The 144179-nt window shown below is 36.6% G+C and overlaps 1 protein-coding gene across 1 annotated transcript; it reads right to left on the bottom strand.

The window, feature by feature from the left end:
- Positions 1 to 39569: 39569 nt before the first annotated feature.
- LOC131049220 (uncharacterized) lies at positions 39570 to 119204 on the bottom strand. Its single transcript, XM_057983263.2, has 5 exons — positions 118981 to 119204; positions 100468 to 100785; positions 74967 to 75168; positions 40436 to 40670; positions 39570 to 40345 (listed from the first exon to the last, which is right to left on the bottom strand). The coding sequence occupies exons 1-5, from the start codon at positions 119050 to 119052 to the stop codon at positions 40051 to 40053; spliced, it is 1122 nt and encodes a 373-aa protein (XP_057839246.1). The 5' UTR covers positions 119053 to 119204; the 3' UTR covers positions 39570 to 40050.
- Between the last annotated feature and the right edge of the window lie 24975 nt (positions 119205 to 144179).

Raw genomic sequence — 144179 nt, 5'->3', positions numbered from 1 at the left:
TTGACTATGTTGGGTCAGATATAACTAAAAATGGCCACCTGAACTCCTTGAAAATGCTCCAAACTGTCATATTCATGAAGAACAAACTCTTTCTTTGATTGGTCTATCAATTAGGCTTTAATTTTTGGTCCCTAGATGCTTGTAAGTGGTTGGAAATGATCTTCAATTGCTTCTATGTCTACTCAACTACTTGAAAAAATCACTAATCACCTCCTAGATACACTCCTTATGATGTAATAACTCTCCTTCTTGCCTTCAACCTCTTGGGTGTCAGATGCAACTATTTTTGGGTCATTAAGACACCCCCAAACCACTTGAAACTGAGAGTTTATGGCTTCAAATAACCTATTGAATGCTAATATATCCATTGGGTATCTTTTAAACATGTCAAAATGCACCTAGAAGCCCCCAAAATTGCTCCTTTCTAAGTTTTAGCCTTGATTACTTCCAATCTTATGTACAAATCGACCTTTTGACACTGATTTTGCATTCCCTCCATATTACTGTATATTGATGTAACCTCTATGAAATCTTTTCCATATACTAATATCCTTTTGATAGTCTTCTTTTCTATCATGTTTCATGCCTATAGCTTATAAGGGTTTGACAAGGCTCTTGGGTTACTTGAAGCTTTGTTATTTCACTGCCACCATAGATCATTGACTTACATGACTATCATACACTCACAACCTCGTAGCAGTCTTTTACATGAACTGGGTATGCATATGAACATGTCATCTTTTCACTGTTATCACAAAAGCCTTTCACAATTTGTAATAGACCCTTTAGTGTTTTCGAACACTACCTTTATCTCCATTTTCTCATCACTCTTGTTCTTTGAAGATTGTGATTAAATGTCTTTATGTAATCATCATATCATGAGCTTGTAACTGTTACTCCTTGCTATTACAAAATGAAAGGAATGGAATGCCTTTAATAAGACCATTCTATGATGAATTGCAACTACTAGCTTACCTATGTCATGTCATTGCCTTTCATTGATGTAGCTTGATTATTGTTATTTGGTTTTAGATCATCAGGTACATCATAGTCTTAGTGCATTGTCTAAGTGCTCACTGTATATCCATGGTCATTACATGTTCACTTGCACATGGATGAGAATAATGTGAATATACTACTGCTCGTGTCCTTATATCTGTCACGAGAATATGCTATTCTAACAATCCCTTGAATTGATCATGCTCACCGTCACTATTTTCTTTGATGGATTGTTTGAAGTGTAGTATATGATTGTCATAATTCTCTTTGACATGTTGTACTAATTCTTTCTATAATAACTGCAGTCTCTAAGTTGTGGATATACTCTTATGGATAGGATATGTACTTTTGACATGTTTCTATTATCTTCTTATATCATCATTGAACTTATTATATGGTCATCTTTCATTTTTTTAATCTTGTGACTGTCATCACTATGCTCTGTTTTGATCATTCTCAATGTATGTTATGAGAGATATCTAGTATCAATATTATTGATACTTCTCTTTGTGTTGATCTATAACTACTCTTCATTAAGTTGTTGATGCCTTGTATGAGCCCTTTTGTTGACTATGGATGAATGCTTTATCATTTTTTATGCCCACTATTTTTAAAGATTTCATTAACTCTCTGCTCATTCGGATTGCATACTATCCCATTACACATGGATTGTGGTCTCAACATTTGGGACTTCTCTCAAGACTCCTTGGAAAATGATTCAATCATCTCATATTCACATGGCTTCATGAAACTTTCAGAGGTTTTCAACTTTTATTCTATCCCTTTGTCAAACCAAATATGAAACCTAACTCTTTGTCACTATCCTTTCTTCTGTGAGGCTTTTTCTTACATCATGGACTATCATTTTTACTAAGATTTGGTCATTGCATCTTCTTTTCTACAAAAGATCTTCTGATGTTTTTCTTAATCCGTGACTTTTTCTATTTGTTGTTGTCTTTATAGGGTAGTTAGACTTGTTTGTTGTACCAATATAATTGCCATCATTTCTTCTCATGATATAGTGACTCCTATCATTGGCCAAATTCTATCAAGACTTGTTTCCACACCTGCATGCTATCTTTTTTTACAATGAATGCTATCATTCTCTTTCCTCATCTTTGTTGCCTTTCTTTTTCTTTTCAAATTTTAGAGGCCTTTGTAACATGTATATGCCTTTTGCCACTTTTCCATTATCTTCTGTTATTGTAACCAAATGATACTTACCGTTGCTATAATCTTTTTGAAAATTTACATTTTCAACAAACATGGATGACTTAAAAACCTTTATCAATCTCATATTAGAATGCAACAATGTGCATAAAGGGAAACATTATTAACCAATCATCACAGTAATAAAATTTAGTATATTTGCTCATCTTTGAACAAAAATTAAGCTTCAAGGACTATTATATGTATACAAACTCCTAAATAAGATTTTGAAGCTTTATCTAATAAGCTCTTGACCTCATCTTCAACACTCAAAAATTTAATGCACTTCCATGTGTACATTAGCTAACTAGGGCAAGAGTTCATTTCATTCATGCATAATTATTAATAACACTTTGTGACATGAAGAGTTTTAGAAAAAGCTAAGAAAACTATGGACCTTGCATTTGATTGATCCCAAGTGCTTGATGATGGGATAGACTATACAAATTATTGCTTGAAAATATCCTTGCATGAATTTTTAAATTACTCAACAATTTCTCCTTAGTTGCAACCACCATTCGTTCCTTCTCTCAGTTCTATTCTTCCACGTGTATGAGGGCAGTAGTTGTGACAATTTGTCTGAAACTTCTTCATCACTTCTCTAGGATGTTGTAACTACTCCTTATCGTTCTCCTTGTCCCGGGTTGCCATGCAAACTTTTGACAAGCGTAATTAGAGTTTTCTACAATCAAAACTACTCCCCACAAACCTTGGCCTCTATGAATGATTTCTCTTCCAGCTGTAAAATAAACCCTAGGAAAACGTAGTTTTTCCTCTTTGCGTGAAGACTCTAACTTGGTATGCGATTTTAACTCATGGTGATTATTGTTAAATACTAAAAACAATATACATTTTTCTTAGTGAAAGAAAAAAAAAATCAAAATAAATTTTCCTCCAAAATAGATGTGACAATGTATTCATTTTGACCTTTGATCACCATAATAGAAAACACAAGATAAGCTTCTTTTAAAGACCTTTTGACAAAGTTAAGATATTTGAAAGTCAATGAAAGCTAAATTAAAAATGTGGCTTAGTCCTTGGGTATGAATCAATCCTACTATATTCCCTTATTTTGAAAACATTTTACCTTTTGTGTGACTATTTTGGACTAAATGCAAAAATAGTTAACAATGCCCATATTCTCTTCAATAGTTTTTCACCTACAAGTTTCACTATCTAATAGAAACTAGGTTTGCATTCATAAACTTAAAATTCAATCATTTACAAAAAAAATCAGAATTCTCATGCATTAAAATTAATAAGAAATAAATCTAAAATTCTCCAAAAAAAACCATCAGTTTTCTAGGTTTCCCAACCTCTCTTTTGTTGGAAGTTGTCATTCACATCAAAGGTGGAAAGATTAGTTGTTTTTGATGTCAAAAGAAAGAGTATTATCTATTCAATAATGTTGTCATTAATAGAGAGTATATCGAAGATGTTATTAGGGCAAGAAGAAGTTTCTATGTGAGGAGGAAGTCAAGAAGGGTGTAGTTGGCATAAAATGCCTATTGTTATGTTTGATAATATTTGTTATATGCCAATGTATTAATTATTTGTGTTAAGTAGGTTGTCACTCTCGAGTAGTTAGTGTGTTGGTTGGTTGGCGGTTGTGTTCCTATTGGCAACCATTGGGTCCTTTAAATATGTTGTGTACCACCAAGGAAGGTAGTATGGAATAGTCGGGTCAATTGTACTCCTTGACCAACCATCTCTGGTCTTCTTCTCCATAATAATTACATGTGCGAATAAATATATTTTTTACAGACATGTCTGGTATGTATCATTTTTATTATTATTTATTGCACTTAATGTAATATCAAAAATCTCACCCTATGCAAACTCAATGCAACAAATGGCACCTTCCTCCATGCTATCCAAGGTAGGGTGTCACCACCTTTGTCCTTTTGTCCACCTGGGATCACCTCATCATCTCCAAACTAGTCTCTACCAACTCCGCCAACCTGTCACCTTCGAGGACTAGGACAAGACGCTGAGACATCTGCGCAATGCGCTATCATCCCACGAATCTGGCAGTCTATAGGTGGTCATTTGAGCGTTACGCTATGCCCAGAAGGAATCGTAACACTCCTGCATACGCCCACCGATGTCGGATTGCCTTCCAGGGCTTATATCTCTCCCGTTTGAAATTTGTTTTGGGATCTTTTGCCATTTTGAGTATACTTGTTCTAGGTTGGAGCTCTTGGCGATACCTCTTTGGACAACATTCACATTTCCTATCATGAAGACCACTATTGTTGCAAATTTTTGAATAGTTCACAACATTATTGTCATAGCATCTTTAAACTGAGAGTTTATTTTTTCTCTTTTCCATTTATCTTACGCTTTATCGTTCTTTTATCTTTCATTGTCATTCAATTATCTTTATCATTTATTTTCCTCGTGGCTTTTATCTGGGTTTTCTGTGGAGGTGGAAACACCAAAACGGGGGTCTAACATAAGCAAACTACAAAACACAACCCCCAACATTTTCCTTCTTACGTGTGTATAGGTACTGTAGTCACATAAATCTGTCCACTTAATTAAATGAATATTTAATATTTATTTGATTATTTAACCATCAATTAATAATTAATTAAATTAATATATTTAATTAATTCATCTTAACCCTCTTCTCCTATTAATTAAATAAATTATTCAATTTATTTGATTTAATTCACTTACCAAATTCAAACCATTAATTAAATAAATAAATCATATTTATTTAATTAAATATTCTCTCACATTTAAATAAATTAATATTTATTTAAATCCCCCAAAATCCCACCTCTCACATTTAAATAAATTAACATTTATTTAATTCACCTTTATCCTTCACCCACTTGTATTTTCCTACAAATGCAAGTTGCACAACTATTTTAAATAAATCATTTATTTAAATCACCTTTATCCTCCACCCACTTTCATTTTCCTACAAATGCAAGTTGCACAACTATTTTAAATAAATTATTTATTTAAAATCCTATTTATCCTCACCCACTTGAAACCTTTAATGGTTTCCCTTAAAGTCTTCAAACTTAATGGCTTCCTTCTAGAATCTTCTCAAACCTTTAATGGTTTCCCTTAAAGTCTTCAAAACTTAATGGCTTTAAAGTCTTCAAACTTGATGGCTTCCTTCTATAGTCTTCTTAAGACTTTAATTGCTTCCCTTAGAGTCTTCAAGCCTTTAATGGTTTCCCTCAAAGTCTTCAAGCATTTTAATGCTTTATCTTCCTTTTTCTCATTTAAATAAATTAATATTTATTTGAATATTTATCCAAATGCAAATTACACCATTTAACTGAAATAAATGATTTTATTTTAATTGAAAATACCAAAATTCCTCCCACTTGCATTTTCCTACAAAATCCACTTGCATGCCTAAAAGCCCTTCTAGATTCTTCTAAACCTTTCCTAATTAACCTAATCCATCCCCTAAATATTGTCACATTCCTAAGCAAATTGAAGTCACTTCTCAAAGACTCCAAAGTCTTTGAAAATCAATTAATGCTTTGTGTGTTCAACAAATTAACCTCTAAAGTCTTCCAAACCACTTATGGCTTTTACATGACCATTAATTGTTAATTCCATTTGCACCCATGGTTAAGGACTTTGACCCCTAACTTAACCCTCATGTAATGCATGTGTCTCTTCAAAGCATTTATTTCTTTGACTAGGGTAACCATCATGTCCCCTCAAGCATTTAATGCTCCTTATCTCTCCTCTCAAGCCTCCTCATGGTGACACTTGTCAACATGGGATTGGGTTGAAAGTCTCACATGGATTGAATATCTTTCAATCCTAACCCTTGTTAAGATTACTCAATCTTAACCCTTCATTTCCCCATTTCTTCTATAAATAGACCCCTTCTCCTCAAGAAAAAAAAGAAGAAGCATTAGAGTATTGTTGTTATACTGGTATTAGCATAGAGCTTTTTCATAGCATCACTATCTACACTTGCATAGCATTTGCTTATCATATTCAACCATCTTGAATCTCCATATGGCATCCATGGGACTTGGAGAGGGGAGAAACAAGGGAGAAGCATCGAAAGGCATCATGGAAGCATCTTAGGGAGGCTCTTCTCCTTTCTTTTATTTTGTTAAACTTCTTTCATGCTTTTTGAAATCTCTTTTGATATGTTTGGAATGGTTTTTAGTTCTTTGTTTTGTTTTTATGGTTGAAACTAACTTATTAACATTGAACTTTGTTGTTGCCTTGTCCCCATTTCCATGACATCATTTGGTGAACCCGACGTGAATCAAAGAGCAATCATTTTGAAGACTACTAACTTTTGAATGTTTTAATTGACACACAGATCATTCTCTTGCATTTTTTTGTTCTCAATTTAGCACCTTCGCAAATTGATACTTTAGCGCTATTGTCTATATTGTTGCTCTTTCATGTTAAATAGCACTTCTATTTTCACATAGAGTAGAGCTATTGTAACAGAGAGTTGTAAGAAAATTCCTTGTAACTGAAAACCAAAAATTTTAGGCTTGTCGAAGCCCACCAAAACATGCGGATTTTTCTAACTAATTATCTTTTGTGCAGGTTTTAACTAACCCCTACAATAGGATTTTTTAGCAATTTTAGCTTAGGAAATAAATTTGTTCATATTTCTAACTTCATCTTTCAAGTTAGGATAAAATAAATTCATTTTCCTTTTGGGTTAAAATCAACTACACATTCATTTGGAGTTTTAAAAAGAACCACATCTTTCATTTAGAGCTCTAAGAAGAATCACACTTGTTCAAAGTTAAAAAGAATCACAAAAACAAACATGCAAATTTATTTTTTTTGCAAAGTTAGGAACAAATTCTTTTGGTGCTTAAAATCAACAAGGCAAATTTTATTTCTTGCATCAAGATAAAACTCACAATCCACACTTCCATTTTTGGTGCAAATAAAATTCACAATCAACTTGTCTCATTTTTAAAGCAATTTTACTTCATGCAAACGTGTTTTTCATTAAGTTGACCAGTATTTTCAAATTCTAGTTTACTCAAACAATTGCCTTTGAAAATTAAAAAGAACACCATGATTGTTGGAGCAACATCTCCAAATAGATAGAAAATCATTGCGATAACAAGTTAAAAGGAACAAGTGAATTTTGTGTTTGGCACACTTGTGCAAAAGAGTTGGTTGAGTGGTCCTACTTCTAACACACACTATCCTCTCCTTTGGCTCTCATGGTCCTAGTTGCAAGAGAAAAGTGTTAGTAACACTCAAAAATTTTATCTTTTTAAGAGAGGCCTGCCAAGAGACACATCACTCTTGGGAACGACCTCGCGCGGTAAATCCTTCGAGCCACTATAGAAATCGAGTGAGAGCGAAAGTTGTAGCCTTGGGTATAGTTGTTCCTACTGTGTAACTAGTCGAAAGGACAAATGGGCCCCACCACTAGTTACAAGGCTGTTAAGTGAGTCATTGCAGAATGAACTTATGTCCAAAAACATCAAACATGACTAAACACCTTTAAGTAGTAGCCCACCCGTTCTATTGATTGAGGATATTTGCGATATAATTTAGTGCAAGAGCATAGATGGTTTTGCTCCCAAGATACTCACCATACATATTTCCTTGAGTAGAAACATAGCTTTTTGAAAAGTCACTTGTGGCTTGATAAAAGTGGTGACTCCCCCATCATAGGGATCATCTATTTGTTATGCTTGTGCAAGACTTAGTATATCACATCCTTACCTGCCAAGGCGGGATTCATAAGGTATGTAGTACCAAAGTCGAAGAAATATCAAGATGTGGGCTAAATTTATCACAACTGGGCATTTGACCTTAGGGATAAAAAGTGTTTGAAGTGTGTTCGTTTTAAAGACCAAGTGCAAATTGAGCCAACTTCAGGCTTTGGAAATACACCTTACAATATATCTAAAGGAAGGGTCATATACAAGTCCAAGGATTGGGTTGATCTAGACCCATACTCATTTGTGCCTTTGAGGCTACATTCTTGTGTTTGTGTGCTTGCTTTGTTTTCTTGTCAAAGAAACATCAAAAGAAGATCACTTCCAAAAACAAAGTATTCATCCAACCAAACATTTCTCAAAACAACCAAACACATCAAAAACAAAGTGCAAACAACAAAAGTATCAAAAGTTTATGACCATTCTTCACATCTTGCGAAAGAAGAAGCGTCATCAGAATATCAACTTGAAAAGAAGACCATTAAGCTCAAAGGCTTTGATCAAAAGGAGGAAATTCTTCTATATAAATAGACAAATCTTTGTCTCACATAGAATTTTTCTGCGTCACATGCGTCTCTACCTTCAAGGCAAAACAAATGAATTTGATTCAGAGACATTGAACCGCAGAGCTTTTATGCAATATAGAGCTCTGAGTTATCACAAAAAACCAAGGAGGTAAGATTAATCCCAACTTTTTCCCAAACGTCTGTATCACATACAACGTAGCTCGAGAAATACCACCAACACCCAAAAGGGAAGAGGTAGAGTTTGTCCCATTTGTGACACAAAGCTTTTATTAAAGTTAAAAACATTTTCATCCATTGTCTTACTCATACATCATCACTTCATCATCAATCTGTTCCAACTCTCAAAACATTAAGAGGTTCTTGCTCCAAGTTCTCTTTTTAGATATTGCTTGAATCAAATGCATCACATCACTTTTTAGATTGTTTCTATATCTAGGATAAGCTCATCCTAAGAGACACATCTACGGAGGTTAAAACTAGTTCATGAGTGAATCCTCTCATTACTAGGTAGTTAAATCTATAACACATCTCAGATTTCTCTACACCTTATCACATCCAACCTTATCAAAACAAACAAGCAATTCAAAGAAGGAATTTTAGTTACATCTACCTTAAAAGTGCTAGAGATCCACATGCAACACAATTCACCAACCATCAATCTCTCATTTCATCAAAAACTCATCATCATTTTCACACAACTTCAACAAAAGCTTGTAAACAAAATGGCCCAAACCTGATCACAGTCAAGGCAACGAGAAATAGAAATGGAAGAAGAAGAAGAAGAGGAAAATCTCAATGAATTTCAAGAAGCACTTGGAGGAAATGCAAATGATGAAAACCCAAGTACTCCCACTCCTGCAACAATAGAAAGGGCCCAGCATAACCCTCTCTTTAACAGACTTTTTGACGAAATACTCAGGAGCAATGCGGATGCTCACTTTTTAAAGCTCGCTCAAGAAGGAGCAAAACTCCCCTCTGACTTTGATCTTGCCCAATTAAGACAAGCATCAGAAAGACAAAGTTGTCATGAAGAGGAAAGAGGTAGAGATCCCATCAGATATAACATTCCTCGAGGTAACCCACCACCTCCTCCTCCAACTGAAATGGAGATGTTGCGGCAACAAGTCAAGAATCTCACCCAACAACTTCATAGTGGTGTCAAGACCAACCAATTCTCACTCAATGACATCTGTCCTTATCCTTTTGATCGGAATCTTTATATGCCACCCTTTCCACGAGGATTCGAAACACCCAAATTCAAAAAATATAGAGGAAAGGGAGATCCTCGTGATCATGTCAGAGAATTTCATTCCGCTTGTCTCGAAGTGGCATATGAAGACACATACCTAATGCACCTTTTTCCCCAAAGCTTGGGAGGAACAACCACATCATGGTTTTCCCGACTATCAGGTGGCATTAGAACATTTGAGGAACTCATCCAGAAGTTCCTAGCTCATTACTCTCATAACATTGAACGCGACATCACCATGGTCGATCTGTGCAACACCAAACAAAAACCAAGTGAACTATTCTCAGTAAACTTGCAACAATGGCGCCAAATGTCTAGCAGACGTTCTCTTCAGTTACCTGAACGAGAACTAGTGGAAATATTCATTTCCAACTTAAATGAAGAAATGGAATTTCACCTGGATGTCAAAGACACAGACTCTTTTAATGATATGATCACCAAGGGTTTGAAATGTGAAAGGGAACTCATCAAGAAAGGGCTCATCAAAATCTATAATGAACCAAAGGATGGTCCTCGCCCATGCTTCAATAGTGATAAACCAAGCTTCTGGAATAAAAACAAGAATATCGTCAACGATGGGGCTGTGGATGCCCGGACTATCCAAAATGCACAACCTGTGGTTCGATTTGCAGGACAGAATCCTCCACCTCAGAATAACACAAATGTTCCTTCTAATCAAAGTCGCATCACATTTCACGATGAACCAAGACCTCGTCAGCAAAAATAGAAACGCACATACACTCCCTTAGGGGAACCCATTGAAACAGTATTGCGACAACTCATTTCTCAAAATTTGGTCACTCTCCCTAAAACATCAAACTATGAACCTTAGGTCAAACCCACATGGTGGCGAGATACTGAACACTGTGATTTCCACCAAGGGAGAGGACACAAGACAAGTAATTGTCATCGATTGAAAGATCTTATTCAGGATCTTATTGACCGAAGAGAAATTGAAATAGAAGGACATGACCCAAAAACAACAAATAATGATCATCTGATGTTCAAAAATCCACTTCCATCACAAGATCAAAGGGGTCCTTCCACTTCCAGGAGAGGCACTGATACCACTGATTATACACAGGCTGCGTATAATTATACTGTAAATCACTTGTATGATGCCAGTGAACAAGTTGCAACTATAACCTTCAAAAATCCCAACTCAAATTGCAATGTTGTTTCACGTCGTGGCAAGGTCACCATAAAGGCAGCTCCACAAGGCACCACCTCCATCCCAAAGCAGTACAATCTTGTGGAACAATTAGACAAAACACCTGCACTTATATCCATTTTAGAACTATTGCGCCTATCGCCATCCCATAAAACTATCTTGGATCAAGCACTCCAAGAGGTGTCAGTCCCTGCAAATCTGAATACAGACCAATTTCAAGCCATGGTTGGAAGTCTCAAGTCATCACCTTGTCTCACTTTTTCCGAAAGTGACAACTCTTTCTTCCAACAACCTCATAACGCTTCGCTACACATTGAAGGCTTTATTAACCAGCATAGGATCAAGCAAGTCTTGATCGATAATGGAGCAGGCCTGAATATTTGTACACTACAATTGGTCACAGCATTGGGATATGTAGTAGAATCAGTGGATCCTCGTAAGAAGATCACAATTGATGATGCAGAGCGTTCATCCAAAGGAGCTGTGGTACTACCAATCCGAGTGGGCCTCGTGGTAAAGCACATCATCTATCAGGTTCTGGACCTTCCTCTACCATATAATCTATTGTTAGGAAGACCTTGGATACATGCCATGCAAGCCATTCCATCTACCTACCATCAATGTATCAAGTTCCCACATAACGGTGTAGAGATCACAATCCTGGGCGATGCAAATCCCTTTGCGTACTATCATAATATCAGCCATCAACCAGAGATTACTATTCCTAATAATAGAGAAGCCATTTCCTCCACATCATATATAAGTCTCGCCTCTCTTGCCAGTTCAAACACCACTATACCCAAGCAAGAAAAGCTTAAGATGAAGATAGCAGAGTAAGGTCTTGGGGAATACAACTTGAGTCAACTCTTTTGTGTGGGACAAATGCCCACTTCTCCTAGAACACATGGTAAACCACAGCAGTTACTCCAACAACCACTAATCATGCCAGCATGTGCTTTGACACCTTTCATCCCTGGAAAGAGACAAGAAGAAGAAACCCAAGATGAGGACTTAGCAGAATGGATCTATAAAGATCCCATCACCACTGATATACCGAAAGTTAAACTTCCTACAGAGCAGTATGGCAAAGGTCTCCTCATTATGCAAAGAATGGGGTATGATGGTCAGAGTGCTTTGGGATATTGCAAACAAGGACGACATGAACCTCTACTGTCGAAATTCAAGCCCAAAGGTAATACAGGCCTCGGCTTTGAAAAAGAGATCTTTCCTAAACTCAAATTCAAAGGAAAACCCAGCAAACCATTATGTTAGCCTACTGCAAAAAGGACACCTTTCATTATCAAAGCAGCATCAAGCACCATCACAATTGCCCCACCGAAGCTCAAAATCCCAACACCACCGTCTACAATACCAATCATCCCACCAATCAAACCAGTAATCCCATCCGTAGCAGCCATTACATCCATAGTACCATTAGCAGCAACAACTGTATCAAAACCCGCAGCAGCATCTATGGCACCAGCAGTTCCAGCCAAAGCAACTGAGTCAACACTACCGATACTCCCCGTATTGGATTCCTTAATCCCCATCGACCTTCTTGCAGCACCGATCATTTCATCTACAAAGGTACATCAACCAATCACACCTGCAGTATTTAACTCAAAGGACATCCCAGTATGGTATAGTAATCGGATGCTGGAAAGTGACTCAGAGACCGACTCACATGAATGGGAATTTGATTCTGTATAGCTTAACACTTCAGATGAGGAAGACACATCACTACCTCCACAACACAAAGACATCCCTATTTACGGAGAAGCACAGATAAAGACTTCTTGGGTTCCTGAGCTGGAAACATCTTCCACAGACCCTACGTCTCATCCTATGCCTAATTCTGATAGGGAGAGTACCATCAATGACCTTCACCATAATGTCTTAACCCTCACCGATACATCTAGCGCACTTAACCTAATCGATGAAGTAATGCCCATTATCCACCCTGAACTCATCAAATGGAACCAACCTAATCCCCCATGTCCTGACCTCTTCCAAAACGATGAGGCCATCATTGACTTTTTGGAATTAAGGGATAACCTGCCAAGCGGGGATCACAAAGCTGGATTCACCATAGAACTAAATAGCGCAGCATACCTCAGGGCGGATGCCAAACCTTTCAGCTGCAAAAATATAACGATAAAACATGGATCTTACAGTGAAAACCACACTGTGGCACTGTTTGATCCAACAAAAGTAAAAAGAAAGAGCGTATCCAATGGTGAAAACCTCTCTGAGGCACCTGAGGATGAAGGGTTTGACATCCTCCCTGCTAGTACACAATAGGAACGATCAACGATTCTCATCAAGGAAACCAAAGAATACAATGTGGGGACTCTTGAAAATCCTCATCTCATACATCTAGCATCTCTTCTCACTCCAGAGGAACAGCATAAATTTATAGAGTTCTTTCAACAGCGTCAGATCAACTTTGCATGGTCATATGTAGACATGCCTGGGCTTGATCCTGATTTAGTCATGCATCACCTCACCGTAGCAGAACGAGCCAAACCTGTCAAGCAGAAGCTTCGTAAGATGCATCCTCAAATTGCAGTACTAGTCAAAATAGAACTCAAGAAACTCCTAGATGTTGGTTTCATTAGACCAATTGATTATGCAGAATGGATCTCCAATATTGTGCCTGTAGGCAAACCAAAAGGGGGCATCCACATTTGTACTGACTTTAGAGATCTGAATAAGGCCTGTCCTAAGGATGACTTCCCCCTACCAAATATCAACATCATAGTGGATCTGACAGCCGGACATGCCATGCTTTCACTCATGGATGGCTTTTCAGGATACAATCAAATAAAGATCGCACCAGAAGATCAACATAAGACAGCCTTCACCTGTCCATGGGGCACATATTGCTGGAATGTGATGCCTTTCAGTCTCAAGAATGCAGGAGCGACCTATCAAAGAGCAATTACCACCATCTTCCATGACATGATGCATACTATGATGGAAGATTATGTGGATGACTTACTAGCAAAATCACTCACTAGAGAAGGTCATTTGGACATATTAGAGAGAATCTTTGATAGACTGGAACAATATCATGTTCGACTCAACCCAAAGAAATGTGTCTTTGGAGTAACCTCTGGGAAACTTCTAGGATACATTGTCTCAAGCAAAGGCATTGAGGTCGATCCAGCAAAGGTTAAGGCAATCATGGACATGCCACCTCCAAAGAATATCAGTCAACTAAGGACGCTACAAGGATGGCTCCAATCTATCCGCAGATTCATCGCACAACTGGCTGATAAGTGTCACCCATTCACACACCTACTACACAAGAACATCTGCTTTCAGTGGGATGCCCGATGCCAACAAGCATTTCAGATGCTTAAAGACTATCTCATGAATCCACCATTGTTGATGCCACCAGATCCAAGTAGACCATTGTTACTCTATATCTCAGCAACAAGTACAGCATTGGGTGTACTACTAGCACAACATAATGCAGAAGGAAAAGAGTGTGTTGTTTACTACATCTCTCACACACTGGTGGGCTATGAACTCAATTACACGCCTATTGAGCAAGCTTGCCTAGCAGTAATCTTAGCAGCCACTAAACTGAGGCACTATCTGTTAACACACAAAGTACAACTCATTGCAAAGATTGATCCACTCAAGTATTTACTCAGCAAAGCAGCATTGACAGGCCGCTTGGCCAAATGGGTGATGATTCTAAGTGAATTTGACATCGAGTATGTAGACCGTAAAGCTATCAAAGGGCAGGTTATTGCAGATCAGTTGGCCGATGCACCACTCATAGACGAGCATCCTCTCATTTCCAATTTTCCAAATGAAGAGATATGCATGATCACAACAACACAACCATGCACACTATACTTTGATGGTTCATACACTAGGCATGGCTCAGGGGCAGGCATTCTGTTTATCACACCTCAGGGTGATAGCATCCTGAAGTCTTACAGGCTCACATTTCCATGCACCAACAACATAGCAGAGTATGAGGCCTTGATCACAGGACTCAGGCTAGTTGTACAATGGAAATTACAAGAACTACAAGTATATGGCGACTCACAACTGGTCATTCGACAAGCAACTGATGAATATCAGACCAAGGATGATAAACTCATGCCATATAAGCAAATGGTGGACAATCTAAAGTCATCATTTACTACAATTTCTTTTGAGCAGATACCTAGAGATCATAATCAAGCTGCTGACGCTATGGCTACCATCGCATCTCTCCTAGATCTTCCACAGAATTCAACACGCTACGAGTTCTTGGTAGAACAGCTTTGGATCCCCGCTTATGATATCCCAGAATCTGAGATGATATGTCGCCTTGTCGGTTCTAACTCCCCATGGTATGGTGAATTCTACACCTATCTCCGCGGTCACACCCTACCTCCTAACCAATCAAATAACCAACGTAAAACCTTCATTTGCCAAACTGCTCGATATACCATTATTGTTGAAACCCTATACCGATGCAGTCTTGATGGTACTCTCCTTCGATGTCTGGAACAAGGTGAGATAACAAAGGCTTTGGAAGAGGTACATGAAGGAATTTGTGGAACCCATGCAAGTGGTCTGTCACTACCCAAGAAACTCCTACGCAATGGATACTATTGGCCATCTATGGAAAAAGATTCCTACTACTTTGTCAGAAAATGCAAGAAATGTCAAGTTCATGGCGACCTGATACATGCACCAGCACAGGAATTGCAACCAATCACAACACCATGGCCTTTTTGTCAATGGGGCCTTGACCTTGTGGGTAAAATCCATCCATCTTCATCCAATGGCCATAAATTCATTATTACCGCCACCGAATATTTCACAAAGTGGATCGAAGTTGTTCCACTTACCCAAGTCACCGGCAAGCAGATCACCTCATTCATCCTCAACTACATCATTTGCCAGTATGGTGTACCCATGTCCATCATCACAGATAACGGTCTTCCTTTCAAAAATCAGGATGTCTGTGAACTCTGTGAGAAATTTCACATCCAACACCGCTTTTCCACCCCCTATTACCCACAAGGCAATGGTCAGGCCAAAGCATCAAATAAGAACATATTAAGAATCCTCAAGAAGACAGTCAATGATGTCGGTCGTGATTGGCATGTTCAATTGAATCCAGCACTATGGACATATCGAACTAGCATTCGAACCCCTACAGGCGCAACTCCCTACTCATTGGTCTATGGTGTCGAAGCTATCTTACCTATTGAGGTTGAGATACCATCACTACGGGTTTCCTTGCATAATTTGATAGATGATGAAGCATACAGAGTCTCATGCCTCCAGGACTTAGAGCTACTTGATGAGAAACGACAAGCTGCATACAACCACCTCAAAGCCTATCAACAACGCATGAGTAGAAGCTATAATCATCGAGTTAGACCTCATACATTCGAGGTTGGTGATCTTGTTCTCCAAGAAAATCCTCACAACCAACCAAACAGAGAACATCAGGACAAGTTTGAATCAAATTGGCTGGGTCCATATGTTGTCACTGCTGTATTTGGGTCTAGGACATATCAGTTGGCTACTTCAGAAGGAGAACCATTAACAGATCCAATCAACAGCATGCACCTCAAATGGTTTTATACCTAAGCTGTACAGAGCATCAGGCTACCTTGCATACCAGAAAATACCAAAAACATCCAGATAAATGACCTAAAGAAAAAAAAAAAGAAAGAAAAAAAAAATCAAAAAAGTAAAGAAAAATCATGCATCCAAACGGTGAACAACCACTCCGGTGGCACCTTGGGTAAGTGCGATGGTGAAAACCTGGCAAATAGGCGCCACTCATAAAGACAATGGCTCAGTATCTTTCAGGCTCGTTGCGATCACATTCATGCATACACACATCCATCCATCCATCAACCATGGCTTGTTATAAATCTACAAATCCAAGAAAGTACTACATGCATCCTGCATCCCGCTTTTTTATAGTCATGTCTAAACTGGGGGCAATGCCTTTAACCTATTGATGGAAGTGGATTCTACATTGTCTTGTGATTCATTAAAGTTCTTCATTTAAAACTATCTCACCAAATCCAAAACCATTCAAAACAAATTCAAAATCCAAAAACATCCAAAACACTTCCAAAAACCAAAAACATTCAAAACACTTCAAAAACCAAAAAATTCAAAAACAATACAAAATCCAAAAAACAACGGAAAACCATCGAAAATCAAACAAAAACATGGCAATACATTGTACATACTCATCCGCGCAGATACCAAACAAACATTGTGATATACTCCACAAAATGACCACTTATCAATTGACCACACAATCAACATCAACACTCAAAACTGTCTTCAACAAGGATGCATCCTTCCTTACCAAAACAAAGACAAGATGATATTTTCTTTGACAAGAAAATTCTATTTACGCTATCAAATACTTGGTTGATTTATGGTCTAGTAATTTATATCAGGTTCCTACGGCATTGTTTGTGTATCTTCGATGCATTATTCTGATGAAGTTCTGGGGCACCTCAACCATATGAGCATGAACCATTACCAAGGATCCATATTATTTATTCTTTATGTATATATTGTTTGTTTGCAGGTACAATTCTCTTTCTTTGGTTCCTCCTACCTCATCCAAACTGGATAAAGGTTTTATCTCTTATTACAGTATGCACTTGTCTCAGGATATGATCAACCTAAGATCAAGGAGGATGTTCCAAGTCATGCATGAAAGGAGATAATCCTTATCTATTCTGCAAGCAATACTCAGGTCAACTTGATCCATTATATCAAGTTGCTTGTATTAACTTGCTATATCAAAATTCATGTAAGGAATACACAGGTCATCTTGAATCTTTATGTCAAGTTGCTTGTATTTTTTTACAACATTTTAAAGCTCAATGATGAAAATAGAGCACTATGGATCATCATCTCATCTCATATGTATATGTTGTATTTCATTGCATTCCACCCATCCATACATTCATAATAGCTGCATATCATGCATACATAGTCATAATAATGCATACTCTATTTTACTCATCTTCTTCCATAGGACTCAGTCCTAGTCCTCCATATCTTCTATCTAACATCAAATCCCCCCTCACCCTCCCTATCTTGATCATCAACATCATCCTAATCCCTTCATCGCTTCCCATCCTCACTCATCCACAAAATTAAGCCAGTTACTCTATCTACACAGATACATCGACTCCCACACACCTAGACTATCAACAGATACTCTGATCAAGTATCTTCGGGTCTCAACAGGTAATCGATCATGGTAATCCTAGACTACATCAGGCATTTATCATAATGACCTAGTCTCAACGGGGTTGCCATGATTCCCCACAACCATCCATCACACGCACACACTATCAATTGATCAAACAATCAAACACAATCCAACGGACAATTACATCAATTGTCTATGTCTCAACAAGTATTTTGCTTCATATACCTTGACTTCATCGGGCAATTACATCAATTGTCTAAGTCACATCAGGTCACTTTGATTCACTTACTTAGACTTTATCATGTCCAAGCGACCAACTGACATCAACTGTCACGCTTTGACTTGACCGGGGCAATTAAACCGATTGCACCAGATTGTCCAACCAATTTTGATCAATTGTATAGCATCAATCCAAACCCCACACTACATCTGCTATGTATCTCTTGCATGACCTCAGGGTACTCGCTGGCTTGTTGTTTCTCCATATTCACTCTATTTTTCTTCCATTCTTTCACCATTGTTGCTAATTTCTTCTATTCTACCTCCCCTCCACTTTTCATTCTTTTTCGAGAAATTGCTCGATTTTTCAAAAAAAATCGGCCCATCTCTCGAGGGGGCATACCACTCATTAAATTTACATGTATAGAGTTGTAAATTTGATTCTAAGGATGGTAAACATATCAAAACCTGTGACAAAAAATTTGAGTGGAATAGTCGAGACTAGCAGGTGTGGGGAAACCCGATCCTCTGAATATCGAATGTAGAAAAACTAAATATTTTATGGATCAAAATAACGCATAGAATCTCATCAGATATTCTCAAGGTGACCTAGTCCTTCGCTTTTCGCACCTTCAAAAGCTAGATTTGATTCTCATCATATGCTCTTTTGAATTCCTTGCTCGTGGCTATTGAGTCAATTTCCTATACACTAAAAGAACGAAATGTGGTTTGTTGATGGGGGCTTGCCTTAGGTCAAACCCCACTTTAGGAATTAACTTTGAATTGATTGAAATATGAAATAGAAACTTTGAAGTAAATATTGAATGATATGCCTTAGATCTGCAAAGATTGACGTAGGTTGATGATTCAATTCTTTTTACACATGATCACAAGTATAGATGCAATAACATGACAACACATAGAAAACTCAAATACAAACATATCCTTGCATGAAAATTGATGTGATTTTCTACATGATGCTTGAATAATATGATGGGATGAAATGTTGACTTGAATGCTTGATTTTGTTTGATGTGGATGCATGAATGCTATAGTAGATTGTGGATGTCATAATGAATAGGAATAATGATCTTATATAGGTTCCCCAAGGTAATTTACCAATTAGGTCGACCTCCAACATGGTCAAATTGAGGCAAGGGGACCAAAATCCATCAAGGAGGAAAAGTGACTCGATATATTTGAAATGGGGCATGTTTAAGTAGGACCATGGCACCTAGGACACCCTGGTCTACATAGGGGTTCCCTAGGAAACCGGGACAATCGGGAGGGCATATTCCTAGGATGGGGTCCACTCAGCCATGCAGCTAAGTGACATTAGATTTGAGGTAAAAAGGGCCAAAATAGCCCTAGTGGAGAACTAGGATGGAACACACTAAAGTAAGGGCACAAAAATTGGTGTAAATTGTACAAGGTTACAATTTACAATGTCACATTTAGCCCCCACTTTAACAGCAGTATGAACCTATGCAAATACTCATGGTAAAGTAGAAAGATAGATATATGAGCAACTAGGAGCAAGATCACAAAGAGATAAGACATCACTAATTTTTTAGAATCAAGCTCTCAATCTTAGGATCTTAACTTGCACAATCACATGCAAAGGTACACAAAATAAGACAAAGACAAAAAAAACAAACAAAGACCATCAAAGTCAAAAGACATACAACAAAAGGGTTAGTTTAAGAGAGCTCGGAAGTCAAAATGTCTCAGCTTCTAATCTCATTCTCTCAATGATATTTCAAGAACACAAGTGATCACATGGAAAGAGAAATAGCATGCATCGAGTGATAAACCATGATCCAACAACTAGCAGATCTGCGAGCTCATGGGGAAGAGAAAGGAGGGAACATGGACTTGATGGGATAGCAAGATGTGTTATGCTAGGTGATCCACAAAAATATGAATTCTCACGAGATAACAAGTTGTGTTATGTAGTGTGATCCATATAGGAAGGAAAAGTCAAAATAGTTTACCAAGTTGTATTATTATAGTTCCACAATCTTAAATGTGCAACACAATGAGGTTTAAAAGGTCTAGCAAGCTATGGTATGCTTGTCAACCTACCTTAAAGAAGTTGAAAAAGGAAGAGTTGAAAGATCTAGCAAGTTTTGTTTTGATAGTCAACTCATCTTCCTATACATGTTGTTGTCTAGTTTTAGGAGTTAAGCATCTTGTCTAATAATTTGATCTAGTTTCGAGCATGCAATAACCTTTATAAGACATGCAATTGAAAATATCTAGTTTTGGGAATGAAACATCTTGTCTAAGACATGCAATAAGGGAAACCAAATAAAACACGTTGTTCGTAAGGAAATCAACATACTTGAATTGAAAAAGATAACCAACAAAGGAAACATGCAAGGAAATTCGCAACTTAAATTTGGATAGGATAACCAATCAAAGCATCATACATGGAAATCTACAATTTGCATTGAACATATGTTACAAGGAGGTCGTTATGGCCCCTCCTTAAGATATCAACATAGCCCTATGTTGATGTCTTAAGGAAGATAGAAACAAGGATACACACCTTCATCACCAAAGAGATATTCTTTAAGAAACAATGTACATAACTCCAAGCCAAAGAGGCATAGCTCTTACAAGAAAGGGAAAAATAGTTGTAAAAGATATATCTTGCAATAAGTGCAAAGAGATCATTTTGAGGAATGCACAAAGGAATATTTCTTTATCCAATGATATTCACATCCAAAAATAGAGATCTTTGATAAAGATAACATCTTTGGAAGGAGGAGACAGAAAATGCACATCTTCCCCATTGCTTAGGAAAAAGTGGATTCCTAGTGAGAGATTGCACGCATTCACTAAGGAGAGATTGTTCATAAGAAGACGCGCCAATTCAAACAAAGAACAATTCAAACCAAGGGAAATATATGTAATCGCACAGAGGATCACCCTATGTAAGAAAGGACCTCAAGTTATGAAAAATGCAATTCAAAGGAAAAGGCAATCTTTGAAAAAGAGAGAATTAAAATAATATTCTTACCCCCCAATCATGGAGACAAAAAGAATGACTATTAGGTTGCTATCCAAGTATGAATGCAATTAAAGTTGTACCACCACAAATGAAAAATACCCCCCAATAAAGGTAAACTACCAATGTCATAGGGTAAGGAGCAATATAATAAGGGGAATGGAGTGCTAAGGTACTACTTCTTTACCAAGAAAAAGCATAAGATCAATTGTAAGAGTAATGCAAGCTCTATTATATTGGTCTTGAACAAATTCTTTGAAAGCTTTACAATTTACAAGAGAATGACAATAGCTATGATGAAAGAGACAATACACATTACCATCTTTGTTCTTGTGGTAAGAAAATTGATAAGGAGGGTGGAAGAATGTTTGATGGAGAAAGATTCTTGGATGGACAATGTAAACAGTGGAAAAATCAGGGTTAGGGTTAAATTAAGATAATAAAACCACTAAATGACCTAATTCACCATACATTTGGAAGGAGAGGGAATCCAATAGATCTAGTCTCAAAAGATTGAGATTTTGATCAGATTCCACCTCCTTTTGGTAGGGGTGTTCTCATTCCTAGATTGAATTGATTTGATTGTTTGATAATTAGGGCAAAATGAGCGATATTTTACGGAAATAGTAAGTTACAGATGTTGCAAAAAAGCCACTGACCTAGATTTGCAAAAAATAAGTTGTTTGGAATCTATTCATAAAAGTTCGGCCTGATTTTTTGAGACCAAGTAGTATCAATTTGCCATGGTCCTCAGAATTTTCCACTATCAAAAGTTGCACCTATTTGTCTCTGTGAACTTTGTTGATTCTCTCGAGTACAGCTTTGCACCTATTTCCTACACATAGAAAGAAAACTGAAATATGTTGGGAATAGGGATTTTCCATAGGTCAAACCTCGGTTTTGGAATTAACCATGAAATTGAATTGATTAATGTTATGAAAGAATGCAGTATAATAATTTCCTTTTGAGGGAAAGCCTGAAAACGCTTGAATCACTAATGATATACCTTAATGAAGTTTTATTTGACCTTCACAAAGGAATTAAGGTTTCATGTGTTTTTGTCTTCATAAAACATAGACTATGGATGTCATCTTCAATGTCTGAAACTTGCCTTCACTTCTGCTCCAATTCTTAATGAAAGATTGATTGCTCGCTTGCTTGAATTTAGGATCTCAATTGTGCCTTCTTGAATTGATTACGTGATAGATTAGGTTTAAAATGAGAGGAGTAGACCTCCTTTTATACTTTTTTGTTGAAAAAAAGTTGAATTTTTTACATAAGACAACAAAGGATCTAGGTCCATACTAAAATTATGTGACTCTTATGAGGCCCAAAATTGGGCCCTTTTTGAGAGGGCCATGGTGTTGGGCACCATGGTCCATGGTATTGGGCACCATGGTCCTGATTTAGGGCCATGGTGCCCAATGCCATGGTCCTGGAAATCGGGTATCCAGTTTTGGGGAGACACTCTAAAGGTGGTGGAAAAGCATGTTTGATAGGTTAAGTGAGAAAAATCAACACTTTAGTTAGGCCTTGGAAGCTGAAGCGCTTAAGTGAGGTCCAAGTGAGGGCTAAATTGTAGGCGAGTACAATTTAGGATGCTATAGATGATAATTTCTCTTTTTTGCAAAATACTCCTTAAGACTTTGAACCTTAAGAAGGTCATCCATAGATGTTGATAAAATGGGATATCCTAGACCTTTTCTAGTGCATTGTGAGGGAAGATCTCTAGGTAGCTTGATTCCTTGTTCTTTTTCTCCAAGTCTTTGTACTCTATAGCCTTGTTTTGAAATTATATCATAGCTAACCTCATAAGATGTTTTTAATTGTGAAGGAGAAGGACTTTTATTGTGATTTTTTTCAAAATTTGTTGTGTAAGGACAAATTGAAGGACCAAAGGGATGATAAGACAAGGAAGGTGTTGAAATGTGGCGACTGATCAGCAAAGTACTGTACACTCAACATGTATCCTCGGGGGGGTCTGGGGCCGGGCCGGGCCCTGGGCAGGGGTTTGGGGGTGGCAGCCCCCGAGAAAGCGGGGGTTCGGGGGCGGCAGCCCCCGAGAAAGCGGGGGTTCAGGGGCGGCAGCCCCCGAGAAAAAAAAAATTGCCGTTTTTTGTTGATGAAAACCGACATTGTAATAAAACCCTAAAAAGGCCGACTTTGTTTGTTGCCCTAAAAAACGCATGTTATAAGTGGCTGGGATGCTTAAGGCATTGTAAGGTTGATGTACTATTTTTGCTGGATAATAAGAAAGATTGGACGGCTGTGTATGGTGGACGTAACCCATTCTGGGTGAACCACGTTAAATCTCTGTGTTATCTGTGTCCTGTTTTATTTCTTTATCTTTTGTATTTAAATCTGCATATAATTGTTAGTTCATATTTGCTTCGGATCTGCTTGAAACCCTAACAATTGGTATCAGAGCGAGGTTTTCTGTAAATTGGCAGGACTTTCAGATTTGAGTGGGAGCAATGGAGGATTCCAAATTCAAGGTCGAAAAGTTTAACGGCCAGAATTATCAGTTATGGAAAATGCAGATGGAGGATTACCTGTATCAAAAGGATTTGTGGCGGCCATTGGAAGGAAAGGCAAAGAAACCGACCACATTATCAGATGAAGAGTGGGACATTTTAGATAGAAAGGCACTAGGATCCATTCGATTGTGCCTTGCGGCGTTTGTAGCATTCAATATAACAGAAGCAAAAACGACTGTAGATTTGATGGCAACATTGGCTAAGCTGTATGAGAAACCCTCGGCTTTGAATAAGGTATTTCTTATGAAGCGTTTGTTTAATTTGAAAATGAGTGAGGGAGGATCTGTAGCGGAGCACTTAAATGAATTTAATACAATTACCAGTCAATTGTCTTCGGTAAAAATTACCTTTGCAGAAGAGGTTAGGGCTCTCTTGATTTTATGTTCTTTGCCAGAAAGCTGGAATAGCTTGGTTATGGCTATAAGTAACTCTGTCTCTGGTAAAAATACTTTGGTATTTGATGATATTGTTGGTGTTATCCTAAGCGAGGAAATGCGAAGGAAAAGCACAGGTGAGACTCCAACATCATCAGGTAGTGTTTTGAATGTGGAGAACAGAGGAAGATCAAAGGAAAGAGGAAAAGGCCCTAGGAATGAGAAGTCACGAGGGAAGTCAAAGAAAGGACGCTCTCAATCTAGAGGAAAGAAAGATTGCTGGTACTGCGGAAAGCCTGGTCATCTAAAGAAAGACTGTTGGTCTCGGAAAAACAAAGAAGGAGACAAAAATGAAAATGACAGTAAGGAAGCTAATATTGCAAGTAATACTCTACAAGATGCTTTAATATTATGTTTGGATAATGTTAATGATTCCTGGGTAATAGATTCTGGGGCTTCATTTCATGCTACACCCCATAGAAAATATTTTCTAGATTATGTTCAAGGTGATTTTGGACAGGTATATTTGGGTGATGATGAGCCCTGTCAAATTGTTGGAAAAGGAAAGATAAAGATCAAGTTGCAGAATGGTAATGACTGGTTTCTGCAAGAGGTAAGACATGTTCCTAATTTAAGAAGAAATTTAATTTCTGCAGGGCAACTAGGTAGTGAAGGTTGTATAGTTACCTTCTCAGACAGTATGTGGAAGGTCACTAAAGGATCGTTAGTAGTAGCTAAAGGTGCGAAGGTAGGCACATTATATCTGTGTACTGGTAACACTTACTCTACCTTAGCTGCTACAGATAAAGTTACTGCAGGGACAAAAACAATAAATGTTGCAAGAACAGATTCGATAATGTGGCACCATAGGCTTGGGCACATGAGTGAGAAAGGGATGAAAATCCTTCACTCCAAAAATCTATTGCCAGGACTAAAGAATATTGATTTAGAGTTCTGTGAAAACTGTGTTTATGGTAAACAGAAAAGAGTCAGATTTCTCAAGGTTGGGAAAGAGAAGAAGAGTGAGAAGTTAGAGCTTGTACATTCAGATGTATGGGGACTGGCTCAGGTATCATCTCTTGGTGGCTCTTGTTATTATGTTATTTTTATTGATGACTCAACTAGAAAAACATGGGTATATTTCCTAAAACAAAAATCAGATTTTTTTGAAACTTTTAAGAAATGGAAAGCTCTGGTTGAGAATGAGACAGGAAAAAAGTTGAAGTGTCTCAGATCGGATAATGGAGGTGAGTATTGCAGCAAAGCATTTGAAGATTACTGTTCCTTAAATGGGATTCGAAAGCAGAAGACAGTTCCAGGAACTCCACAGGAAAATGGTGTGTCAGAGAGAATGAATAGGACCATCATGGAACGTGCGAGGAGCATGAGATTGCATGCTGGATTGCCCTTACATTTTTGGGCAGATGCTGTACATACTGCTGTCTATTTGATAAATAGAGGACCTTCAACCCCTTTGGATGGTGGTATTCCAGAGGAGGCATGGGCTGGTAAAAAGGTAAATTATTCTTTTCTAAAAACTTTTGGTTGCGAAGCTTTTGTCCATGTTGATAAAGAAAACAGAACCAAGCTTGATGCTAAATCTCAGAAATGTACCTTCATTGGATATGGGATAGATGAATATGGCTATCGGCTATGGGATTTTGAAAATAAGAAAATAATTAGAAGTAGAGATGTTATATTCAATGAGAAGGTTATGTATAAAGAATAGATGCAGGAAAAGAAGCATGAACAGGACAAACAAGAATATGTGGTGTTGGATGAGATTCTTGAAAATGAAATGCCACAGGTACCTGATGCTCAGCAACAACAGATTGTCCCACAAACTCTTGCAAGTGTTAGACGTTCTACGAGGACAAGTAGACCCCCTGAAAGATTTTCTCCTTCTTTGTATTCTATTTTATTAACAGATTCTGGTGAACCAGAAGAATATGAAGAAGCAATGCAGGTGGATGCCAAACAACAGTGGCAACTAGGCATGAAAGAGGAGATGGACTCCTTGATGAAAAATAAGACTTGGGACTTAGTCCCTTTACCTGCAGAAAAAAGAGCCTTGCCTAACAAATGGGTTTATCGGCTGAAGGAGGAGGAAGGAGGTCAGAAAAGATATAAGGCCAGACTTGTGGTAAAAGGTTTTGCACAGAAAAAGGGTATAGATTATGATGAAATATTTTCTCCAGTTGTAAAAATGACTTCAATTAGAACTGTACTTAGTCTTGTGGCTGCAGATGATTTACATCTTGAACAATTAGATGTCAAAACATCTTTTCTCCATGGAGATTTGGAGGAGGAAATTTACATGTTGCAACCACAGGGATATGAGGTCAAAGGTAAGGAGAACTTGGTGTGCAGGTTGAAGAAAAGTCTGTATGGCCTAAAGCAAGCACCCCGACAATGGTATTTAAAATTTGATAGTTTCATGGCTGAACACGGTTATCATAGATGTCATTCTGATCATTGTGTATATTTTAAGAGATTTGATAATGGCAGTTATATTATCCTGTTGCTTTATGTTGATGACATGCTTGTTGTTGGGTCTAACATGCAACATATAAATGATCTTAAACAAAAATTAGCCAGGTCATTTGCTATGAAGGATTTGGGTGCAGCTAAGCAAATTCTCGGTATGAGGATTACACGGGACAGGAAAAATAGAACCTTGAATTTGTCCCAAAGTGAGTATATAAAGAAGGTGTTGAAAAGATTTAACATGCAGGATGCAAAAGCAGTTAGTACACCTTTGGCTAGTCATTTCAAATTGACTAAGGAGATGTGTCCAAAGGCACAGGAAGAGGTTAATAAAATGTCTAACATCCCGTATTCATCAGCTGTTGGCAGTCTGATGTATGCAATGGTATGCACAAGGCCAGATATTGCACATGCAATGGGAGTTGTGAGCAGGTTTATGAGTAATCCGGGTATGGAACATTGGAATGCTGTGAAATGGATTCTTCGGTATTTGAAAGGAACTACTACGAAGGCATTATGTTTCAAAGGATCTAATGCTGCTCTAAGTGGATTTGTTGACTCTGATCTGGCAGGTGATATTGATTCACGGAGGAGTACTACAGGGTATGTTTTTACTATAGGGGGAACTGCAGTCAGTTGGATTTCTAGGCTACAAAAGGTTGTTGCACTTTCAACCACTGAAGCTGAGTATGTTGCTGCTACAGAAGCCAGCAAAGAGATGATTTGGTTGCAATGTTTTCTGAAGGAATTGGGTCAGACACAAGAGGATAGCCCATTGTATACTGATAGCCAGAGTGCCATTCATCTTGCGAAGAACTCTGCTTTTCATTCAAGGACAAAACACATTCAGCTCAGGTACCACTTCATCCGGACTATTTTGGAGGAGGGTCAGTTACGGCTTGAGAAGATTCACACAAGTGAGAATCCTGCCGATATGTTCACAAAGGCAGTTCCACAAGAGAAGCTGATTTCTTCATCAGTTTCTGTTGGTCTTCTTGATTAATAATTGTGGAATTTATACCAGTCAAGTCCTAGTGTTTTATCCAGTGGATGTTGCATGTACAGTGGTGTCGTGTAGTATCAGTCTCCAAGTGGGAGATTGTTTGGTGTGGAGCCTAATCAGTCTCCAAGTGGGAGATTGTTGAAATGTGGCGACTGATCAGCAAAGTACTGTACACTCAGCACGTATCCTCGCCGGGGTCCGGGGCCGGGCCGGGCCCGGGGCAGGGGTTCGGGGGCGGCAGCTCCCGAGAAAAAAAAATTTGCCGTTTTTTGTTGATGAAAACCGACATTGTAATAAAACCCTAAAAAGGTCGACTTTGTTTGTTGCCCTAAAAAACGCATGTTATAAGTGGCTGGGATGCTTAAGGCATTGTAAGGTTGATGTACTATTTTTGCTGGATAATAAGAAAGATTGGACGGCTGTGTATGGTGGACGTAACCCATTCTGGGTGAACCACGTTAAATCTCTGTGTTATCTGTGTCCTATTTTATTTCTTTATCTTTTGTATTTAAATCTGCATATAATTGTTAGTTCATATTTGCTTCGGATCTGCTTGAAACCCTAACAGAAGGAATATCCTTTGTAGGAAGATTCTCATTTTCATGATTATTATTCATATCCACTTTGTTAGGTTGCAAAGGAAAATATTCATCATCTAAGGGTTCACATTTGCTCAATGTTATATTGGGAGATAGGTCATGAATAAAAATGTATACATCATATTACCTTAAAATATGTTGATGATTAAGGTAAGATCTATGAGAATAAGAAGGATCTAGAGAGATCAATGTTCTAAGATTAACATGTTTAACTTACCCCCCTTGCACTAAAGTAACTTTATGAGAAGAAGATGTTATCATGTTTCTCTTTAATGTTGCCTCTCCATTAAAGAGATAACTGATGGGATATTAATTATTTCCACATTAACATAAGGTACTCTAGGAGAAGTACAAGTGTTAGCCCTTTCAATGTCATCTCTAGGATTCTCAAGGGTATTATCTACATATTCCATTAATTTCCTAAAAAATGTGATTATATAACAACATGAAACATGGATAAAATCCTTGACAAATGATTTATAAGTAGGAAGTATTTGTGAAAGTCTTAAAATGCAATATGTGAAAGTGAATTTAAAAATGCAAGTAATGTGAAGTGAAAAAGGCTATTATCCAACACATGCTTTTGGTAAATATAACTAATAATTAATTTTCTTGCATGTGAAATAGCAAGCCAATTAGATTTTTTTACACTTCATTAGGAAAAATTTAGATCCGAAAACACTCAATAATAAATATGCATGCAAATTAGATCTAAAAACAAAAATTAGAAATAAGAGACATGTTAGGTTCACTAAAATATAAGGTGGTGAAAATTAGAACTTCACAAATTAGTTAATAAAGATACTAATTTCATGGAACCATCTTACATTAAGGGAGATTGAATTTGATTGATTCAACCCTAAAAGGACTTAATACATCTTAGACTAATCTTCCTTTGTGCTGAAATTGAAATTGAAATTGAATTAGGTTTGAATTGCAATGCTAGATATGGGATGAACAATGAGAAATTGGCATAAACTAACAATAACAATAAGTTTGAAATGTCGTGCAGAGCTCTAAACTTGAATCCGCGAATGGGAAACAAATCAAAACCTGTCATAAAAAATTCAAGCAAAATTATCAGGACCAGGAGGTGTGGAGCGACCCGGTACTCGGAATATTGGATGCAGACAAACTAAATAATTTCAAGATCAAACTGACAAACAAAATCTTCTATTGGAAGATCATCAAAAATTCCCTAAACTAGGATGTGTGGGATGACCCAATCCTCCCCTTTTCGCACCTTCAAAAGTTGAATTTGATTGTCGTCATATGCTCTATTGAATTCCTTGCTTGTGGCTCTTAAGTCAATTTCCTACACACAAAAAGAAGGAAATATGGTTTGTTGATGGGAGTTTTCCTTAGATCAAACCCTAGTTTAGGAATTAACCTTGAATTCAATTGAAATATGAAATAGAAACTTTGAATTAAATGTTGAATAATATACCTAAGCTATGCAAGGATTGATGTAGGTTGATGATGAAATTCTCTTTAGATGTGATCACAAGTATTGATGCAATAACATGACAACACATAGAAAACTCAAACACAAACATATGCTTGCATGAAAATTGATGTGATTTTCTCCATGATGCTTGAAGAATATGATGGGATGAAATGTGTCCTTGAATGCTTGAGAATGCTTGATGTTGCTTGATGTGGATGCATGAATGCTATAGTAGATATGGATGTCAAAATGAATAGGAATAATTCTCTTGTATAGGTTTCCCAAGGTATTTTACCAATTAGGCCGACCTCCAATGGTCAAATTGAAGCACAGGGACCAAAATTCATCAAGAGGAAAAGTGTCCCAACACATTTGAAATAGAGCTTGTTTAAGGAGGACCATGGCACCCAAGACACCCTAGTCCAGACAAGGGTGCCCCTATCAGAACCCTCCTCTTTCTATACTCTAGTTAGGGCATTTGTTTTAAGTGGTGCACTTATGTGATGAGTATGGAAAACTTATTTTATCATGACATGGGTGCTATGATGGACTATTACAATTTTCTTTGGATATTATGTGTTTACATGGTGATTACTTAGTACTATATTGCTTATTCATGTTGCCCATGCGATGGACTTATATATTACATGCTACTCATATGATGATTATATGATTTTATATTATCATGTGATAGATAGTATTTCTATTGCAATTTATTTCATGTATGTTCCATAGTATTCAATTATTACTTGTAGGACAGTGATATGGAAATAAACTAAGAATGTGATGTAATGCAATTTATTTTTTTGTGCACATGTTTTAGATTTGAGTATGTATATCATGTTGTACAAACATATTCTTTTGAGTAACAGGTAAATGCCAATGGGTGTGCAGGAACAATATATAACCCTTTATAAAGTGGGAAAATGATGCTCTAGGGTTTCCACCCAAGGAATGAAGATCACTAGAGATTTTTTTCACTTAGGAACTTTACATTCAAAAGATGAAGGGGAATTCACTAGATCTAGTCATGAATCAAATCAAGACTAAATGCTAAGTGAATTTGGATTGAAGGGGTTCTCCTCTTTTGTGAGTTGAAGTGTTGAAATTAGGTAAAATGTTGAAAAATGAAGGTAAAAGCATGAAAACGGTGAGCTACAGTCGCGGGATTTTTGCGTGTACCTATAATTAAGCAATGCAAGCCGACTTGGATCTGTTCCTTGAAACTACTCAAAAATTGTTGGGACTGTGGTGCATCACAATGATCCTTCGAACTTTTTGCACACCAAAGGGAGATGATTCATCGCTTTGAATGAAGCCTAATCTGAGGAGTACAGCTTTGTACCTACTTCTTACACACGGAAAGAAAGGGAAATGCATTGGGAATAGGGGCTTTCCTTAGTTCAAACCCCAGTTTTCAAATTAACCATGAAATTGAGATAAATGTAATTGCAATGTCTGAAAAGAAAGGATCTCCTCTTGAGCGAGATGTTAAATTATGACTGAAATTTGAATTATGATACCTCCTTGTGAAGTTTTTCTTGCCTCCACATGGAATTAGGGTTTATGAAGTCTTCAACAAAATAGGATGAATAATTTCTCCTTCAATTCTTGAAACTTGACTTTATTGTTACTCCTAAGCTGAAAGAAGACTGATTTCTGCTTGAATGCTCTTGAATGCTTGATTGCTTGAATGTATGTGTTCTCTTCATAAGTGTATATGTTCAAATGAGAGGGGAAATCCTATTTATATACTTTCCAATCGGTGAAATTGGCTAATTTTCCGACATGAGCCGACACGGAGAGGTAAATCCTGCTCAATTTTAAAATAGGACTAGGGGGTCAAACTGGGCCCAATTTAGGAAGGACCATGGTGTGGCGCTATGGTCCCTATTTTGGGGCAAGCACAAGGTGCTAGATGGGGTCCAATTTGAGTTTAGATGTCATTTGTGATGTGCAAGAGCATAATTGGGTCTTCAATCAAGCCGACGTGCACAAACACCAAGGTGAAGACCCAAATGCGGTCGAAATTGCAAAGAGTGCAATTTTAGGACGCTACACCCTTATTGTGATTGTTCCTGAGAGGCCAATTCTAACCTAAGTGGAAAGGTTAGGACCTATGTATAAAATGTCATAACCATGTCCTATTTTATAAATGTTAGTTTGAGTATGATTATTGTATTGTGTGATTATGTCATAACCTTGTTTTTTTTTAGAACCCTTTTGAGTTCGTGAGGTCTTAAGTGTGGTAGAGTGTGGTAATTGTACTTCTTAGGACTTTATTTGACCCATTAGGCTTTTTAGAAAGAAAAATGAGGCCCTTATGAGTATAGTATATAGGTTGAAGGCTATTTTAAAAGTGATATATTGTAAAAATTATGAGTTTCACCCTTTTTAAAATTGGGTTAAAATTCATGTACGATTTTGGAGAACTGGTTGGAGAGGATAAGATCCTTGTCTCAACCTATTTTCTCCCAAGAGGTGGGAGAGAATTGGTTGTGAGGTGAGGAGGATGAGAGAGAGAAAGTTGATAATTTAGGATGAAGATAAGTGGCACAATTCTAGGGAATGGATGGAGGGAATAAGGAGAGGCCACTTGGTCTCATCTCATGTATCCTTACACTCAAACCCCTTGGTTATAAAAGAAGGTTGGGATGGTGAGGAGAGGAAATTTTCAGCCATTTTTCTTTGGACTTCAAAATTGGGGAATGAGAAAGGAGTAAAGTGAAGAAGGAGAGGAGAAATCTTGAAGAGGAGTGAACACATTTAAATTTGAGGAGTTAACAAGTAGGTAATCTTACCTTTTTGAATTTGGTGTTTCCATTCATATATGCATCATGAGTTTGAGATTTGTATCTTTAATATTATGTGTTGTGTTTGGAAAATTGTTGTTCTTTTGTTTTCTATTATTCTATGTGTTCGTTGTGACTCTTTTGTTATCCATTGTGTGTGTTGAATGTTGTATATTGGGTAATATGGGAGAGGCACTCTGTGTGGTGAAGAGGGTATGAGTACCCCAATATTGTATGGTGTTGGGATATGAGTATCCCATGGTTGTGTTTGATATGGAGCTATGATTGCATGGGAGTTTATGATTCTATGAGAAATATTTTCATACACCATAAGAGGTGCCCCTATTTTTACCAAAATTGTGAGAGTCCATAGGATTCTCACTTGTTATGGGTTGGGAGAATTGTGATAAACCAGTAATGTGAAGTTTTATCAATTTTCTTTACTAAAAGAAGTGTTTGTATGCGTTTAATGTAAGGTTGTGTATATTTGTGGAGCATCCTGGGTTATACCTTGTCCCCCAACTCAGGGGTGGGTTGATTTAAGCCCTATGACTAGGAGGTGAGCTCCCATTGGCAACCATTATTGTTGTTGTTGATATTTTCATGACAAGTTGAAGATTGGCATCCTTTGAAGTTTTATTTTGGAACAATTAACGTGTTTCTAGTCAAAGTTCTAGAAAGGTTGCCACATGTGTCATATTTCAATGAAGTGTCATTTCATTACTATAGTTTTTATTGTAAGGTCTATGTTGATGGCTAACTTTTAATTTGGTGGATTCTAATTATTAAATATGTGTACATAGAAGAAAAGTGCTTTTAGAAAAGTAAATTTACATTAAGTCTTTTCTTATTTAGTAAAAACTGAAAGTGGGCTTGCTTAATCTTCAAATGAATGTTGTAAACATTTGATTTGTCCTTGATAAAATGTTGGAAAGGTGTTTTTTAATTATTTATAAAATTGTATAAAGAAAAGTGATTAGTTTTCTCTTCTTTAAGGATCGGTGTTGTATGTAAGGAAATGGGCATTAGAAAAATTAAAATGGTCATATAGGAAGTTGTTTGCTAATTTAATGTTGAACAACTTTATAATAACTTTATGTTGATGGAAAATTTAATTTGTGCTACATTGTTTAAGTACATTAAATTATCACCCTTATAATGCTTTTAAAGTACTTAATTTACTATCATTAATACGTGTTCAAAATATCAAATAAGTGAGCATTCTAGAACTATCTTTTTGCCTTTTCTAATAAGATTTTCATCTGAATATATATGTTTATATGTATATATAACAATGTATATATGTACATATAAATGCATAGTTCAAGAACTATATTCAATATGCGTTCCTACACACACACACACACATATTCAATATTTGTTAATACATTTATATGTACATATATACAGTGTTATATATACATATAAACATACATGTTCAGATGGAAATCTTATTAGAAAAGGCAGAAAAAACAAACAAACAGTAATCCAAATTAGTAAAAGGCTCCTAAATATGAAGAAAATTGTATATTAACCACAATGAGAAACAAAGAAATAAAAGGGGCAAACCATGTTTAGCTCCAACAAGCAACAAACTCCCCATGTTCTCTTGAAAAATTGCAACAATGGCTTTCACAAGAACTTGGGTGAAAAGATGGCACAATGAGTTCGGAATTGTTCTTCTATATCATCTTCTTTAGACTTTAGGGTTTCTAAAGCACCCTTAAATTCAACGGTTATGATTGATCCCATCCAATGGATGAGATTTCTTGCACAAACCTTTAGGGTTTGGGGTTAGAAGGTTTAATTGTGATTAACTTAGTTAAATCAAAATTAGCACCATGGTGGGGGTGCATGATGCTAGGCACCCATCATTTGGTGATTTTAAAAGAACTTAAAGGGGGCCAAACTTAATATTTTCTCTAAAAGGAATTTAAATGATGTGCAACTCAAATCTAAATTGGATAATAGTGAAGGAGTAAAATGGGTGGATAAATTAAAGATAATGTCTTTGAGGAATATTGAGCAAAGTTATAATATTTATAGTTAAACCTTAATTTGTTAACGAAAGATCAACTCAATTTGGTGTACTATAATAAATTAATAGAGATTAATCTTAAGGGAAATGGGTGAATAAGCTTAGTTGGACTATTATGGGATTTGTTTAATTAAGTTAATAAATATTAATTTGTTTATAGATCGAAAGTATTGAATTAAAATAATATTAATTATGGTATCACAACCTCAATTTGTTGGTTGATAATCATTTTTTTGTTTATTGAGATGATTTGGGGTGTGTTAGTTAAAAAGAAGAAAGAAAAAATTGGTGTGTTAGGTTGTGTCATGTTTCCACCTTATGAATAGTGGGGGCATGACATTAGGTATATTGCCTTCATATAAAGTCCCTCCTCCCAAAACCCTATGGGAACTTGCATGCTAAATGTCTATTGGCTCCACAAACAAAACATGGTTTTCATCCAATTTTTTAGAAATCCAAAGGGTTTTTGTCTTTAGATTTTTTAGAAATCCAAAAAATCTAAAGACAAAAACCCTTTGGATTTCTAAAACATTGGACGAAAATTGGACGTGCATTCATATTGGGGGGTTTAATATCCCAAAAATAAGGGTACAATATATTGCCTATCGAGAAAAATAGGGGGGTTTTTAATTCGAGCTATGAAAAAATATAATATTTCGTGAAAAATAGGGGGGCTTTTAATTTAGATTGTGTATTGGGAGGGGGTGACAAAAAAGGAGTTTAAAGCAATATATTTTTGAAAATAGGGGGATTCTTTAGTATACCATGAAGGCATGTGATATAACTCAGTTTCACTATGTGAAGCCCCCGTGGGAGCAAACAACATGACATTGTCAGAGTAGATTGTGGGTGATGTGGGCAAGTCCCACTGGGTATTTGCAGTGGTTGATAACCACCAAGCTAACCATTAAGGTACCACTAGGTGGCAAGTATAGTTAATGGTGTTTTTGCTAGTATATTATTTGATTCAAGTGCATCTAGTTCTTTTATTTTCATGTCCTTAGAGGAGCATAGCAAGCTGGTGGCATCTAGGCAATGGGATAGGTGGGAGGTAGAGCTAACCTTTGGGGCTAAGTTACCTATAGATATAATGGTTAGAGGATGTTGGTTGTTGGTGGGGCCTATGTCCACTTTAGTGGACCTTCGAGTGACTCCCTTGGGTTCATACAACATTGTGTTGGGAATGGATTGGCTTGATGCACATCAAGCCAAGATAGATTGTCATCGTAAGAATATTGAGTACTTGGATGACTTGGAGTTAGTAGCAGAGATTACAAGAGTATTAAGATCGGTTTAACTATGTATGGTTTTTGCATTGTAGCTTAAGATGTGTATGCAAAAAGAGTGCTAGATATATGTTATGACGATCAGTGATAAGTCAATTGAGTCTTCCAAAGATGCGACAGAGGTTTTCTTGGATGATTACAGTATTCTCTGCGAGTTTATTGATGTGTTTCGTTAAGAGCTATTAGTTTTACCTCCCATGAGGGAGGTTGCTTTCCATATTGACTTGGTACCTAGAGTGCATCTAGTTTTGAGGGAACCTTATAAGATTACTACTCATGAGCTCAGTGAGCTCAAAATTTAGTTGGAGGAACTTCTTGAGAAGGGACGCATTTATCCTAGTGTATCCCCATGGGGTACACCGGTGATTTTTGTTAATAAGAAGGATGGATCCCTTCGCCTTTGCATTGATTATCATCAACTGAATAAGTTAATGATCAAGAATAGTTAGCCACTCCCTAGGATAGATGATTTATTTAATCAGATTATGGGGCCAGAGTATTCTCCAAGATCGACCTTAATTCTAAATACCATTAGTTGAGGATTGTGGAGGATGACATTCATAAGACAACTTTCAAGACACGATATGGTCATTACGAGTTTACAGTGGTACCTTTTGGGCTGACTAATGCTCCTGCGGTGTTCATGAGTCTCATGAATGGGGTATTTCACACATTTTTGGACCTTTTTGTGGTGATATTATTGTATGATGTTTTACTGTACTCGTAGATTGTAGAGGAGCATGAGGAACATTTACAGTGTTTGAGGAGCATGCTCAACAATATCTTCAGCTAGTAGTATGTCTTTGTGGAAGGTGAATGGCACCCAGCAAATAACTCTAAACTCCTCACGAGCACACGAAAAAAAAACCCACGAACTGATACGAGGGTGTCCTCAAATCAAATTGATTTCCAAGAGAACTCAGGTGGGAACTTAGATTTTCATGACCAGGAAACCCAATAAATAATCTTGCACTTGATAGAAGGAGAAACCACGCATAGCCAAGACTCCAATATTAAACTCATGCCAATATATTATGACCTCAATCTATATCATTTGTATTGATCTTTCAAATCATCCTCAAATAAATCATGCCAGCAATATCAAAGTCAACCGAATAATATTTTTATCTTGAACAGCGAAGAGAACTGACTAATAAGCTTTCCATATAAAAACTCATACTACTTTATTGCCAAAATAAAAAAATTATTTTAAAAACTCAACATTAAATCAATTCCTCCGTTAAAATATTGTAATTGCAAGGCATCCAATAAAGTATTTACCAGAAAATATTAAGATGTTAATAAACTTCAAATACTATGTAGATTTGCCTCTAAAAGAGACCACACAAATTGTCAATTTTATTTGTAAAAACCTTTGTCATTTCTAAATGAAACCTCCAAACAAAACTGGGTTTTCATCCAATTTTTTAGAAATCCAAAGGGTTTTTGTCTTCAAACTTTTTGAAATTGAAAGGAAGAAGCTCTTAGAACTCTTGAAAGAAAATAATACATCCAGCATAATCAATATGAGCTTCAAACTGTTTTTTTATAATCCTCTCGAGAAGCTTCTAGAAAACTTTCCAAATTCCCTTCTTAAATTTTAAACTTAGCTAAAGGGAAATAATAAAGTAACCCATCTTTTAATTCTCCCTTGCCACAAAAAGTCAATTTAAAGACCTTATTAAATAATTGAAATAAATCGTCATCAACTTCATTTAGTTTCCAACTTAAATTTTGATTATTTTATTAAATTGTAAGGTCCAAATAAAAGGGACATTACATCTTGACTAGTATGAACAAAATTTTGAAATAAGAGTTGTCAAGACATACCTTCCCACCACCCAATGACTTAGGGTCTAAAAATCACTCTTAATGTAAAGTAATATGAAAAAATGATCTAGAGTATGTCTTCTACACTTCTTCACATGTATGTGTGACCAAAACTACAATAAAGGCACCTTCTACATCCTCCTAAGAGAAATTGTTATAATCATCAATGCCATTCACCTTTTTTCTTTTTTTTCTCCTCCCTATATCTTCTAAAATGGCTTGTCTTTTCACAATTCCAATATGGGGTTTTACCAAGAGACTTAGATTTTCTACAAGATTTAGATATGATTTTATCCTTCTTGTCCTTATTTCCTTTCTCATATGACCATCCACAAACAATCAAATCTTACTTGACAAATTCAAAACCTTTTCACCTCATCTCCTTCGAGAATAAAGCAACTACCAACTCATCAACCACAAGCTTTGAAGAATTTTCTTGATAGCCATCACCGTGTTATCCCGCAAGTTTGGCAAAGATCACAATAAAGTCGTGCATTGTCTTCTTTTATTTACACACCGAATATAACTAGGTTATACGTGTTGAAAACATCATCCTCGCGACCTTTAGTTACATCATTAACTAATGTAATGATACCATAATTTTCAATTTTATCGTTATATTGATTTCCAAGCCCATCTACATTGGCACTTTTCTTGTGAAATCTCTTTACTAGACATAAAAAGCTGTCCTTAGATTGGATATTATAAAATGAATAGAATTTTTATTTCCTTCAGCTATCTGTTGGTAGCTTTCATTCTTTATAATCTGCATTGTTTCAATACAAAAAGATAAATAGCGTTTTACCATAATGGATCACCCACAACTTTTCTACAAAAGAACTTCCATGAAAAGACATTCGCACACACACCTTCAAATTCAATAAAAGAAAGGCCAATTTATGAATGTAGAAATGCAGTTATCTAATTCGAGAATTCCAATGAAAGCACGACCAAAATATACTATTTATAGAATATACTTTATTAATGCACACATGGAGCAATCAAAGCCCAAAATTCCAATATAGCACAATCAAAATATACTATTCCTTAAAATATGATAATTCAAAATGCAGCACTGCGACAATCTATTCCCAAATTTTCAATATAGGATAGTCAAAAGTTACTGTATGTGGGTCATGGTAATAGACATGAAATTTTTACATCTTGAAACATTAATTTACAAATGGTAGATGTAGAGAAAGAAGCATTAACACTTATAGAATATTCTTGCACCTTCAAAAAAAGTCACAGCATGTTATTTGTCTTCATCTCACGCAAACTTGGGTACCACCAGAAGTCACAAAACAATAGATAGGCCTCAAGTACATGTTATTAATTTGTGAAAAATCCCTGACATTAGATTTCACATATATATGGTCCCTAAAGATGTACTTCGATACTGACCTATTATCATAAAAGGGCTACGAAATTAGGGAATTATGACAGGACCAAGAGCCCTTAAAAGCAAGAAAAAATTATGACCTTTATATACCATTACAAAAATGCAAATTGCTTTTAGCGTATGAGAGGCCCAAAAAGAAAGACAATTTTCCCTTTGACATTTGCTTAGTGCATTCCATTATAACAAAGGTCATTTGCATTTAGGATTTTAATAGAAATAAGCATCCGCGTCACTTTATTTTAGAAACTTCATTTATCAGCTTAAGAAGAAACCACACTTATCTGATTAGATAAACTTATAAAATGCTAAGCAACTGAAATGTAAGTTTGTTACAGACCTTACATTATTACATTGTCAATATGGCACAGAATAAGACGAGTTCATGCTAATATTAAGAGTTTTGAGCTACTGCACTAAGTACAATACATTTGACCATGCACGTGTCCTTTCTCTATTTCTATTCATTTCTAGAAAGAGGTCCATAAATCCAGGAGAATTTTAGCTCCTTTGGTATTTGTCGAAAGCATGGTTTCAAATACATTGACCCCTCACAGGTCTAACTCAGCATCCATAATCAACAATGCAGTCTTAAACATTGATCACGTACTGAATAAATTTGGATTAATGAAATTGAAAATGATACAGTTGAAGGAAAGTGTAAACATATCATAATAGTTGCCTTAGTAAATAATCTAACAGATTGCGATGGTATAGATGAAAAGAAATCATTTATCAGATATTTGACCTTGTATAATTCATTTAAAATAAGCTATTGATTAAGAGCTTCGGGTCTTCTTACATGATTACCAATATTTTTTAGTGAATGATTTCTGGCCTGCCTGGAGCTCTGCTCTTGAGTAGAGCTGAAAACAGATCACTTTCTTTCTATTGCAGGTGCTCACCTCAAGCAGAATTGCAAAACAATGAGATGAAAACAAAACAAACTTAATAGAGCAAGCTTATTTTGTTTCCATCATCTCTTCTTCCACATTAGATTTGCCAAATGTGTCATGTGAAACAAAATCTTCAAGGTCAATCTCTTGGTCTTGACTCTCAAGGTCTTTGGTGACTTTCTTTTCTTGAGAAGCATCCGGTTCTCTATTGGTTTCAGATATATTATCATCAGCAACAGTGTCATTTTCCTGCACCGTATTAGTGACAACGGGTGGTTTCTCTTGTGTCTTTTCTGACAAAGCAAGTCTTGGAGACCATTCAAGCACATCATCAATGATATTGGAAACCTGTTTTTGGTACCTGCATATCGAAAAATAAACAGTTATTATTCCAACCATTGAAGTAGTGAGAATACTGTTGTGAGACGTAATTAAGTGGAAAAAAAGCAACCTGGCACGTGCAGCCTCATCAGGTGCATGTCGTATAGAGACCCACAGGATCAGAAATATGATGCAAGCGAAGGCAAGCCTTGCAGTCCATTTTGGTGCTGCCTCCTCATCTTTACTTGGCTGCGGCCAAAATCGGAATAATTCTGAAAATGTTGCTTCCTCAGCAAGAATGTTGGGAAAAAACCAAAATCGTTTTCCTAGAAGAACCCAAAGGATGCCAAAAATGACCCAACGTACTGCACCAAGAAAGTGTGCGGATTAGAAAGATATAAACATAGCATTAAGAAACAAACAAACGGCTTAAAAATTTCATCAAGTTAACTATTCATTGGTGTTTTATCTCAAGCTCTTTAATGATCAGAACTTCCTCTAAGATAACCATATAAATCCCACATAGGACAAAAAACAAAAAGTAGCCCATTTCATATAACGAAAAGGCAATAGAAAAATGTTTTGAGGCTAGCTACAGCTTATACTAGGATTGGAAAACTTAAACAAACCATTAGTTTTCTTCCTACTGCCTTTCAAGTATTATTCCAATTTCTAAAATGCAGCTGCCAGTGTAGTATTTGTAAATCTTTCCACCATACTATTATAAGCTACCATATATTCTTAAATGTTGCCTTAAAGCTGTCTTTCAGAAACCCTCCATATACTGTATCTTAATCTTTAATATTAACATGCCTTCATCTAGTCGGACGGAAGTAAAAGGCTGCTATCAGCAGAATAGCTGATAGCTTTTGGTTTGTATCTTTCAAGACAATTCAAACCATAACAATATGCCAAGTAAAACCTTTCTTCAAACTATAGGGCGAAGCTCAAACTAACCTTAGATCCTAAGCTATAGACAATATTAATATTACTGGCACTATGCATAATTTCTCTTGGGACTTTGCAATAGTGCAACAAATAAAATAAACTTCTACCCTATCTTTTTGTCTAAGGTAGAGCAAAATACCTGAAACAGTTCTTTCTCACAAACAAGATTTTATGGATTTCACGACTTAAATCAAGCAATTGAATCTAACACCACAACAGCTACTTATCAGCTAAAAACAGAAACTAATAAATGGATGCACACAAAGATTTCAAAAAACAACAAACAATTCCAAGGATAAAACCACAAGTTGCAAATAAAGCTGCAACCTAAGATAAATAGTATCAATAGAAAGCTTTATTTTACTAGCTAATTTCAATCTAAACCTTCAAATCTAATGTAGAACTATGTTGCAAAATTTGGTAGGAAACCCCTCTATACCAATATAGGTCCAATTTGGGGTTGGGACTGCTCTAGGTTTGCCCAGAATTTACCTTGGGCACCCCAAGTTCCCTGTGGGTCCTCCCCAACATGCCCAATGCTGTCCCTTGGGTTCCAAATGAACCAAAGCAAACCCACACGCTGCCCATCTAAAAAAAATTTAAAACAAAAAGTTTTTTTTATACTAAAAAAGATCCTAAATACCTAATTTTACCCTAAAGTGAGGGTTCTTAACCTCTTTTGCCTCATTTCATAAACATGATTAAAAGCAAAACAGCATTTTTTCTTGCAAGCTGCCATTATTGTTTTTTGAAGGTTGCTACATTTTTTGAGAATCAAAGGTGGAGGTTATGGGAGAAAAAAACTTACACCACCACAAAAGAAAAAACTACGAACTAAGATCTATTTATCAAAGGTGCATGAATCTTGTAATTTCTTTCAAGTTTTCAAGAATTCAAAAATATTTAATTTTTTTTTTTAAATTTTGGATTTTTTTGAACCTTTTATACATAATATAAGGCTTATGATGTCATTTTTCTTAAGTTGTAGGGTTGTAAATTTACAATATCTTTTTGTTTTGATATGTTCATACAAGTTCTAGTTAAATTGCCCCACATGTAGAAAGCTCATTTAAATTTGATACAGCGTCATATCTTTGTAAACATACAACAATGCTAGAACAACTTCCTAGTAGGGAGGTTATCATTGGCATTGCAGCCACGTGCAGATGAGTATAAAAGCTCACATGGTTGAGTGAAAACTCAAGTGTAAATACTGTCTTGAGAATAAAAATACTGCATGAAAAAAAGATTTCCAAAGCAACAAATAATAGGATACATGAAAGTATAGGAAAATGCCAACATGATAAGTGGTAGATCAAAGGAAAGAGTACATCCTCTTTCCAAGAAATGATCATAGAAACTTTTACTGGCTTAAAACAATTGGCTGGCCCACATCCTTTTATGCCACCATCTTCTAGTGAAGAGAATAACCCCTTTCTCGTGAAAGTTGAGGTTGCAGATGATTGCTCATTGCATTTATGACAACAAGCTTCCTTTCAAGCTTGTTGAATCACCATATTGTCAAAATATGGTGACAACAATTGCCAATGCACTTGTTGATTGCATTTGTCCTAGATATGAAAAAGTGTGCACCACCTTATTGGCCAACAAGAAGGCGATTGCCAATGCACTTATTGAGAGCAATAAAGGATATATTGCCATTTAAATAAGAGCATCCATTCTTGATGGATGGAAAAATTACAAAAATAGACCACTAATCAATGTCATTGCAGTGTCCTCTAAAGGGGCAATGTTTTTTAAGATAGTAAATTGTGAGGAGCAAACTAAGAATGTAACTTTTATTGTAACCATCATATGATCCATTGGGATGGTTGGGCTCCAAAGATGTTGTCCATGTCATAACAAACAATACTAAAAACATTAAGGAAGCTAGTTCAATAGTTGAAGATGCATATGGGTTTAAACACCATGTGTTATCCAAATACTCGACATTGCAAAAGATTGGTACAAAGTTCAAGTGGGTCAAAGAAATCTACATGGAGGTCGAGGAGATTCAAATGTTTGTGACAAATCATCATACATCACAAGCCAACTTCAGGACCATTTCCAACTTGGAGTTGTCGAAGGTATTTTTATGTTTTAGTATATTTTCTATTTTTTTTAATTTTTTATGTCATCTACTTTTTAATATTTTAATTGGTTCATTTTTTTACATCATATTGGGTTATTGAGACTCAATTTGCATCACATAATCATCTTGAGAAAGTTTGTGAAGATGCAAGAGGCATTGAGCACTATGTTCACCAACACTTTTTGGAGTATATGGAGTCAATCAAATACAAAGAGAGTCTAAGAAGTCAAAGCATTGATCCTAGATGATGAGTGATGGTCTCATGTAGAATATATTTAGAGTTTTACTAAGCCCATCATTAGTATGAGTAACTATGTTGATACAAATCACCCATATTTTGGTGAAACTTATGATGGCATGGACTCCATAGCTGACAAAATAAGAACCATAACAGAAGCCAAGGAGCATGACCACATGGAAACACTTTTCAAAAGGGTGCAAAAGATTAACTTTGACTGTTGGAACAAGATGACCACACCCTTGCATCTCCTAGCATTAGCTTTGTCTCTAAAATATTAAAGTTCAATGATACTTTCTCTACCTAGGAGGGTGGCACCATATAGAAATGAAAAGGTTGCTGCTAGGTACAAGACTACACTCAAAATATCCCCAACGTAGATGTATAAAGTGTTCTCTTCAATGAATTTGGCCACTTCACATTTTCAAAGAATCATGATGTTTGTGCACTTCAAGACAAGTACAAGAACGACACTCCTGAATGGTGGAACATGATGGCCAAGGCTTTATTTACTTGTAGCCTCTTGTAATAAAAATTTTGTCAAGTGTGCATCTTTTTTATTTTTTAACTTTCTAAATCACTGTTGCTGCTGGATATTATAATTTATGTTTTGTAATTGTAAATGTTGCATGCAAATTCAGTTCTTAAGCTGAGTGGAATTGAAGTGCATAATCTTTATCCACTCAGTTAAGCACAAACAATTAGGTGCAAAAAGAGCTGAGGATTTGATCTGTGTGCACTTCACTCGTGTATTATATCACATAAGAGATCTAATTACAATTAAGGGGGTGACTAGGAATTGAGATCTAGCTCTTGAGTGTGCTGACCTAAGCGCTACAATTGCATAACTTGTCGAAGTCCCTATAGATGAGGTAACTTCTACATATTATATAGCTATGGGAGTGGCATTGGAGTTGATTATGATTCAAATGAAATTGAACTAAATGTTAACTTTGATGCTCTCAATGAAAAACAATGTGAAAATTATTGAATATTGATTTTAATTTTCATTTTGTATTTACATTTGATAAGTCACTAAATCATCATTTGTAAATTTATGAGTATTTCTTTTTTTGCAAATTATGAGGTATTGAAATAATTCATTTATTGGCTATATATATATATATATATATATATATATATATATATACCCATACCTAAGGGGAAATAAATGATAACAACGTATTTGAACCTGATCCCCATACTAAGTCTAACAAATAATCATAACACATAAATATAAGATTCGTTCACTTGAACAATAATCTCAGCCACATTTGGAAAAATCAGACTCAGCAATAACTCGACATGCCCAAAAATCTGGTAAAAACTCTGGGAAAAGCTTGGTAATAACTCAGCAAACATATCAATAATTTAAAAATACGTAATTTTTTAAAAGATTCTTCAAAAACACACATACATATATTGAATTTGTAGAACATAAATTGATTTCCATCATATATAAATCAAAATTTGAGTTTAATGAAAAGAACACAAAATACTAAGGGGGGGAGGGTGGTGAGTCAGTAGTTTAAATCCTTTTTAAAAACAAGAAACCATATAAAACATGGAGAGAACAACCATCAAGATGCAAACACAGAATTTCACATGGAAAACCCTTTTGGGTAAAAAACCACGACATACAATAGCTTTCATTAACAAAAATTGGGCACCAACCCAGATTACACAAGTGAGCACCAACTCTCCTCAAAGCACACACTACAATGATGGAGCACCTACTCCATCAAAATGAGGCACCAACCTCAAATCTCTGATTTTTTATGTTTCTCTTCTTCAATTCATAGAACTCTCCTCTACAACCTGTCATCAACATCGTGTTTATAATCTTTTTAATCTGCTCCTTTACCTCTCGGTCCTTTTAATGCTATAGGCAATGTATTTTGCACTCCTATGTTATGACTTAGAACCTCCGCACACAATATCCAAGGCATTGTGTTCCTTTTTAAAACAGTAGTCCTAAACACACGACCTGTACATCCAGACTCAAGGCAGCTAATAACATTATCTTATATGCACTATTTTTATCTCCACATGACCCAAATATATTAACCACAATATAAAAAATAATGCTTGAAACTTGAATGTATTTAAAACAGTCGCAGTCGACAGAAAGTTCTTTAAAAACGCTACAGCACAATCCCCTTTTTACTCCTGACATATAATCTATTACCCGCAAAACCTTTTTATATCACCACTATGTTCCACAAAATAGTCAATGTTATATGCTTGTTCTAATCGCGCTATCTCCGACGTAAAAGCTTACCTTTGTTAATTAACATTACAAAATATGCTGCACAGCAATCATTCAATATCCACGCACGCTGCTACTCGCGAAAGGTATTTATGTGTATATGCAGTCGTATTACCGGTTGATTGCTATATTCATTAACTTTTTACCAACATTGCTAAGTAAAAGTTGTAAGTCAGACAAAGGTATTAGTTACCAACTCTGCTCGGAAGCAATAAACAAGGATACCTATTGCATACAGCAATGGCCTAGCATGTCCCCATACTCCATGACTCAACTCAGTCAGTTTCTTATTCAACAAAGAATGCCAAAATAATCATTTCTTTTTCAGGCTCAAAAGGGCTATGCCACTTCAAAAATTGTTACAATACCCTTGCGTGTAGAATTAATTAGCACTTCCCTATTTAAGGGCTAGGCACAACTCAAATATAAGCCATAACGACTCCTATTGATAACCACCGCATGATTGAAATCATCCCAAAATAAAATAAGTGCATTTGATAACCATTAAGCACCACGAACAGAGACCACAGATTTGAAAATTTTATGGATGATGTGTCACATTGAAGTAGACAAGCTGGAAGGTGAAGTGGACAAGCAGCCAGCTCAAGCTGACACCCAAGTAGCAACCAAGCAACCAAGCAATTGATGGAGATCTAATGAATAATCAGCAGCTTGATAAGCATCTCAATACAATTCTTTTCAGAAAGCCAAACATAGTTTGCTATTACTTTGAGTAATCCTCCAAAAATGGACAACCTTAAATTTCATCTTTTGACTTCAACAACAAAATATCCAACATTATGCATGGCATAGACCAAAAAATAAGTTTTGTGCATTGTGACCCATTTACTAGAGCACCTTGACTTATTAATTTTCATTATAAGCGATATTTTCATTGTGTATGGAATTATTTGATGATTTATCAAAATTTTACAGTATATTTTTTTAGTTAGTTTTCATTTAACCATATTTTATAACCAGTTATTTAGAAGGTTCCATTTCTCATGACCATAAATAATCTACTTAATACTCATTACAACGAAATGAAATTCAAATACTATATATATATAATTGAACTCAAAAAAAAAACCATGATAAGATATTAAGAGTATTGTTTGATTTAACACTCACTACATTTAAATGATATTCCAATATTCTTTTAAAATAGAATACAATTCAAATTAAAATAATATTAAACATAGTGTTCCACGGCCGTTGGGGACAGGGAGACGCGGGGACGCGGGGACGGGGAGACGCGGGACGGGGGGACGCGAGATGGGGGGACGCGAGACCTGGGGGGGAAAACACGTTTCCGTGGAACACTGATGATAAGAATATTATTTAATTGAATGCTCACTAGATTTAAAAAATATTCTGGTATTGTTCAAAAATAGAATATATTTCAACTAAATTTTTAAAAAACTATAAAACATGATAGGAATATAATTTAGTTTAAATTCAATACGATATAATAAAAAATAATTCAATTCAAAAAAATATAAACATAACAAGAATATAGTTTGATTTAAATTAATAAAATCAAAAACTCTCATCACAATGCAATTGAAATATATACATTTTCCTTTTGGTGCATTGATTGAATAATCCACATAATTTTGTAGACATAAATTTGTATAGTTGATGAAGGAGTCGTAGGCAATGAGGTGTTTTCACTTGACACAATCCAGATAGCACACCATTGTGCCCTAAGTTGTTGTAGTTCCTCAACTACATCTCGAAGATGCTTGGAATCAATTAAAACTTCTTAATATTTGCCCAAAAAGGGTTTCTATGGATTTCAATGACTTTTAACAGTTTTAATAGGGAAAAATGTGCATTTTTAATGATTGTTAGAGAAAAAATCACTCCAAGTTTTCATCAAACCCAGCAACGAGTTTTTGGGTGAGTTACAGCCAAATCTAGCTCATGAGCACTCAAGTTTTTAAACACTAATCTCAACAATATAAGGAGAGCTTCAACTATCATTGAGAAATATTTGCTCCAAGCATTTATATATAAGGTTATGAAACTGAAGTTTTGGGATATAAGATAATAATAAATTCCTCCCAAAAATCAATTTTTTTAAAGAAATATGCCTAAAGCTTGTTTGCCCTCTCGGGTAAACGGTTAAATGCAGAAAGTAAATGCACAGAACATAATGGAAATATATTAAATAACCAGCCTCTATATTAATTCCACAGTCCATGTACAATAAGTGCTTATAACATTACATCTGACACGACTAACATGATCCTACTTCGAAGAAAAGGTACACAATATATAATACCCGAAGGGGTGCGACACAACCGTCGCGACTCCAACTACCTACCTGTCGGCTAACTAACTGACCGCCGTAACTCATTATTACCGACGACAACATAAACATAATATAACAACATAACATAATGATTATTCCCGGCAACATCATCCCCCCCAAGAAAAGAAGTCGACTCCGACGATTTAATACAAAATAGAGATGAACGGCAGGAACTACTGACGCCAGTCGGGCCCGGATCTTATACACTTGCTGCGTCCTCGCCTGAAAACCCTTTTCTGCTACCATCCGATGCTCAAGTGCGGATTTCACCAATATTGCTTCCTTTGCCATCACAGTCCTCCTGTGCCTAACCCAAACTTGGCTGCAAAACACGTTTTTTCAGTCTCAGCTTCCACCAACTGCTACTCAAATGATACTGTCTCCCTAGCCAATTTGTCCTCGATAGCCACCCGTGCTGCTCTCTCGGCATCCAACTCCTGGGTACGCTAAACTAAGTCTCACGCGACTATTGCCTCCAACCTGGTGGTCAGCTCCTCCCAAGCCCTCTGTGCATCCACCAAGGCAACCTCACGTCCAGCCGAGACATACTCCGAGTTCCTCAAAGCGTACCAGTCATGCCTGGAGGTGGCCACAATCCGCTGGCACAAATGCTAGGAGACACCTCAAATCCTCCATCACACTCCCCAAAGGCTAAAAAATGAACTGAATAACTCCCTGGTGTCATACAACTGCGCGGACCTGCAATGCCTTCCCTCAAACTCTGTTTGTTCCCAACCTCCAAATCCGTCTCCCTCTACGGCTTATGGCTTCCCCGCCAATGCTTAGCTGCAGGCTTCTTTCTCATAGTACGAACAACCACAACACTTCCCATGGTATTCTGTAGCTCAAAAATAAACTGGGGGTCTGGGGGCAACGCCCCCAGCGGGGTCGAGGGGCAGCGCCCCTCACGGGGTCCATGGCGCACAGCATATCAGTGATATTTTAAGATGCCAAAAACCCTTCTTTTCCACTCTGAATTTCCAGTGTCCTGGCTTCAAACTCCAGCAAATCATTTTAAATCTGGTCGTCATCGTTTTTTGTTTTTTTTTTGGCACTGTAATGTCACCGATGGCACCCCGGCCATACAACCTCCCTATACGGTCAACAACACACTGGCACCTCCGATCGTGCGGCCACCTTCCCGTGTCGTCAACACCCCTCCACCGTACGACGGACCACTGACTACAGAGCGACTGCGTGGTTGTGCGTCTTAATCTTTGCGTGTGTTTTTGGCCTTTCCGCACGACGATGGTTACCACCGTCGGTGGTGTCCACCATACGGTGGTCCCACCGTCGATGTTACCACCGCACGGTGGTCACCGTCGGTGTCACCACCGCACGGTGGTCGCCGTCGGTGTCACCACCGCACGGTGGTCACCACCGCCGATGGCCCACCGCACGGTGATCACCGTCGGTGGTCCACCGTACAGTGGTCACCATCGATGTCGCCACCGCCGGTGGTCCCACCGTGGCGCTTTCTTTTCTTTTCTCTCTTTTTTTTTTCTTTATAACTTTTTCAGCCGTACGGATCCATACGGTCATATGGTACTCTCTTTATTTTAATTTTTAATTTTTTTCGATTTCTTAATTTAGTTGTCCAGAGAGTCTTCGGCTCAGGTCCCCTATCTCTGGGATCGCCCTTCATCCTTCTCGGTTTGCCTCGCCCGAGAGTCTCCCGTTTTGGTCCTGTCCCTGGCGAGTCGCCTATCCGGCCTCTCGGGTCCCCTTCCATCCTCTCGGGTCCCCCTTCGGGCTCTCGGGTGTCCATCCGGCCTCTCGGGTCCCCTGCACGCTTCGCGTGGTAGGGTTTCAATTTGGGCCCGTTGGTGGCCAATCTATTTTCAATAGCCATCCGAAGACCTGGAACCACAATTTCTACAGCGACGACAGTCTCCTTCCTGTACATAAGAAGAAGAAGGATAATAAAGATTTTGAAGGCTGCGGCCTTCCACACAGGGTTCCAATCGTTGCCGACAATCTTCGGATTATTTACGTCGCCAGGGTTTGGGGCGTCTCCCTTCCAATATTCTCTATATTCCGGCAGGTACACCTCTGTTGGTTGCTCTGGTTCCTCTACTTCGAGCCTGTAGCTTTGGAACATTTCGTAATCCTCCATTTGCCAGTGGAAGAGCCCGTTAAGTGAGCATACCTCATCTTCAGAACATCCCTCCAATTCGAGCACCCCTTCACTGTTCGGCTCCATCGCGTTCTTGCCCTTGCTTTCATCGGGACCCCCTTCCCCTTTATTAGAGTCCTCTGAGTCCGAGTCGGAAGAGGCGAGCTCTTCGCCGACATCTTGGGTGTGTAGGTCAATGGTATATTTCCGCCCTCCCTTCTCCATGGAAAGTGTATTTTTCTTCCAGTTGTGGTTTACCCTCGCGTTGATCAACCACACTCTCCCCAGGATGGCGTCATAGCCTTTCTTCTTCGAGGGAATAACCACGAAATCTAACAAGAATGGTTGTGTACCAATTGTCACTTGCTGGGCCATCAACAGGCCGAGTGGCTTAATTCCGTGTTGGTCCGCTCCCACCAGGTTGAATGTGGGTGGCCATAGGGTGGGCTTCCCCAACCGCTTCCATGTTTCTTCTGGTAGTACATTCACCCCAGATCCCCCGTCCACAATGGTGTCCTTCAGAATGGTCCCACGGATACCCATTTCTACCACAGTTGGGTGTCTACCACTGCTCAAGGCTAGTAACATCGGGTCAGTCGAAGGGCTGACGGAAACCTCCACCTGTGGTGTACTCTTCGAAGCGGTGGTGGGAACCCCTACCTGTGGTGCACTCGACGATGCGGTGGCGGGAACCCCTACCTGTGGTGCACTCGACGATGCGGTGGCGGGAACTCCTACCTGTGGTGTACTCGATAATGCGGTGCTTTGCACATTGATGAGGATGGCAGTCCTCAATTGTGGCATAGAGTCTAGAAGGTCTTTTACCTTTATCGGCACCTCTATCTGCAAGATTTGCCCAATGATGTTATTTTCCGCTTCCGTACGGGATGATGTACTCGCCACCTCGTTGTCCTGTCATTCGGTCGTCATCTCACGTTCAATATTGGCCTTTGCCTCCCGTAATCTCTCCTCCGTACGGGGGTCGGGATAAGTGGCTTTTTTCGTCTGGGCGTGGGTGATCGCCAGTACTTCTTTCTCACCAGTCTTCTTAGCCCGCTCAATGTTGAGGAGATTAACCCCTGCCTGCGGGCAATTTGCGTCCTCATGGTCGCCTGGCCCACACCAACGACAGAGGTGCTGAGGGGTGGCTTCCTTCGTGCAATCACGGGCCCTACATTGGATAATTGGCCGGCCCTTGGCGTCATACTGGATACGGCTTCCGTTATTGTTATTGTTGCTATTCCTTCCGTCGCCGCGTCTGTTGTCCCGGTATCCTCCAGATGATGCCGTTGTGTTAGTATGTTGGCCGGTACCCGTTGGTGCGGATGTTGTGGCCTGCTCCGTGAACAGCACCTGGTTCATTTGCGTACTTCGGGTTTTCATGTTGTATGGGCACTCCTTGGTGGAGTGTCCCATCACTTGGCAAATCTCGCAGAATGCCTTCTTTTGGCAAGTACCCTTTGTGTGCCCTTCCTCTTTGCACTCAGTGCACCATATGTCCCCTTCGTTCCGACTAGTGCTTCTCATTATTTTGAATTCTTTTCTCATTCGCTCCATGTCTTTCTGGAGCGCTTGCACCCGTTTGCCAGCCTCGTCATCGCTGCTTCTTTCCTGTGAAGAGTCATCATCCTCGGATGAAGATTTATTACTTTTCTTCTTCTTTGATGTTTTGTGTTCGCCTCCAGGTCCATCGCCCTATTATAAGCGTCGTCATATGACGTCAGGGGTACAATTTTCATCTTCCTCCGTAGGGAGGATTTCAACCCTTCAACGAACCATCGTTTCTTCAATCCATCTGCGGGTTGGCTTTCCATTTTACCCAAGAGTTCTTTCAGCCTCCGACTGTATGCCCGTACCGTCTCCCTGGTACCTTGTTTGGTACTGTATATCTCCGTTACAATTTCATTGTCATCACGGAGCAACCGAAACTCCCCCGTGAATTCCTTCTTTAGATTGGCCCACGTGGCCACTTTTTGCTTGTCCACATCGGAGTACCAATCTATAGCAACTCCTCGTAACGTGGCTGGGAACTGCTATACCCAGTCATCCTGGTCTGTTACTCCGTTGGCGGACCAAATGGTTTCACATGTACGGCAGTGCCGTAAGGGGTCTTCCTTGCCCTCCCCTGTGAACTTTGGCAATTTTTGTTTACTAGCCATCCCACCGCTGGGTCTCGCTCCTCTAATTCCTTGTGTGCTTGTACCTGGCGATCCTCCGCCTCCTGCAACTGAACCTCCACTCGTGGGTCCTCCGGAAAAAGTTGCTGACACCGAACCAAACAAATTGCCTCCCGTACAGTACCCTTGTGCTCCCTCGGCACCTTCGATCGTACCGTCACCTTCCGTTGTCTCCCTCCGGTTGTCCTCTGAAATGGACAAATTCTTTAGCAAGTCTCTGGTAGCGTCAATCAGGTTTAGACTTTGCCTTGTTTGTTCCACCAACTCTTTGCGGCTTCTTACCCTACGGTGGTATTCTGGCGAACTGTAGAGTTCTCCTTCGGCACCCTCCGTGACTCCTTCTGGCAGCCCTACAACAGTGTAGACAGTGTAGTTCTCTCCGTCTGTCTTTGCCTCCGCAACCTCCGTGACACCTCCTGGGTTCCCTTCGGGCAACCCCTCAGCTGGTCGTCCCTCGACAAGCTGCCTTAGCCTACGCCTTCGTTCTATCTATTGTCTAAGATTCAACGCAGTTTGTGCCACTTCCCATTCGTCACTCTGTATCTTTTTATTTTTGTCCTTATTTAGTCTATTGGGCATAAGTCACTTCCATACACAACAAACACACGCCATGTACACAAAAAAACTTTATTATTTTTATTTTTATTTTGCCTTTCGGCCACAATTTATATCAGCAGTGTGTCGGGATTATTACAAGGTTCAATTTCCTCCTGGCCTGGCGCCATCTTGTTCTGTTTCCCGTCGGCTGTTCTCTTCGTAGCATTGCAGGATTTGTTGTCGTCGCTCTTCCTGGGCAATCTCCTCCAGGCGGGCCTGTTGTGCCAGCGATGCCCGTGCAAGCAACCGAGGGAGGTGGTTCATCAACCGGTTTACTGCCGGGCTAACCTCCAGCGCTGTCCACACGGCACTTGGTGGGATTTCTGCCTCCGCCGCTTCTCGTCGAACGTATGTCTGAATGGCTACCTGGAGCAAAATTGAAAATTCTCGCGTTGCCGTGTCTTCTCCTGTGTAAATATTTGTCCGCGCGTCGTCGGCCTCCGGGTTTACTTCACCAACGGGTACGCCCATTGTGTCTGTGCGCCATCCGTGTCTTCCGTTCCCGAGTTCATCTAGGCAACGGCGCCAAATGTTTGCCCTCTCGGGTAAACGGTTAAATGCAGAAAGTAAATGCACAGAACATAATGGAAATATATTAAATAACCAGCCTCTATATTAATTCCACAGTCCATGTACAATAAGTGCTTATAACATTACATCTGACACGGCTAACATGATCCTACTTCGAAGAAAAGGTACACAATATATAATACCCGAAGGGGTGCAACACAACCGTCGCGACTCCAACTACCTACCTGTCGGCTAACTAACTGACCACCGTAACTCATTATTACCGACGACAACATAAACATAATATAACAACATAACATAATGATTATTCCCGGCAACAAAGCTATATGGATAAACCAAGAAAGAAATAACTCAAAAGCATAAAACTATTCTAAACAAATTTGAAATAAAAGTGAGCTAAAAATAAGATCTCTAATATCAATGCAAAAATAGACCCCCTACTAAAAGCAACCACCAAAAATAGCAAGCCTAACAAACAGATCTTATTAGTGATGGATTGAAACTCTTTGCTCTAAAATATGTCAAATCATTTTAAGGAACTTGAAACACTAATAATCCATTGATAACCACACCAAGCAATCTTGGTGACTTGAATCTAATGCCTTACTTGAACACTGTTCAAAATTAGCATTCTAAGGCCACTCTTGTGATAATTACAACCATTGCAAAGTAAAAACATATGATTACAGCTCTAAACAAGCTGAAAAAGAACATCAAATTAGGATGTAACTCTGAAAATCCTCAAAAGCCACTAACAATCTACTGCAATACTTGTGAATAAAGGTCTATGCTGAGACCTTCCTACGCAATCTTTGAAAAATCATTACAAACCATGGGAACCACCTATTGAAAATTTGAAATAACTTTGTGAACAAATCTTGCATCTTCAAGACAGTACTACACCCCTGAGCACATAACAACTGAAAATGAGTTTTCAAGATAACAAAACCTTAACTCAAAACTTGATGTAATTGGCAATAAATGGTGCAAATAAAAGCACAAAAAATAGCAATGAATATAGATGCAACCAACTGTTCCTTTTGTAGATGAACTAACCTACCCCTAAGCATTCAAAATTTGAAAAAATGATTCAAAGAAGAGATGAGTCAAGAAATTTTTTAAATCCTACAAGTCCTTGTCCTCATCCTCGCCTTTCCCACCAAGGACATCATCATGAGAGAGATGCCTATGTTAACACATCTCCTCCTAGGGTGGGTTATGTAATAGAAACCACAAAATGAAGACTAATAATTTCCAAGACCGTCCCCCTCAAATTATCATAGTAAGTATTTAAAGAGCACACAAAAAATATTGAGAGGGGGGGTGGGGGGTGAATTAGTATTTTAAACTTTTAAAAACATGAAACCTCATTAAACATAGAGAGAGCAAACATCAAGATGCCAAAACCGGGTTTTGCATGGAAAACCCTTTTGGGTAAAAAACCACTATACACAATCGCTTTCATTAACAAAATGGGCACCAACCCAACATACAAAAGTGAGCACCAACTCACTGAGAGCACCTACTCCCCTTGAAGAACCAACTTCAATTAGCTGAAGCATTTACTCCAGTCCTTTTTATACTCAAAAATTACTAAAACTTTTAAAAGATCTTCACAAAAACTCTATCATATCCACGAATGCAGCTCCATTAAGTATTTCTCATACATAGAATCCACACCCTCCTTATTTTCACCACTTCACTAGCTCAGATGTCTTTCACAGAGCACATACATCAGCAGTCTTTCACAGAGCACATACATCTGCACCGGATTGAAGAAGCTTTCAACATCAAACCAACTTCTTAATCGATGCAGCAGCCATTAAACAAAATCATCAAAATACAATCAGCTCACAGAAATTCTAAACAGCTTGCATCCACAATAAGGGTAAAGAATGATCAAGCATAGTTAATGATGGTCTGCAAGGCAAAGTCTCCCGTAGTGATATTTCCGGTAGTGATATTTCCAGACACCTGCTTCAAGATATATTTTGCTTCAGCGTTAGGAGTTGCTTCAACAAAACAACTCGGCATCAATCTTCTTTCAACTTCAAGCTTCTCACACAGAGCAACACCATTCCATGAATTGTAGAGCATCAACTAATATTTGCAGCAACCAAAAAAAGTAAATCGGCCCTTTTATTAACATTTGCGATATTTTTCAAAGCCACAACTCAACAACGTTAAGATGCACCAAATATAGAGAAATCTCCGCTCAGAAAGAATCACGACTCCTTTTTGAAAAACAACCCACAATCTCCACTATGTTCGCATTCTACTACTTTCAACATACTCGATCTGCTATACACAACCTGCCTATATGTTCTGCACCTTGTCTATAAATAGCATTGTTCTTACGTTATTAACTCATATGGTGTTAAATACTACGCACACCGTTCTCAACTCCACTCAACCATAGGTAGCACGATGTTTTTATTTAAAAATTGAAAACCGCATCCTTTTAGAAAAAGCTTGGTAGTCGACATAATGTTCAATTCCCATAATGATATCGTATTCATTATCACGCAACTTTAGTTTTCAACGTTTTCTGACTACAACAGATTAGATTCCAAAAATAACATTTATATAACACCCTTATACACAATAATAGAGTCAACTCTTCCACTATCGCAATTGAAAATTCCACATATGACGTGTGACAAGGACAAGCAGCCAACTCAAACTAACAACCAAATAGCTCAACCAGACAACCAAATAGCTCAACCAGACAGCCAAGTAGCTCAACAAGACAACCAAATAGCTCAAGCACACAACCAAGTAACTCAACCAAGTAACCAAGCAGCTCAAGCACACAACCAAGTAGCCAAGTAGCTCAAACAAGTAATTACTAGACAACCTTGCTCATCATCCTTTGACATCAATGACAAAATATCCAGCAGTATCAATATGTGCTTGTTCAACCATAGGTCCAACTAGATCGTCAACTATTGATGGACCCTAGATATAATTTGAATGTCACATATGTTGGTGCTCTAGGCTAACTTCTTGCAGTTCTACAAACTCATTCGAAGAAATTCTAAAGGACACATCAAGCACACATCAATCAAAGGTTTATCAACACATTACAAGTGGATTTAGGCCAATAAACAACAATGAATACAATCCTTTTTCATTTTAGGCTCTATAAACCTAGAAGGGCGTTCCTTTAAGGTCCTATAGCACGATTAAAGAAAATATTTTTAAAATGATCCAGACAAAGACTAAACTCATTTAACATAGAAATACCCCAAAATTTGTCATTGATTATGTTATACACTACAGTTTTTGTAACTCATTAACATTAAAAGTTGCTCCTTACAATGCAACACAAAATTGAATAGATGTGTAGTAACACTACTCTTCGAATTAGAAGGGGAAACTCCCTATAAAAAAATTAACCAGCTATAAAAAATATATACTTGCAATTTACAATCTTTATGATGGTTTTATGGGGATTTCATTTTAATGAATAAATAAACTTTAAATGTGTATTTGTTTAAAAGGTTGAGACAATCATTCAACAAGCAAAGGATTTTATCTGAAAATAAATCCTAAGATAGGACACTTATGCTATACAACTAGAAATAAAGACTAAACAATGCAGGTATAGCATAAGGACTAAATAGGCTAAAACACACACAAAATATGTTATAAGTTAAACATGACAATTGCATTCAAAACTACAACTATCAACCTAACATCTACTACAAAGTTTTGATTTATAAAAACACAATAACACAAGGCGAAAAGCACTTCAAAAGCAATTTAGAAGTGAAATAGGCATACAAAATTCTATTGAATGATGAATTCTAGATTTAGCAACAACACTGAATACTCAATATACAGCAACTTAAACATCATGTAGGAGTGAGATTATCATTAGGAATTAAGGAAAAATTTGCACTTATTTACAAATGAATGAAAACAAATGAAGGAGAAGGAAAGTATCTACTACTTCTACCCTAAATAACTTGATTGCATGAATGCAAGCTTTATTACAAATTAATCCTATCCACTAATTCTAATTCTAAGACATGTTGTCAATTCAACTGACAATTGGAATTATTACAATTTATCCTTTAGAAGTCACATCTCTAGCATGGCAAGAGATCTAAAAAAAGGTGACTCCTGAAAAAGGCTCCTCATACTGAAAATAGAGACAATTAAAAATATCTTGGGTTATAAATAGCTCTGGCTAAAAATAACAAAACCCAAAATATGTTCCTTTATTTGAAAAAAGTGAATGCTAAAAATAGCACGAATTAAAATCGACTTATGAATAGAATGCTTACGATGATTTTGATGAATCTTTTCCCCTATTTTGATCATGGTCAATATTTTAATACAAACTAAAACTTTTGATCAACCAAACACTCAAAGTTGAGTATTCTGCCATACCAACTTCATACTTGAAAGACGACATATTTACTATTTTGGAGGATCTTTTTACCAAGATCATCACCAAAAAGTGTGCCTCAATATCAACACTTCTTATTTTATTTTTTTATATCACTACAATTGTTGCCAAAAAGTGTGCCTCAATATCGAAACTTTTTTTCGAGAAACCTTTACCATGGCCACCACCAAAAAGTGCATCTCAATATGAACATTTTCTTTTCTTTTCTAAGAAGATCTTTTTGCTACAGTTAACACCAAAAATGTGCTATATAAAAATTTAACTCAAGTGCACTTTTTGAAAGATGGCAAACACTTACAAAAAGTACATTTCATAATTTTTAAATGCCTTGTGCTAAACCACCAATGTTAGAAAGGTGCACCTTTTTCTTTGCTTACTATATCGTCCAGAATGTATATTATTCTCCATCGTGATTCCCTTTGTGCTGATTGGTATCAGTTTTCTTTTAGATGATTTCCTTGTGAAGTGTCAATCTTCAAATGCTGATTTGTATTATTCATTTTACTATTTTCCTAATTTGTCTTGATGCTGGTGTCAAACTTTCAAAACCATTTGTTTTTCTTTTTGGATGTTGATGTCAACCTTAAAGCTAGCCACTAATCTAGAATTAGGATAAAGATTTTCCAAAAGTGGTGATTGATTTCTTATTTTTCCTTTCTTTTCTAACTATTCCATTCCCTTCCAATATATTTGTCCCACATCCTAGTCACCATTTGTCAAGACTATACCACCACGGACAATCTGTAATCATTTGTTAATTCGAAAATTGGACTTTGAGATGACAACATGCAATCCGACCAAAAATGACTATTTCTAACCTTGACTTTGTAATGTCCCCTTCTAGGATTACCCTAGATTTTGCCCTAGAATCACCAATTAAGTAAATAAGGGATTTAGTATATTTAATGAATGCAAAATTACCAACTTTGAATCTTGATTTGGATACTGCAACCAAGTTAGTTATCATTTCTAATATAATTGATGATGATTGTCTAATATTCATGAAAGATAGCTAAACATATAATCAATAATATTATGAGGAGAATCCTAATCCTTACTTCACCATTACAAATTACATGATGTGCATGTGGGATTCAATCAAAGACTTTCCCTAACAGCCAATCCACACTATGGAATACCTTAGGAAATCATGGAATGAACACCCAATCATTCAGCCTCTTGTCCGCACCTAGGGGTTGGCATACTTGATGGGGGACTCAATTGTGCTGCCTCCTTATCATGTATTTCATCCTTCATACATAATGGGAAGGTTGATTTCTACAATAATCAACCATCGTAGAGATTGGAGAGGAAATCACCAAAGGGTGCCCAGAAATCTTCCTATCTAAGCCCAAGAGCGGACACTCACCCTCTTGGCCCTAAGTGGTAGGCACATTGGAGATCCATCATGGGGTGGTCTACTTAGATGGTGATCTCGTATCTTCTCCCCTTCCTTGCATTTCCTTTTCTTCTCTCCATGATTGCTTGCTGGTTATAATATATAAATATTTTAGGATATGTATTTCACATTATTATCTATGCCTATCACATAATAAATTACATGCTAGATGATATGTTCATAATGCATACACTAAGCATAAATCCCATGCACACCACAAAGGTGAATAATAGTGCTATTATCTGCTCTATATAGTCAGCCTTGATTTGATCGATATACGCCTGATTGATGTTTGTATTTATTGCTTGATATGTTTTTCTGATCTGGTTAGGTGAATGCAGGTTGCAAATTACAACGATGCCTATCCTTGATCGATGTCTTTCTTTGACTGCTTGGTTGATCCTTTATACCCCCCCATCGGTGGTGGAGGGTCATGATCTTCCCCACTGTCACAACTGCTCCTTGGAAGAGGTGTCTTTCTTGCTGACCAATGCCTTAAATCTGTATTTAGCCTTTAATGATGCCTCTTAACCAGTCCCTTTTTGGGAGGTTCGTTTATTTATTCCAATGACCCGACTTCTCCTTAATTAATCAGTTGTCTATTAGGTGAGACCATTTCTATTGAATGATATACTAAAATGTCTCATCAATGATTATATTCTTACAAGCATCTCACTGATTGCTAGATACAATCGGCGTGCAACAATTTGACTTGCTGAAGATAGATGGCTGATGTAATGTAACCATGTTGGAGAATTTGTGAAGTCTTATATATGACAATTTCTTGCCTAAGGTTTAAGACTTTATTCGGTGTTTGGTCTAATGTCATGGCAGGGGCATGACAGACTTGACACAAATGATTGAATTTTGACAATGAATGAGTCTCACATAACACAATCATAGAGTTTCAGATTGGGTACAACAAAGCTTTGCAACCTCAGATACAGGGCAGCAAAAAGCAAACAGGAACCAACAGTGGCCTAACTATAAAATATTTTCGATTTTCTTCAGGACTCCCCATGACAAATCTGCAAGCTGGTAAGGATTAACTTTATGGTTAAAGCTACGGACAAGTTAGAGAATTTGTTTTGATCAGTTCCATCCAAGGATTGATGCCTTGATACAATTGGCAACACAGTCAAATCTCAAAGAAAATGCTAACAAAAAGAGAAATACATTACCCAATTTAGTTAGATGAAAAGCTATTTAATGATGAACTAGAATGAATTTAGAAATCCCAGTAGTGTAGCTGCATTGTCATTCAAGAATAAAATTAAATAATATAGACATTTATATAGTAAAGAAGTTCTTAATTATTCACACGTTATCCAAAAGTATCCTGTATATTATATATGAAAAGATATTGCATCCACCTGTAATCAGTTTGAAGACTTTCAAACACAATAACAAACCAACAATTGTAGCCTCAGACAATAATTAACTCCTAAGATATTATCTTATTCAGAGAAATCCTTACTGATGAGAGGTCTCACTATTGGCACACTTCACAGGATTTCTCACTCTATTCACATTTAAATTTTAGAATAAGAAATACAACTTTGACTCCAAAAAACAACCTAGACAAAAAAATACTTGAGACAAAAATGAGAAAAAGATCATTAACCCAAGAAAATGACCTTAATTTATAGCAAGAAGGCAAAACTCACCTGTTTGGATGATTAACACTTGTCCCTTTTGCATTACATCACAGGTGTGATGATTATTCTCCTGTTACATTATTTACCTCCAAAAATACTACAACCAACAATAAGAGACTTATCTTTCCTATTAACAACATAATGTGGGAAAGGTGGCAAGCAAGGCACATCCATCATTTCATGAACTACCTTTAGTACAACGTGGAAAGCCTCAATACAAAAGAAGATATCATGCAATGTGGATAGCCAGGCTAACACATGCTCTACATCTAAAAATCCACAAGTCCTCTGCTAATAATTTCAACTGAAGGAATGACATTTTCTTTCACAACAAAGCTCAATTCTTCCAATATCTCTCTTAAATCTGTACACACAGACTTAGTTTTCCCTGCAAGCTCTTTTCTCATAATCCATGCTTAATCCAACATTTTTTCCTTCTAGGTTGAAACTGAATAACTTCCATGCAAGAACCCCTGTTGATACATCTGCATGCATCTAATCCGTACTGACTTAATGCCACCTATAACCCACCTAATTGTCCTTCACTTCTCCAGTAGACTTATGTCCAACATTCTCCAATACCATAGTTGCTGACAACACACAAGAAAATACTATTTACATTTCTACATAGGCGTGCATAAATTAGATGGCCCATTCACTTGGCACTTGAATCAGTGGCTCAGATGTAACATTCACCTCAAATAGATATAAGAATTAAACAATAAGGGGATCTTCACTGCCGTAAGTTTTGTCTAATGATTCACAATCTATCTTTGTAAGTAAATTGGTCATCACTATCTTCTGAGCATTTGCCAAAGTAATAATCAATCTAGCATCAATAAAGCTCAGGTATCCTTTATGAATAGACCAATGCACATTTCTAGTGTCAAAATTGCCTCAAAAACTATGTGGAAATGCTAAAATGTTGGGTTTATCATCTTGTAGAGGATTAGAGAATGCATAGATAAGAGCCTTAAACTCACCCTTCCAAGCATCTTTTAAGCCTACCATCTTTATCTCTTGGATGAGACAATTTTTAGTCCAACAAAACCTGAAAACCTGTAGCCTTTTTGCTTAGACCTTAACCCACATGGCTTCTCCCATACAGCTACAAAACTCATCCATTGCTACAGTCCTAGCACTGCCTGGCACTTGCAGTCTTTTGGTGCTAAGGTAAATCATCCTTACTTTATTAGTTGCTATGCTAATCATCTCTCTTTCATCCCTTGCATAATATTCTCTGTTGTCCTATGTTTTTCAACTCCCTTTTAGACATTATCAAAAACCTCCCACAATTGGTCACAACTCTTGAAAAGGAATTGGATAAAGGTATATGGTCCTTTAGATTAGATCTTTTATTTGAACCCTCAATCCCTTGACGATTGAATCCCCTTCAGCCTTTTCACTCATATCTTCATTTAGTGGCCTTTCAATTCTTTTATCCTTTTTTTCATCTCCTCTTCTCTCTCAAAGGATATTGATGCAGCTTGAAACCAGTGTTCCATGGAAACGCGCTCCATCCCCCCCAGGCCCAAGTCCCTCCGTCCCCGAAACCCGTCCCCGAAGCCCGTCCCCGCGTCTCCCCGTCCCCAACGGCCATGGAACACTGCTTGAAACATAGAAATTTGGAGAGGAAGGATCATTTCTTTGGTTCTGGTTTGCTGCTTAGTGTGATTTTGATCAGACAATGTTAATGCATTAGTAGCTTCTGCAAGATAAGACTCTCCTAACCTATTAATCTCCTTTGTTCTGTTTTGATTATGCTATCTGATTTATGCTTTCTGAACTGAATATGTTTATCGGATTACAACATTGATCATGATTATGATATTGACATTGATAAAAGAAAGGATTAGATCGACGACTTGCTTAACATAGTTAAGCGTCGATCTAATGCTATCGGGCTAGTAACCCAATAGCACATTAATGTCGATCCATAAATGGATCAGCATTAATATGCTATCGGGGTATTAACCCGATAGCATATAGAATGTTGTTGTTATCAAGTTTAGTTCATAAACCTGTTCGGGCCATTAACAAAGCATCTTAACTAAACACCGCTTCGAACAAGAGTTTAATTATTAATGTTAGTTACCAAACATAACATAGATCGGGATGTGCACTATGAAGAGGCACCGATCAATGGGTGCCTTGATCAGTCATGTCTAAATGACATGACCGGTCAAGACATCCATTGACCGGTCCTCTAAACATATAAAGCCCGATATGAATCATTTGGAGAAGACATAGAAAACATAAATGATCTCTCTCCTTCAGCCTGCAAACGAAACAATAAAATATTAGACAATATTATCACATATATATAATAGTTCTTTTATTGCAATTGAATATAACTTTACAGCTGGGTGTTATGTGTTGTGCTGTTGAATTTTATAAGAAAATAGGAGAAAGAGTATTATTGTTTTGGTCTGCTGCAAGCGTACATTCAATGATACATCTACTTCTAGAAGGTACAGAGGTGTTGTGTAATTTTGGATTGGGATTAAAGTTCTGATAAGTATTTTGAGTTCATGTGTATTTTCTGAGTTGGTGCTCTCTGGCAATTGGTGTTCTTTTTGTAATCAGGGTTGGTGCCCATTTATGTTAATGAAAGCTATTTGATGCTGTGGTTTTTACTTGAAAGGGTTTTCCACGAGAAATCTTTGTGTTCATGTCTTAATGGTTGTTCTCTCTATGCTTTATATGGTTTCATGAATTTATAGTTTTGAAAAGTTCTGAATTACTGATTCCCCCCCCCAGCCACTTCTCAGTATTTCCTGTGTGCTTCTCAGCAGGCACTCTCCAAGAAAGTTGGAGTTTCCAAAAGTGTTGGAATGGACTGAAAAGGGACATTACAATATGCCAAAGATGAAAATTATTTGGAAAATGTATTAGCTTGCACCCTGTGGCACTCGTATGTTACTTTCTAAGGATCTATAGATCCTACTAGCTAGCAATTTATTGTTTATGGATCTTCCAAAGCTGTTAATCTTTTCAAATGAGAAATCTCAGAATGTTCTTCATGAAGAATTTCAATTATGTCAAGTTATTTGACCAAATATTTGAATTTGAAAAGGAATCAAGACATACCTAGATTGTGATGCAGCCATACCATTGATTCAAAAATTTTGAGAAGCATTAATGCAGTCCAGTAAAAACAAAATCTGAGTTCTTTTTCCTTATTAAGTGTTCTAGCAAAGCTGATTGAATTAAGGACATCTAAATCTTTAATGGCTAGAATTTGATTTCCTGCTTAGTGGTGTGCACGTATTTTCCTGGGTAAGTTCTGAAGCTTCTCTGTAGCGTTCCATATTTTTGTTCTAAATTACAATTGGCAATATAATTATAGAAAAGAAAAGAGTAGGAAGCATTGGAAATTTATAGGAATTTTTTTTGCATTTAGTCTTGTTTTGTGTATGCAATTGCTGCATTAGTTGGGTAGTGTTCCAAGTGTACTTCTAATAAACCCTAGAAAACCCTACTAAATTATAAATTTCAAATGGCTTTGCCTAGAAAAGTCCTTAGTCAGAAAACAACTTTTTCCTTCCTTTGGGCCTGCAGTAAATATAAAAAATCCACAAATAGGGAAGAAATGTATATGAAAGTATTTTAGGACGTTCAGAGAAACATTAGAAATTATAGGCTAACATCTTCCTGAAGGCATCTCTTTCATAAATAGTGGCAATAGAGAGAATCTCACATCTCAGAATGGAACACATTGACCTTGGACTTGGGCAAGGTGGTTGTGCCCAACAACTGTTTCCCTGCCTTTGAAAATGTAGAATGGGCTGCAAAATACAATATTGAAGCAACCAGAGAAACGAAAGCAGCTAACAAGCATTTAATTTTTCAAGCTGAACAAAAAGACCATTATGAAGCTATTTAGATTGAGGCCAGAGTCTGACATAGCATCACAGTTGAGAAAGTTGGCTTTAGAATACAAGAGTAACAGGAGTTAGCTTCTTGTTTCTTAGGATTTCCGCTGTGAATCAGAGACTATAGGACCCAGTTAATCTTGCTGTAGAGGTTGAACTTGCCACTTAACATGACAAGGTGCTGGGTTGGAGATATCTGCTTCATTGGCTTTATGTGTGATAATCAACATCTTGAGATAAACACATTATACAATTTTGGTGAATACATCTCCAGGGAGCTTCATAATGAATTGGTTGAATACAAAAGGATGAGTTCTCCAAAGAAGTTCAAGGGGTACTCACTTGTCTTTCTCTTTTGCATGTTGGAGGAGTGGCCGGAATCTTTGAGGATTAAGCAACTTCCCTTGAGCACTCGAATGGAGAAATTAAGCGAGTGTAGTTATGGACAGTCTACATGGATAGGCACAATGAGTTTGCTTCTAATAGGGTTTAAGAATATTGTTTTGTGACCCCATTGCTGGAGAAGCTTGTAGGCTTAGATTAGATTGACCAATGATGTGATGAATTTCATCAAGCCAGTCTAAATGATGGCTTAGGAAACATGGGAGCACAATTAGAAGACTAGTTCTTCCATCATGGATACACCATAATCAAAATGTATGGAGTGTCTCTTCCTACATACTGCCTTGGGCAGTAACTCCTAGAGTTGCTATAATGGAAGCAATTAAACAAATATTACTAGCAGATGAGTGATTTTAAGTGCCGTTGCAGAGAAGCATTCAATGAAGCTTCAAATCCATTGATGAATTGTCTATGAAGCCAACATCTTGGAGAGTTTATGATTGTGAGGGCTTTGTTGATCAAAAATGTCCTAGGGATGTCAAAGGTACAACATTGTTCTGATAAATCTGAGGACTTACCTGGTCAGCAAAAATTAAATCCCAAGTGTAGAAGAGCATTTAGTATTTTCTAGAGTAAAATTGAAAAAATGAGTAAACTCTTGGACAATGCTTATATTTTATGCAGTAATGCCTAAGGAACTTGGAAAGGAGCAGATGCTTGGAGGAGGAGGGAGAGATGAAGGTGAAGGTGATTTTGGGCCTGCCATAATTGTATTTTTCCAAATTGTTGGAGGTCATCTAGATTCATAGTTTGTATAGAGTCAATTGCTGAGAAGTACCACAGAGGAGTATGCATTAAGTATGACCAAGGATCCTACTTCCATTGTAGATTATCCTATTAGTGAGGTGACTGGGGAGGTGTAGGACTGCAGGAGCAGGAATTTGAGTTAATAATGCTTGGTACTCAAGGGGAGAAATTTTGAATGAACTGAAGAAGAATACCCAATAGAAATTAAATTTCCTTTACCTTGGAAGTGATAATGACAATGTAAGTCTAGAAGAATGACCATGGTTAAAGCTAGTGGATGTTTATTGCTTCCTGGTTGGGACATTGTTCATGCCATGGTGTTGGAAACCATGATGAGGGAGGAATGTACTGAAGCCTTTTTCAAGGATCAAGTTGAAGCAGCCAAGTTCCATTCTTGATCTGCATTTGACCCAGATATACACACTTTGCCTATATGTGCAGTGGTTCTGTCCCATAACGAACCACTGATAGCATGCATCCCCCAGGAAATTGCTAGGCAATTTATCATCAAGAGAGTAGGGGATGTATTGACAGTTAAATCTGCTTGGATGGTAGTGCACACTACCCAGTTCAGCCGAGCAACCACACAGAAGTTGGCGGATGACAATTAGAAGTTAAAAGAAGAAAATAGGAAGCTGGAAAGTGAGTGACTTAATCTTAGAGTATTGCATTATAAACTAAAAGAAGAATTACAAGATCCAGTGCAGAATAATAAAAGTTATGTGGTGTGAAGTAATACAGATGATCATTGTGAATCTGGGGACAATTAGCCCAATTCAACAGACTCAGTCATTGTGAATCTGGGGACAGTTACAACTCTCTCACGGACTCTACATCCACCTGTTGGCTCACCCAAGGATAAAAACTACCTTGCCTTCCATACTAAACCACAACACCACTTGGACTAGAAAAGTTGCCAAATCAACTTAGAATGGCAAACTCAAATCCAGTAATTTTGACACATGGACAAGTCTAAGACTTAATCCATTTAGTCTTGCACTCCTAACTGTAATCCAAGATAGCACATGTCCTTACACTTGGTCTAAGTATCTAAGTAGTCTAGACTCCAAATTCAAACTCAAACTTAGATAGAGATTTTTACGACACACCAAGCTAAACAATCCCTTACATCCTCCCCCTGCCTATTCAGGTGACACCCTCGACACTGATACGTAAGGCATGGAGCATAGATGGAGCATTCATGTAAAATGCAAAGTAATATACCAATACACTGAGGCACGAAGTATGCCCAGAAGACATGTAAGGCTTGAAGCAATACACAAATATATGTAGGGTACAAAGCACATATAAGAAAGGCACTCATGGAGTGGACATGCTGAAGACACATCAGTCATGAAGCAACACTATAAAGACACAAGGCATACATGCTGAAAAACATATTAGACATGAAGCAATCACATGAATATATGTAGTATATATAGAAAGAATACATGAAGCATACATTAGGAAGATGCATGATGTAATCCTACTGAAAACATGACAGCATTAAGCAATCTCATAAGCATTCATACAAAGCATACATATACAATGGAGCAATCAGGTTGAAGACACATCAGGCATATAGTAAACACGTAATCATAAATCAACAATTTCATATGCAAATATCGTAATATAACTTGTGATGCCATTAAAACCATGCCTAAACCCTAACCAATCTGACCCCATTCCCAAAAGAGGGCTTGGCTGCATAGGGCACTTGACACCACCTCTTTAATGTAGCCCAGATTACCGGACTCAGTCTATTCACCCTTGGGGTCTGCAGCCCAGATTTCAGGAGTCTTCTTTCACCCTTGGGGCTTTCTATTGGATAGTTTTACTCTGCCCTTCCCTATCAGCACTCATCTCCATTGGGGAATAGAAGGATTAGAATAGATTTATGACTTAGGACAAAATTATGGCAATATCACTTTGTACTATCGATCTATATTATGACTGTCATACATATTGCAGTCTATATTAATATTACTATTAAATTTTGTATAAGAATATTATCAGGCTGCATATATTAAGCATACATATTAAGCACATCCCCATGCATACCACCAAAAACAAGGGTGTTACTGCTTGTAACTTAATAGTTAATAACAGTTCTGATCTGATCAATGGTGATCTCCCTAGATGCTTTTGTTTCCTTCCCTTTATATTTCTCAATGTGAGGGAGAGATCACACCTCTTCATCATGTATGTCCTTTGGCAAGAGACACACCCCTTCACCATTAGCAATTTAGCACCCTTTGAAAGAGTGCAACTCTTCATTCTTCCTGCCCTTTTGACCATTCATTAACTTTAATAAAATTTTAATTATATATTTAATTATATTCTTTTATATTTTAATTTTTTTTTTTTTAAGTTTATTCTTTTGTATTTTAATTGTATTATTATTATTATTTATTATTAAATTATATTTCAAAATAGGGACATTAGAGTCCCACCCTTCCCAAATTTGCTTGACCTCAGGCAATGTCGATTTTAATTTTCTCAAACTAAGTCACCCGCCAATATGAATCAAAAACACAGAGCATACACATGGAAAGCATGAAGCATACACACGGATATAGGCTAAGTTACCGGTTCGGGTTCGGATTCGGGTACGGATTCACGGATTCGGCAAAAACATAAAATTCTTGGGTACAGGTACGGGTTCGTCCGTATATATATATATATATATATATATATATATATATATATATACAATCCATACAAAAATAAAATATACAATGTGACTTTCCATACATAAATGATAAATGATAAATCCATAATTGCCAATGCCAATAAATATTCATATATCGCAAATGTAATCAGTAAACTAATAACTAAAGTCTAATATCATATTCATAATTTGCAAAAAAGATAATATTCAAGTTTCAAGTCTTTTTTAAAAAGTCATAAAGGGGCGAATTAGAGTTTTATTATTAAAAAACTATTTTAAAAAGTCTTTTTTTATTGTTTTTTGAGACCCGTGGGCCCCGTTTTGGGGAACCCATGGGCCTAGGTTCACGCGGGTCCTCCTGGGTTCACTCGGGTCCTCCTGGGTTCGACCTGGGTTCCACCCGGGCCACCTGGGAGGGACCCGGGAGGAACCCAGGGAGAACCAGGACCGGGCAAGAACTAGGACCCGGACCCAGGCCAAAAGGGGAAGAATCGGTATCTTAGGATATATGCAAACACGAAGCATACACATATTGTTAGATTTCTTCTTATTGACTAGAATGATTCATTGATTCGTCTTTACCCTACAGGATGGCAGGATCATAGCTCTGATACTGTAATGTCCCCTTTTTGGAGGCAGGCTACTGTTCTGATGATATTTGTACTCAATTCTGATTTCCTGTGAGTATAGACTTACGTCTCTCCTTTGATCCTCTTTAATGACTATATGCAACCTGATTTGGTACCCACAAGACTGATTCTTAAACGGTACAGTCAATAATGGATGTGAATAAGAAAATAACCAATCGAATTTCCCCCCCCCCTTGGAATGATATTCCAGTCTCCTTTAATATATCATGATGGGGTGCGATCTGGGTTGCAACTCTTCTTAACACAGCTCATCCTCTTACCAATCATACCTCTTCGTAAATGGATTACTATTGTTTCAATTTCAAATGACATCGCATCCTTTGATAAAACTCTTAACAACGATTATCATTTAATTAGTGTCTTAATGATAATTCACTCAACATACTAGTAACTAAACCAGTAATCATTTTAATTTTTCAATGTCTTTCCCCGGGTAACAATTGCTGATTGCATATGATCACGCCCAGTAAGGGAGTTGTGTTCAGCTTCTATAGTCATGGTAATACTAATATTTGATTCATACTAATGCTATGCGCTTTACTTAAGCCTTTGTTTCGTGTGATGAATGTTTGATTCCCATCTGTGGCAATCTCCAGTAGCTTAGTCGCCACGATAGGTAATGATAATTGTTGAATCCTTACTCCTCGATCTTTGTTACTATTGATGCTCAACAATATCGACTACTTCTCTAATCTTAGCCACGCCATGTATGCAATCGCTGATGTGTCAAGGATGTTGACCAGATCACTGCCTTAGCCAATCGCTGTTGTGACTTCTCGATGGTGATATTATAGTTGCAGCAATTATACTTGAAGTGAAGGAGAATATACCTATATGGAAGCTTTAGAAATTAATTCATTATGCTTATAATATAATATTAATTTAACTTTAGTTGAATACTTCAAGAATATTATTAGTAATAAATATTAATAAATATTAATTAAAATATAATATTTAATAAATAAATAAATTTCAAATAATCATTCGTTGGTAATTATTATATCAATTAATAATAATAATAATTTGTATACATATAACGATCAAGGAGGGGACATGACAATGTTATTGCGTACTATTTCAAGTTTTTCTTCTACCCTTCATTCAAAACATATGCAAAGGTTATACTTAGCCTAAACATGTGATTTTAGAGGTTGGTTATTGATGACAACTAATGAGACCTCATACTCAATAAATGCAAAGTTCTACAATGGTGGAGGCACCATAATTTTCTTCATTTTTTCCATTCGTATATTTATGGTGTAAAAATATGGTGCCACACGCCTAATCTTCAAAATCTTGTCATTTGCATTTTATCTCAGCTTTGTAGTGCTTATAATTGTGAACACAATTGAGGTGTTTTTTAGGTCATTCACACAAAGAAATGCAATAGGTTGACTCAAAAATACTCGATTGACCTTGTCTATGTGCAAGACAACCTTTGGTTGCACAAAAAGAAGATACAAGATACACATCACGTCCCTGAACTTGATGACATTGAGCCATATTTGGATTAGATTATTGACAACATCAATGTAGATCCATTGTTTGCTAATGATGGCAACTGAATGGCAAGCAAATGTGGCAGCTTATGAGAAGACAAAAAGCAAGGTCAGTGAGCCATCAACTATGTCATCAACCCATGGATGAGGCCCTTGTTAAGGATACTGCAGCTGTTAAATTTATGGATCAGAACTAAAATTATCTTGTTCTATGTATTACTGATTAAAATATAAATCTGACTATCTTCCTTTTTTATGGCACGTGAGAGGAGCATTTATTTTTCTATATACTATCTCACAAATGCCACTCAATATAAGTATATAAAAAATGAGACACGGTAAAGCAATGCCTTGATCAGTCATGACCGATCAAGACATTACTTGATCGTGCCCTTTTGTTTATACTAACAAATGCATGTTTCACCATAAATGCCAATCGGTGTGGGTTAGTATTATAACCAAAGTCTATCGGTATTTGCTCAATGCTAACAGCCGATAGTTATCGGTGTGTTAGCCTTGACAACCAATAACTATCGGTGTAGACTAACACACCGATAACTATCGGTGACCTTTATATTGCCACCCGATATATCGTATGCATCCCGATATAATAATATGCAGCCCGATATAATAATATGCAACCCGATATATATATATTAATCGGCGTTATCATTATTTATGTTAATTGATATACATTTAAATGCAAGATTTATTAGATCGATTAACATGAGCAAAATACATAGTGTGATTTATCAAAAGGTTGTTTATATGCAAATGAAGAATGGCTATCAAGGATGAATTAATTGCTTGAAGGTTTTTGTTTTTTATCATAGTTATCGATATGATAAATGATTGAATGAGAGACTTCATTTATCTCTCATTCAATCATTTATCTTACCGAAGCTATCATGCATTAACACTCCCTCTTAGCTAGGTAAGATAAAAGGTATTGGGAGCAATATTCATAAATCGTATGATGCTTATCTTGGGACCATAGTTTCAAGATGAGAATTGCCTCTGTCGGCGATTCTATTCACAAACTCTTGAGTGGATTGCCTCTGTCAACGATTCTATCCATAAGCTCTTGTGTGGATTGCCTCAGTCGGTGATTCTATCCACAAGCTCATGTAGATTGCCTCAATCGACGATTCTATCCATGAGCTCTCACGTGGATTGCCTCAGTCGGCGATTCTATCCATAAGCTCTTGTGTGGATTGCCTCAGTCGGTGATTCTATCCACAAGCTCTTACGTGGATTGCCTCAGTCGGCGATTCTATCCATGAGCTCTTGTGTGGATTGCCTCAATCGGCGATTCTATCCATGAGCTCTTGTGTGGATTACCTCTGTCTGTGATTCTATCCACAAGCTCTTACGTGGATTGCCTCAGTCGGCGATTCTAGCCACAATCTTGAGTTATTGTAAGATCGTCACCTTCCAATAACCTCAAAAATACAAGTGGAAATCATTTGGAAGTCGTCACTTCCTTATGATTTACACAGGGCCCATAAAATAATTAATATTTACAATTTTTACCTCAGAAGTGCTCAATCTTTATTAGTAAGCTCCCTCTCAATCACAAGGTATCTTGAGTTTCTTCTAGACAACATATTTTTCTGAACATACGTCTGAATTTCTGACTTTAGCAAGGGACGCTTGTAGTTTATGTTTGAGAGGACAACTTTTTGCAATGTGGCCATATTCGTCACATATGAAACATTGTACTTTAGAGGAGTCTCTAGGCTTCTTGAATGATCGATTACCATATGTCTTTTTGTCCTTTTTCCTTTTCAAACTAGAGACTAGAACTTGAACATCTTCATCAACGGGTTTCATGATTCCTCTTGATATTAGGTTACACTCTTCTTGAATGCAGTCAGCTTTTAGTCTATCAAATTTGGGAACTTTGGATCGAGCACTAACTCCTTGTCTAAAGTTTTCCCATGAGATAGGGAGCCCATTTAGAGTTATCATAGTTAGTTCCTTATTATCATAAATGTGACCAATTGATGAGAGTTGGTTCCTTAATTCTGTTATCCTCATAAAATATGAAGTGATAGTCTCTTCTTTACTCATTTTAATATTAGAAAGTTGATTTTTAAGTGTGAGGATTATGCTCGTGTTGTTAATCTCAAACATGTCTTTCAAGGCTTTGAACATGTCATATGCAGAATCTAACCTTGTAATGATAGGTAGTAGATGACTCTTTACTCCATCTACTAATAACTCCATTGCTTTAATATTGTTCTTTTCCCACTGACTCTGTTCGTCTTTTCCATCAGGTTTAGAAGGATTCTCTATTATTGTGTTTAACTCATTCTTCCTTAGTACCAACATCATTCGTAGTTTCCATGAATCATAGTTTGAGGCACCTTCAAGTCTGTCTTCGAATCTGATTCCATTCGTCATTTTCAAATACAAACTTTCAAGGAGATATCAATCTGATCTTAATCGCATCTTCCTTCAGGCGGTTAGGCTTTATAGAAGGAAACCTGGCTCTGATACCACGTTAAATTTATAGATCAGAATTAAAATTATCTTGTTCTATGTATTACTAATTAAAATATAAATCTGACTATCTTCCTTTTTTATGGCACGTGAGAGGAGCATTTATTTTTCTATATACTATCTCACAAATGCCACTCAATATAAGTATATAACAACACGGTCAAGCAATGCCCTGATCGGTCATGACCGATCAAGACATTACTTGATCGTGCCCTTTTGTTTATACTAACAAATGCATGTTTCACCGTAAATGCCAATCGGTGTGGGTTAGTATTATAACCAAAGTCTATCGGTATTTGCTCAATGCTAACAGCCGATAGTTATTGGTGTGTTAGCCTTGACAACCGATAACTATCGGTGTAGACTAACACACCGATAACTATCGGTGACCTTTATATTGCCACCCGATATATCGTATGCATCCCGATATAATAATATGCAGCCCGATATAATAATATGCAACCCGATATATATATATTAATCGGTGTTATCATTATTTATGTTAATCGATATACATTTAAATGCAAGATTTATTAGATCGATTAACATGAGCAAAATACATAGTGTGGTTTATCAAAAGGTTGTTTATATGCAAATGTAAAATGGCTATCAAGGATGACTTAATTGCTTGAAGGTTTTTTTTTTATCATAGTTATCGATATGATAAATGATTGAATGAGAGACTTCAACTTCATTTATCTCTCATTCAATCATCTATCTTACCAAAGCTATCATGCATTAACAGCAGCTATAAAAATCCACTTCTGCAACACACACAACAGCAATAGGCTTTTTTGAGCTTTAGTCATGCCAGAAATTTATAAATAATTAGTTTATTGATATTGAAACTTGAAGTTCATTTGTATTCAGAGGTTGAACTCCTTTTTTAGTCTATGATATTAGTAAACTCTAATTTTGATTTATATGAGAAGGAAATTGATAAAATGTTCCAAAATTCCGTAGTATGTGTCTTGGAAGAATATTTTTAGATTTTTTGTATTTTTATTTATTTGATATATTTGACAAGCTTTTGCCTAAGTTTTTGTTGATTCCTAAGCTTTTTTAAATTTTGGGCCAACCAAGTAATTGTCAAGTCCAAGTTTTTCAACTATGATTAGGCCCATGCTTATATTAGAAGATCAAAATAATTCTACAAAAGAGAACACTGAGTTTTGGCAGGTAATCTGATGCCTGACAGTACCTAGAAAATGATTGACTGTTGTAAATTACCATATGCCTATTTTCAACAAAGAAATGGATAGGCTGAAATAGACCCAGTTACTCAGTAATTATAGACCTCATATAACTCCTTGCTGCATGTTTTCTGGAAAATATCAAGTAACAAAACCAATTTGTGTTATATGACTAACAGATGACATGTATTCAAATTATTCAACCAGCATAGTACATCCTTTAACCATCCAGCATTCATAACATGCATTAAACCAATGTTTTTGCCAATATTGCAAGCAAAATAATGAGGTCAGATGAATTGCTGCATTAAATTATATGCATCAACTTCAAAAGTAAACCGAAACATCAAAGAAACTTACAGAAGAGAGTGCTGAAGATAAGGGAGAGGAATCCAAGACAAGAATAGAGAACCAGAAGTTTGCACCAATGTGGAAATATTGGGAACAAACAGCAGGCTACAGTTATAACAGGCACAAGGAATGAAAGAATGGTCTGCCAAAGTGGTCTTCGCTTTTCGAATGTCCAAGCAAAGAAGCTGTCATTTTCGGAGAATTCTTGTTCCTGTAAATCATATATATGTAATCAAATGAGCTGAGCATAAAGTTCACGAAACACTAGAAAATAAGATTTGTAGACAATTATGCAATAAGAGTTGCTATTTTTTAGAGAAGACCATGTCAAACCTCTCACCAGATAATGTAAGCTATATCTTAGAACCGTAGATTCGCATTTTTCTTAAATTTCTGATAAACAAACATAATATTTGGCAAGCCATATATTAAGTTCCCAAAGTCATGTCTGGAAAATAGATAAATAAATAAGATTTTATGCAAATACATTAATGGTGGCTTTGTGACCTATTACTGAGATGTTTTTCTTTGCTAGAAGTGGATTTCTAAACTCAAGCTATCTTGAAGTGCCTTTTTCTTTCACCCTAGTCGCCACACAACAATTGCTGAAAAATTTACTTGTTAAAATGACAACATTGCCATGAAAAGAAATGCATGCTTACAACACTAAAAAACAACCACTAGTGCTGTCCACGCTACTGATTTTACTGATTTTAATAGAACCTATGTTCCATCTTGCTGCCAAGCAACCCCACTTACTCTTCCTTAGTATACAAAACGAGTGGATGCAAGTCCCAAATGTTGGAGATTTACACCCTTGTTACAAACGACCAATAGACTAGGATTAAAGAAACTTAATAATCATGAACTGAAAATAGTCAACAGTATTTGCAAAAGCTATCTAACAATGTACATAGGAGTAAGTGGATTGTGGAAAAGTATGCATCCACAAGACTTCACAAGACTCGAAGATTCACATGGGAAACTCTTTCAAAGAAAACCCCACCACCCAAAAACTTTCACAGTTATATTAATTAGAATCAAGGATTCCACACAGCAAGGTCTTTAACGGTCTCAATCTACAACATGCTTGCTTTGCAATTGCTCTAATCTTTCACACCAACAATGTTCAATCCAATACAAACCTATTAGCCTATACAACAATCCAACCATGGTGCCTTCACACGAGATGATACATATGGATGTGCACATAAGAATTCAAAACATCTAACTGTCCAACCAACATATGGAATATCCAGAGTCAGGCAACCATATTCCGGCCATATTATGACATTAGTATACAGCACATATCACCAAATATGATGTCTCCTTGTGGATAATCACCTTGAATATGTAGTTGCGGCCACACACTGTGAATCAACACTAACATCCTTAACACTGTCATTGAATTCGTATTTTCCATGTATAGCCACCACTACTAGGTCCACACCTGGAATAGCACATACAAACATAGAATCACTTTTAACCACTTGCGATGTCTTGTGTCATCTCCTAAAGAATTGACTTGCTCTTAGATTGTGTTGCATGAACTCAAGCTCTACTGCAAATGCTTGTGAATCATCTCTCACGCTTCTAGCAAACACTATTTTTTACTTGCTGTTGTGAGTTCTTCTCCAAGTGACTTGCAGACCTCATCACAACACAACCACATATAAACCAACATGCACACTGTATCACAATACCAGAAACTCGCTGCATCTTTACGCATTGCATTTTGCAGACAAATTCTTCCTAAAAGGAATTCTCTATAGATGAATATCACCCAAGCCCCAACACCAACCATCAATGAAAGAAATGTGAAGGCTCAAATTGACCGGTTACCTTGCACAATTTCATTTTTTTATCCCTCCTTGGCCTCCAACTAGACCTGCTCACCCATGTTGACTTAAAAATCCTCCGTTTTTGCTCTACAAGTAGAATTAGCATCTTGAATAAAACTAGATACACAAGAAATGCATACAAAGAAAGGCAACTCACCCCTTTCTACTTTGCAAATCATGTAAATGTTCTATCAATAATCAAATGACATCAATCGTAGTGAATATTTATGTGAAAATTGTTTTCTCCTTAATCCTAGTGTTTTGGTACACACTTGTCCACCCCTTTTCCTAGTGACTTCTTTCCTTTGCCATTTTTTAGGTGAAGTTTTGGATGGAGTCTCCAACACTTGCCATCCCAATGCCATTTGATCTTGCAAAAAGAGATATCATTGTGAAATTTGCACATATTGAAATCAATCTAATTCTTACCTACCTTGTATGTGTCTCACTCAAGGTCCAAGCAATTACTTATACAATTCAGATGTACTCATCTAAAATTTTCTCCCAAAAGTAATCACAGCAATAACTTAGCCACGTGTTTTAGCTAAACAATGCAACAATTTTTCTATAAAAAAGGCTTAAAATTGCAAAACTCACCAAAAAAAATCGAGTAAACTCATTTAAAGTTTTATATATAAAATGGATCATGATTATTTTGCAGTCTTTTCAAATGCAAACCAAGAACCCTATATTGCTGATGATTAGAGATAGTAGAGGACTGTAATATCCCAATAATTTTTTTATTTTTTTTTTAACAATAAGAGTTACAAGCAAACACCACAACCCGTTAAGGTTAGAGAAATAATCCAAACTGCTGAAAGGGAACCCTTCCACCTTTTGTTCACCGAGAGCCCAATCTGGGAGGGTGAGAGCATACGGTGTTCCGGGGATCGTTAGCACCAAAAATCAAACTGAAATTACAATGCCTGGGCGGCAAGCCAGCCCCTTCTACTTATCCAACAGGATAGAAACCAAACTCTTGGCGGTAAACCAGCCAAGGGAAAATGACAAGAAACTGAAATTCAATCACTCTACCGCATATTTCAGCGGAAGGACATTACATTAAGCTATCACCCTACCGCATATTTCAGCGGGAGGACAATTGCATTAAACTTATCACTCGACCACTTATTCAGTGGGAGGACTGAGTACATAAACTGAATTCAAAGCAAGAAGGCGGCTAAGCCAGCCTCTTCCACTTATGCAGTGGGAATTACAAATAAGGACAGCAAGAATGATTGGTCAGTACTACTGAAACAACCTTACAAAATAGAGATAAGATGAGAAGAGTGATGCAGATTATAATATTACGAACAATGAATTTCTGCTACATCCAAACTGCAGGCTGGAATTACAAATCAGCAACCTATGGAAATGCTAGAATGCTCATAACTCCCTCATTTTACATCCGAATCTACTCAAACCAGTCCCAAACCCATCATATAACATGTGCAATGACAACCAATTAAAGCCACCCCCCAAACAACCCCTTATTTAATTTGCACGCATCCCAATGCAATATCTGAAACCCACGCCATACCTAGGAATTTCAATTTGATCTAGGAAGTTCAAAGCTTAATTAAAATTGCTATAAACTCACAAAATGTATCACCATTGCTGGGAAGGAGGATAGAGCTGATACCCATAACCGTCAGTCGCTCCAGCAGAGAGGTGTGATTGAAAATGTGCTTCAGCCACAAGCAAAACAGCAAGTCTCCAGCATCATTTCAACACCAAAAATGTCTAAGCAAACTCTGAGAATGTAGAGAATACAATGCACAGCTAGGTACTATATTTCAAGTACGAAACCGGGTAGCACTAGGGAGACGCACTCCGAAGCCTCAAGTTCTGTCGCCAATTCGGCAGCATAACATTATAATTTTTCAAGATGATGCAAATGGGAGCCCAAGTCTCATATTTATAACTTCACACACCTCAAACCCAAATGCAAATTCTTTCAAATTCAACGCCTTTCATTTGCATTTCATTCCACTACATGTGGACCCCAAGTGTGGCGCCATTTCCCACAAGTCAAACTCCACACCCAAGGCATGGACCCACGTTACACTTTGGTAAATATTAGAGATAAGCCATAAAAATAATATATCTCTCAAATATTTCGACATCTCTTTAATAAACATGAAATTCGCCAAAAACTTAGGAAAAATATAGAGATTAATCCCAAATTCAATAATCAGTAGCAATTAAACAGATTAATTAAATATTAAACCTTAGGATAAGGAAATAATATTTAATTATATCACATATGACTCCCGTATTGATTATTATCAAGACTAGGATGAAACTAAGCCAGGACGACCACAGAACTGTTGCAGAATCAAAACCCTGTCCACTGCCAAAAATAGAATTATGCCACACTGCCACTTACTAAAAATAGTAAGTCAAGAATTAATGCTCCGAAAAGCATGATCTTCGCGTCCAGAGGCAAAGCATGGAGAGCTCAAGAGGACAGTATCACCAAAATGGCCATTCCCTGACTTACTAAAAATAGTAAGTCCTCGTTTCATCAATGTTGGACCCTCATTCTTCATTCCACCTAGCCTACGGGTCTCGAGAATAGGCTAATGGACCACTGGAAGGTCGTCAATGAGAAGGGGACATTACAAGGACATCATCCTATGCTAAGCAATGATGACTAGGGCATAGTAAAGTGCTTCATCCTGTATTAAGCAGCAATAACGAAGGTACATTCTTATTGTTGTATAGAATTGGGAAATTGATCTACACTTGCAATTGCACCATCTGTGGTGAATTTAAAAATTCAAAACTTAAATCAATATTTAGATTGATTATAGTTCTCTTCCTATAACTCGTAGGCCATAAATTATTTGAACAAACACTTGCTCTTATTGTTAAGAGACTCTCTCCACATTTGGTTTTTCCTGTTGCAGTGACACGGGCAGCAAGGGGTGAGAAGTTGGAGATTTCCACAAGAGAAAAACCTCCAGCCCCACCATTGACCAAGAAGATAGGCGATCAGTTACCACACCATCTAAGATTTTAAAAATGGGTCTCCAACTCTTTGAAGGAGTCCAAGAAAACAAAACCCCTAAATTCACCATACACAATGGACAAAGGACATAGTGGACAGGCTTCACGTGATTCCAAAGTGGCCTCAAAACTATAACAAAATTCCACTCTTACAAACATTAGAGCAATAGCAAGGACCCCTCATTATCCCTTACAGAATCGAGCAAATTGAAAAGGAACAGAGACAATCTTAAAATTTACCAAACTACACATGTTTGCCTCCAAATAGTCAGTACCAATATATTCCTTAAAAGTATTTGTTTGCCTGATGTCTGATATGTTTTCAGTGTGTTTATTCCATGAGTGTTTTATGATTACTTTATGCTTAACAATTATGAAAATGCTCGGTATAAGATCTCTTGATGAGTATGGTAGGTTGCCAACCAATTTTCATATATGTGAAAGGAAAAATAATAAGAGCTCTTCACAATATATCCACGAAAGACAATGACAAGAGGAAATGGATCCTTGTAAAAACTTGAGGCCCACAAAATTATTGACAAATACAAAAGGATGCCAATATGCATCACTATTACAAATGCTGATATACTCCTCTATTTCTGAATCAAAAGCATGTTTCAAACCATAAGTTCAACTATCAGAATACAACTCAACTTAGGACACCTTAAGAGAAGAACAATGCCCTTCAAATTCTCTGTTTCGGGATTTTCAAGCAAGCTGCTCTAACAGAACTACTGCAGCCAAAAAAATCTTCTTCAATAAAACATGGTCATTCTCCATGCCATCAGTGCACTCATTTAGTTGCAAATCGATATTAGCACAAATTTCTACAACCATACTGTCATTAACCTATTCACTCATTAAAACAAGATCATCAGGTTACACATTATCTTGACAGACCTCGAGAAAAGGATAACATCCTTCAATTTGCTTCTCCATTTCAGGCCTTATCATGTAATCTACTGCACAACCACCAGTTTTGCGAGAGTATCACGATGATTTCTATCTTCATCAAGACAAGAATTCAAACCCTTCTCAGAACAAATGCGTTCATGATCAACACATTTAGCCAATGAGTCTAGAAACAAACTCTCAACATTGTTGCATCCACCATAGTTGACATCTCCAACCAGTAATCCAAAAAAAAAATCTCAAAAGCTAAAAATATCACAAGAAGGACCATTCAAATTAAACATACCTGGGCTACAAACATGATTCACCTCAACAACTGAGCTAATATCAAGAGGGGGAAGAACAAGAGACATATTAGCTATAGAACCTAGCTCACTCACAAGCAAGCATGTGTCCTCATCAGCATTCCTGTCAGCTCACTTATGTTGTGAAGTAAAAATTTCTACCTCATTTTCATGAGGGAACATGGGTAGCAGAAATCTCATTAGAATCATTATCATGGGAGCTAATAAAACAAGGAAGCACGTTATGCATAAGACCTTGTTCAAGTTCCTCAAAGCTGAACGCTTGCATACCCACCTTTATCACAATTTTTAGGCTGCAAAGATATGTCCATGACACTGTCCTTATCAGCATAATCATTTTCAGGTGTAACAACTATTCATAACATCCTTATATGCTTACAGCAGAATGAGCAGTGACACTACATTCCTCAAAGGAAGCAAAGCCTAGGAGTACACCCAGTAGATGCTAAGTCCTTATTCTTTTGACTGAAAATTTGCATACATTACTTCAGCACTGTCAGCAATAAGAGTTGATTCATTACTTTGACCAGCTGTCCACACACCTATTTTCTTATTCACAGAGCTGTCATGAGGTGTAACTTACATACTTTAACTTATTTGCCATACCTTGTATTTGAATTGAGATATATCAAATTCATAATTCTCATTTGTATGGGTATCATTTGAAACATGAAGCTGTTTGCATTCTTCTGCTAATTCATTCTCATCATAAACTTGACCCACATGCAACTATATTACAACTGAATATTTCATTACTCTCACCCTTGGATGTTTTAACGTCAATTTCTGATTTTACATCAGGTCCATAATCTTCAATTAAGACCTCTTCCTTCTCACACTTTCCATGAAGCCCTTTACAATTTGAATATCTCGATAATAATTCAACTATCTGTTATGGTAGTCATTATAGTTCTCATTCAAAGGGAGTGCTTCAACATTACTAGTAAACTCCGAATAAAGACATAGTTGTTAAGGAACTACATCAACCAGAATCAGCAACCAAATTAATGAAATACACCACAGTGTTAAAAACATTCATAGTTTGTGATTGCTTGAGGACAAGCAATCTTGAGCAGGGCGGACTGTAATGTCCCCTTTTTGAAATGGAATTTAATAATAAATAATAACTTAAAATATAAGAAAACAATAATAAAAAAAAATTAAAAAATCATTAAAATTTAATTAAGTTTCATGAATGGTCAAAGGGTATGAAATGAAGAGTTGACTCCCTCAAACATGAGATATTAAAGGGAAATCATTCATTTAAGGAGATCAAAATATCATTCATCTAGCAATAGTGAAGGAGGAAAGGATGAAGCATATGAATCAAGGAAGGATTAATAGAAACGAATGGATAGAAAATAAGGAAGTGACTATTTCAAAGGCCAATTACAAAAGGTTGTACACTTTCGAAATTGGGTAATTGTGAAAGGTTGCGACTTCTCCCTCACAATGGATGATATAAGAGAAGAAGGTTACATTCGAGGAGGACATGAAGGGAATCAATTTGGGAATCATCCACAAGAAAATTAGGGAATTCAGATCAGCAACTCAGAAGATAAACCCATGAAGGATCAATGGAATGATAAAGGGAATTAGAGCAGATTTAGAGCATAAGTATAAGGAAGGATCAAGATCGAATGGTCAAGCAGATAAGTGCGAGATAAATTCAGATCAGAACTGAGTAAGACCAGAAAATAAGACAAATAAGATGCAGATTCTGATCTAATATTAACAGCCTGAAACAACATTGATCTGACATCAAAAAGTCAGCCTAATAAGAAATCAGAATCCGAGTTTAACTCAGAAGAAAGCCAGCCAACTATAATATTTGGGTAAATGTGATTGGTATGCAATATGGTTGAATCTATTATTGATTATTAAATCGGTCAGGAAGCATCAATTTATTTATTGAATTACATTGCCAATCCATCAAGGATTTAGGATAAGTAAATATTTATTGATTTTTGTAAAGCAGTCATATTCAAAACTAACCGGGAAACCAATTAAACCATACCCGAGCTTTCTTTTCTTCTGATGGGGCCTTTCATATCCACCATTCCAGACCAGGATCAGACACTTCCATGCAGCGAATCAACCGATCACACCAGATCCATCGGCGGCACCCCCATTTAGAGAGTTTTTTTGGCCAACGCTATCTATAGAGATCAGATCTGGGTGCCTATAGATCTATAAGGGTGCTCCCCCGTTTCCAGATAGATTAGATATATAGGGTGTCCCCCACCCCATATAGAGTATAGGTAGGGGCCCCCATATAGAGAGAGAGGGGGGGAGAATAGTTCCAAAATTATCTTGTTCGGCCGAACCACCCTTAGAATAGTCGGGGCCTCCCCAACACCCCCGACCAATGATAGTTTGTGATTATAGAATAAATTGACTCTATTATCTAGAACATCATATCAATCGTGAATCAGAGGCATTCATCGCAGTGTATGAAGAACTATCTTCCAACTGTGGCTCAGTCTGTAGTCGACAGGAATATAATAGAAAGATGCAGGAGTATGAGTCCTCTCAATTGAGTACACCCATTGAGTTGGTACTTATGGACCAAGGGGTTGAATTCTCTTGGCTGGATGTCCAATGCCCTTGGGCTTAATTGGGGAGGATAGTCTCCCAGCATCGTATTGTGCTTTCCCCTCATGTTTCTACTATGGTTGAAGCTATAGTGTACATGTTTACAGTAGGAAACTACATTATCATTGGTTTAATGCTAATTAATTAATTTCCTAAATTCAATTACTAATGTGTAATTTAATGAAAGAATACTCTTGTAAATAAATTATTTTACTAGATTTGTTATTCTAAGGCAAAAATTAGGTATATTCCAAAAGAGGATATTACAGTACTTAGTGTTACACGTGAAGATGTAGCAATCCATTTGTTTGTTGAAACCTTGGTGGGACATGCCACAAATTGATTTCATCATCCAAAGGCTGGCTTATTCACCAATTGGAATACAATGTCGAATAAATTTCTAATGTGTTTCAAGTAAGCAAAAGACCATTGCTTCATATTTGCTCAACTTTCAAAATGGCCAGGGTTTTAATGAGCCTATGCAGGAATTTATAGCTCAATTCAATCAGTCAATCAATTGTTTTATTGTTGTTTTAAGGCCTCCACAAATTCATTTAAGTTGTTTTGTCAATGCTCTCCCACCGGACATCACATTTTGAGTCAAGACCAATCAAGCAAATGAATTGCATGAAGAGTAGGTAGGCACTTGAATTTGAGGAAAATATGATTAGTACTATTAATTTCAAGAGGAATTCAATTAGGGTGTTAATACAATTGTCAAAGATGTAACTATCATGAAGATGGAAATGCCTCAAAGTGTGCTTATTCAGTAACCAGTTACCTCCAAGAAGGAAGAACGACCCCCCCCCACAATAAATACCTCATTTACCAGCTTTGTCAATAAGGCCAGCAATTGAAGCTCCCCCTCCAACCAATAATTAATATAAATTCCAAGAGATGGACACACACGTCTAGAGATGAAAAGATACAAGCAGTTTATTGCCTTTACAAAATCCAAATCAGCAAACTAAGTTGATCATCAATGTCTTTTAGATGTGAACCCAATGGCCACTCTACAACAAGGTTCATGGAATTTGAACCTGAACATGATGTCTTGAATAATCCAAATATCATTCATTTGTTGTTTTTACTTGTGACAATATTTAAAAGCAGAAAAATAAGGAAAAAGAAAGACACAAGAATCAAGTGATGAATGAATTTCAACTAGGCCAACTCCAGCTGAAAATAATCTAGTTAATCCAACGATGTTCAATCTTACTGGTTTAAATTATATGATGAAGACAATGTGCAAATTTCAGAACTTGAGTATTTTCAAGATCATCCCAATCAGTTGGACCATTTTATAAGATATGTCACAAAAGATACTCACATACATTAATTAAAATTTAAATATTTTGTACCAGGTAATAAAGCACAAAGACCTTCAGCAGGTTTGTTCGAATCCAAATTTGTGTCACTTGTTGGACAGTTGTTGGATAGTTCAAGATGTGTAAGTTGCCCTTGCAGTACATCTAACCAAGAGGATCATGATGACTATCTTAGTGGCAGACACTCTCGCTAGCGATGGCATGTTGCAAACCAGAGAATTTTGCAAGGACCAAGTTCATAGTTGAAACATCGGAAGATCCCAATGCCACCATTTTGTACAGAGAAGCAGGTTCAAGAACATATATGATGATATTTGCCATGAAATGATAGAAAAAGGAAAGGCTTTCAACTGTTTCAAGGTTGACTAAGAAGAGTAAGCCATTTGAACTTTTGTTTGATGGAAGCTACGTAACTACAAGTTCAAGCACCACCATGGTTCACATCTCAACAGAAGGTAAGTTGTATCCCTTGGTTCACCATTAGTAATTTGATTGTACTAATAATTGTGCAGAATATGAGGCATCATTGTTGGTTCTCAAGAATGCACATGATAAAGATATTAAATTTCTGTGGGTAGAAGAGGCTGCTGAATTGATAATTAAGAAAATAAAAGAGCTATTTCAGGTCACAAAGGACTGCCTCAGACACTATAAAAACCAAGGCTGGGATGCAATAGAGAGGTTTGAGGCTTTTTCTATAGAATACATCCCATGAGAAGAGAACAAGAAAGCCATAAATCTCATTCTCTCTACTTCTTTGGCTCTACCGCACTTTGAATTTTGACAAAACATATTCACTATAGAGATATCTACTGCTAGTAGTGCCAAATAATTCAGAAAATTGGCAAGTTTCTAATGATGATCAGTTCATCAAAATTTCTCTAGAAAGTAATTCTTTCAGCGGTTCTTTATTCAAAGTAGTCCATCTACCAATTGGCAATCATTATCACAGGTGCCAGAAACACATAATGCTGAAATAGATGTCAAATTAAGAGATATGCATTTAAAAGCTAAAAAATTCAAAAAAGCCTACTGTCTTTGAAGAACAATTTTGGCAAGCATGGCAGATATGTCCAAGACAAAATCAGCCCATGGCTTTTTGGAATAGAAGATGAGCCAAGAATGCTAAATCTAGGTAAGTATTGTTCACCTGAAGAGGAGCACATATGAGGCACTTTTCAAGCAGTATAAGGATGTTTTCACATGGTGAAATGAAGATCTAAAAGTGTTTCATCCTATGGAATTGTCTCGTAACATTCTACTCAAATTAGAGATTAAGCCTTTTAGACAATAGCAATGACATTATAATCTGTGCTTGCAAAATACAATCTACAATGAGATCCAAAAGATATTGGATGTCCAAAATAATTATTTTCTTTTGTTACTGAATCCACCAGTCCAATTCGAACTAAATCTGTGATTCATTCAGTCCACCTGCAAATATGGACAGGTATCGTTGCTAGGGAGGTAGGTTCATTTGGGACAAAATTGGGCAAAGCTGGGGAGGATTCAAGTAGACCCAACCAAACCTATCAAATTTCTTGCATTTTTTATTTGTTTTTCCTCCTTTGAATTTGGCAATCACCCTTTAACAAATTTGTAACCCTAGAAATGCCATCTAAAGCATTCAAACACCAAAACAAACTCATTTTAGCACAATTTTAAAGCAAAAGACAAATACCATTCCAAAACATTGATCTTTTCATTCTTGCTTGCCATTCAACAAAGGGAGCTACAAACTGATTATTGAAGGTTCTACAGCAATTGCATTGTCATTCCTACACATTTGCAAGTGTCCATTAACTGCCGTGAAAAGCTTATTATAATTTTTTCTTTCATTTATGTTTTACAAACATGAATCAAACTCTCTGTTTTTCTTTTCTTTCATTTTTATATGAATGTATCACTATACTTAAAATTTTAAAATAGCTAGGTTTTATATATCTTTTTTTTTATTTTAAACGTTTATTTGTTTTGAATGTGTTGCATATAAAATTTCTTCCCATAAATATTATAATGGCAGCTAGTTCTAGCTCCACAAGCCAAACTAAATTCAAAAAATATCTAAATTCTCTTTTATGGAAGTATGTTGATATGATACAACCAATTCCAAGTGTTGGGGATTATATTTGGATTTGCAAGGGGGGTAATGCCAGGTATTCATGACCATATAGTAAAGTGAAAGCTCATTTGTGTGGAATTTTTGGACTAAGCATCAAATCTTGCCTTAGAAAAAATGGTTTACCTATGCCATCACCACCTAAGTGATAGCATATATTATGGAGTAAGGGTGAATAGATGAACTAGCAAGCTATAAAGCAAATCAATTTTTAGCAAAAACAAGATCAAAGGGAATAAAGCCTACTATGCCCTCATCTAGTCCCACAAGTGAATGAACCCACTACAAATAATTGACCAAAGGGACCTTTAGAAATAGCATTTCAAATTTCCAAATAAGACTCAAAACATTGCCAATCAACACACAGCAAAATGTATTTATACAAAGGGGTTGACTTCCAATGTTGTTCACTCACCATATTGGTAAGAAATGGAGAGAAAAATTAATGAAGAAGCTCCAAAAGGGTACATAGGCCTAAGTTATGAGGTGTCTGGCTCCTTATTTAATGAATACATCAAGCTTGTAGAAGATTCATTGAAGTTTCCAATGGGTGCAAAGATGTTGAAAATAATGCCTTGATTAGAGTCATAGCAATGTCCCCTAAAAGGGCATTGTTTTCTAAAACTGATAATTGTGAGGGGCAAGTGAAAGATGGCCAATTTATTGCTAGTATCCTCCTCACAGCCATTGAGAGAGTGGGATCTCGTAGCATTGATAAAATTGTAATGAACAACACAAAGAATTGTAGAATTGTTATTTTGTTGGTTGAGGAGCGCTATTCACATCTTTTAAACACCTTGTGTAGTGCACTCTATCAAATTTATGGTATGAAAGATTGGGAACAAAAGTGAGGATCACAAAGTTGTATAAAGACGTTGATGAGATCAAAATGCTCATCACCAACCACCACATGTCGCAAGGCATATTTAGATTATTTTCGAAATTGGAGCTATTGAAGGTAAGTGAAGTAGCATAAAATTTTATATTTTAGTTTCACTTTTGTTACTTGAGTATTTTTTAAAACTTAATTAAAGAAGTCATAATTTGATTGTTTATTTATTTTTAAAACTTAATTACTGAAGTCATAATTTGATTGCGTGCTCAAATTCTTCTTTAAATTTTGTTTTTAATTATTTTATTTTTCATGTTTGAATATGTTATTGAGACTCATTTCGCCTCTAACACAATCGTCTTGGGATGACTTTTAAGGTTTGATAGGCACTTTCTAGCATGGTCATTAGCCAAACTTGGTCCATATGGAAGAAAAGCAACACTAAGAGAACAAAAAAATTTAAGTGAATGATCCTAGATGACTCTTGGTGGATTGTGTGGAGTATCACCTTAGTTTCATCAAGCCCATTTTGAGTATGATTCGTTATACGGACATAAAGAACCTTTACTTGGGAGAGATATAAAGGCATTGACTTTAATGATTAAATTATAAAGGCCAAAAACTCCACATCAATCCAAACGGAGACCTATCTGCTACTAGACTGCCTATCTTGATCACATCCTAACGTCAAGGCATTGCATACCCTCACAAGCAAGAGGTTAATAACTAGATAAACTAATGTCAAACTAGACGACTAAGGTAAAACAACTACGCTACCAAGCAAAAAAGTGGGGGTACCCATTTGCAATGGGGCAATGTGTGAAAACGTCAGAACAAACACCCTCTATAGGGAGGGAGAGTATCATCAAGGAGAGGATTGCAGACTTTGGAAAAGATCAATTCCCATTGAACCCTAAGTCGAGAGATAAGTTGTGTTTCCTCGTTGATCGCCACCTTGGTTGAGGAGTGTCTATCTTGACCTTTATGTCAGTTGTTGGTCAATGCTTACCTTGTTACCTCGAGTGTTGCTTGAGAGGTAACGTATCTTTGTTATAAATCATTATTCTTTCTTTATTAAATTATTCATGAATTAAATTATGCAATATGTGTAAATAAGTATATATATATGAGCTCCTATCTGTTGAGTGCCTTATTACATAATAATACTTACGAATTATATAATAATACTTACTTACGAATTATATACATATTTACACATGTACGTAGATGGAACACACATCTATAAATAGGTATATACTCTGATCTATATATTAATGGAGCATATCATTATTCTTGGGTGAATGCCATCAGATGTGGATTCTATTTTAATTAATTACCGACAAGCATGTCGGAAGCAATTATTATCTTTGAAGTATTTGTTGAAGGCAAACTCCCTTCCTCTGTAACGTTAGCACTACCACCTTATGCGTGAGCTATCATGTTCAATTTTCTTGACTCGTGTTTCCTTCTCTTGGAGCGATAGTCTCTTCAATGTATTCATTATTTATGCCATTCCTTGGCTAGGTGGGGGCTGCACATTTTTTTAGAAAGGTCGGGGAGGAAGAGCTACGGCATTCTATAACTCATTTTGTGGCACATTGTTATGTTTGGGAAGGGAAGGAAGAGATTATGCTTAATCTCTAGCAGGATCGCACTTCGACCTATGTTGTAGGATTGCATTGCAATGTGCTCTTTTCACATCCTAAACTGATCTTTGTTTGTACTACGGCAGGCAATAGCTTCTAGAAACTTCATTTGTCAGGCACGATTATTTGCCTATCTCATCTTTGTATTGAGTTTAGCATGTGTCGATACAAAACTTTGTTTTTAAAAGCGAGCAATTGGATCTTGAAAGAAATTATTATAACTATTCTTGATTTTGTATGTATTTAAATTTGATGAACATGAATTATAGATCAATTTGTGTATGTAAAGAACGGTAGATCTGATCGGTGTACCTATTCCATGGTACTGTCGTCGGACTATCAGAGCCTTGATGCTCAACTAATGATTAGAAATCGTGGGATATTTTGGTAGTAGTTGTGACTGTATCTAGACATAGACTTGAAATGTCTGAATTCTTAAGGGATAAATCATCTCAAATGGGAAAACGTTAAATAAATGTTATGAATTTCTTATTCAAATGTCAGTCTTATGTCCTTAATGTGATGAAAGTAAAACAGAGGAGCAACATATTTATATATCTTTTGTCCTTTTCGAACCCTCAACATCATGTTAAATGATTTGATAAACCCTGTCCATCTGCATAGTCTGATCTGTGTCAGAGGTTTAGATAAAACATAATATAAAAACTCGTGGACTCGCCACAGACTCACAAGTCCAGCGGCGCCACGAGTCGACTCGCCACGAACTCACGAGGCAAGTCCTGGCGAGTCTTTCGCTTGGACTCACGAGTCTTTTGACTAGACTCAGGCAACCCAGAAAGCGCATCAAAAAATTATCTAAATCTTTTTTTTTCAAGGCAGTCTCATTCTCTTCATCAGAATATATACATGAAATATAACATTTAAGTATAAGTTATATTTCATGTATATATTGGCAGGATGTTTGAGAGTGGTTTCAGATCTCTAGGAATTATAATGCAAATTCTAGGTTTTAGAAGATCTTTTAAATTTTCAAACTTAGTCAAATTTCAGTAATCAGTAGGCTCCTATTAGCATTCTCTAGCCCTCTCTATCTCACTCACTTTATCTGCCCCTAATTTTAGACCTATCTATCTCCCTATCACTCTTCCTCTATCCCCTCTCTCTACCACTCTCTATCTCAGTCTCTCCTCTCTCCCCCAAGATCTAGACCTATCATTATATGTAATTGTGTAAACATTTATAAGCTTATGCTACTATTATACATTTTAAAGTTTGAAACTATGAGTATGAATAATGAAATTTGAAATATTGAGTGTTTGGAGATCATATGACGTGTAATGTTTCAATTATGGCTCTTGTGTTCTCTAAATGCATTAATTTCTTTATGTTTTTTTGTAAAACTACGGTTTTTTTTTGGCCAAGTCTTTCGCAAGTCTTTCACGAGTCCGAGTCCGAGTCCAGTTTTTTGGTTTGTCGAGTCCAATTTTTTGGTTTGTCGAGTCCATGGCAAGCCCGAGTTTTAAAACTTTGAGTTAAACTATGTAACCAGCAATAAGCTGAATGATAATTCATAGTACCTAGATGGTCATTAATAACTGTTTGTCAGTTGTAATGTGAATGGTGAACCAGTCGGTTTTTCCTTGGTCAGTTGAACCATAATGTTGTGTATTTGAGAGTCAGTGGCACTCCTTTTCATTAAGCCAAGTAAGGGTGGTGAACACTGACAACAGATTATCGTGCTTATATTAAGAATCCTTGGCCAAGGTGGTGCTACAGTTGGCATGCAACCGTCAGTTCACTTGAACCTGATACACCACTAGCCAAAGGGCCATAGTAGTTAGGGGGTACCTATGGTGTGTGACCAGCTAGTCTGTGTAGGTTCTAAACACCAAGCTCATATGGCTAAATGGTAACAAATCTATCCTTACTCTACTACCCTCATGAAGGGTCGGGCCCTTCCAGAAGGAAGCGGCACGAGAGACTTTTAAGTCTATGGTTGGGTGGAAAAGCCCTTGATGATGCTCTCCCTCTCCTATGTTATGCAGAGACTAGTAATGTTATCAGTCGAAATCTTGTTACGAAGTAATCTCTAGACTCTTCTTTGATGAAAGTAATTTAATTTTATTAGTTAGTTAGTTGATTGGTCAGTTGGTTAATAGTTTCATTCAACTGAAAATAAATGTTAATGTAAATTCTTCTATAGATGTTATTTCTGATAGAATAATATTATTCTATTATTATTCAATGGTCAATAATGTATTTTAGGTGTGATATTAGCTTAATTAGATTGTTTCTAATTTCGCACTCTGTGAACGATTGTTTCATTAGGAAACATCATTTTTGTAATTGCTTATATATGTACATTCAATTCTTTCAACAAATAATGCAATTACTTCAAAACTTTTCTATTTCATGGTATCAAAGCGGGAAGACAATTTGTCAAAAAATTTGGAAGAAATTTTTGAAAAGTTTTTTCAGTAAAATCGAACTTTTTCCTAGGTCGTGCTTTTCTTGGCCTTTTGTTCGATGACAGGATTTGTTTGTTTTTCTGCCCTGTGTTTCTGTCCACAATTTTTAGAAAATTGTATTTCTTCTTGCGGGCTATCTTGTCTCTATTTGCGGCTAGGCTTTTGTTATTTTCTTTGCAGATTGTTCTCACAATTTTTCTACAAAATCATCTGGTTCTTCAACGATTTTCAGCAACCTATGTTTAAATTTGACCCTCTATATTTTCCTATGGCCAGGGCACAAAAATTTCAAAAAAAATTTCTAGGTTCTTTCAAAACATTTCTGGATCTTTATTAAATTTCTGGGTTTTCATCAAAATTTTCTAGGTCCTCAAAAATTCGTGTATTGGGATTTGTGCAAGCAAAAAAAATTGTTCCTTAAGATTTGTGCCTGCATTCTGCCTCTGTTCTATGTGCATTGGGATCCTTGCCTTGGGTTTGTGCAACTAGATTTTGCCTCTTCACTTTACCTCGTTTTTCATGCCTCAAAAAGTGTGAAAGATGGCATCCTTGACCAACATTATGTTGGAAGGCAGTCAAAAGTTAAATGGCAGGAATTATAACACTTGGAAGCAACGGATATTGATAATCCTTGAATATCGCCACCTTGATCAAATGGTTTTGGGTAAATCCACCTATCCTACAACAACCAATTTATCATGCTCATCAAACTATCAGTCACCGATGATCAGTTCCCACAGGTTTTGTCTAGCAAGACAGCTACTGAAATTCGGGAGCATCTGAAGGCGTTGCATGAGACTTCCGATAAAAGTGGAACGTTCTTTCTCAAGAACATTGCTTTTCTCTATCATGATGGATGAACGGAAATCTCTTTAGGAGCATCTCACCAGAATCAAGGACATTCGTGACTAGTTGGAAGCAATCAGTCGTAAGATGGAGGAAGAGGTCATGGAAGTCATCACTTTGTAGAGACACTCTACATTACTTCAACTAATGTTGACCTCAAGTTTCTAGAGTTGTGCAACAAACTTTTGTAGCAAGATCAGTGGAAACAACAGTCCGGCAATGGTGCCAGTTCGTCCTCCATAAAACAAGCTTTCGGAACCAAATCCTTTCACAAGGATAAAGGCAAATCTTAGTCTTTTCAACAGAAGAGCTCTACTCCATCATCAAAAGGCTTGAAGAACGTTCAATGCAACTACTGTCACAATTACGGTCACATGAAGCTGGAATGTCGTAAACGCTTGGCTGCTCAATCCAAGCAAGGAGGTTCTCAACCTAAGGTAAATGTTGCAAAGCACACTGAGTAGATCGAATCTGCCTTTTATGCCTTCATGGCTAAAAGACCTGTAGATCATGTGAAGTCTAAGACCCGATATATTGATTCAGGTGCCTCTCGACACTTCACTCATTGACATGACTGGATCACAAAATATCAGCCTTTCACCGATTTTGTGATCTTTGGAGGAGAGGACGAGTATACCTTTGTCGGAAAGGGCAATGTGCAGATTCAATCTAGTGGGAGGAATTTGATTTTCCTCAATGTCTGCTACGTTCTAGGAATGGAACTCAACCTTCTCTCAATCAATCAAATTATGAGACGCTCTCCTCAGCTCAATGTGATCTTCATTTCGCATAAGTGTAGTATTGTTGACCAGGAGACTTGATCTACAGTTGTTGTCGGTCTTGAGAATCATGGTCTATATAGACTCATTGATTTGGGTGATTCTCAAGAGCATGCTATGGCAGCCAAGCACTCTTCAATCAGTAACCTCTGGCATCAGGAGTATGGGCACTTAAATGTGCACAATCTCTCTCAACTTGTTCGAGAGGATTTGGTCATTGGATTGTCGGAGATTCAGACCCAAAGTCTAGGAGTTTGTGAAGCTTGTCAAGCTAAAAAGCAGCATCGAACTCCGTTTTCGAATGGTGACTCTTGGCGGGCTTCCAAAGTATTGTAATTGGTTCATGCTGACATTTGTGGGCCAATGAGCACTACTTCAGTTACTTGGTCCAAGTATTTTTTATTATTTGTTGATGATTTTAGTCGCAAAATGTGAATATATATTCTTCAGCAAAAATCAGAGGTGTTTAGTGTGTTTCAGAAGTTCAAGGCCTAAGTAGAAAAAGAGTTCAATCAACACATAATTACTCTTAGGTCAAATAAGGGGGGGGGGGGGGGGAAGGGGGGGTTGTTCTTCTACTTTCTCCAACTTCTGTGAACAACATGGCATTAAGCGTCAACTTACAACACCTTACACCCCTCAGCAAAACAGTCTCGTTGAGTAGCGCAACCACACAAAAACCGAAATGCCTCGGTCTATGTTGGAACATAAGAATATTCCAAGGAAATTTTGGGCAGAAGCAATCTACACTATTGTCTATCTCCTTAATCGGTCCCCTACAATGGCCATCAAGAAGACTCCGAAAAAGGCCCGGTCAAGCCACAAGCCCAAAATCAGTCACTTGAAAGTCTTTGGCTCCATAGCATTTGTTTGGATTCCTGATGCCAAGTGCACCAAGTTGGATTCCAAGAGCCAAAAACTCATGCTCAACGGCTATAGTGACAATCACAAAGATTACCGGTTAATTGATGTAGACACAAATCGTCTCATATTTAGTCAGGATGTTTTTGATGAACATGACCGACCTAGGGCTTCTGCATTATTGCTTAGGTGGTGATGTTTGGCAGAATAGTAACAACATCTTCATCTCTCAATTGAAGTATGTCAAGGCTTTGCTAGACAAGTTTCGAATGGAGGATTGCAAACCTACATCTACACCTATGGAAAAGGGCCTGAAGTTGTTGGCCAAATCTGATTCTCCTATTGAAAATGAATCTGCATTCAGGCAACTAGTGGGCAATCTCATCTATCTCACCACCACTAGACTCGATCCCAATTATGTTCTGAGCTACATTTCTCGCTTCATGACAACCCCTACAGCTAAACATTGGGCTTCAGCGAAGCATGTCCTACGTTATGTCTAGGGCACTTCTGACTTTGGCATTCTATATGGCAAAAACAAAGATCCTAAACTCATTGGTTACACAAACTCAGATTGGGCAGGCTCTGTTGATGACAGAAGATCTACATCTGGGTATGTCTTTAATCTGGGAACAAGTGTCGTTACTTGAACCAGTAAGAAGTAGCAAGTCATAACTCTTTCCTCGACCAAAGCAAAATATCGAGGAACTGCAAAAGCGGCTTGTGAGGCAATTTGGCTTCGAAGGATGCCTTCGAACATGCAAGTGTCTCAAGCAAGTCCTCCACCCCTCTTTTGTGACAATCAAGAGGTGCTCAAACTTGCCAAGAATCCAGTCTTCCATGAACACACCAAGCATGTTGAGCTTCACTATCATTTCATCCAAAATCTAGTTGAAGACGGATCAATAGATTTGCAGTATGTTCCAACTGAGGATCAGACTGCAGACATCCTCACCAAGTCTCTAAGCTCGGATAAGTTCGTCAAATTTAGGGGGCAACTTGGTGTAGTTGATAGGTTGACCGTTAAGGGAGGGTGTTAGAATAATATTATTCTATTATTATTTAATGGTCAACAATGTATTTTAGGTGTAATATTAGCTTAATTAGATTGTTTCCTTAGGAAACATCGTTCTTGTAATTGCTTATATATGTACATTCAATTCTTTCAATAAATAATGCAATTACTTTGAAGCTTTTATGTTTCAATTTCAGTTACTATTTTCTTTTTTTCTTTGCTTAAGTATAGTGGTTGTTACATAAACATTTAATATTAATTCTATTTATCATATATTTAATATTTATTTATTTATTTAATTTAAAACAGCTAGCAAGCAGCTGGCAGATGTTGGCCGACCCAGCCTACATTGGGCTCATTACAATCCTCCCATCCCAAAATTGGTTGGCCTCAAGCAATTTCAGACAAGGATGCTCAATATCTCTATACTCAACGGGAGCCATGAAAAATGAAACACCATGCAATGCCCATCTAAGGTAGACCAAGCATAGCCACCAAAAAATGTCTTCTCTAAGGTGATGATCCTCTACAAATCACCTGGATCCCATATACAAACATAATCTTCTATTTGAATCAGGTAGTACATATTCCCTATACTACGAAGAGTATTCCCTTCTCTAACATCATGATGACAAGTAATTAACTGTCACATAGGAAATGGCAAATCTGAAGTGTGTTCATACCTTAGACCATAAACAAAATGCTCAAACACTTTCTCCAAAACACAATTTTATTGAGACATCCTCAACACCTTCAGCTTTGTGTCTTATCATTTCCCACTTAGGACTGACCATAATATTTTTCTCCAAAGCACATTCATTGATCAAAGGTACACCATTTGGTATTTCGAAGGATTATGCATGATTTGGTGTATACTTCTTCAACTTGGGCTCTTTGCATCTGATAAGTGATGTCTTGTCCATTTTGACTTCATCAATCTTTTGCTTACACATGAAGTCATTAGATATCAATAAAACATCTTCTAACAAAGGATCTTGCATGTTGGACTTTGTTGATCCTGCCCAACAATTTGCTCTGGAGTAATGTCTTGTGACTGCTCTTGATACCTTCTCCTCCGACGCCCATTTCTTGTCTTCATCTCATAATACTCAATGAAGGACATGTCATGTTGGATTGCCAGGTTTAAGGCGTTATATTCAACATGATACCATGTCATTGCGTCCTCTTGTTGTAGTGGTATGGGTTGTTTTTCCTCAAAAGGGCCTGCCGTTTCTCTTTGTAAAAATATGGCTTTGGATGTCTTTGTGGATGGGTTGCTTGAAACCCTGCCATTAGCTGAGTTACTTCCTTCTACAAAAGGCTGATTGGATCTACCAACATTCCATTGTTGATTCATCTCCCTTGGGAAGCAAACCATCTCTGCCATATTATCCCTCACAGAGGATTGAAATTCTCTACTTTCCCTGATGACTTCTTGCATATTTTCTTCATTCCTTTCCATGAATCTGTAAGTTCCCACAAGCTGGCAAGAACGATGGCTCTGATACCGCTGTGAAGACCTTGAGATCTAAATGATTCCAATCCTTATTCCTATTTGAAGTGTTAAGTTCAAAGATAAAATGATTGCAAAATGTAGACTTACAAATAGAAAACATACACTGCTAGCAACTCTAGATTACTTATGGGCTGGGGGCCTAGCTCGATTGGCGAGAGCTTCTTGTGTTGAAGCACGAGGTCACGAGGTCTAGTCTCCCCCAGCCCACGTGGTGCCGGAGGACGTATTGCACCAGCGTCACCAGTCACGTTAAAAAAGTTTACCCAGCGCACTGTAGTTTATAGGGGGGTGCTGTAATCTGACCTTCCATATCTTAGTGGCACAAACAGTTGACAAGCCAGAACTATGTCAAAGAGATCCATATAGAAACTATGTCAAAGAGATCCATATAGAATCTAGCGCCTTAGAGGGGCACAGTTTATTTCTTATGTGTCATGACCCGTCAGGATTACATCTATATCACATTCATCATCATTAATAAACTCAGAAAATTGTCTCACTCCGTAAGACTTCATAATTTTCTGACCAGACCCAAAGTAACAGCAGTCTTAATCTCTTTATTTATTAAACAGCAATAAAGATCATTATGAACTATCCAAGACAAAGACAGATAAAACATTGATTTACAAAAAGATTACCAAAGTCAGAGCTTATGTTTATTGAATGAGAGAACAGTTGATTACAGTAAATGCATAATATGAAAGTGGCAGTTTGTTATATGATTAATAAAGGATTGCATTAAAAGTGACAGCACTCAATGAAGACAATTATAGCCGATCATTGGCTGTATAATGGCAAGGTGATCATGATCGAAGAGCAAGATGTTTTCAGAGTACTGAGCATTGATTGCTAAATAATTAGTATCTAGGACTCCTGGAACATTTTTTGTTCTGAAAAAAATGTCATTATTAATAAGGTGAGGGAAACGATTACAAAAGCTGACATCTCAAGGCCCATTACAACCCTAAACTGGAAGCAGCATTGAGCAGTGTATAAGAGAAACCAACAGAACAATATAATGTAGGAAATAATGAACAAGAACAAACAGAGATGAACCATCAAGCTCAACTAAAACAAGAAGCTAAATAGCCTACAATCACATATATTTAGAAAACTGAGTGTCAAGAGATGTCAAAACTAAATATTAAGGAAGATAAAATGTCCAATATTGCTTAGTAAGGAACCCAACAAACAATAAATATTCCCAAAGTAATCTGTCTTAGATTAGGGTTGTCTCCACATTTAAATTTATCTCTTTCACTTCACCCACCTACAGATTTATCTTCATGGATTGTTAGCAAACTTAGCTCGACAATGGGTGATGTTTGGCAATAAAACTCTACACTACCAAGAAACATCAATTGCAACAGTAAGCACAGTAATGGCACGAGATAGAGAATATAGAAATAGTCAAAGCTTTATATATATGTGGTGTTCAATACGGATTACTCAGCACAGGAAGGACCTGATACACAGCACCCCTACCCTGACATAAGACTTGCTATTCGAATGACAAGACTTATGGTTGTTGGTTAACACAATCACCAACAACCAAACCTAAAGAAGCCACTACATCACTACCTCATGTCAACAAGGATTACTATAACATTGACTTATAGAAACAATGCATTTGTTTATTTTTGCAGTCTACAAAGGAAATCCTGAAAGCAGAATTTTCAAGACTAACACTAAATGGAGTAAAAATATATGATGTTAGTGTTATAAGCATTTTAAAATATGGGTATTACCTAAACTCTGAACCTTTCTGTATTGATCTAACAACTGTTGTTTGGTTTTCATAATATATGATATTAATTATTAGCATTACAATATTTTAAAATATTAATTTGTTTTTCCCAATAAAATGCAGCAAGTTATTAACCATATAGCAGATTTTCCATCTCAAGTAGCTGCATCAATCTGCTAATGCATAAGGGTGGCTGCTGAAGAACTTATTCTGAAAAAGTGTGAATGAGGCTAAGCAGAAGGTTTAAATAGTTGTAATTAGGGTGTACAAGACCATTGATAATCTGCCAAAACTTATGATGGAAAAGCATAATATTTTGTTGGCAGTGGCAAAGGACTTTTATACAATGGCATAGTATTTGTCATCAAGATGGAGTGATTCAACCAATTAATTTCAGTATTATATATTGCTAATCCAAATTTCAATTGAACACATGAAGGATGGATTTGCTTTGCTTATGAAAGCTTAAACCAAAGCAACTTAAATACGATTGCTGCTTTTATTCACAGAGGAAATTCATCAGCAGAAATGCTAAATGAGATAAGTAACTGACATGAAATAAAGAGTTGACAGAAGAACGTCAGATTGCAGCCAAACCTGTAATATAGACAGTGAACACAGTGAGTGTAGCATGTGATGTGGAAATGTAGCTCAGAATGGTTACAGAGAGTGGATTACTGAACACTGGTCATGGATGTTATGCGTAGTGATGAGGATGAAATAACCCCTGAACACAGACATAAATGACATCGACAGCCTAGAACATGGACAGAATGATTGTTGATGATAGCAATATAGTGTGCAAGGTGTAAACAAATTCATATGGCATTGAAGATTGAAGCATAGCAGAAAAAGCACACAGACGTAACACATGAAAGTGGTATGAAAAATGAATACTAAATCAAATGAATTTCTTTAAATATTTAACATAAATAGGTTAGTGAGTTTTTCTAGAAATTTTGAACTTTTACAGTTTTACCCCGATTCATAATGTTATTTGAAATGTGGTGTTTGATTTCATTGATTAGCTATACCAGGCTCACAACTATTGACTGATGCATAGAGATAGTTATAAATATGATACTCTCAGGTGCTTCTTGTTTCTGATGTCCACATTAAAAAAGGGGTTTTGAGGTTGTAAATTGATTTAGGAGAGTCGCTTTAATTGTTCCATTAAGTCTGGGTGCAAAGAAAAAAATTTCTTCATGGATGGTCAAGAATCATTTATATGATTTCTTTTTTATTCATTAGCAAGTGACATTTGCTGATAAATCATGGTGCTTGTAAATTGGTCATTTGTGTATGCATGAAGGTATTTGGAAGCAATTTATGCTTGCAATTTCTCCTATCAGAAATAGAGGCTAAGGTTTTTATATGAGTTGCCTTGATTATTCAGCAAAGCTGAAGGCATAAAGGTGTTTTATTGAATTGGCAGCACAGTTTTCAAGTTGAAAATGAAGACCATTTGGAAGCTAAAGCATGAAGAATGTAGCAAATCTTGTGATTTGCTTGAGGATATGCCCAGGGTGTCAGTAACTATGGCAACTGAAAATTAAAACATGAAACTTAGACTAAGTTGAATTGAACTATAGTAACAAACATATGAAAGACGTAGAAAATACAATCTAAATGCTGTACACTATGGTAACTTAAGAATAACAGATTTTTTGGCTATAATAAACAGATTTTACATGCATATTTTCCTTACACAATCAGCATGACTATACCAGGAAAAGCTCCAAATGAGCTGGCCAAGTTGATAGTTTCTTCTTTCCTGGTCGAACTGTCTTCACCACTCGATCACATCGCACAATAAGATTCCGTCTTATGAGAAGATTTCCAATATCTTCAGCTTCCAAAGATGAGTACTCTGCTCCCAGTAGTTCCTTAAGCTCTAAATGATTTTTGAAAAAGGAAACGAAGTCCTTTCCTCGGAAATATTCAACCCTTGTTTCACTTAGAATGGCCCATCTTGACTCTAATTCCTTGTGGTCTCTTATTTTCTCTGCATATAACCGAACTAAATCTACATCCTTCCCCAGTTTCTGCAAATCATTCATCAAAGTAATCAATTAGCTCTGTAACAGAGATGGTAAGATTCAAGAAAATCAAATTGATAGAAATAAAGAATTGCACCAGCCACAGCATCTTATAAACCCATATAGTTCAACAAATATATTAATCTCTTGTTAGAATATGGAGATATGGTTTTTTCTTGCTCTTTCCTCTCGGCAGATGGTGCATTAGTTTGTTTGCTATTTCACATGGGAAGGAGAGCTATTCTCCAAATGAGGCTAATTCTTTTCAAGGAAACTTTACATCCACATGAAAGATCTAGCAGGTATGACACAGAAAAAGATGCGTATTTTAACCTTTTAAAAATAGTGAGTAAACTTTTATTTGAAAAAACATCAATAACATAAATTTTCCAACCAGCAACAGGCTATGATAATATGATTGTACAGCTTAACCTCAGCACCAGGATTGTTACATAAAAATATGTTATCAAGCATATTTATTTTAGGCTAGATTTGATTATACAATAAACTATAAAATATGTCAAGTCAAAGACATACTGAGTTGCAAATTAGCACCAATATTACATAATACTTAATAGAGTATCACTGCAAGAACACTGCAATGGAGATAACTTGAGACGAAACACGCATACAAAAACTAAATGGAGGGTGCTAGTGTTCTCAAGAAACAGAATTCAATGAAATAGGGAGTATTAGTAAATGCTCTCTTAATTCCACGGAAAAATGCTGTAGTTTCTGCATTCTAGACAAGAAAGTAGTAAGAGAAAACAAATTCAAACATCATAGCACCTTCTTACGGTGAATAACAGCTTTCTTTTTTATAAACATGTCAAAAAAATGTGTTACTAGCCACTATTACTTATTGATGTATACATACCACAAAAAATAGTTCATATGTGCACATATTTATCTTCACATTAAATTTGTAGCTTAAAGAGACTGCTAAAAAGCATAAGAAAAGCAGGCAATTTATTAACTGGATAAAATTTAAATATCATAGAAAGTTATTTCAGTAAAAGAATGTTGCACATTTTATTTCAGTAATAAAATGCTACACCATTCTAATCTCTAACTGAAATCAGCTGAAGAACCAATCAAGTTGAAACATAATAATTAATAAATGCTAATCAATTGTGATAAGATGAATAATCAGAAAGGCATCATCAAGGATACTACTGATTGCGAATCCATACTAATAATATTCGACAAACAAAATAAAATGTACAACACTTTCTAAAAAGATGACAACACCTCATCCAAACCTTTTGTTTTATGTTGGAATTAAAAACTAAAGAAACATCAATTCCATCTTCTTGTTTACCCTTCAATGAAAGTAAACAAAACTACTTGGTATTCTGAATTAGTTTTATAACAAGATTGGAACTTACCATTGCAACTTGTACCTTGCTTTGGTGGCCCTTGATAATGTAGTTAACTCCCTCGTTCACCCAATTGTACTTCTTAGCCCTCATAAAAATGGCATCCCTAAATACACAAATATGGACTCCCCAAGTACCATATCAAAAGCATCATGAGAAATCACATTCTCATCCATTTCATAAAGAAAATGTTGCTTATGCAAACTGAAATTTACTCCTTTTCGTGAGCTGTATTTCTGAACCTTGTCCGATGGAAATAGATGAGGATGCTCATATGTTTCTAAACCAGGCTTTGTGCAAGGTCAACCAAAGTTAAATCGCATGGAGAACCGAGGTCTACAAGTGAAATTACTCTTTACAAATCTACCATTTATTGTAATTTCAATATTGTAATTACCAAGATGATTCTTTGGATCTTTGCATTGATGTCCAAAACTATTTGTCATCTTACATGTCCAATTACCTTGAGCTGATTGCTGTTTTGGCCTTGTTTCCCTTTCCTTTTCTCCCCCATGTGGTAGGCAAGCACACATGCCTCACACAAATCTTGCCATTTTGAAGTAAGCACCCTTCTACATAGGTGGGTATAAAGTCATTAAAGGTATTTGGCGAAAATGTCTTAACAATGCTTGTCTCCAGAATTCTATGGTGTAATATTTCACACTTTGTTTATTACCTTGTCTGAAAAGAAGCCACGTAATTCTTTGGTTACTCTTATGGCCAAACAGATAGAAATTCCTAAGCAATAAATCCTTGAAACCCTCCCAACTAGCCAATACTGGTTTTCCTTTCTTCCATGAGCATATTAGATAGTTTTCCCACCATAAGAGAACATGCCCAGACATTTTACGACTTGCAAAGGAAATTCTGTGTGCCTCACCTAAATTGTGCACAACAAAAGATACCTCCATTTGCTTAATCCATGTATCTAAAATCTACGCATCTATTTGTCCTTCAAAAGATTTGCTTTCAAATATCCGTTTCAACTTTAAATGTGGTTACAAATCTTACCTTAGTTTTTCAATCTTTCTTTCATTCCCAATTGTCTCTTCGTCACCATTTCTCCATTGTCTCTTCGTCGCCATTTCTCCATTGTCTCCAATACCAAATTTCTTGATTAGAACTCACACCAAGGACTTTGTAGATAATTATTCTTTAGCCATTAACATTTTTTGTCAGATCATAGTCTCTTGTTATTGAGCAATCCAGTTTGGTTCTTCATTACCCTCTCCATGTTGCCTTTTAAGACTATCACTCAAGCATTCAAATCACCTTCCATTCTCAATTCTAAATTACCAAATAAAAACTCCTTGTCATTTGAAGATCTTGTCACTGTCATACAACTCCCAAATTCAATTTCAAAAGATAGTAACTTGCTCTGGTAACAAAAAATGATCAATCATTTCATTGAACAATTTGTAGAAACTAAAAAATCACGAAATTAATTATTGTTCTACTTGATTAATCATAAATTATAGTTGACGGAAGAATGTTGAGTTAGAAAATGGAGAAACACAAAAACATGCAAACAACACACAATTCAGGAAACTTTCATCCTAGAAACCCCCCTTAAAAGGAAAACTAGCTGGTAGTGGTAAAAGCTCAACTACCTGTCAACAATTGCTGTTCCAATCGCCCATTGGCACACATACACAGTTTCCTACAGCTGAATTCTCCTTTCTCTCATAAACACAATACTCTAAAAATCCTCTGATCCCTTTCAGTAGCTTTGTCACACCTTCTTATGGATGTTTGGCTATTTTTTTGTGCACTATAAGACCCTAATTTGGAATTGAAAGCACCAAGAGTATGTCAGTTTGTTTCAAATTCCATATTACCTATGTTGTGATGAAATAGTCAGTTGTTGCCATGCAGTTGTTTTGTTTCCACTGCATACCAAGCATTTTTTGGAGTTTCCAACTTCTAGAGTTCATTCAATTGATGAAGATGTTTGATTGTTTGGATCCATATGGATTATTATAGGTGTTGTTCATCAGAAGACTTGCCTACATAGTAAAGGATCATCTGCCAAAACTATACTCATCCCATACTGCAACTACCATTTGCTTGTTGCACAAGCAATTCAGGCTGTTCTTAAACATCTAAAAGCATCTTTCACAGCTTATAATCTCACGAATGTTCATTATAATTTTGCTTAAAAAAAAAAAAATTCTCTCTACTCATCCTCCTAATCATACAATTGTTTTGTCCTCTTTAGCATGCCACTTGCTTGTAATCACCCTTGCCTCCAACAGTTGCAGTGAGGAATTGTGAGAAATCTGCCTATTAGAAAGCCAAAAAAGGTCAACGAACTCTTCATGAATCATCTGACAAAAAACTTTAATTTGGAAATTTTCCTTTCTCTTCAACCAGCCTGCTGCCATGTGGATGAGTGCTTCCAAGCTATATCATAATCACCTTTTTCTTTTATGGATTAAAAGTTCTACAAGCTATCAGACGCAATTTCTCTTTTACATATCAACAGCAGCCACCATCTTTGATTATCGTCAAAGTTCTTCACCACCAAAACCTCTGCCACAATTATGACACATTGGAGCCTTTGGAGCCATATCATTCATCTTTCCTTTTCAAAGTCTCATTGATTATCAGATTAGCTTGTGATAAATGGCACGCACTACTTCAAAAAAGCCTTTTATTTCCTCCAAACAAAAATACATACTAGATCCTGTTGGTGTTTGTTTTATCATCTACCAAACATTAGAATAAAGTACCCAAAGATAATTTACCCTCTCTTGAAAAATCACCACTTATGCTAAGATTGCTAGAAGATCATATGGCGATTCCAAGGTTTCTCTTGTCGGGTCTTGACGTGTGGATAAGTTCAATGGACGTTGTGATTTGATGGTAATACACAAAGGGACTTACGCTTGGATTGTTCAATTCACAATGAAGGTTTAGACAATGAAGCTCTATAATTTGGGACTTGGATAATGGAAAAACATTGAAAAGGAGAGAAGGGTTTAGAAGTTTTAATTTATTCCTAGGAATTCAAGAGACGGTATTGGTTCGATGACCTCAATAAACAACACTTTGCTTCGCCTCATTCATGACAACTACGCAAAGTGGGTGCAATCTTCAAAGGACGTGCTTATGATTTGGAAGTTAAACATGCACAAAGGAAAGCTCAGACTAACTTTGCACAGTGAATGAAAATCACCAAAAGTATGAGCCTGATACACTATAAACCAATAATTATCAGATCTTTCATTCAATCTAACCACATGAAATAAGATCTAAACTATTGTGTTGAAGAAATTGAAAACCTTGCCAATCATTCAAATAATAGAGATTACAAAGCCTTAAGAGAAAACACACAAGTAATATATTATCTGAAAATGACCTTCTCGCGACAATGTTTCAAAAACCTCACTCTCCAAATGAGAGGAGGCAACCTTATATAGGAGTCAAGAAATTATGAATGACCGAGATCGAACAATGATCAAGGGCCTAGATTGAAAGATAAAACCCTAATTAGGGTTTCCCAAAACTAACTACCCCTCGACCAATGAGAAAATTACATTTGGGGACACTTGTCCTTCTTGCTAAATAACAATGAAAATAGAAGAGTGTTGCATTGTGAAGTGTGCCCTCTAGAAGCTTTTGTGGATAAGTCAGGTTCATTGAACCTGGACATGTTGACTTGGAACAATCTGACTGGTTGGAAGATGACGAGGCGTCACCTCAGCGTGTTGGATGTCCTCCCTGAATTCTCCTATTTGTGCAAAGAAATTGTCTAAGTATGGAAATTTGTTTCTTCTTGTTATCATCTGATTCTGATTGGGAGCTTGTCTTCGAGTCTTCAAGAGATGAAATCCTTCAAGAAGTCGGAAATCCTTAAGTCCAAGGACCTTTCTTTCTTGATGCCTCGAGATTCTTTCAAGTGCCTTGAATTTAGGAAGAATCCCTTCATGAAGTATTTCTCATACTTAGCCAAATTTTGGCCATCTCCATGCTTGGACAAACCTTACTCGTGGACTTGTCTTCAATTCTTAATTTGGCTTGAAACTCCATTTGTGTTTTCTGCGATGATCCCGCCTTAGCTCTCATCCAAACCTTGCAAAACACGAAGGAAATTAAGTTAGAATCCTCATTTTGAGCGTAAACATTGAAGGTTTGATGGCAAAGTGTGTTCTTGTTTTCCAATTCCTTGAAATTTTTGACAAGTTGAAAGCACTTAGAATTTGGAAATACTCAGGGAACTTGATCTGATTTGAGAATTTGGAGTTGAAATTGGTCCTCAAGAAACCTGAAAATGGAAAACTCAGTCCCCAAAATCTGTGAATTAAAGCGAAATCATATTCAAATTCTGGAAAATATGTGAAAATCAGACCAAAATTTCCCAATAATCTTGAAAAGTGGATTGAAAACCCCACAATCATACCTCAGCTTCTTGGTAATTTTCGAATTGTTCCTTTAAGTCTCCTCAAAACTTGTTAAAAACTCTCAAAACTTGTTGAAAACTCTTGAGACGTGCCAAGAAAAACTCTTAAAATTCTCCTCAAGTTCGAACTTTCATCATGAGTGAATGAATGACCATTTGTATAAACCTTCAAGTAGTTCGAATTTTGGCAATTAGAAACACAGCTGGTCATTCCAATCTTGAACTAGTTTTGTTTCTATTTTTCTTCCATTCATCGAACCTAGACATGTCTTGTTTCTTTGTTGAGTTTAGTCTCTTAAGAAAGTTTCTAATTTCATTTCAATTGAACTCAGTCACTTGGGAAAGTTCTGATTTTGTTTCTAGTTTGAGTTTAGTTCCTTGAGAAAGTTTCTATTTTCAGTTTGAGTTCATGAATCGAACATCACCTTTCTTTCTTCTCCCAAATTTTGAAACTTTCTAAAACTTTCTTCTTTCCCTTAGCTCGAATTTTGAAACTTTCTTTCTTGAATTCTTTGTTCGAACTTAAATACTTTAGCTGGGTAGACTTTGTGAGATTTAGGCACCATGTGTATGCTGATATAGGGTGGACTTTAATAACTTCATGCCACATTGCTTGTTTGCTAGGCGGACTTGCCTTAAATTGTGCACCATTCTTCATGTTTCAAGAGGACTTTATCAACTTGTTGCACTTCAGCTTGTAGGAGAAGGGCGGACTTAAAGAAACTTAAGAACCTTTGCCTATTATCTTTCCATACTTCAAGTCGGACTTCATTAGCATGCTTCCCATTGTGTTGACTAGTCCTAGGCGGACTTCCTTCAGCTCATGCACTTGGATTTGTAGGAGGGTGGACTTTATGAACTTCAGGGACCACATGATCGAAACTAGAAATCTCCATAACTTGTGCACTTTTTTCCAGATTTGCTTGAAATTTGAAATCCGTACATCTTTCATCCATTGAATTCCTCAGGACCCCTAAAATCTAGGAAATTGGCCTTTTGGGTCAAAACTTGGATTTTGGAGGAATTTGATGATAGTTTTCAGTGCATCTCAGTGTCAATAGTGCGAACACTAGACTCCTTTCCAAAAATAGAAAAAGCCAGGTTCCCTAAAAAATAGGAAAAACTTTCTAAAAATAGCCATTTCGGGGATCGTGCTCAAAATGTCAAAAACGAAACTTCCTAAAAAATAGGAAAAAGCAAAAAAACGAAACTTTCCAAAAATAGAAAGTTGTCCAAATAGCTCAAATCAATTGCGATCTTCATCCTTTGGGCTTCCTAGACACAATGACGACGTCTAGACTCTGTTCTAACCATGGATTGCACACACTGACTCGTAATGCTCAAAACTTAGGTCGCTCAAAACTGACAAACTTGATGTGACAAGTCACAAGGGACTAACAAAAACCCTAGAAAGCAGGAAAAAGGGAGGGTCCCCATTCTCAATGGGGCGATGTGTGAAAAGGTCACAACAGATCCGAAGCTCCACCAAAATCCACAATAATTACAATGTTAGTTCTGTTTAGTAAGTTTTCAAGTTACCAAATGTATTATGGATGCACCAAGTCCAAAATGTTCATAATTACATTGAGAGTATTACCATCAAATATACTGCCTTAACTTTGTCTCTAAACTCTATTAAAAAAAATTTGATTCTCTGCACGAATCCCATCTTTCTCTGAAACAATTCCATTCAAGTCTTTTATATTGCTCTTTACAAGTGGAATAGAAGTTCTGATCCAATGTTGCTTATATCTTGATTCTTGTAACAGCCTAAACTAAGGCCCTAAAAGTACTTAAATTATTTCTAACCCCACTTTGATAAAATTTGGACATGGGAAAAAAACTTATTGCTATTGTTATTTCAAAATGATGGTTGATTAAAATGATTATTTAATTATGTGAATTGCATTTGGTGCTTGACTATGTGGTGAATATTTCATTATAGTTGGATCTTAATAGAACTCTTATTTTATTAAAAGCCCTTGGAGTACATAGCATGTTGAGTAGGAAAATTTGTCGTGCCATCTTAAAATACATATAATATTCCCCTCCCATATGAGGAGTGTGGAACATGCAATCTGATAAGAAGCCCACCAATGGATAGCATGCTCTTTGAGTCTCGTCCATCAGATACCCTTTTAGACCAACAATTAAGGATAGCCCTTCCTTTTTAGGCAATCTATGAGTATGGATTTGCCTCTTTTTGTAAAGATCTTTGGGTTCATCATGTAATATATGGTCTCAATTTTATGTTGCTCCAACACCTCATCTCAAAAAGAGTGCTCAGGCTTAAAACCTTCATTGTTTATTTTGTGCGTACTTATAGTCCACAAAGGAAGCATCTTAAATCAATGAATGCTAGAATGTTTGTTTTTGCTTTGTTATTTATCTATGCAATTTTGATTTGTTAGTTAAGTCGTGGATGTAGGTTGAATCAGCACCTAACCACACAGCAAATGGAAGGTTGAGGTTTGAAGAGACAATTCAATTGATCCATTCTCTGTTGCACTTTTTCATTTGTTTACCTCACCCCCTTTTCTTCCTTCTATCCCATTTCCTTGCACATTTCAGAGTAGATAAGAACCAGCCTTCTCCAGAAGTTAATCAGGTGATGAAGCTAACCCGAGCTTCCAACGTTGTTGCACCCATGCCTCTATGGGCCTCCAACACTATGCATATTATATGAGATTTATGTTAATATGTATTATTCTCATGTTGTATGCAGCAATTACTTGTTTTAGTTTGTACTTGTGTTTGATTAATATAACTAGATAATTAGAAAAAGTTATAAAAATATAATATGTAGAAGTTGATGATCAACCACAGGAGCCAAGAATCATCTGCAAGAAAAAAATACCTATCAGACAAAAGAGATTAAGAAAAGATTGTAGGCTCTATAACAACCAGAGAATTTTGTATTAATGCACAAAAGAATTGAAGATTCAATATTGAAGGTGCAATTACAATGAATGAATGAATTGCTTTATAGGAAGCAAGAGATGCCCTAATCCTAAAATTAGGAGAACTAAAGCAATGCATAGTAGGAGGTAAATTAAGCTCAACTACAAGCTAAAAAAGCTAACTAGAAGTGCCTCTAAGTGAACTCAAACTTAAAAAAGCATGACACCTAGATCTAAATAATGCACCTAAGTTTAGCTTAAGTGAAAAAGCAATTAAAGGACCTAATTAATAAATAGTTGGATAATTATCCTAAAATTACTCCAGCATAATATTCCCAAGCCATTACTGACTTGTGTTTGTATAGAGAAATGGCTTAAATATGTTTGTGTAAATTTAAAAGTTGATTAAGAATATTATTAATTAATTAAATAAGTTTTAATTAAATATTTCCTGATCTATAAAATTAGGGTGAGAGGGAAAAGAGAAGTAGATGATTAAGAGCATTTCATAATTGAAATTATGAATAAATAAATTAAAAGAGCCTAAATCTTTGCACGATTAAAAAATTGATTTTTCCATTAATTGCAAGAATTAACCATAATATTTCAATCAAAATGTATGATTTTATTCAGTTTTTTAGCCCAAAATTATGTGTACATGAAATGAAAAAAGATGTAAGGTATCAAAAGAAGAAGTTGAATTAAAAAACTTGAATGAAGAGTTACGAGTAGATCTTCAACCAGTTTACTCTCCTTGGACTTAAGAGAAGCTCGGAGCTATGATCAAGGAAGTTTTGGAGAAAAAGAAAGTAATTTGGATTATCATTCATCTAGCAGACTCACAACATTCTGTATTTTGCAAAGGAGGGTTGTTGGACAAAGGAAGTTAGTGCACCAAGGAAGGAGAACAAGAAAGATATTCATAGTTGCAAAGTGTTTTAGGCAAGGTAGGATCTGAAACCTGTGTGGATGTGCATTTATGTTAATTTGAATGTAATTTCTGAACATGAAAAAAAAAGTTGTTTGTTTAGTTTTGGAATACGTGAGAATTCAGAAAACTGTTCATCATATTGACTAAAAGGGAACCAAATGAATTTCATTTCCATAAACTATGTATTTAAGAAATGAAAAATGCATTTGATTTTCATGAATGGTGTAGGAAAGAGTAAGTGAATGAATAGATCAAGCATATGAAAGGAAACAGGTGAATTCTACAAAATTGTACTTGGATTAATCAGTACATTGAATTTGGGACAGTGGTAAGAACTCGTAGTAAATCAGATTAGTTTAAGTGAAAGTGTTATGAGGAAGCAGGAAACTTTACCTTGAGATATTGCATGTAAGAAGATAAGAAGAAAGAAAGAGATTGTAATTTAACTTGTTAACTTACTCAAGGATTGAGATTTAGTGTCTGTCTAAACTGAATTGTTGGAAGGTTGTTAGCCAGGACTGTGATATTGTATAGCTGTAAGCTGCATGTATCTTTGACTTCGAATGAATCAATAAGTAGTGACTTTGATATTCAAAATATGAATGGTAGATCTTAGATTATCTTATGCGTCTGCATGAAATGAATATTTTGTTGAATTACGGGTCTGGGTAGCTTAAAAAATGAACAGTGTATAGTAAAATATATTTAATTAAATTATGTGCTAGTGAACTTTGTATAGTAGTTATTTTCTGTATGTACTATGTGTATGTTAATAGTAAAATCTGGATTAGAACTTAGTAAACATGATTCCGTCAAAATTCTGAGAAAAACCCAGAACCCAGGATGCTAAAGCATTTAGGGCACTATAGCATTTTTTAGGATACCACTAAGTCATTAGGGACGCCATTTGTGGATTAGTCCTGTTTGGACTGGTTCTGTTCCATTTTCAGAAGCAGTGACTTTTTCTGTTTTGTCCAACTTGTTTATGTTCTTTACAGTAATTTGCATTGCAGAGCGAAACCCAGTAAACCTCACTAGAATAATGCTGAATTAGATACTGAGGAATAGTTAGAGGCAATCACGGATCTCAAGTTAGACCAACAAGCAAAACACATGAAAGAGACATTAGTGAAATCAGTTGCCAAATGGTATGATGATTGACCTGGCTGAAACTACAATGAATGCCAGATAGAGGAAGATTTAATACATTTCCCTAAGTTGAACCACTAAGAACTAAGGATTTGTAAGGGAGATTGATTTCCCTGAATACACTTAATAAACCAAATTTTGAGGACTTGGCAAGGTCAGAGACCTCCCTGAAATAATATAGCATCACATAGGATCTAGTGAGAAAGTACAAAGAGTATAGGCAAAGAGTGCACGCTTTAAATATACCTTCTCTTGCTTTATCCTAGGTGTCCTCCAAAAAAATGTAGGGCATGAGTTATGACCCAACTATATAAGTATACATACTATTGACCTTTTGATGGTAGGGTCGGACAAAGGTGTGCTCTGTGGAATGTGTTAGGTGCATAAGCAGTGCCAACTTTGTCTACCAAATTTCTTTACCAAGCTGTTGATGGATTGACAATATTTGCTTGCTTTGCGGAACATTAGAGACATCAGATTATTTGTAATGTCCCCACTTTGAAATAGAATTTATTGGCAAATAATAATAATAAAATTATAATTCGCAAGAATAAAAATAAAATTAAAATTAAAATTAAGATATAAAAGAATATGATTAAATATTAATAAAATTTAATTAAGTTAATGAATGATCAAAAGACATGGAATGAAAATTTGTGACTCCCTCAAACATGAGATGTAAAAGGGAGAAGAGCACCTCATTTGACTGGGGGATAATTTGGGAATCAGAAGTGCAGATCTGATTGTGAGAGGTTGTCCCTTTCAAAGGGCAGAAATAATGAAGAGTTGCACTCTTTCAAAGGGTGCTAATGGTGAAATGATGTGTCTCTTGCCAAAGGGCATACATGATGAACAGGTGTGACCTCTCCCTCACATTGAGAGATATAAAGGATAAGAATCAAAAGCCTCCAGTGACATCACCATCAATCAGATCAGATCAGAACTGTTATTAAGTTCCAGGCAGTAACATCCTTGGTCTTGGTGGTATGCATGGGGATGTGATTAATATCTATGCTTAATATATGAAGCCTGATCATGTTCTTATGCAGTAGTTAATAGTAATATTAATACAGACTGTCATGTCCCTGCCATGACACTAGACCAAAACAGTAAACAGATCCTAACTGTAATATGAAATTGTCTTATGCAAGTAAGACTTCGCAATTTCATTGATTGTAAAACATGCTACAATTGTCTATCCTCAACAGTCGGAGATATTGCAGGGCAAATATGATAAGATTTAATATATAGTAGATAATATTTATAAGAAAGAACCGATCCTCTTCCCTTCTAGTAGCGATCTTCTCTAGGATGGAATGAGATATTAGTTAAAATAAACAACGATACATTAAAAAGAGCGATTAAATCATGAAGAGACATACGGTTAGTAGCAAACGAACACATCCCATTCCAATGGTCACCACTTTGAAGGAAGGTTGTAACCCTCCAAGCCTGATGGAGGAGTATAAGAAGACAACACCCATGCATTCAAGGCATCATCAGAGAAGATGAGATTTGGCATTTATAAGAAAGTAAATATACAGCAGTTTGATTCTATACAGCAGTTGTGGTATGAGTTCCGCATACATAGCACAATGAATACTGTTTATATCTGCATACTACTGACTAATAATATATTACTGTTTACGATCAGTATTGTATTGGTAATTAATTACTGATCAATGCTTAAGTATTGCATTGGTGTTTGAGGATCGAATGATCTCAAAAAAGGGGAGCAAAAAGAATAGATCGAACCTGCAACCATCAGAGAGATAAGGCGATACTCTGGTTTTTTCTATTAAAGAAACAAAGATATTCCCTCTCTAACCCACCCTTAACAGTAAAGAATTATAATCCAGGGTAAACTAGGGCATTTTATAAAAGGGGACATTAAATTATTGAAACCAAAACCTTACTAAACTATAATGAGATGTGACCAACGGCACTGAAAATATATAGAAACATCGTTATGAATGAAAGTAACATTAATTGGAACTAATATAAGATTATAATTGGACTAAAATCAGTGGAAATTCTTAACAGATCAATACACTGTCTTTTAAGACATTTATATGAAACTAAATAGTGGGGCAACTGTTGAGATTTCAGCAAATAGCTTGCCAGACTGTTGTTAGGGCAAGCAGGTTGAGATTGCAACAAGGTAGAGAGTAACTATGAGATTGTCGCTACGACTTGCTTTGTCGGTATTTTGACAAGGAAACTTAATAGAAGGCTCTTATAAGTGTTGCCTTAGATAGATGATTAAGTCAGATAAAGAAAAACTGAGTTGAAACATATTCATAGAATTTAGAATAAGTGCTAAGCTTGTGAATCTAATCTTGTGTCAGCAAAAACTTAAGAAATGTTAAATTGGTTAAAGAAGAAGAAGACCAGTTCAGACAAAATCCTGACAGCCACATATATTTATGACCATTTTGATTAGAAATTCTGACATATATGTATGTAAATATACAGATAATAATTTCAGTTAAACAATTTGACATATACATACATATATGTATACAGAAGACCAGTTTGATTAAAAATCCTGACATATGTATACACAGAAGAACAGTTTAATTAGGAATCCTAACATATAAAAGAACACATACACACAGAACACCAATTTGATTAGAAATCCTAATATATATAATAATACATGAATACAGAACAGCAGTTCAGATAAAAACCCTGAATATATATACATGTGTGTGTTTGTTCTGTATATGTGTGGTTTTTATGTATACATTACAAATGTAATGTATATGGATATATAAGAATACATACATACAGAATATATATATGTTCATATGTGTTCTCATATATACATTGCTGTCCTGTATATAGACATAAACGTATATGTGTTGTTGTATACAAATTGGTACTATATATACATAGGAACATATATGTGTGCTTTATATATATAAATGAACATATAAATTTTTTGTTTAGGCATATATTTCTTTTCATATATAGTAGGCATGAGTTTTTCACAATTCATCTTTTTTAAGTTTTTGGATCCAAATGTGTGAATTAATTTGTATGAACTTTTTGGATCTCTCTCTCTCTCTCTCTCTCTCTCTCTCTCTCTCTCTCACACTCACTCACTCATGCACCGCACGCATGCACACACATGTATATGCGTATATTGCCTTTGCCTAATGTGGCTTCACCACTTAGAGGGGTTCTTCAGTAAACGTATGTGCTATTCTGGCTTGTGGGTGGCAGCCACTTGAATGTTGTCTGGGATAGAAGATAACCTGGAAAGGGCTGCACATCTGCAATTTAAATTATAATTATATTGGATTTAAGTATTTTTCAGACTTCAACTTACAAAGCAATTATAGTTTAGAGGTAATGTGATTATTTAAATGGTAACGACCGTGTAGGTCTAAATTGGACTTTGATGTGAGCCAAGATGTGTATTACCTTAATTGATCAAGATGTTGTCAATTAAAAAAATAAAACATGTAGTCATCTAGGCGAACTACATAGCCCTGATTCTGTCATCTAGATATGTAGGCAGTCCAGATTAACAGACTTGGACACTTCCACAGCTGCTTAACATAACAGAGTTCCTTCATTTGAGACTTGTAATCTTGGTAGTTCAAAAACTGATCCATATAAGACATTGTAAATTGGAATTGAAACCTTCTAAAACTGTACCTTGGAACCTTACCTTATTGGAACCTAAGGTGATGAAACATTATTGGGAATTTATAATGTAGAGCTAACTTGGTGCAGGTCAATCAGGTTGCTAAATGATCTAGGGGCTACTTAACCATTCCAGGTACTGTCAATAGATGGGATCACCTTACATCTAAGTTACCGGTTCGAGTAGGGGTACAGATATGGAATCAGGCATGGACACACACACGTGTGTGTTCAAACAACAAAATTATAAAATATAAACTATATCAGTGTATAACTATAAGAAGAATGATACTCGTGAATCCATAATTGCCAATAAATATTAAATATCAAAAAATAGAATATTTTGATACCTCATTCACAATTTGAAAAAATGAAAATAATTAAGTCTCAAGATGTCATTAAAAAATGAAAATTCAAATTATAATCAATTTTAATATTCATGTTTTTCTTAATCAGAAGCATCAAGGCCACTATCAACATTTGGTTCAATTTCATTTGAACCACAATAAATTGGATTGCCACTACCACTAGCTGTGTCAAGTGCAGAAGCTGGTTCGATTTCATTTTTCAAACATTTGACAAAATGCCAAATCATTAACAACACAAAGAAAGTGATTTCACAAAACATAAGCAAACAGCTGCTACATATGCATAATGTAAACCAACTGAAATCAATCTCAATAATGCTGATATAAAGTTTACTAACCCTGTGTTCATAGGTATAACTCACAAATGAAACTGAAATGGTATTTAATTGCTTGGTTGCTGGCATATTCTGATCAAAAATGATGTCATGAAGATATTGGAGTGAAAATGAGGCTTTAATTTATGAAAATAAGCTTGGGTACGGCCCTTGGTACTTCCTGGGTGCCTGGGTTCTCTGTGGGTCCTTCACAGAAGGACCCAAGAGAATCCAGACACCCAGGAAGAACCCAAACCTTACCCAAGGCCATACCCATACCCATACCAGGATCCGGGCTAAAACAGAAGAACCTGGTAACTTAGCCTTACATCCTTCCCTCTAGAAGGGCATGTTGCAGATCAGATGGAGGATCAAGCAGACGATGAGCATATCATACTATAATATGTAACGGACTTGTAGACAATGATCATATTGTAATTTCTGATTGTGTATGTAAACTTGCAATGCTACCGTGCATTGAATCTATGGAATAAGGGAAACTAAAAATTGGGTTATGATCATATGATTCTGTTTTGATTGTTACATTCAGGTGCTGTTACAATTCTTGACAGTACAAACGTGTCAAAATAGTCTATATTCAGCATAATAAAATATTTAGATAGCTAATTCCGGGAAATTTGTCAAACTGTTATTACATCTCTGTATAATAAATGTTTATTTTATGCAATTTAAAATAACTAGGTCATTTCACTGTAGAATCCAGTGTACAATAAGCACATCATGTCTTTGACCACAGAAAGCCAGAAAAGTATTGATTGTCATTTTAATCATAGTGCAAAAATCTGTCATAGACCTTGAATTTTTGCCAATTCCAAGTGAGAAAATTTTGCAAATTCGTTAGATAATAAAACACAACTTCTGAAAATTGTTACTTGCAAACTAACAGAAAGTTATACTAAATAGGCTGAATATCCAAGCTTTTGCACTAAGACAGATGTTATGACTCAGAAATGAACAATTGATTGGGCAGTTGTTGCGACCCAGTTGATTTCTAATTGTAGTAACGTTATCTTCCTCTGAGGCATCAAGCCAAAACAAAGAATGTTTTGTTTTTCTTGAGAACTATGATCATATTGGAACATCTGATTTTTACAAAAAAAACTATGGATTACAATCTCAAATCAAATCATTCGAACTTTTCATTGTCTCTACCATTACGGATTGCAAATCAAGGCTCAAAGTTAAACCAAAACTGTCTTTAGATATTAATAGTTTTTGAATCTCTAGATCTTTGTCTGCAAAATTGTCCTAAAAATGTTGATTTGTATATAGAAGTAGTGAATGAATTACTTAAACAAGAAAACAGGAGGAGCGGAATCTTGGAGAGTCTCATGTCAGAAATGAAGGCAGACACAGACGCTGTTTGGATCATACTCGGTGATTCATCTTATATATGTGAACATATAATATACACACACGCTAACCCATATGCATGCAGACATACATACATACATATATTGCCTTTGCCTAATGTGGCTTCATCGCTTAGCGGGGCAGCCACTTGAATGTTGTCAAGGACAACAATAACCTTGAAAGGACTGCATGTCTGCAATTTAAATTATAATTATATTGGATTTGAGTATTTTGGGGACTTCAACTTATAAAGTAAATATAGTTTAGTGGTACTGTGATTGTTTAAATGGTAACGACCATGTGGGCCTAAATTGGACCTTGATGTGAGCCAAGACTTGTATTAACTTAATTGATCAAGATGTTGTCAATTAAAAAAAATATAACATCTAGTCATTTAGGAGAACTACATAGCCCTGATTCTGTCATCTGGATACGTAGGTAGTCCAGATAAATGGACTCGGACGCTTCCACAGCTGCTTACCATTATAGAGTTCCTTCATTCGAGACTCGTAACCTTGGTAATTCAAAAACTGATCCATATAGGACATTGTAAATCTGAATTGAAACCTTTTAAAACTGTAAATTCGAACCTTACCTTATTGGAACCGAAGGCGATGAAACAGTATTGGGAATTTACTACGTAGAGTTAACCTGATGTGTGCAGAGCAGTCAGGTAGCTACATGATATAGGGGCCTCTTACTTGACCATTCCAGGAACTGTCCATAGATGGGATCACTTTATGTCCTTCCCTCTCAGCAGGTGCGTTGCAGATCAGATGGAGGATCAAGCAGACAATGAGCATATTGTACTAAAATATGTAACTGGCTTGTAGCCAATAATCTATTGTAGTTTTGAATGTATTCTGATTGTGGATGTAAACTTGCAGTGATAACGTGCATTGAATCTATGGAATAAGGGGAACTAAAGATCGGGTTATGATCAAACGATTCTGTTTCAATGGTCACATTCAGGTGCTGTTACAATTCTTGACGACAAAAACATGTCAAATCAGTCTGTACTCAGCATACTAAAATATTTAGATAGCTAATTCCGGGAAATTTGTCGAACCGTTATTACATCTGTGTATAATAAGTGTTTATTCTATACAATTCATAAAAGCCAGGTCATTCGACTATAAATGACAGTGTACAATAAGCATGATATGTCTTTGACCACGGAAAGACATAAAAGTTTTGATTGGCTTTGTAATCATAGTGCAAAAATCTGTCATGGACCGTGAACTTTGCAACTTCCAAGTGGGAAATTTTGCACATTCATTAGATGATAAAACGCAAATTCTGAAAATTGTTACTTGCAATTTAACAGAAAGGTAATACTAAATAGGCTGAAACCCAAGCTTTTGCGTTACGACTCAGAAATGAACATTTGATTGGAAAATTATCGCGACCCGTAACGCTATCTTCCTCTGAGGCATCGAGCCTAAACAATTATTTTTTTGTCTTTCTTGAGAATTACGATCATGTTGTAGGACATTTGCTTTCTACAAATTAGAACTGTGGATTGCAATCTCAAGTCAAATCATTTGATCTTTCGATTGTCTCAACCATCATGGATTGCAAATCAAGGCTCGAGGTTAAACCCAAACTGTCTTCAGATATTAATAGTTTCTGGATCTCTATATTTGTCTGCAATATTGTCCTAAAAATATTGATTTGTTGACAGAAGTAGGGCATGAATTACTTAAGACAAAAAAAAGGAGGAGCGAAACCTTGGAAGGCCTCGTGTCAGAAACGAAGGCAGACGCAGACGCGGCCGCGGACGCTGATTTCTTCTTCGCCATTCTTCCTCCCGCCACTGTGATCAACTGGAGCTTTCAAGCTCATGCACAAATTGGGAATATAGGGCTCTCTCTACTCGTCTTTATTATTATTATTATTATTATTAATTATCGTTATGTTACCATCCATGCAAATATTCCATACTCAATCGGTAACCTTTAGAGACTTCAAGCTTTAAATGTATTGTAATGGTGAAAATTGCACAATACACGAGCCAGATTTCATTTAGTTTTAGTTTTGGATTCATATTGATAGAATGTTTTGATATAATTAAATAGTGGTAGGTGGTACAATTTTATGATATTATATGTATATTTATATATGGTTTTATCGTTATTTTATTTTAATAATTTTATTTTTTATTAATTTAGATTTTGTATGTTTATTTTTTATTTCAAAATCTTATATTTTTATTTTCAGTCAATCTTATAATGAATGAGAGCGATCATAAAAGGACACAAATCTAACTTAAAATTTAAATTTAAAAAATTCAAATTGTCAAATTCTTACTCTTTCTTACTAATTGTGGGAGTTAACTTTATACATGTTTATGTGATTAAAAGGTGGACATTAGAGCTTTTAAAGGATATGAATAACTCGACACTTGGCACCTACATATTTTTATTACATGATCCTCCAAGTGAGATGCATACATCCATGTATGTTGCGCATGTGTCACATAGTCACCACCAAGTAAAATGCCAACAAACTAATGGGTCTCACTAGGTTACTTGACTTTTGTAGGCAAATAATTAAATTAATTAATAAATAAAGCAAGCAAATAAATGCAATAACCAATGTTAGGATTTGAAAAGTTTGAGACACCTTAATCCCAGCATTCTCTCACTTGTCAAAGACCTTTCAAATAGTTTGTTGATAAATTACATAGGGGCTCATGAGGCCCATGAAACTAAAACACCTTTTGAACTTATCTATTCTTAGTGGCTTCATCAATGCATCTGTAACATTTGTCAAAGTGTCATATTTTTCTAATTTTACCTTCCCATCTTCGACCTTATTATGAACAAAATGAAACTAAACATCAATGTGGCATGGAAAGAAATATTTTTTGCTAAGCAAATGGAACTCTAACAATCACAATAGATAATAAGTTATCATGCATCAAAACAAATATCATAATACAATTGTCGAAGCCAAATGGATTCCTTACAAGCATGAGTAGCTGACATATATTTTGCTTCCATTATGGACAAAGTGATTACATCTAGTTGCTTACGCATCCAACTAATAGAACCATTGAAGACAGTAAAAGCATAACCACTGGTGGATCTCCTATTATCTATGCCACCTTCCTAATTTGAATCCACATATCCATGAATACTCACATAATGTTGAGGTCTAGTAGTATAACCATGAAAACACAAAGAATACTTGGAAGTACCCCTCAAAAATATTTGAACACTCTCTTAACTACATCCTAATGCACTCATCAAGTATTTTCCATAAATAAACTCAAGACTCCCACTACCTAGACAATGGTTGGTCCAGTATAGTCTATCACATACATACGACTACCAACAACACTCACATATTGTACATTGTCCATGTCCTCCATCTTAGTAGGATACTTTGGACAATAGTCCCCAAATAACTTCACTCCTTGTACAACAAAAACTACCATGGATCTACAAGTTGTCATGTTCAATCTCTTCAACACTAAATTCACATAATTACTCTAAATTAACCAAAGATTTTTGTTTTCTCTATCTCTTATGATCCCCATACCCAAAATGTACCTAGTTGTACCTATGTCTTTTGATTGGGCAAAACTATGGACCAAAATTGAGGGTAAAATTTCTCTTTGTGATTGACTTAGATTGACCTTTGGGAAGCTTGTGTTGGTTTCCTCAATTTGTACCTAAGTGTTAATCTGGGGATCGTAGACTTGTGAAAGGTGTTGTGGCTATTTGTTGAAGGGGTGAAAATGGCAAATTAAGTGGAAATGAGATGCAGTTCTAAAATAAATATTCAAATCCAAACATCACAATAGTCCTAAGATCTCAGTATGAACTAGACAATCTTAACTATCAAAATGGATTAACAAACTTGCCAAATTCAAGATATCAAAACAAATTAATAAATGTCCCTAAAAATGTCTTTTATACAATTTAGATTTTGAACACAAAACAATGATTGAACACCCTTAATATTTCATGTGAAAAATGGCTTATAAAATTTTAATGTTGGTTGTTAAGCCTTCTCACAACATAGGCCTTGTAATTTGAGCAACAGGAGTTGTATCATTGTGACAATAGTTACATGTGTGAGTCGGATCTATAGAAACCACACTTATTACTTTAAAATAGAAGGCAATATGAATTTTAAGATTTATTATATCAATACGAATGAAGATAATTATACACACGACTAAACAAATTATACTCACACATCAATAAGCACACACACACTTGATTGGTTGGCTGAAGAGGGGACCCTTCCTCCCAATTACCGATTAGAGAAACTAATTAAGAGGTATAGACATGCCTTGAAGATTCACTAGCGGTACCTTAATTCTGATTCAAAAAGATGTAATGATGTTTGATACATCAAGGGGTTTATATATCGTCTTTTTATGTAAAACTGATTAACCTAAATATTGCATTCAATTTTGAAGTCTTAACAATAACAGTTGTATAAATTAGTGAAAGAAATAATGAAGTAGCCTAAGACCATTCTTTCTAAACCTAATACCTAGAATTAACCATAAGACAAAACAACACTTGAATCCTCATGGATTCTCACAAGCGGTCTTCTTCCCCTTCTTTGGCTTCTTCTTGGTGGTTTCCATCTTCATGTTTAAGACCACTGGAGCTCTATTTCACTCACAAAACCATCAACACTAGTATGGAATAATAGGTATTTCCAAATATATATTATATCTCAAAGTTCCTATTAATTCTTATAATTCCATCCAACTATCATGGAAACTTTGGGGAAAACAATTGAAATATAGGCTAAAATGGAAAACAATGGAATAGTAAAACGGGACAAATATAAGCTCACCATCTTTCATTTCAAATTATACTAACAACTAAGACTTCAACTCAGAAATCAAATATTTTCCATTCACAAAGAATAACATATCATAAACATATAATGCAATGATGATAACATGTGACCATTATTGGTTTTGAATTAAAATAATGATCAAATTTAGACCTCTAAAATCTCAAACACTACACATAGGTATCCATTTTTTGGTACAACATCCTACGAAACTATTTTAAAATGTACAAAGACTTTCTTAACTAGCAAACCATATTCTATTTACCTTTATTGAATTTTGCGACACAAGCACTTGGAGGATCAAATGACAAACAAAAACACCTTCCACAAGTGAGAGCTATACAAAAGAATGCTATATTACTCAAAAGAAAAGAATACATAAAAAAATTCAATTGTACAATGAGGTTCTTATAAAGAAATCTTAAAGATAAATTTAGGAGAACTAAAGTGCAAGCATGAGGAGCTAAAAAAATTCAACTCTAGCTAAAATAGATGCATAAAAGCTAAATTAGATGCACGACTAAAATAAGCACTCCTAAGTGAACTTAAGTAAAAAAGCATGACTAGTTCTAAACAAGCGACTAATAGTTAAATACGCTCTAACACCCCACCCTTAAGTGAAACTTAGGGCGAGTAAAAAAAACTCTAAATGCATAAATGTAAGAAATGGGTCTCGACAATAAAGGCCTGATTAGTTACCCATGTACAAACTAATGAAGCCTCTCTAAACTAGAAAAAGGAGAAAAAACATGTGGGAAAAAATCCCTCTATAAAGCAAGAGATGCAGTACATGAAAAGTGTAATAGGGGAAAAATTAGGGTTTCCGCCATAGAAGAATGAAAACCGCTAATTTTTACTTAGGGAACAATTACATTCAAAAGGGGGGTTGAATCCAATAGATTTAGTTACAAACCATCAAGGACAGACACTAAAAATATTGATTGGATTCAAGGCATGAATTTGTTTACCCTCTTTTATGAGTTGAATTGTTGAAATTAGGGTTAAGTGTTGGAAATGAGGATGAAAACATAGAAATAGTGAGCTACAGTCATTGAATTGAGCCACCCACCTGGATCTAAGAAATATAAGAAGATTTGGATTTGATCCCCAAAGAAGCTCCTAAAATGTTGGGATTGTGGAGCCCATCGCCCTAGTCCTCCGAACTTTTCTCACACCAAAGGGGGTTTGATTCATCACTATAAATAATGCTTATTCTGAAGATCACAGCAGCGTACATGTTTCCTGCACATAAAAAGAAGGGGAAAAGGTTGGAAATAGAGGTTTTCCTAATTCAAACCTTGGTTTGGGATTTAACCTTGATTGAAATATTGCAAATACTCAAATAGAAAAGGATATACCTCAGATCTACAATGATTGATAATGATGCTTTGCTTCTTGAATGTAATCATATATGTTGTATGAAATGACATGGACATGAAGAAACCCTAATGACACACACATACTTGCACATGAAAGATGTAATGTTGCTCCATAATTGATGAATGAAGAATGCAGCTTTGAAGACCTTTAGAAATGCTCGATGATGAATACTTCAGTGCTTCAATGCTTGAATGCTTGGTGCCTTGTGATTATAATTTCACCATTCTCTATCCTTGTATATCAAAATAAGAGGGGAAAGCCTCCTTATATACTTTCTTGTTGAAAAACATGTTAATTTCCTAACATAGGCCGACATGGGGCTAGGTTTCCCACTCAAATTTGGAAATGCTCAAGGGGTTCAAAAGGGAGGCCCAAATAGGGAGGACCAAGGAGTGGCACCATGGTCCCAATGAGGACCAAGGCGCCACACCCTGGTCCTACCCCATTTTAGGGCTAGAACAAAGGGTCCATGTGGTGTATGAAGTGAAAATAAGGACATGTTTGCATGATGAAAGCATAATTAGGTCTTAATTAAGTATTAGGGTACAAACACTAAGGTGAGGGCCCCAAATGTGGACTAATTTGTAAACAAGTACAATTTAGGACACTACATTTTGTTACTACTTATAAAGTTGCCATTAGTTTTATGTTCAAAGTTATTCTATATACTCTAGTTGGTTATCTCTATCGAGATACTCAGTCGATATGCACAGTCTAGTCGGTTATAGAAGAAAGTAGTCTTAGAGCGTAATATACACCGAGCTATCTACCGAGTATCATTCCATGTCTATCGAGCAGCAAAGATGACACACCGAGTTGATATACACCGAATGAAACGTGTTACCAGATTCATTGAACATCTAACTGTTATCACATTGGAAATTGCACTTAAAGATTGTGTATGATTTTGAGGTCATCTAACCAATGAAATATTTTGCATGGTTATTCATTTGATAAAACATGTTTGTAAGATCGAAGCAATGAATGGATCACCGACATAAGAGATCTATTTATATAACATGGATTAAGATCAGACATATACATGTAGCATGACAAAAAGGAAGATATATAAATATATGAAGCAAGACATGTGAAAGCACTAAGTGTTACGACTGTTACAGAGACACAAAGGTCACCGAGAAGGATTTCAGAGAACAGTCAAAGAATAGAGTAAACATAAGGGTTTACCGAGTTACTATATGGGTTACCGAGGTATGCTATAAGCAAGGTAATCTTATTTTGAGCACATAGAATCTGTTATAACATTTCAGATGTAAAGTTGCAGATATTTGTAATGATTTTATTGTAATATTTTATTTTATTTTCGATGATTTTATTGTAATATTTTGAAGTTGTAAGAGAAACTTTTAACAGGGTAAAAGACTCTAATCAAGTCTATAAATTGTAAAGCCTCTAACCAGGTGCAACATTTAGATTAAGTGTTGTAAAATCCTTTAGCAAGGTAGATCTAACAGATCTTGATACTCCTAACAGGGTAAGCTATCAGAAATAGCTAAACATGTAGCTCTAACCGAGCAACCTTTATTATTGCAGCAGTGAAGTTGTGGGTGCCATCCCCACCGCAGTTTTTCTCTCTAACCAAGAGTTTCTGCGTAACCAAAATATATGTGTTATGGAGTGAATCATGTATGATTGTTATCTATTTGTTTTAGCTTTATATTATGTTACTGCACTATTCGGTTTATGCATAACAGTAAAGTTATTATTGAAGAAATGTTTTGAAGTACTGTATCACCCCTCCCCTCTCAGTACATTAGCTTTCCATATTGGGCCTAACACATTTAGCCCCTATTTTAGTGGGAGTATGAGCCTATGCAAATACTCACGATAAAGTAGATGAAAGAGAGATGAAGAAGAGGAGGAGCAATATCACAAGGAGTATAAGACATCACTAATTTTGAGGAACCAAGCCCCCAATCTAAGGATCTTAACTTACTCAAACATATGAAAGAGCACACAAAAACCAAAAAGGCAAAAAGACAAACAAAGGAAAAGGACAAAACAAAGGCAAAAAACAAAATACAAACAACATAAAAGTTAAAGGCCCAAAAATAAGACGTCAAGTCAACTAGCCAAAGAGACCTCAATATCAAAATGTCTCAACCACTAATATCATTATTGAAAAATGTCATCTCACTAACGCAAGTGATCACATAAAAGAGCACAACATGCATCATCCATGAACTACAAATAACAATGCTATGAGCCCATGAGAAGAAGGAAAGAGAGAACATGTATACACACTAGATGTGTTCTTCTAGGTGATCCATGAGAAGAATTGTGAGAAAGGACATGGATACTTGCCCCTAGATGTGTTTTTCTAGGTGATCCATGTTGGGGAGGGGAGTAGGAATAGTCTAGTCACGTGCCACTAGTTCCAGTCAACCTTGTGTATGTGTGCAAGTGATGTTTGGTTTCAAGTATATAGTGTAATACCCTAAAAATGGTCATCTAAACCATGGGCCCCTAATCTTGACAACATCACCAAGGTCCTAACCAAAGACAATTAAATCAACCTTGAGCACATTATTAATTCTTTAATCATCAAATATCACATGGCAAATCAATTACTCAATATTAATTAAATATAATTGAATCATTTCCAAGAATATCATTTGATCAATTATCCTATTTTAATTTATTAAATATCCTTGCATATTTAATTAATTAATAAATTTGCCATTTAATCATGCAAAAGGAATTAATTTATTACAAAAGAGGAATTAGTCACAAAGCAAGAGTTGAATTGAAATTACAAAAAGAATTGAATTGAGAGAGAAATCAAATTTGAGATATTATTTCTTTTTCTAAATTTAGAACTTGAAATCAGAAAAGCAATTAAATTGAATTATTGAGTTATTCTCTAAAATTGGAACTCAAAGCTTTTCAGAAAAAGAAGTTTAGTTGTATTGAAAAGACATTTTTCTTGAATAAATCAAATATATGCATGGAATTATCTATTTTTATCACAAATGCATGGAATTAATTAAACCTTATTTCTAGTGCAACTTGAACTTCTTATTTGAATGCATTTCAATCAAACTATAATTGGAATCTATCTCAAGGTTAACTGAACTTGATTTCTCATTTATTTTCAATTATTCCTAAATTGAGCCTTTTCTCTTGTAATTCTCTATAAATACAGTCTTCAACTCTCATTTCAATTCACCCCAGAGATTTTTGAGAACATGCTTGGAGATTATTATCATGCTAATTTCACTCTGGAGTCATTGAAGATCATTGTGCTTTTTAGATTATTTGCATCCATATTTAGTTTTACTCATCCATATTGCTTGAATTATTCATCCATTTTGCATCCATATAGTTAATATCACATATATTAAATCCTTTGTATTGGTATTGCTTATAAAAATCTGAGAGCAAACTTATACTCGCATCTTTTAGAAGGCAATTAGTCACTTTGTTATGGTTTATTACTTATTGATTATTGATTACTAACCATACATATAATGACTTAATTGAAGTGTTGTGCTTATAGCTACAGACTCATTTTTCACACACACATCTCTGGCACCCACTGTGGGGCCCGAAGACTACATTTCTCGGCCTCCAAGACTGACTGCTTTTTTTTTTTTTTTTTTTTGTTATTTTCCAGATTTCAGATTTTTTGGATTTTCGTTCGTACATCTCGTACGACATTTCCCACAAGCTGAAACGACAAACTGCAGGTTTCGTACGAACTGAAATCATGTCTCGTATGAGCTGAAATCATGTATCATACGAGTGTTCATATTGTTGTACGACTCTGTATTTTCTGGTAAAAAAAAGAAAAGAAAAAAAAGGGGCAAAATTTCATGATTTTTATTGATTATTCTGACGACTGACCCTAACTATTTATTTGTCTATCTTAGAATTTTTCACAGCCTAATCAGTTTTTGCAGAATGCTTGTCGCACAAAGACAATATGACTACTGATTCATTGTCTTTGCAGGTTGCCTAAGGAGAATCAACTAAACATCGTGTATTCTTTAAATTCATTTTTAGGAACCTAAATTGCTATCTAGTTAAAGAACAAATCTGTATTTTGTGTTTTTAGAAGATTCTGAGAGGTAGGAGAGTATGCTCTTGTCTTTTTCTAGACAATCAGAAATCCAGACCCTTGAGGCTTTTTCTTTGTTTGAGATTTGTACATCTTTAGAAGGCCTACCCTCCCAAGGGGTTGAAAAACTCTTAAAGCCGTTACGGCCGGTGTGAGGGGAACGACCTAAGTGGGAACGACTAAATGCCAAGTAATCCAACCCACTATAAAATAAACATGATTTGATGAAAATCAAGTCAACGACAGTGCTCATGAATAGCTCTCCTCCATACCTTCAGGTATATTAAACCTTGGTTTTCAAGGCTAGGAGACCTTTTAATTGAGTTTATACCTCAACGCACTAAACAGATCCCTTACTAGTTCCAATTAAAATTAGAAGCTACCTGATTCATCTCCAAAAGGGGGATAATCTTTGTGCAAGAGAGATAGTAACTCTCCCAAGATACTTGTCATTTCGTGCCCCCATTAGCATTTGGATTCGGATAATACGGCGTTCAGAATCCATTGCGTGAGACTCAGTGATCGTATTCTGATTAGCTATTGGGTGTGTACCTGAGTCTACACGCAAAGGTTTTCTTTCCTCACCAAATTCCGTAGGGTTTACATGTTGTGATTGGAGTTACTATTCATACTACGTGTTTTCTGTGTTTTCATCCCTGAAAGAAAAACTGAAATACCAAAATTGGAGAAGACAAGAAACCAACTCAGTGATTAGAAACTTTGTCCGTGTCAGAACTTGTCCATTTTAAGTCGAAACTCTGTCCATGTCAGAACTTGTCCATTTTAAGTCGAAACTCTGTCCATGTCAGAACTTGTCCATCCTAAAGTTGAAATTATGTTCAAAACTAGTCTATCCTAGTCCAAAATCAGTCCATCTCAGAATTGGTCATACTCAGCAATCGAAAAAAAACTCAAAATTTTTAGTCTCTGCTCTGTGAACAGTCGTACGAATCTGCCAAATTTTCGTCCTGCACCACATCCTGTGTCGTACGAGTCTTGTGATTTCTCATCCTACATTACATCCTGTGTCGTACGAGTTTTGTCATTTGTCATCTTGTGTCAAATCCTGTGTCGTACGAGTCGTTTCATCTGTCGTCTGGCTCTGTGTCTTGTGTCGTACGAAACAAAACTGCCCTAAGTCTTTTGTCGTCCTACGTATACCCCTTTGTCGTATGGTACGAGGTAGCAACTCATACGAAACAAAACTGTTGTCGTCCTATAGCTGCTAAATTGTCGGTCGGCTCAGAAAACCCTATCGTACGAGTCTCTGGTTTTGTCAGAACAGAACAATCAAACTTGCCTAAAAACAATTTACAATGAACATAATCCTGGTTATCATCATCCTAGCATAAACAGATCAAGATAGTGTACCTCTGTCATTTGCGTTGCATGATTTGGTCGATCATCTTTCAGCTAGTTCAATCAACTACCTATCAAATTTAAGTCACTTAGATAACGTCTTACACAGGATAGATCGTTCCTGAAACCAGACCGAATATTTCACTACTCTTAGAATCAACTTAGATAGACGTCTTATACAGGATAGATCTTTCCTGAAACTAGACTGAATCTCAGTTTTTTCTCTCAAACAATACTTTAACAGAACAACTACCTCTGAAATTGATCTTGACCTCTGCATCACAAACAACTTTAGGTCACACTAATCCATAAAAATGCCTACACAAACCAGGAGTTCTCGTAAGAAAGAAGCCAAAGGCAAAGAACAACCCTTCAAATATCAAGATAATCCATTCTACGTGAAGGATCCAGTCACTGACATACCATCGTCATCAGGCGGACCAATTTTTGATGAGCCTAAATCTCCCACTATGTATGAGACAGAACACAATGACGGAAATAAGGACGATAATAACATTCCTGAAAATGATAATGATTCCTCATCAAGTGAGACTGACGAAGACATTGAACCTCCAGAAAAAGAAATTTGTGATTGTCAAAAGGACAAAGACTTTAGAAAAATGATGAAAGCTATCATGACTCGAGAGAAGGAAGACTATTTCTTAGAACTAGCAAAACAAGGTGCCAAACTTCCTACTGGATATGATATTTAGACACTCGTTACTAAAAAGGAAGAATCACCTATACTCATGGTACACAAACAATTACAAGCCTTACGAATGGAGGTCATAGAATTGAAGAATAAAGATAAGTCCCCAAAACAATATTCTCTGGAAACAATATGTCCCTTTCCATTTGACAAGAATCTATACATGCCTCCATTTCCTTCACGAGTGGAGATCCCAAAATTTGACAAATATGATGGTACCTCAGATCCTCAAGATCATGTTAGAGATTTTTGTACCGCCTGTATGGAGTTCATGCATGATCAAACGTACCTCATGCGCCTTTTCCCAAGGAGTTTAGGGGGTCAAGCAATTGAATGGTTCTCAAGTCTACCCAAAGGAATAAAAACGTTCGAAGAACTAATCCAACTATTTTTGCAACAATACTCATGCATTATTCGACATCCTGTGACTATGATCGATCTTTGCAATACTAAACAGAAAACAGGGGAACCTCTTCTTACTTTCCTCCAACGCTGGAGAAAGATGTTGTCTAGGTATCCACGACCTATCCCAGACTCTGAGAAAATGGATATATTTGTCAATAACTTGGTCCCTAGACTGAAATATAGCATACAAATGCAAGTACACCCATCACTTAACAAAATGGTAGATAATGCCATTTGAATGGAAGATGTGCTCATAAAGAAGGGGGATATCACACCTTGGAATGAAACACAACCAGGATCTAGCTCTAAAGAGAAGAACAAGTATTGGAAATTTGGCAAAGACAACAACAAGAATGTTGTTAACAATGGAGTAGTAGACACTGTTAAAGCTAACTCAAAGCCCACAATATTCAACTTGGCTAGTGGTACACAAGCACTTAAAGCTGCTGAGGCTGCAGCAAAAAATCCGCCAAAGAAAACAAAAGAATGGCTCACAGAAAAGCCTTGGCTCTCTAAACCTAAGCGTGATTTTACTCCTCTCAAAGAATCATACGATTCCAATTTCAAAACTCTGTTGGCAAACAACTTGATAATGCTACCAGATAACTCCAGACCATATGATCCAGAAGTCAAACCAAGATGGTGGAGAGAAAATGAATATTGTGACTTCCATCAGAATAAAGGTCATAACATAAACAATTGCATGAAGCTAAAACATGAGATTCAAGATCTCATAGACGTTGGTAAAGTTGTTGTTGGGAATCATCCGACCAATGTAGATCATAAAGCATTTAAGGACCCTTTGCCTGTTTACAAACAAGGTGATTAGTCAAAGACCAAAGGAGGTGCCAAGGTAAATAATACATATACCAGTCAGGACAACATTATCAATTCAAGATCTCATAGACGCTGGTAAAGTTGTTGTTGGGAATCATCCAACCAATGCAGATCATAAAGCATTTAAGGACCCTTTGCTTGTTTACAAACAAGGTGATTAGTCAAAGACCAAAGGAGGTGCCAAGGTAAATAATACATATACCAGTCAGGACAACGTTATCAACATGATTGAGCCTTCCCACTCAGAATATTGCAATGTGATTATAGTCCAAGATAAACCAAATGAATCACGATATGCAAGAGCTCTGACCCGTTCTCAAAAGAAAGTCACTCTCCAAGGAGCTAGTTCTTCCAACCCAGCTCAAGCAACATTGAACCCACCAACCTTGTCAAACAAACATGAAGAATCAACCTTGGACAAATTTAAAAGGTTAACTTCATCATCATCTTCTGGATATAGCATTGTTGAACAATTAAAAAGGACAGATGCTCAAATCTCAATCTTTGAATTGCTAAAACTCTCGTCTGCTCACAAAGAGATCCTAGACAATGCCTTGCTCACCACTAACGTTCCAAAAGATTTAGACATTGATCGGTTTCAGTCTATGGTGGGTCATCTGACTTCACCTCACTATCTGACCTTCTCCAAAGAAGATGACAACTCACTAAATCATCCACATAACCAACCATTGCATATTGAAGCCATGATCCACAAACACAGAGTCAAATGTGTTTTGATAGATGGAGGCGTGGGGTTGAATATCTATACTTACAATCTGCTTACAGAACTAGGATTCTCTGAAAATGTCATTGATCCCGGCAAGAAAATAATAATAAAAGCCTATGATGAAGAAGAAAGGACTTCTAAAGGTCTGGTGTCATTACCAATCAGAGTGGGACCTGTAGAAAGAGATGTCCTTTTCCAGGTACTTCATATTCCTTTGTCATACAATATCTTACTAGGCAGGCCATGGATTCATGAAATGAAGGCAGTACCATCAACATACCATCAATGCTTAAAATTCCCCTATAATGGAGCTGAAGTCAGTATTCCTGCTGATACAAATGTCATCTGTAATGCATTGACAAAAGGTGCAGATACTTTTGTGCCTCGTAATAGGGTAGCCTCTCCAAATGAAGATCCAGAAGCGCTGATGAAGGACTTAGAAAAGAGATTGAATATTACAAATACCGACATGGATGGCTAGAAGATAGAACCGATACTTTCATTAGTTTCTCTCCCTCCATCACCAAAACAGTTGGGCAAGCCATCAAAGGCCATGAGAACACAAATTCCAGCTCTGAATACCATGTATGATGGTCTCTTTATACAGTCCTCTACCTCCCTGGTGGATGAAATAGAAGAGGATGTTGTTCTTAACTAGCTCTTTAAGGAAGATAGTCAAACCGAGGAGGTACGACATTGTGAGATTTCTTCAAACCAATATAGTCCTGGCTAGAAAATGATTCAACGCATGGGATATCCAGGTACTGGTCCTCTGGGCAAACAAAAGGAAGGTATTACTGAACCAATTCGGCTACAAACAAAATCCACAAATGATAAGGTTGGACTGGGATACAATCCGAAAAAGACATCAGACCAAAAACATGTTTTTAAGTCTAAGTGGTAGAAAAGGATATCGCCTTCAACATTACAGGAAGTAGACACTCAACAAACAAAAGCAGAGTGTAGAAAAGAGAAAGAGGAATCAACAGTCAAGAAAGAAGAAATAGTCAGTGCTCAAGCTTCGATGGTGTCAGCTACAATAATACAAGAAGTTGAGGTCCCAGAAGATATAAGAGATGAAGTAGTAAGAATCAAAGAATCGTTTGCACCACTAAAAGTTCCAGTCACATATACTAGCAGGTAGCAAGTAGATGATTCAGAGACTGACTCAAACGAGTATGAATGGGGTCCTGAACACCTCTCAGACACATCCACTACAGAAACTCCAGAAGAGTCTAGTGGTGTCATAGATGATACTCAAAAGCTGATGCGCATAAAACTAGAGAAAGAAATACATGAAATTAGACAAAAAAGAAAATAAACTTTGCATGGACGTACTCCGATATGCCAGGCTTGGATCTTGATCTTATCATGCACCATATTTCAATCACACCAGGAGTAAAACTAGTTAAGCAAAAACTCCGTAAGATGTACTCGCATGTAGCACTATTAGTCAAGGTTGAACTAGAAAAATTGCTCAAAGTTGGATTCATCAAAGCTATATATTATACTGAATGGATTTCAAACATAGTACCTATGTCGAAGGTAGACAAATGTATCAGAGTTTGCACAGACTTCAGAGATCTTAACAAAGCGTGTCCGAAGGACGACTTTCCATTACCAAACATTGACATGATAATTGACATGACTGCCGGATATGAGATGTACTCACTAATGGACGGATTCTCTGGCTACAACCAAATCAAAATAGCTCCTGGAGATCAAGAAAAGATAGCATTCATCTGTGCATGGGGAACCTTTTGCTGGAACATCATGCTATTTGGGCTAAAGAACGCAGGAGCAACCTATCAAAGAGCAGTTACTACCATTTTTCATGATATGATGCATAAGAATATGGAAGATTATGTTGATGACACCTTAGTGAAGACTATGAAGAGATCAACGCATATTCAAGAGTTAGGTCCTATACTAGACATAATGGAAAAGTTCAAACTCTGATTAAATCCAAAGAAGTGTGCATTTAGAGTGACATCTGGTAAACTACTTGGCTACATCATTTCAAAGAAGGGAATCGAGGTTGATCCTGAGAAGGTCCAAGCCATAATGGAAATTCCACCTCTGAAGAACATCAGTCAAATGAGAATTCTACAGGGATGTCTCCAATCCATCAGAAGATTCATTTCTTAGCTAGCAGACAAAGCTCGACCTTTCACAAAGGTATTGAGAAAAGGAGTAATATACAACTGGGATTAGCAGTGTGAACAACATCTTCAGCAAATCAAAGAGTACCTATCAAATCCACCGATATTGATGCCATTGATTCAGGGTAAACCACTAATCTTATATATATCATCAACTGATTCATCACTGGGGGCACTTCTGACACAACAAGATGACAACAAAAAGGAACGAGCTATTTATTACATTAGTAAGACATTGGTGTCTTATGAAATGAACTACACTATAATAGAAAAAACATGCTTGGAGTTAGTCTTTGCATCACAAAAACTGAGGCACTACATGCTAGCACATTGAGTCAAGCTGGTGGCCAAAATTGATCCACTCAAATATCTTCTCAATAAAGCAACACTTATAGGAAGATTGGCGAAATGGGTCATGATCCTTACAGAGTTTGACATTGAATATGTTGAACGCAAAGCCATAAAAGGACAGGTAATTGTTGATCAACTTGCTGAAGATTCGCTTGAGGACACTCAACCGCTACATATAGAGTTTTCAGATGAATCAATAATGCACCTTACTCAACAACCCTAGAAGATGTTCTTTGATGGGTCCTTTACCCAAAATGGTTCTGGTGTTGGAATATTGTTTATTACTCCTCAAAAATATTCAACCCCAAAGTCTTATAAGATTCTATTCCCCTGCACAAACAACATTGCAGAATACAAAGCTTTGGTAAATGGAATGAAGCTAGCCATTGAATGGAAGGTTGTTGAATTGTATATCTATGGAGATTCTCAGTTGGTAGTTAACCAAATCAATGATACATATCAGACTCGAGATGAGAAACTGATGCCTTATAAGAGAATGGTTGATGATCTTAAGAAGTACTTTGCTTTTGTATCATTCCAATAGATTTCTAGATCCACAAACAGAGCAACCGATGCTATGGCCACCTTGGTGTCTATACCCGAGTTACAAGAGTCCAATTTTTGCTTTGAATTCCTGGTGGAAGAGTTACATTACCCAACCTATGATTCCCCTAAGACCCAAATAGTCTGTTCTATTATTGGACATGACTCATCCTGATACGACCACATCTACTCCTATCTAGGCGACCAAATTATCCCCGAAAACCTTACTTGTAATGAGAAAAGAAACCTAACTTGAAATGCTTCACGGTATGTTATCATAGCTAATGATTTATTTAGACGAGGTTTGGACGATACATTGCTTAGATGTCTAGAAACTGAAGAATCTAAACATGCATTATCGAAAGTCCATGAAGGTATTTGTGGATCTCATTCAAATGGTCTTACTTTAACTCAGAAACTACTACGGGTTGGCTACTATTGGCCAGACATGGAAAACGACGCCATCAAATTTGCTAAGACTTGTGAAAAATGTCAGCTTCATGGAAATCTCATACATGCCCCAACAAGGGATCTCATACCATTCATTACACACTGGCCTTTTCAGCAATGGGCCTTTGATCTCATTGGTCAAATATATCCTGCATCATCCAACGAACATAAATTCATCTTAATGGCCACGAAGTATTTCACCAAGTGGGTAGAGGCGGTTTCGCTCATCAAAGCAACTAGTAAACAAGTCGCCTTGTTCATCCTAAACTATATCATTTGCAGGTACGGGATACCTTCGTCCATTGTGACTGATAATGGAGGACAGTTTAAGAATAAAGATCTGGATGAGCTTTGTGAGAAATTCAAAATAAAACAACACTGGTCATCAGTATATTACCCTCAAGGTAATGGACAAGCTGAGGCATCTAACAAAAACCTATTGACTATCTTGCATAGAACAGTGAACAAATCTGGGAAGGATTGGCATCTACAACTCAATCCTGCACTATGGGCTTACAGAACAAGTATCAGAACAACTAGTGGGGCTACACCTTTCTCTTTGGTGTATGGGTCCGAAGCAGTATTACCTATTGAAGTAGAAATACCATCTCTAAGAGTTTCTTTGCAAGGTCTTGTTACTAATGAAGATCATAGAATATCTAGATTGCAAGAACTCAAATTGCTGGATGAGCGTCGACAAGTGGCGTTTGATCATCTCAGAGTATATCAAAAGAGAATGTCCAGAGGATATAACAAGAAAGTTAGACAAAGAGAATTTCAGGTTGGTAACCTAGTTCTGAGAGAAAATCCAAAAAATCAGCAGTTTCGAGACAATAAAGGGAAGTTTGAACCCAACTGGCTGGGTCCCTACACCGTTACTGCAGCATTTGGATATGGTGCCTATCAACTCTCAAACTCGGAAGGAGAATAGCTCCGTGAACCGATTAACACCATCCACTTGAAGAAACTCTTCGCTTAGCATTCTCTATGCTATCAACATGTACAATTGGAAAAACTCCTGAAGAAATCCTAAAAATTGAAAAAAAGTCCTGAAAAGAAAAAAAGAAAAAAATATCAGAAAAATCATAAAATACAAAAAAAAAAGAAAGAAAAAAGAGAAAAAAAAAATAAAGAGAGAAAATGCCCTGGTGAAAACTTGGTAAACAGGCACATTGGTAAAAAAAGAAATGAATCTCTGCCAAGCAGATGAAAACCTGGCAAACAGGCGCGCCTCTTGTACTTGCGCACTCCATCTATCAACGCAACATTGGCATTTCCTGCTTTCCTGCATCTTTGCTTTCGCTTGTACATATATTTCAGTCACTTTTGTGACATCTTGGTTCGTTGGAACCCTCGTGACTTGAAACTGATCAACATCCTAGTCTTAGGTTAATTGATAGAACATATTACATATCCTAAGCAGTGTCAACCAAGTCATCTTTCCATCAGTGAATCATGGTCATCCACTCTGAGTCAGTCACCTGTCTCCTAACTACCAAAGAGTTTTTATCACTGAGTAAACAAGCAAAACAACATAACGGAAAACAATCACTAAACGGTTTGAGCTATGAATGCAAATTTTCTTTGTGTGCTATCTTTTATATTGGTTTTCGATTATTATCCCTCTTAGTAACTCGAGGAAGTCTTTTGTGACTAAGAGGAGCAAGGATTGGGGGCATAATATTTTCTTTGTTTTCTGCTTGTAGGAATGATCCCAATGATCTGGAAACATCTAAATTACCTGGGTGTCTGTGATAAGAGCCTTCACAACAAGGTGAAATCGCCTCACATACCTCGACTCCTCTTATTTGTATGCTACAGGGAGGTCCATATCATTTCTTTGTTTGTTTTGAGGGAATTTCTTTATGATGCAATTCGGGTCCCTGCGAAATCTGTCCAACGATATGAATGAAAAAAGGGTCATTGCGGACAAGATAATACATATTTCACATTGAAAAAGAAAGGAACTCTAACATGCCTATTGTGTTCGTTATGCTCGGTGATAAATCTTAAGCATTTTAAATCTAGTGACTAGGTTTAGGTTGCATTTCGCATATCATTTTGCATATCATTCTGCATTTTTGTGAATTTAGAGTGATTTCGGTATGGTAATAATCTCTTTATCTTCTGAATGAGAGCTGAAAGCATCATCATTTCTTATGCTAAGTGGTCTATTTATCATCATTTCTTCGATCGAGTATTTGTGTTTTGAGATGTTTAGTTGCATACATAAACATTTAATATAGATTCATACATTTCATTATTCACTCATCTGCATTCATCTTATTGCATAGAAAAATGAAAATATTGCATTACTCATTACTCATTACTCATTACTCATACTCATTCATTTATTTGCATATGAAAAGAAACAAATATAGACATCTATAATCATTTGCATTACATACATTCATATTGAAAAGAAATGCATACATATAGAATAAAGCATATAAAAGACATCTCATAAACGAATCAACACAAGTACGATGAAGTCAAATCGGATCTCGTGTATATATATATATATATCATGTCAAGTCTAAGAGTACAAAATGATGTCGAATGACATATACAAACTCCCATCGGAGCAAGAATTGTATAGGCTACAAAAAAATGGGTGTGTCTATTAAAAAAAATCCGAGCAACAAAAAGAATATCTAGCTCTAGGCCTCTCCCTCATTGCCTGGTGGAGGAGGAGGAGCCTGATGACCGAGATCCTGTCGAGGTTCCCGAGCTCCCTTTGAGCGTGCCATATACTGTGAATAGGGGATCACTTGTTGTGCTACTGGAACTGCCACGCTATATGCTGCAACATAGTAGGCTGCCCTGCTGTTCTGATGCAAAACCTCCTGCTGGAGGGTGTCTCGCTCCGCTCTCATCGCCGCGACTTGACGATCGCTCTTTGCTCTTAGCTCAGCCAACTGTCGATCACGCTCTACTCTCAACTTTGTAAGCTGATGATATCACTCAGCCCTCACCTCTGCAAGCTGCCGGTCTCGCTCCGCCAACTGAGTCTGAGCCACTGTCAACTGTGACTGCAGCTCTGCAAGACGGGCTCTCATCGACCGCCTTGCGTTCGTCTCCTGCTCTCTTGCAGGCTCTCCACCCCCATCTCCACCTCCAATACTACCTTGCTCATCCCTCCGTTGCTGGACCTGTCTTGGAGCTGCTCACTCCTCCTCAGCTTTGCCCAATCTCACTCCTACTCTCCCAAGGGATGTGCCCTCACCCCTCTGTTGTCCATCCTTAGCTGGAACCCTTCTACTACTAGCACCAGGATCACCACCTGTCCGCCTCAGAGCCTTGGCTCTCTATCTCTGGCCCTGCCTTTGACCCTGTCCCTATCCTGGCATGGGAGCATCATCCTCAATATCCTCTATACGAGGTGCCTGCTCACTCGGATCTGTAAACCTAAGAAAAGGATGCTACTAGAACCACTCTCTGTACTGGGGCAATACCCTCGCATCTGCAACATCATCCATATAGTCCCATCTAAGGCGTTGTAGAGCAGTCAGCTCCTGCATAGCTAAGGCATAGGACAATCATGGAGACCATCCTTGTCTCTCCTCATTCGCATAACGTGCATAAGCTGTATACTCATGCGAGATACCCTGAGGCCTACCATACTACCTCATCACCCGTGATACAAGGAACCGCTCAACAATAGTCTGCGATCTCCCAATAAGTGGGCGCATAACAAAAAGGTCCCTGCGAACCAGTCACCAGTCATCCCATGGCTCCAAACCTCTGTAAGGTCTCCACGCTACGACTATCAAATCGTCTAACTGCCACCGCCAAAAATCTGTCTTGCTCAGATGGGGCTGTGTGACATAACTGACATACCTATATATAATCGGCTTCCCAAGCTCTCTACTATCATCTACTATCAGTCGATAAACGGAAAGATGCTCCCAAGCCCAAACCTGTAAAATAAATACACTTGCGGCCATGCTCTTGCCATCTCTATATACAATCTCATGCATCTCGCGATACATGTGTGCCAATAAGCAACAACCCCAGCCAAGCCTCTGAGGGGTCTCCATCAATCTCATCAGCATCCTGCCCCAACCACACTGGAAACCCTATTGTCCTCTATCTAGCATCTAGAAAACAGTTGATAAATCCAACTAGAACACACGCCACAGGAAACTCCTCACTGTATCTGCTCATCATAATGTCCCAACTAATGGAACGGGTCAAAATGTCGGGGTCCCTGAAGACATGCCTCACTGCTTGTAATCCTGGAAGGTGTCCTGAATCGTAATCCACCTTATCCCCAACAAAAGGGATATGGAGGATCCTATATACATCCCGAGGAGTGATAATCAACTCCCCCACTGGCAAATGAAACATGTTATGCTTTGAATGGAAACGCTCAACCAATGCTGTGAGCATACCGTGATTCACATGGATATCTGGTAAACCACGAAGATGAGTCAAACTGCACAAATCAATATGAACTTGATCAACCTCTGATAACAGTCGTACTAATGTCATGGTGGGAGGATAAACGCATTTGAAAAGCACAAGAGGTAATTGAACCTGCAAAAACCTAACAACGAAGCATCAGATAATATTCCAAATGAGCCTACAAGAGAAGTAAAACATCACGAAAATCCAACTAAGTCGAGTGCAAAATCAAAATTTCACGTTTAGACCTTCAAAAATGCTCACTGTTTCCCAAACGACAAAACATGGAAGGGCAACATCTTGTACGAGTCAGGAATGGCTCTCGTAGGATAAAACATTCCCATACAACAAAATATCAAACATCACACGACAAAATGGTCTTTTTATAGACATGTCATACGATACGAAGGTAGGGTCCGAACGACAATTCTAAGGGCTTTAAATGACAAACTAAAATTTAACAGTTACTCATACGAGATAGAATCCTGTCTCGCATGGTAAAACGTAAAACCCGACCCCAAACATGCGAAAAACTTAAAAAATGAGCAGAAAAATTCAAAATTGAAAACATAAAGAGGCTTAAGATCGATCACTTACCGTTGGCTCATAGTTTCGGGGTCGATTATGACGTCTCTGGCGCTTGAATCAATGCGTACGAGTAGGGACCACCATTTACTTCGCAGAAGGCTTTTTGAATTTTCAAACTTGGAGGGTTAAAATGATTTGAAAATGACACTTTTGTCCCATATATAGCCAAAACCCTAATTTTTTAACTTGCTTCGATGGACATGAAAATTGTAGCCTTAGCTAATTGTTCTGATTCCATTTTCGAGATCGAAGTCGAAATTCGAGATCATTTTGCTAGTCAATTTCACAATTTGGCCCACTTAGCGCTCTTTTTATCAAATGCTCATTCTATCTTCAAATTGCGCTCAATTTCAACGCTGAATATCAATTTCAATTCTACACATCAACTTTACAATCAACTCTGCGCTAATCTCATCAATCAACACCGAATCTTCAAAAAATTCCTCAGAATAAATTTATGCTCAAATAACTTATTTTTGCTACACAATTGCCTATAATCATGTACCCTCACTATCTTTTGATTTCGCTCCCGAGGGGGCATACTCGTGACCTTATGACCTCACATCTTCACATGTCAAGAAAATTTACAAATCTTTATCAAAAGTCAAGCAAAATATTTTTAACTAAAGAAAATCAATCAATCATTATTGCTAAAGGGCATCTCAGCTTCATCGCTTCATATCAAGTTGAGATCTCTCGATCATCTGAATCGAATCAATTGCTAGGGGCATATCAGTTTCATCACTTCAAATCAAGCTGATATTTGTCTTTCATCTGAATTAATCTCTTAACGTTAATCAATTTCATCGCTTTTCATCAAGCTGATTATTCGTTTAAACTCAATCAAGGGTTTAAAGAGTATCTTTGATCACACTCAATCTAAGCAGGTGTTCAGTATTCATCGCTTTGGATCAAGTTGGACAGTTTATCTTCACTCATCGTATCTTGATCAATCAAGTTCAAGATCAATTTTTATCATCACTCGCTGTGTCTAGATCAATCAAATTCTAGATCAGTAAGATCCACTTCTTGATCAATCAAGTTCAAGTTCGGTACCTTTTGTTTTCTATCGTTCTTAAGTTCAATCAAGTTCGGGAATGGTATCACTTTAATCAGACTTCTTTCAGCTTCGTCGCTTTGAAACAAGCTAAACACCTCACTCTTCATCTGGTTCGTGATCAATCAAGTTCAGAACTGGTATCTCCTAGACATCACACATTCTTTGAACCAACGCACTGCTTGCACATTAATTCAAAAAGGGGCAAATGTCATACCCTAAAAATGGTCATCTAAACCATGGGCCCCTAATCTTGACAACATCACCAAGGTCCTAACCAAAGGCAATTAAATCAACCTTGAGCACATTATTAATTCTTTAATCATCAAATATCACATGACAAATCAATTACTCAATATTAATTAAATATTTATTTAATTAATTGAATAATTTCTAAGAATATCATTTTGATCAATTATCCTATTTTAATTTATTAAATATCTTTGCAAATTTAATTAATTAATAAATTTGCCATTTAATCATGCAAAAGGAATTAATTTATTACAAAAGAGGAATTAATCACAAAGCAAGAGTTGAATTGAAATTAAACAAAAAGAATTGAATTGCGAGAGAAATCAAATTTGAGATATTATTTCTTTTTCTAAATTTAGAACTTGAAATCAGAAAAGCAATTAAATTGAATTATTGAATTATTCTGTAAAATTGAAACTCAAAACTTTTCAGAAAAAGAAGTTCAGTTGTATTGAAAAGACCTTTTTCTTGAATAAATCAAATATATGCATGGAATTATCTATTTTTATCACAAATGCATGGAATTAATTAAACCTTATTTATAATGCAACTTGAACTTCTTATTTGAATGCATTTCAATTAAACTATAATTGGAATCTATCTCAAGGTTAACTGAACCTGATTTCTCAATTATTTTCCATGAATCCTAAATTGAGCCTTTTCTCTTGTAATTCTCTATAAATGCAGTTTTCAGCTCTCATTTCAATTCACCTCAGAGATTTTTGAGAACATGCTTGGAGATTATTATCACGCTAATTTCGCTCTGGGGTCATTGAAGATCATTGTGCTTTTTAGATTATTTGCATCCATATTTAGTTTTATTCATCCATGTTGCTTGAATCCGTTATTTGCTTGAATTATTCATCCATTTTGCATCCATATAGTTAATATCATATAGATTAAATCCTTCGTCTTGGTGTAGTCTAGTCATTGGTATTGCTTATATAAATTTGAGAGCAATCTTATACTCACATCTTTTAGAAGGCAATTAGTCACTTTGTTATGGTTTATTACTTATTGATTATTGATTACTAACCATATATATAATGACTTAATTGAAGTGTTGTGCTTACAGCTACAGACCACTTTTTCACACACACATATAGCACCCCGTATAAGAGTTTGTTTCCTCTGGCTTGAAGCGTGCATCAACTTGTTTAAGACATGTAAATTAAATGCAAATGCTAAGAGGAAAATGTCTGGCTTCGAGAACATCTCACTCTAAGAGTTTGTTTCCTTTGGTTTTGAGAATGTGTAACCACGATTGAGACAGATACATGCTTGGTTTTGAGGACATCCTATGTAAGAGTTTATTTTCTCTAGTTTTGATGTTGTGCCTTGCCTAAGACATATCAATGTTGCGTCTAGTTTCGGGTGTGAAGCATATCTCTCTAAGAGTTTATTTCCTCTGGTTCTGAGGATGAACACCTCATTTACGACATGCAAATATATGGTACAATATGGTACAAAGGGAGCACTATGGGTGCCCCCCTCTTAATATGTCAACATTGCCCTATGTTGATGTCTTAAGAAAGCTATAAACAAGGATACCCCCCCCTCAACACTAAGGATATATCCTTTAGGCAACAATGTCGTAAATCCAAGTCAAAGAGGTAATACTCTTCAAGCAAGGATAAGATAGTTGAAAAACAGATATCTTGCAACAACTATAAATAGGATCCTTGGAGGAGAAGAAATATTTGCTCAAAAGACATCTACCTCCAAGAGGAGTTTCTTGAACAAACTGAACCAAGGGAAATTAAAAAAATGGTGAGAAGGTTAGTTTAAAACCAAATAAACATAAACTTTCAAATAGAACACAAAAAAATCTTCTACCTTCTCAATGAAGCCACTTGTTCCTTCGATTAGACCTTGGATGAAGTTGAGAATGCACCCCTCCTCAAATCGTTTGGATTGGTCCCAAATGTATTTGTGGAATGCTCTCCACAACACAACAACATTGATGATGGCTAGATGGATGAGTATATGGATAATGAGAATTACTAAGTATGGAGGCCTAAATTCACTATAATGAAGATGCTATGTAGATGGTTCTATCTCTAGTCAAACAACATAAGATTGCACAAATGATGGATATTAAATGAAGGGGAGGAGACCCCAATTTAGAGATTTGAGAAGGGAGAAATGGAGGGCCAAGATTGATTTGGAATGAAGGGTGAGGATTGAAGAAAAATGATGGAATGGATTGGGAGGACAAGGTATGGGATTCAAGAGATTTGCCATAAAGGCATTTATTGTCTCCACACACCTCAAGGTACATGGGGAAGAGATCCCCAAGTACATTGGGAGGATAAAAAAGAATTTAAAACTCCTTGGGGGAGGATAAGAGAATTAAAAATTCTCAAATAATGGATTGCATGGGAGAAAGAAGAGAGAAAAGGGAAGTAAAATTCCTTGGGAAATGAGAGAGCATGGGGAAATGGAAGAATTTGAAATCTTTGAAAGGACTAAAGTTTGTGCATTTAAGGTTTGGAAGGTGAGAGGGGACAAACCATTTATGGAAAATGGTTGACTTGCTCCTAAACATGGTGATTAGGATTGTGCAAATGATTAAGAGGGGAGATTAGGTGGATTAATGAGAGATTAGAGAGCAAGTGGGAAAGTTAGGAGGATTTGACAAGAGGAGAGAGAATGAGTGGAGGAATTAAAAATTAAGGAATAATGATAATCAAGCTTCTAGAAGAATTAATTAGGCTAAGTGAGGATTAGAAGAAATGATTTGTAGGAATCACTTTGGTCAAGTTAATTAATTGGAATTAATTAGCTAAGTGAG

The sequence above is a fragment of the Cryptomeria japonica genome, chromosome 11 (genome assembly GCF_030272615.1).
Source record: "Cryptomeria japonica chromosome 11, Sugi_1.0, whole genome shotgun sequence".
NCBI classification, from domain to species: Eukaryota; Viridiplantae; Streptophyta; class Pinopsida; order Cupressales; family Cupressaceae; genus Cryptomeria; species Cryptomeria japonica.
The sequence above is the reverse complement of the archived record's forward strand: the minus strand, read 5'-3'. Positions and strand labels throughout refer to the sequence as shown.

What these genes read in the sequence shown, in the direction of transcription:
- LOC131049220 (XM_057983263.2), bottom strand. Translation starts at nt 119,052, where the DNA reads ATGGCGAAGAAGAAATCAGCGTCCGCGGCCGCGTCTGCGTCTGCCTTC. An exon ending in CTGACACGAGGCCTTCCAAG is followed by an intron (nt 100,786 to 118,980) that starts GTTTCGCTCCTC and finishes AATGATTTGCAG; the next exon opens with AAACTGGGGAAGGATGTAGA. An exon ending in CTCATTTGGAGCTTTTCCTG is followed by an intron (nt 75,169 to 100,467) that starts GTATAGTCATGC and finishes TATGATTTACAG; the next exon opens with GAACAAGAATTCTCCGAAAA.